Consider the following 144,179-nt stretch of genomic DNA (forward strand, 5'->3'; position numbering starts at 1 on the left):
TGCTCTGTTTTTAGGTCATATTAGTTCAACTTGTAATTCTGTAAAGAGATCACCTCGAAATCTGGGAGATCTTGGTGAAATTCTGATATGAAAGCACAAATAAAACTTAACATATTGAACTATTATCTCAGCCTGCCAATGTAGAAATTGATAGCAAGAGAAGAAAAAATAAATTTATGCAAACAATATGTCCAAACATGTTCGCTGCGGCATCCATTTGTCTATTTATCATATGGTAGACGTTTTCTTGACACGAGGAAAGACATCGAAAACACTCCTGACAGCAGAGAATGTGCATGAAAGGAGTTAACTGGCGCACATGTATGTATGCGCGCTGTTATTGTGTGTGTGTGTGTGTGTGTGTGTGTGTGTGTGTGTGTGTGTGTGTGTGTGTGTGTGTGTGTGTGTGTGTTCTCTCACCCTGTGATGCCAACCTCTCCGCTCCCTCCCAGCTCTGGCCAGGCACGACCCATCTGTCACATTCCTCCTTCCATCCCTTCTTCCATCCCTCCCCCATCCGTCGCATTCATCCCTCCCTCTGCGTACCCATCCTTCGTTTCCATCCCTCCTGTTTCTCTGTCCGCCTTCATCCCTCCATCTCTCTCTGTGCCTCCATCACACCACCTTACTCTTCCTTCTCTGTCTTTTCTCTGGTGCTTACAAAAGACACACAACTCCTTGTCAACGTCTCTTTTACCTCTTCAAAAGTTTCTTTTCAGTATTCTCACATCTACTTTTCACTCACTGGAGCTGTTTTTATTGATTCTCAGCTCTCGTGTGCCTCTCAAAAAAAGCTTTAAATGAAATTGAAAGAACATGTGGCCACTCCAGCTTGTGTAATAATAACAATAGTTATCATCAAAAGACAACACAATCAAGCCCAAGAGCTTTTTTCCGTTGTAGCCACAGCTCCTTGAAGCCAACACAGGACCCTGCAGGCCCATGTAGAGCCCTAAGGCCCAGTGTTACCGCTCCATGCTGAACCAAACTGATCCAATCTGGGCTAGGGAGACAGGGGTCCTGCCTAGGGAACTGGCACTGTGTCTGTATATGTGTGTGAGTCGTGTAGCATCAGGGGTGTAGCCTGGGGTGTACTGGCATGGCTGTGCATTGGATTATTGAAGGCAGCTTGGGACCATCTGTATGGTGGTTGGGAAGAAGAGAAGAAGGAGAGGGGGCTAAAAGAGTGAAAAGAGTTGTCAAAAGACATGCCTCCTTTCTCTCTGTTTGTGGCACTTTTTTCTCATTTGTGTACGGACAAGCAAGAGCTAAAATTATTAACCAGGGTTGCACCAACATGTTGGACATATCTAGTACGATGGTGGTTTCCAAATGGATGATTGAGCTCCTACAGTGTTTACAGCAGATACAGAAAAAGAACAGGATTGTTCTTCAAGGCTAACATCTTTGCTATGGGCTAGTTAGGTTTAGCCCAAACCATGTACCCCTTGAACTACAGGGTACAGTTTGTAAAAAATGACCCTGCAGGCTACAGGAACTGTAGCTGAGTTATTTTGGGGTACTGGTTGCTGTGAGGGTCATGCAGGACTTAGGGTCATATCAGAGCATTTTCGTGACAGCGCTGTTGCTAAGTTACAGAGCTGTCTTATGGTTACTGAAGAGGTACCGGAGAGGAGGGTCCGTAAGATAGTCATACCTCGGATTGAGGAGGAGCAATGTGGTTTTCGTCCTGGCCGTGGAACTGTGGACCAGCTCTATACCCTCAGCAGGGTCCTCAAGGGTGCATGGGAGTTTGCCCTACCTGTCCACGTGTTTAGTGGAATTGGAAAAGGCATTTGACCGTGTCCCTCAGTGAGTCCTGTGGGGGAGTATGGGGTTGTCAGGCTGCTTGTTACGAGCCGTCCGTTCCCTGTACGACCGGTGCCAGAGCTTGGTCCGCACAGTAAGTCGGACTCGTTTCCAGTGAGGGTTAGACTCCACCAGGGCTGCCCTTTGTCACCGATTCTGTTCATAACCTTTATGGACAGAATTTCTAGGTGCATCCAGGGTGTCGAGGGGGTCCGGTTTGGTGACCTCAGGATTGGATCACTGCTTTTTGCAGATGATGTTGTCCTGCTAGCTTCATCAGGCCGTGACCTTCAACTCTCTCTGGATTGGTTCGCAGCTGAGTGTGAAGTGGCTGGGATCAGAACCAGCACCTCCAAATCTGAGTCCATGGTCCTCAGCCGGAAAAGAGTGGAGTGCCCTCTCCGGGTTGGGGATGAGATCCTGCCCCAAGTGGAGGATTTGAAGGCCCCGTTTACACGGAGACTCCTGCAACGATTCTTCCTTTGCGTTTCCAAAAGCCATCCGCGTTTACATGAGGACGGTGTGAAAACGATCCGCGTGCATACGACTCCAGGAGGACAAGTCACTTCTTCTGTTCTTTCTTTTTCTGCCGTTTTGCTGTGTGAGATGGTCAGCAAATCAGATCGGAAATGTGGCTGAGCGCGCAGCCTTCACCTGAAACTGCAAGTGCGCATGCGGTGACGTCAGTGTTTCACCCTGAAACGCTCTGCTCTGTGTTTACACGAGGCTGGATGAAGGAGCTCAGATCTTTCCACTCTGGGGAGCGTTTTCAAAAGTTTGCGTTTTCACTGAAAACGCAGCGTGGTTTCATCTAAACGGAAGGCCAAAACGCAACAAAATGTAGACCGTTTTCTGCGTCATGTAAACGGGGCCTAAGTATCTCGGGGTCTTGTTCACGAGTGAGGGAAGGATGGAGCGAGAGATCGTCAGGCTGATCGGTGCAGCGTCTGCAGTAATGCGGACTCTGCACAGGTCTGTCGTGGTGAAGAGGGAGCTGAGCCATAAGACAAAGCTCTCTGTTTACCAGTCAATCTTCGTTCCCACCCTCACCTATGGTCATGAGCTTTGGGTAGTGACCGAAAGAACAAGATCGCGGGAACAAGCGGCTGAAATGAGCTTCCTCTGTAGGGTGGCTGGGCTTTCCCTTAGAGATAGAGTGAGAAGCTCGGCTATCTGGGAGGACCTCGGAGTAGAGCCGCTGCTCCTCCGGGTTGAAAGGAGCCAGATGAGGTTACTGGGGCATCTGATGAGGACGCCTCCCTGGTGAGATGTTCAGGGCACGCTCCACCGGGAGGAAACCCCGGGGCAGACCCAGGACACGCTGGGGAGACTACATCTCTCGGCTGGCCTGGGAGCGTTTCGGGATCCCCCCAGAAGAGCTGGATGAAGTAGCCAGGGAGAAGGAAGTCTGGGTTTCCCTGCTTAGGCTGCTGCCCCCGGGGACCCGACCCCGGATAAGCTGCAGAAGATGGGTGGATGGATGGATGAGTTCAATGATTTGAGATCTTACGGGGTCATAACTTCACTATCTGTGTATAACAGTGTATAAGGTGTTGCTCACAAGTCAGCCGTACAAATAATCAGTCCAGTAAGGCCACCTTTAATACAGTCTAAACACCAGCTCAGTGAGTCTTTACTGTTCAACTGATGTGAGTTCTGTGCACTGGCTTGAAACAAAGACTGTGTATTTGGATGTCTTCTCTGTGACATCACCCATCTGATTCTGATACAGAGTTTTGAAGCCTGTCGTTGAAGGAGCCATATTATAAATGCTGAACTCAACCTTGCCTCGTCTGAGTTTATATGAGGCAAAGAGGCCGGTCTTTGTACAGACAGCTACAGGATGCTCACCTGTCAGTCAAGTCAGCCATAAATGTGATCACCAGAGGAGCTTTGAAAAATTCACCTCACTTTAGTGCGTGTTGATAGAAAAATATACTATTTAGACCCTAACCATATATTTGAAGCAGACTGAAAATGAGTGTGTGTCATTTCTAGTGTTTCTGCATCCAGCCTCAGATGGACATGGATGCTTATTGTATTATCACCTTCTTCAGGATCAGGTGCTTACAAGCTCAAAGTGGAAGTGCTGATGCTTTTTCAACAGCTCCAGAAAGTTATGTTTCTGATAAAGCTTTGACTTACCCAAAGTTTGACCATGGACTGTATAAAACATGGACGTAGCCTCCGCAACTTCACCAGTCTGTTCCTGATACCGTGAAATGAAGCCGATCCACGGTCGCAGCCACATTTGATATAACGCCGGCTGTGAGTTTCCATTTGAAACAACTACATGGCGCCTGTCAGTCACGTGACCTGTGCTGTCTCTGTGATTGGACAATCAAATCAGCGTGTTCCCACAGTGAAACAACGTTTCAGACCAAAGCTGTTTTTTGAACCAGGCTGTAAACATGTTTTTAATGCCTCAAAAGTCTGTTTTTATGGCTGGGTGTGTATGTGACTTCTGGTCTTTTTGCAGCCAGCCTCAAGCGGATTCTTGATGAACAGCAACTTTTAACACTTCTGCATAGGCTTCATTTTTTACTAACTAGATGTTGCCCCTTGAGTTTGACCCTCATGTACAGAGAAGTTAAGAGTAATGTGCAAATCAACAGCGAAAACAACAACAACAACAGCTATAAGCATCTCTGTACGTGGATGCTAAGTTTGGATGTAAGCTTGTGTGCATATTTCTATGTGTGTGTGTGCGAGTGTGTGTTTGGATGAATATTGTAGGTCTACGAAAAGGTCTTTCAAGAAGGCAGACAGACTGGCAAGCAGCTGTGGCTGTAACTCTCCTTCTCACACACAGACACACACATACACAGGAACAGCCACATGCACGGGCACTCTCTCTCTGTCACACACACACACATATACACACACACACAAAACACAAGCTGTTGTTGCTTAACGACTGGGCTGCTCCGGCGCACATCTGCACTCTGCATTATCATTAGCTCTCTCTCGCATCCCCAGGATCGCTGACAAAGTGAACAATACCGACAATCACCCCCATCAGCTGTGGCCATATGGGCGCCATCCATAGCTGTAGCCCCCCCCCCTCCCTCCTGGCTGGCGGGGTGGGTGGAGGGGGTGAGGGGTAGAGGAGTTGGTGGAGTTGGGTTGGGGGGTATAGCAGCAATTGTGCCAGCATCTGTTTGGCACTCAGTTGCTCACTCGGCCATTTTTTTGAAGATGAGTCGGCCGAGCTGGCGATGGAGAAAGTTTCTTTTTGCTGTTATCACAACAATCCTGATGTGTGTGTGTGTGTGTGTGTGTGTCTATGTGTGTGTGTGTGTGTGTTTCTAATTATCTCTCTTTCCCGCCCATCTCATTTGTTACTCCTCCTCTGCTGCCTCCCCCTCCATCCACCTCTCCATCTCTACCTTTCCCCCGTCCTTCTCTCACCTCCTTACTTCCCTCCCCTTTGCTGGACGGTTAAATGTATTGCCAGATATGCTCCTGTCGGCTGCGTCTTGTAATTGCCACCACCTTAATCCTCCGTCCTAATGGGCCAGGAGGAGAAGGAGGAGGAAGAACAGGAAGGAGGGATGTGTGTGTGTGTTTGTTTTGTGGTGGGGGAGTCAGCCCAGATGGCACAACAAGGTGCGCTCCACCACTCTTCTCCTAGATCCCCAAATCTCTCCCTTCCTGTGGCCTGCTCTCTCTGTCTTCTCTCCTTCTTGTCTTTTCTCCCTCCTGGACTTTGAACCCAGCTGGCGGAGGTGTTTTTTTGGGGATCAGCAGCAGAATCCTTCACTGCTGTTCTAATTATCTTTCAACTCAAAACCCCAACTGTATATCGTTCTTTTATATCCACATTCCTCTCTTACTTCTTTCCCTCGCTTTGCACCTCTTTCTCTTTCTCTCTGATGTATCACAAGCAGAGGCTTCAGTCGCTCCTTGGAGATTTTTTGAAAAAAAAAAAAAAAAAACCCAAACACTTCACAGTCCGTGTGTCACCTTGAGATCAGTGTTTGTTGATGCATAGTTTTAGCCCCTTGCTGTTCTGCATGTGTTTCATATAAGAAATAGAAAAATGTTGACTAGCCATTCTTTGTTTAGCTATTTTCTTCACCTCTGCTGCACAGTGTCCACAGACCCAGGAGAAACTATTTGGGAACATTTTTGAACAAAACACAACACAGAGCCATAAAGGTGCAAGTTTACATCATTATCAGCATATGAGCTGTGTTAGAAGTCTTACACTAAATTACAGATACAGTCAGGTAGCTTCATACTCTTGGCGTCGCCCTGTTGTGGCTGCCTGTTACAGCAGCTCTCTCTTCCTTGTCCATTTCTTGGAATTTTTTCCCACCAAACAGGTTTACTATTTTTGCTCCTGTGTTTTTCTGGAGATCCTACATGTATCCATGGCTGCATTGTTAACATGTGAAAACATCTGTTAGCAGCCTTTAGCACATCAATGCTAACAGGTGCAAGGCCTGATGTTTCCCCATAAGGTGAGGAGAGGGAGGTGATGACGACGTACTGGTTCTCAGGTGTGAGCTAAGAAGTGACGACATGGACCTGTCCTTCCATCCATCGTTATTGGGAACGTAAGATCTATCTCCAATAGGATGGACAAGCTAGCCGTGCTAACCCAGCAACAGAGGGAATACCAGAAGGCAGAGTAGCATCATGCTATTAACAGACATGGCTAACAAAGCTAACATCAGACACCAACGCCACATTGGAAGAGCTTCACCTGCTGTGAGCAGACAGGATCCAGGAGACAGAGATGGAGCATGACTGAAGAAGCTCAGTCCTGAACCCTGTGGAGGTGGAGGCTGGCTGAACTGGAGAATGATGGACAAGCTGTCATCGTCTATTTTCTTATGGACCTTTTTGCACTTTCTATACACTTACCTTTGTTTTCTTAATTGCTGCTGTGACTCCTACTGAATTTTCCCCTTAGGGATGAATAAAGTATTTTCTATTCTATTCTATTCTATTCTATTCTATTCTATTGTCATAAGCATAGTGATGTCACCCATTTGCTTCTAATAAAAGTTTTAAGCCCATTGGTGAGGGTAGCTTGAGCAAGAATAGGTTGAAGAGGCGGGCATTTAGCCACCTTGCAGACAGCTTCAGGATGCCCACCTTTCAGTCACGTCAGCCATGCCCTCATATGGGTGAACCCATAAGTTTATTACTTGAAAAATATCCAGTTATAATTTTGATATAAAAATCAATTTTTCGCTATTTGGTGTGTCAGGAGTTTCTAGTGTTTCTGCAGACAGTTTCTCAAAGCGGACTCTCGAAGAACTACAGATTTTAGCCTCTCTGCATAGATTTCATATTTTTAGGCCCGAGGTTGCTGCTTGCTTAGAAATCAGAGGCTGTATCCTTCAAAGGTTCAAGACTCATTGCATCACTGCAGTGCCACAAAGAGTTATTCAGGTGCATCTCTCATAGACCAACATCTCCTGTGATTTATGAGGGAAACGTTTACAGATGTTGTAAATAACGAGGGGTGTGGAACCTTCCACTCATCCTCCAACTAAAAAATACAGTTTTGCTGCAGTAGTCTGGCTCGGTGGCTTTTATTGGTGTTTCGTAGCAGAGGTAAAGAGTGGGAGCTTGGTGACAGGCAGAGAAAAATTTCTTCTATCGTCTCATTTTATGTTGGCCTAAGGCTTGAACTTTGAAGGATTCAGCTCTTGTAAGCAAAGTATTATCCACTTTTAAAGGAGGCAACAACAAAAAGTCAGATTCATTCATTTTCCATACTGCTTATCCTGTTCAGGTTCACGGGTGGCTGGAGCCTATCCCTGCTGTCTTAGGGTGAGAGGTGTGCTACAAACTGGACAGATCACCGGTCGATCACAGGGCAAAAAGTCAGATTATTAATTTTTTTAATAATCTTTCAAGCTTTATTATTAAATTATATATACATACACTGCAAAAAAACTGAAATCTTATCAAGTGTTTTTGTCTTATTTCAAGTAAAAATGGTCTTATTATACTTGATATGAGCCACTTTCAATTTATCAATCCAGAAAAATGTCTTGTTCCAAGTTGTCAGAGTACAAAAATTGAGGTTTTAATTGCTTGTAACCAGTAAAAAAAAATCTGTCAATGGAACTAGAAAAATTGCTTGAAAATTTCCTTGAGAGTAGAATAATGTCTTAATACAAGTAACTTTTCTCTTGTTCCATTGGCAGATTTTTTTTTACTGGTTACGAGCAATTCAGACCTCATTTTTGTCCTTAAATAACTTTAAACAAGACATTTTTCTGGATTGGTCATGTGAATTTGGCTCATATTGAGTCTAAAAAGGAATTTTCTACTGAAAATAAGACAAAAACACTTGATAAGATTTTAGTTTTTGCAGTGTAGATGACAGCTGTATAAAGTTCACATAGCAACACTGCAAAAAACTGAAATCTTAACAAGTGTTTTGTCTTATTTTAAGAAAAAAATATCTTACTACACTTGATATGAGCCACATTCAAGTAATCAGTCCAGAAAAATGTCTAGTTTCAAGTTATTTAAAGACAAAAATGATGTCAGTAAAAAAAAAACTGCCAACGGAATAAGGAAAATTTTCCTGAAAGTTTGCTTAAAACTAGAATAATGTCTTAATACAAGTTACTTTTCTCTTGTTCCATTGGCAGATTTTATTTTACTCGTTACAAGCAGTTCAGACCTCATTTTTGTCTTTAAACAACTTGAAACAAGACATTTTTCTAGACTAGGCAGGTGAATGTGGCTCAGATTAAGTCTAAAAAAACATTTCTACTGAAAATAAGACAAAGTCACTTGATAAGATTTCAGGTGACATTATCTTTGTTGTTTCATGATTGTGTGCTATGTCACCAAATAAATGAAGGTCTAGAATTTGCTTCTGTATTTAAGTCTGTCTTGTTCTCTACAGGTGGATTCATGCTCTTTGGCTGCTCAGTGCTCTTTATGTTCAACAGTAATGATCTTTTCCTTTTGTCTCATCCAATTTTTTTCTCTGAAACATCTGCTTATGAGAGGCTGTGAAAAGGCAAAACCTCAGGAGAAATCTGGCACTGATGTCTAAATTTTGATATGATTTTAACATCAGTTACTGTGTTAAAAGACGCTGCTTGTTAATTACATTATTAATTCGTTCAGACAATGCATTAAACTACATCCTGTTTTTGTTATCTGATATTATTTCCTTTGTCAACACAAACTGAAAGTACCAAGCTGTGCTTTAATAAGAAGAATAATGATAACTTAAAACGCTCCATGTTGCTAAATGTGACATTTCTCAGAGGAGCCGAGAAGTCCCATTTCTTTTAACATCCATTTGCTGTCAGCTGCCAACTCCTGCTGTGTTTCCCCAAGTGACAGCTGATCTCCACCATGAGAGCAGATCAGTTGTTAAACTGTTTTCTTTCTTCACGTCAGCCACTGGCCTGCCTCATGTTGCTCTTATCTTGTGACCAAAAACAGGACAGACCAGCCCTCAACCTCTGCTCATACAGGTGTGTGTGTGTGTGTGTGCACACCACAAGAGGTGCTCATAGGGGAACAAAATCATACACACAGTAACTTGTTTGAGTTTGTGTGTGTGTGTGTGTGTGTGTGTGTGTGTGTGTGTGTGTGTGTGTGTGTGTGTGTGTGTGTGTGTGTGTGTGTGTGTGTGTGTGTGTGTGTGTGTCAGGTTGCAAACCAACCCTGCTCTCTTCCTCAACTTCCCCCACCCCCCTTTTCTTCGCCCTAAACAGAACAAGCGCCTCCTGGGCAAATATTTAAAGTCAAAACAGACTGGGTCCATAAAAAGCTGGGAGGTGGAGGTGGAGGTGGTGGTGGTGGTGGTAGCTGTGGTGTTGCTACATCTGTCAGAAGGGTGAAGGAGAAGAAGGGGTGGGGGGAGACAAGAGAAAAGAGAAGTTGGGGGAAAAGAAGGGTGACAGCAGCTGCCGATACGAGTCTGGACACTGCTGACGCCAACACCTGTGCATACTGGAGACACGCGGCCAGCAAATGTCCAGCCACAGCCCTTTAAACACACACACACACACACATACACACACACACATCATACATTCACATCAGTCAGACAGAGAAAAGAGCTGTGTGACAAAAACACACAGATACATACAGAAACACGAGAAAACACACACACCTAACCCAGCCCAACCCTTTCCTCTGGCTGACCCCCATCTGTTGCCTCCCTGGGGAGTGTGTGCGTGCATCTGTGTGTGTGTGTGTGTGTGTGTGTGTGTGTAAGGGTAGAGGGTCAGGGGAGGGGACAGGCAGGCGTTGGCCCCGGCTGCCCATTGATCAACAGCTGCTGGGCTTCTCATGCTGAGCTGGACGGCTGTGAAGGCGACAGCAGCTGGGTCGGGGAGAAGGTAAAAGCTCAGGGCCACAGGCTGGGACCCCAGGCTCCAGCAAAGGGCCGAGAACCGAGAGCAGGGTCGAAGCAAGGGGCTGGGCGTAAGTGAGTTTACAGCTGAGGGAAGGGGGCAACAGGCGAGGGATGGAGCTGCCAGAGACAAGCAGAGAGGCGTTGGACAGCAGCCAGATGCTGAGCAGGGAGGGATGCCAGAGAGAGACAATGAGGTCGGATAAAGTAGAGTTCAGGATGAGTACGCCTGAAATAAACTAGTCAGTGTCACATGGACATGTCTGAGGAGGAAAGTTTTACTTGAAGAGGGAATGAAAACTGCAGTCCTCTCTCAAGTTCACATCCTCTTTCTTTCTCAACATTGTCAAATCGTCCGTCTAACCACTCGTTAGTTGTGCTCATCTGCAGCAAATGATTTGTGCTTTATAACTTTATTGACTCACATTTTGTGACATTTTTTAAACTTTTTAAATCATTCTCTCTAATTACTCAAGATCAAAGTATATCTGATACTGTGTTTGCTAAGAAATGAAGGATTCATAAGCTAGCTTCCATTTGTTTAAAGGATATGTGTCTAACAAGCCTGGGAACTACAAAACCAGTGAGCCATTATTTTATCCTCTCTGATTTACAGTTTGGTCCACCTCCTGATAACAGACAGTTTCTATCCACATAATTCAGGTTTGGGCAGTCAGAGTCAGGCTGTACTGTAGAAGGGCAGGTTTAAGAGCAGGTGTAAACTACAAATATGGCTGCTACTGATGTGGACCATTTTTAACCCAATGTGACATGAAGACAAAACAAACCCAAATCCCTAAAATCCAAGAGACAAGAGATTAAGGTCAAGGACACTCTTGTGCAAAACTTCTTAAAACAATCAGAATTGTTCAGGTGAGGCGCATGTGTGAACACAAACAGACACATTTCCCTCTCTGACTTTACTTGGACTTTTTCCCACCAGTCCTCAAGTTGAAGTGCCACATGAAATTGTGACACATCTCAGTTTGAAAAAAAGGAGAGAACAGCTGTATGTCTGCACATTTGTCAGCATTGATACAAATGTGCAAAATGAATTGTAGCACAGGTCTCTGTTGCTTCACTAACAGAATTTTGATATCATGTCCTGCTTCCTGAGACTTATCTATTGCCATGGACCATTGAATGTGTTTAGGATAAGTATAATTAGTTCATCATAGCGCTGTTTGCTCAGAATCAGCCTGTGAGCAGCTTCTTTATGGTTTCCTGTCGGTAATCCCCCAAAATATGTTTTCTGCTGTTTCATTCTTACCTCTGCCAAGGAGGTGATGTTTTTGTGAGAGTTTGTCTGTTTGTTTGTCTGTGAACACAATAACTCAAAAAGTAACAAACGGATCCTTATGAAATTTTTGTTCAAAATAGGAAAAGGAAGAAGTGATTACATTTCGGAGGTGATCCGTATCACCGTCTTGATTCAGGATTTTTTCAAAAAGGATTCTTTATCTTTGTGATCATGTGTATATAACTCTGCGACAAATGGTCAGATTGCTTTGCAAAACAATACCAGACAGGGTCACGATTACTTCTGACAGATGCAAAAGTACGATCCAGATCCTGGCAATATTCTGGATGCTAAGATCCAGGATCTGAAATATGTACTGGGTCATCATAATTTTCAACACTGTCAGGTAACAGATTATCGTACAAACTTGCAACTAACACCAAATTGTAGCAGACAGTCTGCTGAAAGGGAGTATAACATTAAAGTAGGACTAAAGTGTTGCATGAGGATCACAATATGTTTGGCAGAGGTCTGTGCTCTCTGAGTGCTTTTCTAGTTGTGGAAGTATTTCATTTGTGTTAGTTAGATGACCATGGATGTGCTAACTTTCTGCCAATATTATTTTTGAAAAGTGATTGGGCTTGGGCCCTGCTGGTTCTGTAGTCCTTTCCACCAACTCCAGACAAATAAGAAACTGTGAGGGACATGTGTGAACAAGCCACTTTAAACAGTTTTGGGAACTTCTAGATTTTACTTTCCTAGATTTTAAGGTGACTTAGACATTATTGATCCAAAACACAATCTAAAATAAACAGACATTTTCCCTTTCTTGCTGGAAGGATTGAAGTTTGCATTACAACTGGTGGGGATCACTGCTGGAGCGTATATGCTACAGGTCGTCAGCTGTAAACAGGAGCTGATATAAGAGCTGACAGCTGTTAACGGTGTCGGCCGTCACACATCTGCTGCGTTAAGGCTCCTTTACAGAACAACCACAGTTCAGAGGCTGAGCAGAGGGGGAGGGTTGGAAAGAGGAGGAGAGAAGAATTGAAGCAGGTGAAGGAGGGTCAGGGAAGATAGTGAGTTAAAGCTGCTTTATAGGCGTTTTACAAGCAGACATTCCTCCTAAAGGTTAGAGCTGTGGGTCACCGGCTGAACAGAGCAGGTGGAAGTTTTCAAAAGCACGATGGAGGTACAGAAATACGACCATTGGTAACAATATCAGTCATGACCAAAGAGCTGATAAGATGACAGTTTATTGAAAGGTGCTTTAAAAATGAAAAAAATGACTTTTTGTAAAGAGTGAAATCTTTACATGGACTTGACCTTTTTGTTCTTACTCAGGGTTCTGTTGTTTCAGTTCACGACCTCAGGAAGTTTTCCTAAGCCAAGGGCAATAATAAGAGGCTGAAACTTTATAATGTTATACAGCTTTGAGGGGAATTTACCTGTAAAAATTTGAGCCTGTAGGAAGAATTGGCCTACCTAAAACTTCTGTAGGTAGCTTTCGTGTGCAGCGGAGCACTAACACACGTGGCTACTGGCATCTCTGTACCTGGTTACAGAACTTGCAGAGTAACATTAATCATGAAAAATCAGTTAGAGAAGTTTTTAAAATAAAAAACAAACAAACAAGATTTTATGATAGGTGCATGTGTCTGCATTTTTTTAGTGGTAGCATGCAGTAAGTCTGTAAATGTGTGTGTGTGTGGGTGTGTGTGTGTGTGGTGGCTGAAGGAGAAAAACTAATTTGCTTGTCCATTTACTCTGCTTCCCTTTGCAGCACAATACAGCGGCAGCCCTCGGACAAAGAGGCCTCACTGTGGGATTTAAATGAAGGAGGGAGGAAGAGGAGGAGGGGGCAGCGCTAAAAAGGATACAGGGGCTGGTGGTGGGGTACTGAGGTTGAGTTTGGAGGGTGGAGGGGATTGAATAAGTTGTACAAGAAGAAGAGGAGGGGGAGGAGGTGATAGATGATGAGGGCCACAGAGGAGGGAGGGAGGGGGAGACTGGTCACAAAATTAGCCCCGACCCAAATTAAGAGGCAGCGGTGCCCTTCAGCCCGCTGTGACGCCATCCAGCCTCTCATCAAAACAGTCATACAATACTGAGGAAGGCTCGGCTTCAAGCCAGCAGCCGCAGTGTGTGTTTTATGTGTGTGCTTCAAGGTGACACAGTATATAACGTCCTCACAGTGGATGGCTGGAGCAGTTTGGGACATCAGGTATAGATAAATGTCCAGTTTAGAGAAAATCAAGGAATAACTTTTTGGTGCTCGTCCTGTCCTGAGGGTTAAACACATCTGTCGTTTGTGGGTTTTTAGAGGTTGTTGGTGTATTCAGATGTAGTCAAATGTGGGGAGGAAGCTTGGTGGAGGCAGGGAAATGAGCTGCAGGTGAGCTGTGGTCAAAAACCAAACTGTGGTTATGGTGAGCATTAACAGCAAACACAAACAGGGAAAAGAGGGAGATGACAGCAGAGGTGTGCTCAGTTTTACTTTGATATCAGTGTTTAAATACTGGGGAAGTTTAAACATGTAAATAAAGTGAAAGCAGGAAAAGTTAAAAGGTTTGGAAGGGGATCACTTTATTTTTGTTTTCGGATTATAATCCTACACGTGCATTGATTTTGGTCTAATTTCAACATCTTTACATGTGCTTCTGAAAATATATCCTCGACAAAACACATAAATTTATTGCTTACATTTTCTAGTCTTGAGCATCACAAATGAAGAATCCTGGAGAATAACTTGGAAATTAAAATGCCACAACAGCAAGTACTTCTGTGTGTTTCCTGTTTTCTCTGGGTGTTAGCTGTTTACGATTCATGCGCTAGATGTCCTGATAAAGGCCCCTTTGTCTGTTTTTGTTTCATTATATTCTTTATTAAAAGTTTCTGAAGTGAAAAAGTCTGTCTGTGGTGGTCAGTTCACTTAGAGTCCTATCAGCTTCACTCATTCACAATCAAATGGCTCCCTCTAGTGTTCACAAAGAAAACTAACTTCTATTCTCACAGTCTGATAATCGACAACAACAACAAAGAGGTAGTATTTGTGTTAGGTCAGTGATTTTATTTATGTAATACAGCCAAATGTTTAACTATGTGGAATCTTAATGTGAAGTTAAAACAGTAAAACTGTGTGAATTGAATTATAAATAAGTAAATGCATAAAAAAAGAAACCCTCCCATCCTCATTCTCCGTACATCCTGGTATCCTGGAAATATTTAAGATGTACACACATACCCACAGATACACACATACCTATACCTCAACCTACACAAAACAGATGATTAATTCAGCAGGCACTGGTATTTTTAGCCAAACTCACAGATGCACATATGTTCTGCAGTAGCTTCGTCCAACAAGTGATGTTTTGCATTTCAGTGAAGAGCTACCTGGCTGTGAAGAGTTCCAGCTGGGCAATATCTCTGAATATCAATGTAAGTATTGAGCCATTCTCTCACTGACAGTGTGCGTAGTTGTTTCCAGCAACAGGGGATTATTTTTTTAGCAGGCGTAAAACCAGCAAACAAAAGTTGTTTTGATTAATGGCTGGTGGGAATAATGAGGTATCAGTAAACAACAGCAGACTTTGTGAGAGAGGGACCAGTCTATTAAGTATGTTAGATATGGTGCAATAAATACTCTTCCACACTCTTGAGACCTCAGGGCCCTGCAAAACTGTGTGAATAAAAGTCCCACGTGTGTTGTCTGGGCAAAAGACACATTAATGATCAAACTTTTCATTGCCAGATGTTTTCATTATCATCATTTTTCTTGTCTTTTTCAAAAGAAATTCTCAGTTTATGTGTTTCTGAAACTGGCTCCTTAAAGCTCCTTATTCAAATGTATCTATAGATTAATAAGTATACTGCAATTAGTTTGTTTCAATGAGATAACTTCATGAGTACCGTCAGAATAAATTATACTTCCAAAGCTACAAGTCTATCATTTAATCTTCTGATTTAGATTTTCAGCCTACATAGCATCTTCCCTTTCAATCAATGATATGCAGAAACAATATGACTTAGACTGGCTTTAAAAAGGCCCTGCCGTCAGTTTTTAAATACAGTCAAACAAGTTGGTTTGACTTGGTAAAGTAAAATGATAAGTTTTTAACCCCCACATCCTGTGAACTGGCAGTTCATTACAATAGCTGATCCAAACAGGATTCAAACCTTTGTTACCTCCATGATGTTTATCTTTTGGATATTGGTTAAATCAGACATACATTAAGCTCAGTACAGTGAATATGTAGCACGCTCATATCCTAATACATCTAATCTGACATGTTTTGGGCCAGCAGGACTAACAGGACATTTAAGCTGCAGAAAACCCTTAATTTAGTGGGTGTTTTAACTTCTGCATGTTATTTAGTATCATTGAATCTCCTTTTTTGTGCATCAGTATTAAATCTTTGTCTTGATGTGTGTTAATGTTTTGTTGCTGTCGATTGTCCCATGCCATCTCCAGGACCACGATTACTGCCAGATCAGGAGAGTCTCAGCACGCCATGTTAGACAAAAAAGCTCCCAGCTTCCACTTCCTGTTTCTGCTGTGGAGATCGTGGGGTAACACATTTGATTTTCATACTTTCATAAGATCTCACAACAATACTTATGGAGTACTACAAATTCAATATAAGCAATCTAAAATCAGGAACAAGTTGACATTTTTCTAAAGATTTTTTTCTTTTTTTGTGGCTTAAGACAACAAATCTTAAGTTGGCCGTATATCATTTTCTGCGTTAAGATGTCCATACTTCCAGCTGGTCATAACATGTTTTTTTAAATGACTAGTGGGGAAAAAAAAGCACATTTGTGTCTCCCAACAGAGAACCTACATGCTTAGTCAACTTGCAACTTGATTTTTTTTTGCAAGAAGTTTAATAATTTTGTTAAGCTGTTGAGAACTTTACTGGAGCCTAACATTCTCCCATTTTTTGAATCTCTGTAAAGCACTTAGAGCACTAAACTGCTGCTGGAAGAGAGAGAAAGCAGTCATCCATGAGATGCCCTGCTCCTCATCAGGCCATCCAGGAAAATGTCGGCTTCCCGTCCTCTATTCCATCAGATGAGCTGCCTTCAGTTTCCAGTGAAGTTCCCCCCAGACGACACCCAAGTGATGATCATTCGTGACACCGTGTCTGCATAACGGCAGCTGTACCAGGCTGTGGTAGATGACATGCTTAAATATGTTTGTGTCAAATAACTAGAGTCTACTTCCATCCAATCCCAAATGATCAGTTTTTAAAATGTTTATGTGTTTTTTTTTTTTTTTTTACTTTTTTTGATGTCTCTTTCACAGATGCAAGAATGGCTGTCCGCGTCCATACAGTTTGAAGCTGGAGCGTCCTACACTCACTGAAACAATCTCAGAAACAGGACTGGGTTAAGTGACTGCCACATAAGGGGCTGGAGATCATCCTCCCCTTCATGATGTGGACACCTCTGGGGAGCCATAGCCAGAGACTCAGCCTGGGAAACAGGTCAAGACTGAGTGTCTTTACTCTAGCGGGATCAGGCTTGTAGATATCGTGTCAATATTTTAGTATGAAGATAAGTGACTTCATATCCCAGGGCGAACACAGATTGTTTTTGGTGCATAGACACCAAACTGCAGACAAGTGTACTTTCTTTCTTTCTCTTTCAGGGCCTCTAGGTGGGGTTATGGAAGGACTACAAGCTGAGGACTCTATTGTTCTTCTGCAGGACTTCAACGCTTGTGCGGGTAATAATAGAGACACCTGTAGTGGGTCAACGGAGAGCAGACACTAGCTACAGCTATTAAGTTATTTCTGACAATGACAGAAAAAACACAAGAAGACATATTAAAAGTATTAAAGTATCCCTTTATCATGTCAGGATGTAATGTCAACCTGGCAGAAAAAAACAAAACAGATAAAGTCCCAAGCATCTAAAGTGCAGAGGTTTAAACTTTTTAAACTGATTTGACACCAGACAGAAACAGTGCAGTAAAAACACAAAAATGATTGACAAAACACACAAACGATCAAAGTTTATATCAGTGGACAGCTCCTCTGGGCTATGATCCTCTCATACCTGATGGCAGCAGCTGCTGCTGCTGCTGCTGCATGTGTCTTTGATTCATGGCTATGATTAAAAACAGGAATATAATTAAGAAGCAGTTGAATTTGAATCTGTTATCTAAAGATTAAAACTGTTAAAAATTCAGACAAAGACGCTGAAAAACATTCATCGAGAGTTCAGTCTGAGACATAGAGGTCTGGTCTTTAACATGGGACAGACTGATGATATGACAGTAAAGCATTAAAACAGTTATGGCGGTCCTGTTTCCGCCAGAAACACCAGAAAGGTAGGTAGGCTGTGTGTCGGTGGGGAGGAGATGGAGGGTACACTTGATTCGCAGCAGTGCTTCCTCTCTGCTTCTCCTCCCATCGTCTAGAACAGCTGGATCATGGACTCACGGGACTTCCCCACGCCAATCCACTTGACTGAGGACACAGAAAAGGGGACGAGTCATTTTTTGGCCATAGATTCAAATTTATGCAGTGTAGTATCTATAATAATTTGTAATTTAAATACCCTTTAATTATGGTATAAAATGATTATGGCGAGTTTGACCTTCCGTGGCTATAAACATGCTTCCCTCAAAAATGGAACTATATTACTTTATATAAGTACTACTCTTCAACAAAACCAGAAAGTCTGAGGCTTGTTTACATCAGTGCACACATTTCTAATTCTTAATGTCATCTGATGGTTGGAAAATATATTGAAGATGGGGTGACTGGTTTGACAAGAAAATGAACAGCATGTACAGGCTGATCACACTGGTGTAGTGTACCTTAAAGTCCAGCAGAGGGCAGTCTTTCAGTATATGTCATTCTCAGCTTGAGAAGCAGTGATGGGGAGTACGAGGTAGGGCTGAAAAGTTTGTAACCCTGACTAGGAAGGAGTTATGCCATAGTGATGAAACTCGGGATGCATTAGATTTAACATTTTCTGACACTTACGGCACGTTTTATTTTTCAACACAGTCAATGCTTTCTTGGGTTGTTGCTGTGGCAGGATGTCCAGAGCTTGGGTCATCTTCAAGGCTCCCCCTACCCTTCTTGAATTCAGCTACCCCCTTTTTCATAGTTGATAAAGCTGCAGCATCATCCTCTAATGTAGCAACCATGTTGGTGTGAATGTCCTTGAGGGTTAACCCCTTATTCTGCAGATATTTTTGATAACACCACTGTGCCAGATTTAATCCATATTCACAAAATGTCTCTGGTTCTACTTTTCAAAGTCCTCAAACACTACATCAGTATCATTTAATCTAAAAATAAACCATGCAGTAAGTGTCAGAAAATGTTGAATTAAATGCATGCCAAGTTTCATCACTATGGCATAACTCCTTCCTAGTCGGGCTACAAACTTTTCAGCCCTCCCTTGTATCTGGGTTTGGATGAATGTATCATGCTGCCGCTGTGAAGAGTTGTTTAATTTTCCTTTCCTGATCAGGTTTCAAGTCTGGTCAATACTTTCATTCCATGTTGAGATCGCTTTTTAATACAGACAAATGTTTGTGAATCTGATTTGATTTTTTTTTTCTGTCAAAAGGGTTTTCCATTTCAAATGTGAATCATTGAGAAGACAGTCCAGCTGGTACCTGTTTTGAGAGACAGAAAACCTGGGCAGGGTTCTTCAAAATAATCTGATCGTAGTAAAGCAATCAGATTGAAAAATGTGTCTTTTTAGTAAAATTGTCCCAGGCATATCTGAGTTTGTCTTGGGGCTAATAGTCTTCAAGAATTTCTTTTTCCCACAATGAAAGCTTGAAGCTTGTCCAATCTACATTTTTTGGAACTGGATAGAGCACTCTGTCAAAACCATCATGTCACATCCCTGAGGTGATAACCGCTTACATGCCCATGGTGCTCCCAGCCCAGTGCGGCTCCAAATCACTAGCCAGACTCTTCTCCTCTGTTGTGCCCAAATGGTGGAATGAATAACCTAAGTCTATACGATCTACAGAGTCCCTTTCTGTGAGAGATGTCTGGGAACTCATCTGTTCAGAGAACAGATTTAGAAGACGCTCTGGAGAATATCCTACAGGCTTACCATGGGATAAGAAGGTCTTGTTTTATATACAGTTGAGATTTTATTAATGTTCATCCGTGAAATGCATTTATGCATAATCCAGTCGTCGACAGATTTAAATCAGGATGTTTTATACAAAAAGTTTTATCTTTATCACTAACCATAGTAAGACAAGAGGTGTCACAGTTTACCTAATGTCACCTGGATACCAGCACATTTCATTTTGAAACTATTTTAATAACTTGTTAGCAAAGGCTGCAAAGAGGTGCAATGATTTGCTTCAGTCTTACAGCAATGGTTCCTGGTTTGAATCATAGACTGTATAATTAATGGACGTAGTCTCCCCGACATCACCCGTCTGTTTCTGAAATGGAAAATGAAGCACATTGGGAATCATGGCCATATTAGAAGTGGCAAGGGCTTCACGTACAGCTGTAGGGTGCCTGTCGGTCACGTGACCTGAGCTGTGCCTCTGATTGGGCGAGCTCGCGCTCTTAATATCCTCTGAACCGCCAAGTTATATAAAAATTCACCCCCCATACAGTGTGTGCTGATAGCAAAATTAGCAATTCAGACAGGAGACAGGAGACAGCTCAAGCCCCCAGAAACCAGGATAAGTAGCAATGATGGTGAATGGATAACTTCACTGAGGGATTTCCAATGAAAAATCATCAAAACTAGATGTTAAAACTGCACAGTAGTGTGTGTGTGTGTGTGTGTGTGTGTGTGTGTGTGTGTGTGTGTGTGTGTGTGTGTGTGTGTGTGTGTGTGTGTGTGTGTGTGTGCACGTGTGTGTTCACTGTGGTCATACCAGGCACTCCCACATGCTCCTCAATAAAGCGAACATATTTCTGAGCGTTCTCAGGCAGCTCCTTAAAACTTCTTGCAGCTGAGGTGTCACTTTTCCAGCCGGGCAGCGTCTCATACTGGACCTCGACACGCTGCAGCACCTCCTGATTGGCTGGCACAGAATCAATAAGACAAAGGGGGTTTTGGGACTGTGGAAAGTACGCAATATCACACCATCTTGCTTTACAGGGACTGCAATTTCCCAGCTTTGACTACAGATCAATATGTCTGTGCCCTGAAGCAGATTTCTCTATAAATAGGAAAAGCTGGAGAGGAGTCAGTGACGGCCTAGATACTCAGCACTCAAACTCCTTTGAACAGCGTGGCCTCACACTGCTGTTTACTAAGACTATGCCCTTTATTTTAGCATTTAAATTCAACTCTACATGTGTGTATGTGTGTGTGTGTGTGTGTGGCTCACCTGGAAAGTAAGGTATAGTTTGGTTGTCGACTTTGTATGCTACTCCCACTTTAATCTCTGAAAACACATCAAGTATGTCCAGCTTTGTGAGTGCCAAACTGGGAGGGGACAAAGAGGACACAAAGATTACAGAAATGCACTCACTGATGTCACAGCTTCTTGCTCAAAATACATTTTTTTTACTAACATCTGATCCTTTGAGTTTGGGGTATACTTCAGAAAAAATGTAAATAAGAAAAAACTCACGCGGTGAAGCCATTAATCATGTGTGCATATTTGATGAGCACCAGATCCAGCCAACCACATCTCCTCTTCCTGCCCGTTGTCACGCCCATCTCCTTTCCTCGAGTCTGGAGCAGCTCCCCGATTTCCTAAAGATCACAACATGATCCAATCATCATGTTTATTACAGGAGAACAATGGTGGCTGTGTGGAAAAATGTCCTTTGGGTGGTGCTGTTTGAGAACAAAGCTCACTTTTTCTGAAAGTTATCACATGTTTTCATCATTTATGCAATATAATTTTGTATTGTGTTGTTGACAGTGTGGCATTAATGAAAGCCAGCATGAAATCACTGAACTACTTCTTCTACTTCAGTAATTCTTACATTGCACTGCTCTGAGGGGAAAGCTCCGATGCCCACTCTGGTAGTGTACACTTTGACGACCCCAAAGACGTCCCCGACGTTCTGAGGTGGCATGCCAAGACCAGTGCAAACTCCTCCCACTGTGCAGTTGGATGATGTCACAAAGGGGTACGTCCCTGCAAGAACATGAAGAGGGAAGAATGAGCAACTGGATTTATGTGAAGCATGTGTTTACAAAATCTGACACTGTCATCGTGGCGAACCAGGAACCAAATGGCTCAGAGACAAGTTACTGTTTCAGACAAAATGTGGCATAAAGGTGTTCACTAGTCTAATCCCAATTTAACTGCCGCAGTGGGCTTACAGTATATCTTCAGGTGCATCCCAAACTGCTTCTGTGTAAGAGTAAATCCAAATCAAGACAAAATTTCAAACATCCTGTTAATATTAGAATACTGGCATGTGCCCATCCCTGCCACCTCTCATCCATTCCTTCTTGTCCCCCCAAGCTCTCTTGTGTCACTCCAGAGTTTGAGGAACCCCTGATTTGGAGAAAATAAGCAAAGAAATTAAATAAGCAGCTGTTGATTTTACTGAACTCCAAAGTTGAGTCTTATAAATGAGACACTGTGTTAACACAGGAAAAGTCTGTTTTCGCATCAATACAGATCCAGTGCCTTGATTCCAGCCAGTCCAGCTGGTACCTGTTTTGAGAGATGGAAAACCTGGGCCGGGTTCTTCAAAGTAATCTGATCATATAGCAATCAGATTGAATCTAATTAAAAAGGGATTAAATAATTGAATGAGAATCTTTTTTAATGTGGATAAAAGCTTAATTTTCTGTGCTCAAAATGTATAGTGAGATTTCCTGCAGAGGGCTGTATTCAAACTAAGTACAAAATAAAACAAAACTTCTTCGTTTAAAAGAGGAATACCAGAGACACCAAAAGTCTATGGTGTCTACAAAGACACCATAGACTTTGAGTCTATAATTTTGTATGTGTTGTTTTTCTGCTGTGACACAAAAGATGATACGGACATTCAGCCTGAAAAAGAGGATTCTGTCCCCATTGACTGATTCATCAAGACTGGTTCCTGTATGAAGCACTGGTAATCCAGTTTTGGCCATCCTTAAAAGGTCTCTATCTGTATAAAGCGGAACTAATCTAACTTTTCTTTTCATCAAACAAACAAACAAAAAAACAAACAGGAATAAATAAATCTAATCCAGGATAGCAAAAGATGGATTCCCAGATACAGCTCATTCTCATCTACATTAAACCTTTCAAGTTTCCTGTCTACAAATACTAGACACCACGCCACAGCAATTAGTAGCTCTGGTGAAATGTGTTGGTTACTCACAAAAACTGTCCCAGCAGTGTCTGAGTTTGTCTTGAGGCTAACAGTTGTCACAAATTTCTTTTTCCCCACGATGAAAGCTTGAAGCTTGTTCAATCTACATTTTTTGGAACTGGATAGAGCACTCTGTCGAGCAGGTTTGTAAAACCGTCATGTCACATTCCTGAGGTGATAACCGCCTACAAGCTCATGGTGCTCCCAGCCCAGTGCGGCTCCAAATCACTAGCCAGACTCTTCTCCTCTGTTGTGCCCAAATGGTGGAATAAATTACCAAACTTTATACGATCCACAGAGTCCCTTTCTACTTTTAAGAGATGTCTGAAAACTCATCTGTTCAGGGAACACTTGAGCACTTAATCCGACCCTTTTCCTCTTTGTCCTCAGGGGTAGAATGAGTCAGTGGGTCTAAGACTCAGCTCTCATTGATTTTTTTAGCACTACTACTGAATGTTGTTGAAGATTGAAGTATACTGTTGCAGCAATTAGTTGTGGTTTGTTGGCTTGACTATTCTAAACTAATTCTAAACTAATCAGTAATTTTTCTTAACTCAAATCAGGCCTCCTTTTGCCTTTTATTTTCTTGAATTGAGAATTTTTTCTGCTCTTGTCTCAATGGGGCTAAAATTTAACCCAACAAGATGTTTCTACTAAAAAAGACAAACACATTTAGATTTCAGTTTTTGACAGTAAAGTTGGTTCAACTACTCAGCATTCAAAAAGGATTGAGTTTCCACACCCAAACGCTGGAGGCCGTCCACATGCCACTCATCCCAGTGTCCACAGAGACCGCTGTGTAGTTAACACGGAACAAGGACGACAACTACAGCAGCCAGTGTGTCTCTCAGCAGTCTCTGTCCTGATAAAGTGCTTTTCACGTTAACACTGAAGCCTTTCATCCTAACACGCAAGGTTAACGTCAGGGCTTAATGCCACCATGACATGCTCCACACTTTCTGTATCAAGTATAGATATATTTGGTCACAATGAGTGTTTGTTTGCATACAGTATCAGTGAGGGACGCTGTGCCCTGATAACATACAAGTGACACATGGTGTTTGGAAAATAAACAGCCCTGAACCATGACAGTCATTCAGTCCACTCAGTGCCACTACTGCATTACTACATTAAAAATATTCACATCTACAAGGTTAAAAAGTCTGTTGTGTCAATACTGAAAAGATAAATAAAGGTGTTATACTATCAACCTTTCTGAGAAAACCATATTGACCTGAATATAGGAAAACCCTGTTTTCGAGAACAATCTTCAGAAAAAGACTCTGATAACCAAAATTGACTTTGTTAAAAGAAACTATATTTTATAGAAATTCTGAGAATAACATTGAAATAATAATCAGAGTCTACTTTCATTTCTGGCTATAAATACAATCACTAAGAGCTGTGTTTTAAATGCAATTCTGATAACAGTTCTGATAATGGGCATGCCTTCATTACATTTCTGAATAAACTCACACACACTGCACGATCTTCTGAGATTATACTCTGAAACTCTATAGTTTTTGGCTGCCTGACAATTATTTAAAGTCTCTGCTGCACTGACTATCATTATCTTAAAAATAGCATCATAACTCTGCCTCAGTTTTCTGTTAACTTGCCCAACTTTTGGTTCACATTGCTCTGGACAATCATTGTGCCTCTCCATTTATCACTGCCTCTCTGCTGTGACAGACAGATCGCTGCAGCCACTTGCTTTACAAAAGCTGGCGCTTTGTGCTGTTGCTGTTTTGTATCGACCCTAGACAACTATCAGCATGTGTCAATGCTTAGACCCTGATTATAAGACAAACCCCTCTTTTGTACATTATTTTTAACGGAAAAAAATCTCATCTTATATTCAGGTCAATATGGTACTCCTGGATTGAAAGATAATCATTTCACTGTGACTGATGAACTGCTATTTAAGGTGCTCATGCACAGTCAGGTGGCATTAGGTGGTTCAGCTGTGATCGTGCACATCAAGCACCTCAGGAGTTGGTAAACTTACCGCAGCCCTTAGTCTGAGCTCCAAGCAGATTTTTGTAAAGAGCATCACAAAGCTTAAGTGTCCTCACTGGGTCACTGTAAATGCACTAAACAGTGCTCAGCAGTTAGAACATTGATTCTCAGATTAGATGTTAGCACAAAGACTTTGTTCAGAAAGAGATTATTGGGAAATATACACAAAGCACATGCATGCTCACACATGCATACAACCAGCACTTACCAAAGTCTATGTCCAGCAGAGCAGCGTTGGCTCCTTCCACCAGGATCTTCTTGGTGGGTCCATGCAGGGCTTCATACATGTAGTGCACCCCGTCTCGCACCATGGGCTTGATCCGCTCCACATAGTCCTGAAAGTCAGAGTGTTACTGCAAAGAGGAAAACGCACTGCTTCAAGAAACATCTTTCTGAGTCTTTTTTTCTCTTTTTACCTTCAATTTGACCAGCTCTCCCTCTTTGTCAATCTTCAGAGTTGGGTATGTGGACTTGTACTGCTGGGCCAACACTTTGTACCTGCAACAAGTGACATTGATCAGTTTGTTTTTTATCAAATCACCAACAGGGCTCATATGACTGCCCAAAGTCACACTGCAGTTTAGTATGCTGTAAAAAAAAAAAACCTGGGCCATGAAACAACAGCATTTAGATCATGCAGGAGCTACTTTAGTAACACTTAGGCTGTGCTGACAGCAGCATTAGCCTTCTTTGGAGAAATAGCCTCTTTTCAATTTGGCTAAAAACAGCCTGGATATGCATCAGAAGGAACAAAAGCAAAGTCTTTGGGTGACAATAAAGGGCATGTCCCCCTGGTTTTTCAACATGACACCATCTGACTTTGCAAAACACACACAAGAGCACATTTATTGTGAGTAATTTAGTGAATCTGATGCTGCTTTCCAACATCTCATCTTGCAATTTTTTCAATAAAAAGAAAGCTGATAAAACAGAGAGAGGTTCTAAACCCATGTTATTGAATTTCGCTCCTGATCAACATTAAAATCATTAAGACTTTAAACACCAACTGTACTTCCTGGATATTTAAAGTCCTGATGCATGGTTTTTCAGTTTTCCTCATCAAAATGCAGGCAAAGTTTCTTCCCAAAATATATTCACTTAACTTTAACCAAATAACAGAAAAAGAGGCTAGATGTTTGTGGCTGAGATCCAGTTCAAGTTTTTTTGTTCAAATGTAGGTCAGCACAGATTTTTGATAACTTCAGAGACATTCAATACTGAACTATATGCACAGACCTTTCAGAGAACTTGGTGAAGTCAGCCAACAGGTCACATATCCTGAGACCGCTACGTGCTGCTTTGGCTGAGTACACAGGACCAATCCCCTTCTTTGTTGTCCCAAGGCTGAGCGGGGTTGAGAGAAGAAAAAGAGAGAAAAGAGGAGCATCAGCATGTGATACAGACAGCAACTCCTTTTTTTAACTATTAAAAGTTTGACAGATCAGTCAACTGCAAAACTCTTTTTATCTGGCAACTTCATCACCAGATAATGTGACAACTGTAGTTATTAATAGATTGTGAATTAGGAAGAGATGTTTGTTAAATAATATGTCAGATATAAACAGGTACATCCAGATCATCAGCTGTTTATTTCTGCCTCTCATAAATGGCAAAGAATGGTCAGAATCCAAACCCTTGTAATCATTTAAAACTCTTCATACACTGATCAAAAACTGCAGAAATGGAAGTTTTTGCCAACCAATGTGTCGAGTTTTGGGTACAGACACACACATATGTAAACACACGACAGAGCTTCAGGATCCTGAGAGTCTGAGAGTCCAACTGAAAGCTCATAATGAATGTCCTGTCTCGCATACACTCACCAAACACACACCTGCTGAACTATATTAGTAAAGCCAGTTCGGACAAACCACCTTCAGGCAGAGATAAACTCAGTCGCTCTTGAACGTAACATTAAAAATGAAGGCTGCATCAAACAGTGACACTTTTTGGAGAGTGTTTAAAAATTAGCAGGATCAGTCTTATCTCATCAGTCTGAATGACTTTGATTAGATTATATGCATGTTTTTGAAACATATTCCTGTATGGATCCATTTTTTTGACAAATATGTGTAGAGCAGTAAGTATTTTGTGTAAAAGTGTGCGTTTGTATTTGTGTATCCGTCTTTAAAACGACCTATTTCAGATTAGAGATGCGTATGTGGGCACTTTGGGGAAAATAAGGACGTTTGACGTCTGAACTCTGAAAGACCTTTAACGAGCTGTAACGGACTGCTTCAAGGTTCAGCTTAGGTTGCCGTTTGGCATGCAGCTGTAAAGGTCAAGGTTAGGTAATAGGCTAGGGGAGGAAATACTTAAATACGGGTCTTTACATGTGTAGAAGAAACAGGTACGTGTCTGTGTGAGCGTGTGTGCAGCAGCTATCTTTAAGTGACTGGTTTCTTACTTCTTGCCTGCTTGATCTTGTCTCTGCTGTTCCTGAATGTCATCAACTGCTTGGTGGAAGTCAAACACTGTGGAGGAGGGAGAGAGGGGACACACACACTCACACACCTCAGAGAAAGCAGGGCTCAGACATACTATTTTGAATGCATTCATTCAAACATTCACACACACACATTAAAAAATCCACAAACAGGTGAATCCCACTTACCGATATGTGCTCTGTCTGAGATGATCAACCTCTTCTCCCAGCCTTTGAGACCTACACACACACACACACACACACACGACAAATACACCTCAAGTCTCCTCACATTATCATGCTGTAATACCTTTTTTAATTCTGTGTGCATACACAGCTGTGTGTTACTCACCATTTCCTTTGCGCTCATTCATTTCTGCCTCGTCAAACAGGCCTGGGAGGTGGATCACCACACCGTTACCTAAGGTCAGAAAGAAAGGAGAGGAAATTAGCTGAAGGAATTTATTTTGTAGACGTGACCAAGGTTAAAATAGTTTTGGATTTGTCATTATAGTTTGGTTTAAGTTAGTTTTGACATTTTTTTTCCATTATAGTTTAGTTTTAGTTAGTTTTGACATTTTATTTTCCATTACAGTTTAGTTTTAATTAGTTTTGGAGCGGGCTTTCTACTTTTTATTTAGTTTTAATTTTTGCAACAAGGCTTAGTTTTAGTTTAGTTTTAGTTTAGTTTTAGTTTTTTCATACCTTATTAACCAGGTGCAGGATTCAAAAAGGTCAGAGTAAATATTTTGTGATACTGTTTATTTTCCAGTTCAACATAGTGCTCACTGCTCAGTCAATGCTGATACTGAACTGTTGGCTGCTGCCTTAAACACAAGAAAATAAACTTAATATAAAAATAAAAACATAAATTATATAAAATAATGTTAACATGAATTAAATAAAAATAATAAAAACATAAATTATGTAAAAAAAATATAATATGAGCTTTAATAATTGGAAACTTGGACTCTGTAACATAAAGTCAGACTCACATTAAATTAAACTGTTACAGATGCTCTGATTCATTGCTCCTCTACGTTTGGTCGCAACACAGCGCACAGCCAGTCAGTGCAGTAAACAAGCACGGCCCAGTACGTCGTGTCGTGCAAGTTTTTTTTTCCCTAGGATGACATCGGGAAATCCACGCCGCCAACGCATGTGATTGGTTCCTGCAGCATCTCTTCTTCCTCTGTATAATCCTGCTGATTTGACATTGAGTGCATTACATGTGCCACCATCGATCTCCAAGGGAAATGAGGTGCCTTGCAGGTAGTTTACATTTACCTATCAGAATGATATATAAAATCAGAACAAGAAGAAACGCGCCAAAATCGCACGGAGTTCGAATATTTTTCTGTGGTAATGGCTAGCTTTTGTCAGCATTGCAAGCGGCCAGGAGGCGAAGACTCGAAAAGTCCGCTTTTGGAGGTTAGAAATTATGTTAAAGTAAAATATTCTGCACTTAAATTACGTTCGGTAACAGCATCATCTGTATGATATTTTGCATTTAGTGGAAATGCGCGCCTACCTTCCAAAGTTAATGCGGTTTTTCTTCAAAACATTTCGGCTACATATGGTTCTAACAGATGAAGTATTTGACGTTTGCAAATGAAAAATAGTACATATTCTTTTAAGGGCAACTAAACTAAAAGGTTGACCCAAAGTTTGTTTACAAGGAGATCATACAACATTGAACAAAAAATAGGGGAGAGCTGTGTCATTTTTCACTTTAAAGTGATACTCCGGGATGGAACAAGTTGGGTCCTATCACAAGATTTAGGGCAGAAATTACCCCTACAGCAGTGTTTTTGTGCAGCAGAAGCCCAGAGCGCTCACACCAAACACCCCCTCCCTGCTCCTCTGCCGGTTTCCTCTGCACTCAGACGGGGCCATATTTTACTTGACCAAAAACACAAATAAACGGACTCCGTTTATTTTTTGAATTTAAATCCTCAAGGCTATTAATATTGTCAAAAACTAAAACTAAGGGAATTTTGTCTTTAATTTTAGTTAGTTTCAGTTAGTTTTGTGAACGCAAGATACAGTTTTAGTTTACTTATTGTTTTTGTTTTCTTTTCTAGTTTTTATTAGTTTTAGTTAACTGAAATGTATTTTGAATTTTAGTTTTCCTTTTTAGTTTCGTTTTAGTTAACTAATATAACCTTGGACGTGACAAGAGGAATACCTGTTTTTGATGGGAGTAAAATATGAGGCTGATCACCACTTGACTTGTGTCCAAAAACCTTGCTACATGTCATCCCTAATGCTCGACTCTGCAAATGTCTTGTCTAAAAAAGGCAAAAGAAAGGCAGAAACATTTACTGTTCCTGTCAGGGTTCTTTGAATACAAACGAAATCTGTTGAACTGTCCTTAGCCCATTTATACATTATTTAAATTTTTGATGAGAAATTCTGGTCTCATTTTTGTCTTTTGAAAAATGCAGGTTTCCTCACGACTTGCCAGAAGAGCTTAATCTGTTTCCCCAGACGCATCTGGGACAGGTGAAGAACGTGCACTAAAGGAGAAGCGTGCTGGGAAGCAAACTGCATGCTTTCGAAGTACTGCTTATTAGGATGTGAGCAGTGGAGCCGTGCACAGTGGTAAAGTGCAAAAAACTGATGAGGCAGAAGTTTTTTCTTTTTTCTATAACAGCTTCATATGGCACAAAAAGAAAACTAACACAATATCATAAAGCCAATAAAAGAAGGAAAAGAAGAGGAACTTGTCTCGTGAGCTATTCAGAGTGAACTCGTGGAAGACTGTCTTCCCGTTTTGATACTGGAGAATACATGGTCATAAACAAATTCAACACATCAAGTCTTAGAGTCTAGTTTTAGTTTTAGAGCCATTCCTCGGTGTGACACCATACAATTCAAAGACGTCCACAGCAGACATAACTCCATGTCTGCTTCTTTACTAACTATTAATGATACAAACCATCAGTCGAAGGGTGCGTCTCAAACGGTAAAATCAGGCCTCCTCTCTCCTCTCTCCACCGCAGCACTGGAAGTACTTTCTGAGTCATTTTTGAAGACTATCCAAAAGCAATGATTGTGCTCGGAGGACAGAGGAGAGAGGAGAGAGGAGAGAGGAGGGAGGAGACAGATCGGAGCTTTGCAGAACAGGTCATAAAGCTGGGATTAAAAAGGGCTCGTTGTGAGTTTAAAGCACAAAATACAGAACATAGCCGTCTTCAAATCAATATGACGGAGGATTAATGCAGAAAACTGAAATCTAATAAATAATATCTTCCTGAGACACAATAAACTAGGTTATATTTTGTTTCAGAGTTCACGATCAAATGTGCTCAAGATAAAGGCTAAATAACTCATAATAATCTAAAAATGATGCATTTTACTGGGAAAGTGATCCGTGCACACAGAAACACACAGAAAAAACAGAGAGCAGGTTTTCTTCATGTGAAAGTGTTTGTTAAACAGGTTAAAGGAACAGATAAAGATCAGTTACTGTTTCTGTTAGAGTTATTACAGCGAACATGTGCAGACACACACACAGCTGTTAGAGCTGACTGACAGACAACCCAGAGGTGATCAGCTGATGCTGTCATCACTGAAACACGTCCCACTGCTTTAAAACCGAATCTCCTTGATCCCCCTCTCCCTTCTTCATTTCCTCACGTCTCTCCCATGCATCTCTGGTGGGAGTGACTAGGACACAAGTGAACAACACAAGTGGAGGAAGGAAGGATGGAACTTTAAAGCTTTGAGACACATCCCCAGACTTTAAAAGCATTTCTACGAGGTATATTCTATATCTTTTAGTCACTGTTCACAAAGCTTCACTGATCTTGACACAGCCAATAAGCCGCTCCAACCTTTTTCTTAGCTTCTTTCTCCTATGACTAAAGATTTAGATGTTTTTTGATCACTTAAATAGCTGCATCAGAGACTACAAGTCCAACTCCTTCTTAGTGCTTTTAAGGTCCCATATTGTGCAAAAATCACTTCATTAAGTCTTTTAGTGAAATTTGTGGGTCTTTGGCTTTCCTCCCAGCCCACAAAATGTGATATTTAATAACAAAACCTGTATTTAGTAGAGCTTGTGAATGTAAAATCCTGACCTTAAATGAGTTGTTTGGATTTTGGGGATTTGCTGACGTCAGCGATTCCCTTTTTTGACCAATCAGGAGCAAGTCTGACCTGATTGGTCCACTGGGGCAGATACCCTCCAAACCTCCTCCCGCCCACTCACCTTCCCGCTGCTGGAGATCTCTCCAGCAGCGGGGAGAATATCAAAGTTGAAGAGCCATCACTGCTTTGTTTTTGGCTGTAAACAGCCACATATTTCCATGCACAAGCTTCCCATCTCGGAAGAAGACAAGACTAAGTAGCTAGAGTTCATTTATCAAGGAAATGTTCCAGCTACACTCAGTAAAACTATGCATGTGTGTGCTAGTCACTTCATGGGTGACTGCTTTTCCAACTTTGGACAGTACAACAGAGGGCTTGCAAATAGACTGGTCCTGAATCCAGGCGCATTACCAACCATCCTCCAACAAACCTTAGACCCTGGAAATGTGAGTATTTTAAATGCTGTGTGCTGTGGAGCAGATGTAAGAGCTTTTCCTCAGTGTCCCCTGTCTCTGTGTTAGCTTCAGGATGCTAACTTTAGCTGCGGTTAGCCTGTTGTTTTAGCCTGTAATGTTACGGATAACGACCTTTGCTATTTTCTAAACACTGTGCAGTCAAAGCTCGGTAGTCATGGTTATATGGTGCTGCTCTAAGTGACGCGGAAGAGCGGGGCGGTATCAGCGGTGGCTCATTTACATATGAAGGCCACGCCCACTAAATCAAACCGTTCTGAACAGAGGAGCTATGAGAGCCTGGAAACAATGCTGCTTTGCTTGATTTATTGGCTTTTTGGACCAAAACATGTTACTACCATTTCATGAAGACATCATTGATCCATATTAAACTGCAGAAAAGGAGCATAATATGGGACCTTTAAGTGAAACTGCCAATGTTTCATATCCAGCTGACAGCTGCTTCTTATGGACGAACGATGTCTGACACTTTTGGAGAGTTCTGTAGTAAAAGTGACCCATCACAGATGTGGTTAAGGATTTATTTTCATTGTGTGTTGACATCATAAATGTTTTACAATGTGTCTGACAGAGCTTGCCCAAATGACATATCCTCTCTTGCTGGTCTTTCCAAAAGGATTGCATTAGCTGGAGGAGATTTGAGGTCATTGTTTAGACAAAATCAAAGTTAAGTATTTGAAAGACTGAAAAAGTAAACAACAAACACAGTGATTGCCACTGGGAGGCATGAATGTGGGAGATGCAGATACAAACCATTTCTGGCTGAAGAACAGGGAAGACCCAAACGCAGATTAGCAAGCGGTGCTGGAGGCTGCAAATGTACTTTTCTACACCACGAATGAACTCAGAGTAAAGTCAACAAAACTACTGCTCTACTTTGGGATGACAGAACAGTGATAAAAAACGAGTGCAATGATTCATTCAATGTTATACTGTATGTTTTAACGTTCCTCTTTATGTTTAGGTCTAGTTTTCTGATCATGATACCAAAGGGGAGCAGATCTAAGTCAGGATGTGTCCTCTTCTCAAGTGAACCGACCATAGAGTCAAACTGCTGCTAGCATGTCTTTAAATACCCACATGCATGAAATCCTTTATCATTAAGAAGACATGCTAATGCTTGTTCCATTTCTAATTAAGTCTCTGTCTACTGTGGATTAATCCTCTCACAGCTTGTAATGGACAGATCCTAAACGACAGGCCAGCCAGCTGAACTTGTGAAAAAGTCTCAACCCATTCCACAGAAACAAAGATTAGTGCACAAACCCTGGGATCAAGACTAACTGCATTTGCATTTGCAGAATATCGCAAATCTGTCATACATAAAAGACAAATGAAGTGAAAATTTAACCCTGTATTGACCGATTATGCAGCTCCATGTTTTAGTGTGGTATGGGGGGTCTGTAGGGTGGAGACACCATTAGCTAATGAAGTTACTGCAGAGGAGTGGACGTGACCTGCAGTCTGGCTCTGACTCAAGCCGATCACACTCGCTGTAGCAGTTGTCAGTATGAAGGCTGTTACTCTGGAGATGACGAATGCCAGGCTGAAAGCTGCTCCCAATAATTCATCAAGAGTAAAGCAAAGCCTGGCCTTGGATCTAGAGTTTGCACTAGCTGTGTTTGAGCAATGTGTGTGTGTGCAACATTGAGAATGTACATCGTAAAAATAATACGAGTGTAACTTTGGGTGCTTCTGCATGAATGCATGTGTGTGTGTGTGTTTGTGTGCGTTACACACCGATGAAGGCAGTGACCTTGGGGTTGATGATGCCGCTGGGGAGGAGGTGAAAATCATACTCAACAGAGTCAACCACCACCGTGTGTCCTGCATTGTTTCCACCCTGCAGATAAAAGACAGAGAGTCAAACACACATCAGGACAAACAAAGTTTGAGCTGGAAGGTAGGCTGAATAGTTCAGCGAGTAGCAACAAGCATGGTAAATAAACCACTGGCCACTGTGTGCTGGTGTGTGTGCTGTTGCTTAGAGACTCCTGCTCAGAGGGAAAAGCCACACTGCAGTGTAAATTTACAGACAAATCTGCCAGCAATGAAAATGTAAAATGGATTGTTGATACTCCAGATTAAACATTTCCCGCCACGGGAAACCATGTTCTGTCAAGACCTGCTGCTCCAGTATCACACAACAAACACTCAGTCAGGGGGGGTTTACAAGTTTCATCATCCTCATACAAACAAGTGCTACAACCAAATCAGGGGAAAGGACAAAGCAAAGCTTGGGCAGTAAAAGGGTCTTAATTATCCTCCAACTCTTTTCCTGCACCTCTGTTTTTCCTTTGAGGCGTGTTCGTACAAGTTGTGGAAGTCTGACTCACCTTCTTTTTTTTTAACTGAACAAACTTCCTAAAGAAATGCCACCCTGCCAACCTGTTCATTCGTAATTATTATGATGGCCGATGGCTATAAAGCTCACTTACAGTTGGCTGTGAGCCTTTAATCGTGTTGGAGTACCATTCATAAACTTAATGTGCTTTTCTTAAGCAGGGACTTTCCTCTGGAACTAGGGATATTTGGAGGAACTCTGTGTTTTGATGGCGGGAACCAGGGTCTAAATTTAGTCCTGGACTGAATTTGTCTTCTCTTTGAAAAGTCTCTGCAGTACTTTCAAAAACTTCCAGGAACTTTGGAGGTCACAACTTGAAAATGATCCCATTTACTTTGAAACCTTGGTTTGCATACACACAAACACATGCGTACAAAGGAACAGATAAAAAACAGAAATAAATCAGACGACTTATGTATTCACAGGAGTTATCTCTCTTTATAACCATTGCTTTGGTACCAGGGGATTTGAAACAGTTTTGGGGTTGGTCTTTTTTAGGAAACAATTTCCACATTAAAAACTGCTGCTTAACTTACATGTGTTACTGAGCAGAGAGAGGGGCACTAAGACAAATAAGAGAGGTATAAGAGGAAATATTTCCTGTAACCTGATCTAATTTATTAATTATCTTTATACATCTTTCCTGCTGACAGTGTGACTTGTGACATTATTTTTGATAGGATAGTTCAGCAGAGACTCAAAAAGAGATGTATGAGTGACTTTTTTAAGCAAACAACTTTCATGGATTAGTTTTTCATCAGTCTTTGACCTGATTTGAATAATCTCTACAGGCTGCAGTGGAAACATAGACAACAATGGGCCACAGAAATCATTTAGTTCACTGAAGAGAGGTTCTTAGAACTAAATGATTCCTGGTGATTTGGGTCAAAATGAACTTTAATATGTCAGCTTTCCTGCAAAATGTCTAAAGGTGGTGAACACAGACTGTGTCTGTGATTGTTTAAAAGCAGTTTTAGCTTTGACATGTACTGAGATGTAACTGTTTTTCTGTCCTGTCTATCTTTCTCTAAACAAAAACGCTACTGAAAAGAAAGAAAAGTAATTTCCCTCAATGTTGTTATAAAGCCCAAATGTTCACAGGGTCTCAATGACATCAATGACACATTCTCAGAGAAACTGACTTTACTTTAATTTTGCTGTTCCACTGTTCATGCATGTAAATAAATCTCTCCCCACCTACCATACTAATTTAAAGAACCTACAACACAAATTTATTTTGTATCTTGGGAGAGCAAACCCTAAAAGTAGAAAGCAGGGAAATCAAAATCAAAATGTTTTTTTTTAACAAACCATAAAACTGCTCTGATTGATGAAAAAAGAAACCTTTTCTATTGAGCAAGGAGGAAGACCTGCATTAGACAAAGATGATGTGTGTTTATTGATTTTTCATTTAGCTCTCACACTCTGACCAGCACATGATTAAACCGCGCTGACACTGAGGAGAGAAGAAGAGCTCAGGAAGAAAGCAGTGAGTCCTGCTATTGGAAACATCCTTTAAACTGCTCCCCTCCTCTGTGCTTCATGTCCTGTAGCCCGAGCTTCTACTCTGCAACTTTTACATGAAACAATATGATAGCTGCGTCATTTCTCACTTCCCGAGGTGCAAATTAAGTCCATCCTCTTACACTGGGGCCTTTGGGGGTAAATCAAGCTCAACATGTGCTTCAACCACATGGGGTTATTCCTGGACACAGCAGCACCCTGAAGGTGGGGAGGCGGAACAGATGGGGAAGGGGGAGCAGATGCCTCTCCTTTTTAAGATAGTTTTACGATTCATTCCCTCCCCCATAGAAGCTAACTCTTATTCACATACAGTCCTCTGATCAACCACAGATATCCAGAGGTGGAAACTGAATTTGTCAACTCATGGTGGTTTGTCTCATCTCTGTTTTTCTGTTAAATAATGTTATTTCTACATAAATCTGAGCTTGAAAAGTATTTGCATGCAAGGTCCGCCCTCTGTCGCAGCTCTTATAGGCAGTTTTATGATTTACTTTGTTTGCTATGTATTCTATTGTGCATCAAACAGCCCTAATGGTGCATTATAAATAATCTACTGTGCATAGTACAAAATTTGGGTTGCACATTTTATGCAATAATTTATGCAAATTAAAAAAAATGTTTTATACCTTGTGGACTTTGCATTACAAACTATGATTTTTTTTTCAGTTACAGCTGCACGTTCTCTGTGTGACTGTGGATGCCTGAGTTTTGTGCACTAACAAAAGCGTTACCTTGCACTATAAGATTAATTTGGTTTCCAAAATTGCATCTCTTGAGATAAGGAAAGGCAGATATTTGAGATTTTACTCTCATAAAATATTTTCTTTGAGACAGAAGCTTTTGTATGAATTCAGAATAAAAGCTGATGAAGTGTTTTTTTTTTTTTTACCACATTCAGAATACAGTCACAGCCCAAAAATAAATTTAAAAAAATCCTTGCAGTAACTGTTGGTGCTAATTAGTCAACATATGTCACCTGATCTGAACCTGTCGCCCTGCTGCTGACCTGAGGTTAAAAACAGGTCTAACAACCCGCTGCTTTGGTTCGAAAGGGTAGACATGGGATACTATTACAGCTGATGGATCTTTTGGTCTTCAAGGACAAGCAACCTAATCAGTAAACTGCCTTTTAACATATGATAAAATAAAATTTCAAAAAGTTTGCACTCACTAAATTTTGAAGGGTGCAGTAGTGACTGTCTCTTAAAAAATAAAACGCTCTGAGCAAAATTTAATGTGTTAAGAGGCTGTATTAAAAACCAATAAATACAAAACATTTTTGTCAACAAAAATTGCGTAAAAAAATAAATGATATTGAATAGAGCCTGGCCGATTAACCGGGCCAATTATGCCTGTCACCAATTAATCAACATCGGCCAAAATGTAGCCGATTACAAAGAAATTTTGCTCCGCGGAGATTCTGTCGCTCTTGTTCCTGTGTGTCTGTGTGTTGGGCTGCACACTGCCCAGTGCCCGCCCCCTCCGTCCACCATTATCTAATGTAAGACTATAATATGGCATTTTAACATTGTATTGGTTGCTTTTTTGTGAGCTAAACATAGATAAATGCTACTGTTAATTCACACGTCCACCATTATCTGATGTAAGACTATAATACGGCATTTTAAAGTCATGTAAGTTTCTCATTGTGTGTTTACAGTTTGACTTTTTTTTCTACTTACTGTGTTTAAAGTTTGACTTATCTATTTAAGGTGTTTACCTTCTTTATTCATTATTGTGTTAACAGCTTGTTCTTATTTATCATTGGTTAACACTACGGTTCTTATGTTGACAGTTTTACAATTAAAGTTCCTTGTTTTAATTTAATAGTGTTCTGTCTCTGTCTTGAATTATACGGGTATTATAATGATTTGTGATTATATACAGTTTATATCCTGTGTATATCAATGAATTTATTATATATATATATATATATATATATATATATATATATATATATATATATATATATATATATATATATATATATATATATATATATATACATACGTATATTGTCTTTTTTCTTGCCCCAGTATCGGCATCGGCCCCAAAAATCCCGTATCGGTCTGGCTCTAATATTAAACAGCCCACTGGTTGATTTTCACCCTTCAGTCCTAGAGTGTAAAAAAATGTACATATAATAATTAGTTGACTTCAGCAAAATATAAAACACAGGTATTAACTGTTTGTTTTTGTTCTGAAACCACCATTTTTAACAGGTAATAGGTCTCAAGTCAAAGCCAACCACCTGCTCTGTTTAAGTATTGTTAAACATGATACTGGAAGTACTTAAGTCAGGCTTTTCTATAGATTAAGTAGATGCTATAGTTGAGCATGCGTGTCTTCTATACATGACATATAAGGTGTGTCCATCCAACCATTTCAAGACTGTGCGCACAAAACCTACTTTTGTCTAAAGTATAGAGGAAGGGCTAAAAAACAATTGTTGCTGTTTACAAAACCAAACCTGGGTTTCAGTTAGTGTCTCCATAGCAGCGGCCTCGGGTGCATTGAATCTGTGCTTGGTGTAGGTGTGTCCAGCTGAAATCATGTACATCATCATGACAATGGGGTGCACTAAGTGCCTCCTAGAAAACAAGTGTACAAGACTGTTGCTAAACCAGAAGTGTGATCTTAAACTCAGCTCCTCAGGGTCACTCTGAAGAAAAGCAATCAGTTTAACTTTATGAACCTATTTTTACTGCTTGTGCATTCTCAGGCAGTAAGTAAACCTCAGGAAAACAAGCAAAACAACAAAAATCAATTCATTTCCTTCTGACCCAAGCTTTGAATGTCTTGATTTTTTTTTAGCTCCAGATTATCGTTACAGCATAACAGCTCATAAACAGTGCTACTGTAGTTATAACCATTTACTGACGCAATGGATAACTTAATAAACCTTTAAGAAGATTTGTGTGTTGCCTGTGGTCACGCTGTTTATGGTTGAGGTGGAAAATAAGCAGAGCTGGTTCTGAATCATCTTTTTTTCGACAAAAGCAACAACTTTCTTTTGAATAGTCCATGTGTACACTTATATAGGCAACTTTATGTCCTGATAAAGCATGACACATTTTGTAGCAGAACAGGATGCACAACAACAAAAGCTATTAGTTATTTAATGTTTTGTTGGTGGCTTAAACTCTCAGCTACACACCCTTCTTCCCTTTCTCTTAATCCTCACTGTGACTTCTAGGAACACCAGTCAGACTGCTGGCGAGGCTTATTTTATAAAAAGATCAACACTATCCACACTGCATTTCAACACACTCTCTCAATCACTCAGTCAAACACATGCACACACACACACACACACAAAAACATACGCAGGGGACGCGGTGTCGGACCACTGCCAGAGAGGGGTTTATTTTTACACGTGCCCTGCCATGCCAGAACTGCAGAAACTGAGAAGAATCCTTGTTGTGTCAACTTGTTATCAACAGAAACAGCTAATAGACATCTGAACTCCACAGAACTGGAACCAGACACATGAGAGACACTCTCTAGGATTTGCTGCTTTTCTTAAAATGCTTCAGTTTTGAACAACTGGGATGTGAGAGTGTTTGATTGTTGCTTTAAGAGGACAGTTTGAAATTTTTAGCATATCAGTTATCAGATTTTTAAGTTGAACAGCTTGTTGTATTATAGGGCAAGGACACAAACTAGCAGGACACAGGATGAGAGTACATTGTCAGTAAAGAAAGGCCCTAGTCCACCACAACCCCCCAAAAGGGATTAAGATTATGAAGTATGAATGTCAGTAAGGGTGATCAGTTTTGAATATTTACCCCCACAGATAAGGTTTAACTGCATAACACACAACCCAAACTTTTCAAATCTTAAAATTATTTTTTTCTTTATGCTGAGATTGAACCAATGCACTGCAGATTTATTATTCTGACTTCACTCTCCTAACTACATTCCCTTACTTTTAGTTCAGACAGACGGCTTGAACAACAGACATCTACAAGCTGAAGGGACTTCGGTTTTCTTGTAACATGACAACTCATCACGTTTTTAAGTCTCCATCCACCTGTTGTACAAACCACAAATGCAAATTCATCACAAAGCATTATTTAGGGGCTGAACTGAGCAACTTTTACAAGCACAACCTGATTAAACTATTATCAACACATGCATGTTTCATCTGTGATCATTTTAGCACCATGCTGCCTCCCAGCCTGCCAGAAATTACAAGTCAGTAGATGTAAAGCAGGGCAGTATGTTGCTTGAGTTGAGCAGACTTTGCCTCATTATGGCATTACCTAAGTAATCAGGAAACTGCTTTCTCAAATAGACAGCATCTTCACGATTTAATATGTTATTGACATATTTTGTTGATAACCAGTGCCTGCTTAGCTGTGATCCTTTGTTCCAGATCAAAGAAAGGTTACTGCAGACTGTAGCTCAGAGCCAAAAGTACTTGAAACATTTTTAAGATAGATACAGATAATAACCTTTTTCCTTTCTGTGCTATATGGTCTGTTAAAAAGTCTGAATATTCACTCACATGTATCAGTCACACTAATGTTTGGTGCATGTTTTAATATTTCTTAGAATGCAGCATCAATTTTTAATGGAAAAAAACAGAAACTTTAAGGTAACTAATCAACACAAAGATTCTTTCATGCACACTTTAAGGCTGCAAATCAGACCAGGAAACCGAATCATTGAGGCGTCATTAAGGCATCATGACCAGCGTATTTCATTAACCATAATCCCAGATGTTTCAAATTTAACAGTGAAATATTATCAACATCTCCCATCCTGCAAAAATTAAATGACTTCTAACCTGCAGTCAGCACTCATCCTGTTAATGAGTCTCACGGTCTGTCTCTGACACACTCGCGGCTCCGCTTAAAGCTCGGTGTGAGGTGATGCACCTGATCACGAGATCCACTGGACGACCGTTTTCTTGTCATGTGCACGCATCAGGAGACAATTCATCGTTAAATGTGTCTGAGGAGCTAAAAGCAGCTAGCAGAAATTCAAGGTGACATTAGCGAAACACTTGATACAACACAGTGGCCGAGATGTCAGCAAGCTAACAACCAGCCGTCAGGTTGACATGTATGGTTTACGTGTGTAAGCCCACGAGCTGCTGTCACCTGGATACAGTGTTTCCGGTAACTAGCTTAACCTGTAGATAACGTAGGACAAGTGAATGCAGCATGATGGGCTAACCAACCTGACATCTGCACACCATATCCGCGTCTTGTGCCAAGAGATCCACAACTTTCCCCTTCCCCTCGTCGCCCCACTGAGCGCCGAGCACCACCGTCACCCTGTTGCCGACGGACGGGATAGGAGCCCGTTGGGTCGGGCTGCCGCCGCCGCCGGTGCGGGAGGCCGCCTGCGTTGCGGCGGGTTCCTGACACCCACTTTTCGACATTTCTGCTGGGTCGCTGCCGCTGAGTACACTTGAGCGCTCTTTCCCACCGCGCTGCTGCGTTGCCGCACCAAAGATAGTAGGATAGACCAAGAGCTCCGTGCACGGCAATATTTAAACGTCTCGCACATGCGCACAAGTGTCTCGAATCACCAGTATTATTACCAGGTGTAAACACAAACAGCCTGTATGACCAGCCCCGCTCCGGGTTGACACCTCATTTACAAGGCAAACCTGCCCCTCAACGAGGGTATTCTTCAGTAGGAGCCTTAATATTTTAATTCCTGTATTTTTTATTGAATAGCTCCGGAAAGGGTTTTTGAAATCTTGGGTGAACGCTCTTGACACTACAATAATCTCAGATGACACTCCCACTCTTCCAGAGGTGTGTTCAAGTCCACAATTCAGTTATTTTTCGTGATAAAAATTATCTTAAGACTTTAAATATTTTGAAATATGGAAACAGAAACATTTACAAAAAAAATGTAGCAATGTTATCCCAAGTTCATTTTTGATTTTGAGTATGGCGACTGCATCAACCAAAAAAATTCATTGCAGTAAGATCTGTGACTGTCAAGAAGGCTGTCATTACCTTTATCATTAAATTTCACTTAGTACCATAATTCTCCAACCAAATCCAGCGTGATGACTGTTATACATTAGAAACAAGGACCTCAATGTTTTCAATAGCAGTTATAAAAATAGAAACATGAATACATGAATGACTCATACAGTTAAACAAACAGTGAAGATTTAGAGACTGGGAGCACAGATATGTCATGGTCACATTGACAACAAGTCAATAAATAAACTGTTTTTTCTTGCATAGTTGCAGAGAAAAGGAGACATGCTCTGGCAACTCTCCATGCATTTGATACATTTACATAGTCATTTCACAGACATTTCCAGTCCCCCTGCTTTCAAGTGTCTGAAGGATTACAGACTGACTGACAGGGAGGGAAAATGGAAGTACATGGTGAGACATTATTACAATATTCAAGGGGATTACTTTAACTTAATTGATTTAGTGATGGAATTTGGAAAACACAGTTTAAATAGCCCCCAATGCTCAGCATCCCAGGCTTAAGCCCAAAAATCAAAGGTGACAGATTGAATGGAAGTCTTTTGTTGAAATATTTCAATATGAGACTTTACATGATCTGGTCATCTGTGCTTGGCATAAAAAATAATAAACAAAAATTGTATTTTGTTGCAGATACCCCAAAAGGTATGGTGTCTCAGATTCCACCAATGTTTTCCCTTCCAAAGTGAGCATCAAGCATCTGTGTAAAACAGATTTCACCTACTGAAGCTTGTTGGGGTGTGAAATGTTAAACTCATAAATCTGGCCCCCTCTAGTGGTGATAACACTAGCATGAAACGAAAACCCTCTCACTCATGGTGATGTCCACAAGAAATGGCTCTACACTGGATTAGTACCTGAAAAAAAATTAGACAGCAAATTGGTTGTCTGAACTCAGTTAGATCAAACAAAAGAAACAAAACAAAAATAGATTGAACTATTATTGTAGCAAAAATACAGTAATTGTATTTGTGTAAATCAATCCACCAATGCATAAATTGATCCACAAGTGTATAAACAGATTTGCAAATGCATTAACTGATCCACAAATGTGCTAACAGATTTTCAAATGTGTAAACAATTTCAGAATGTGCAAGCAAATCCACAATTTTTTTACACAAATCTACAAATGTGTAGAATGATTTGTCAACAATATAAGTGTGAAAATAAACACAAATCATTGGCAACAGCTGAGGCTTTTTGCGTTGGTGTAAATTTTGCAGCAATGACAGCTCCATACAGCTGAGGCACAGTACTACAATAATAGCTCCATGCCTGGTAGCCTGCACCTGGGAGCCTGAGCTCATGGCAAACTAACCCATATCTTACAGAGGGATTTTATTGTTTCGAGTGTTTCATTGTGGCTGATGTATATTTTTAATTCGTTTACCTGCTGCATGTATTCGACAGTGCCCTTAATTCTGGATTGACATATCATATGCTGTTTTATTCATAAAGTTTATTTAGAATAAGAAGTAGCAGAATATTTTCAACCCAAACCTAGTACATATTTTTAAACTTTATATTCCAGTCACAAAATTTATTTATTTGGGGTTTTTTTTTTCAGTTAAGTTTAGGGAAGTTCCAGTGTGAAAACAATCAAATGCTGTCAATCCAGTGTAGCGCCTTCAAAACGGACACAAATGCACGTATTGAGTGGAAATACTCAAATACAGTAACTTAACCTGGAATATGTTATTTTATTGGCTCTTGAATCACTGTCAAAGGTGTCGACCATTTCCGGCGTTGTCCTGTAGGGGGCAGCAGTTATCTGACATGCGCGTAAACTTAAGTTATCTGGTTTGTTGATTCCTACTTCCGTAGCATCTGAGCTTCATGCATTCATCCTGCTCTCGTTGATTTTACTCTAACGGAACAGCTTTGTGAAAATGGCTTCAATGACACTTATTAGGACTCTCTTAAACGAGCGCCTAAAAGCTGCTGCCGAGGAGATATTTCAGGTTTTTGAAGGAACGATCGCAAAATATGAAGAAGAAGCCTCCAGCTCCAAACAGGAGATTGAACGTCTCAGAGGTCTGCTGCATGAGTTTGTGCCAAATCAAAACCAAGGTTTGAGAAGTAATTTTTTACTTTATACCTTTAGATATCAGACTAGACTCAAACAGAAAGGCTAGCTTTTCACTAAGTACAGCATATTGTGGGTATGTTCCTTTCTCTGTAAAATGACCAGTGTTCATGGACCAGCAATCACTGCCCGTTCTTGCTTGCCAACATGTTAAACCCTTTTATTTATTTTTAATTTTCGACCAATTTGCATTAAAGTATTTTTGTAAGTAATAGAATGTATTACAAGTCACCAGATGCAAAGTAATATCACAGAGTTAACGAAGCTAACGTTAAGTGTTATTTAGTCGACTGGGAAGTTAACAATAAAACTTAAATGCTTTATGTATTTGGATAATTCAGAGTGTAATTACTTTTATTAGTACAACTGTAGGCAGATTTAGACAAATAATGATAGGTATTGCGTCCATCTTCAGCTTTGCAAAGTTGTGGTGGTTATCCCTTTGTTCCCACAGCCCAATGTTTCACATTTCTAAGTTAAACGACATTTTTACTTCTAACAGAAAAGTGTGTGTGTGTGTGTGTGTGTGTGTGTGTGTGTGTGTGTGTGTGTGTGTGTGTGTGTGTGTGTGTGTGTGTCAAACTAGGATTATGGCAATATAGAGCTTCGGGAACATAAACACAATTCCAAATTATGTGGGCATTAAATTATTTGACATTATTGATGAGCACTGATTAGTTGGAGCCCATATAGATTTTACAGCATAGACAATAATACCTCCATTTGCTTTTGTTCTCAAAGTTTGTTGTTAGGGTAAAATAAATGTATATTGACTTCTTGATGTATCTAGGACTGAAAATTACAGTTGTAGTAAATCTTTTATATATATTTTCGTATGTGGATCACCTAAAAATTGCTCAAATCAATCCTGTTTTTGACCCTTTCAACTCTGTTGAGGTCAAAGGTAGGGCTGGGCGATTATGGTAAAAATAAGAATCCCAATTATTTTAAGTGATATTGAAATCACAATTAATATACACAATTATTCATTTATTCAAAAACTTCAGTACTGATTTAAACACAACTTTAAAGAACCAGCAAGTGGCACATACAGTATTATTGATACACACAGGTCACACACTCGCTGTGTGTGACTTATGTGTGTGTGACACTCAGCACATGGAACAAAGAAGAGCTAAGAAGCACAGGAACTTGCATACATCTACACTGTGTGGCATATTTATTGTTTTTCTTCGATTATATTGTTTTTTTGATTGTCAGATGGCAAAATTGAAATCACGATTAAAATCCGATTAATTGTCCAGCCCTAGTCAAAGGTCAAACCTGGAACATTTTAGGTTCACTTTGCATCATATCCTGCTGAAGGGAAGTGTTTCAGAGGGAGCGTAGTCAAGGTGATTTCAGACAATATGGAAAGATGACTTGGGCCCTGGTACGTTTGTTTTTTGAATAAGGGCAAGGATTGATTGACTTTTGGTGGGCACCTGTGTAACACTGAGATCATTATTTTGCATAAAGTTTTAACTGCTTCATCCCTTTTTTCAGAACCCTCTCAGTTGAATTTCTGTAAAGAGGAAACTTCACCTCAACAGCAACACTTGGAGCAAGAGCCGAGCCTCAGCATGTGCCAGAACGACTCAGAGCCACCACACATTAAAGAGGAAGACACTGAACTTTGGGCTGATCAGCAACAGGAAGAAAATCAGCCGTGCTTACCTTATTCAGCTAACTGGGAGACAAATGAAGATGATGATGACACAAAGCTGCCTTTGCAGCCTCAGACTCAAAACAATGAAGGAAAGCAGTTTCAGGAGCCTCAGGGAGCTAAATCTGTCCACTTTGTGCCACCTCTCCCCTCTTACCAAGCTCTGACCCTGAATGAAAGTATAACATCAAACCAAATAAGTCAGAGTTCCTTTTCAGCAGGTCTATGTTCGACACAAACTTCAGCTGCAAATAATAGCAGCTGCCGTTTGTGTGATAAATCGTTCACCTCCTATTATGACTTGGTAAGTCATGCTTGTGCCACGAATTCAAATGGGACTGATGTCTCCTGTGCCTTGTGTGGAGAAACCTTCGAGTCCGCTGAAAGCCTCACTGTTCACTTCAAATCTCACAAAGGCTTAGAATGTCATGTGTGTGGTAAGAGCTGCAGCAGTGTGACTGCCCTCACAGAGCACATGACCAGCCATGGGGGGCTGAAACTGCATCGCTGTCCTGTTTGTGGGAAGAAGTGCAGCCGCAAAGGAGACTTAAAGATACACATGAGGATTCACACAGGAGAAAAGCCTTTCTGTTGCTCATTGTGCTGTAAAAGTTTCACCCACAGCGGACATCTGAGGAAGCACATGAGAAGTCACACAGGAGAGAGACCGCACAAGTGTGATGTCTGTGGGAGAGGGTTTCTACAGAGTGTACACCTGAAAACCCACTTAGGGACTCATCATCAGAAAATGTGACTTTTTTTCATTCAAACTGATCTTTATTTGTCTAAACTGTAACTAAAATAAAACAGTGTTTATCACTCAAAGACACAATGTCTGTCGGCAGAAAGAGTGAATCATTCCTTTTTTAACCTAGGTTTTGAAGTTAACTTGTCATACTTAACTTTACTCACTTATTTTGACTGAAATTGAAACAAACTCAGGTAGAAGTTGGGTCCACTGGATGTATTTTGATGGGGTTCAAAATCGCCCTGTGTCTGAACCACTAAAAGGCAGCATCTTTGTGAGGGGAGGAGACAGAGCTGCACAATAGCAAGAACAGTTCATAATTAAAGCTGCAAGCAGCGTTAGACGGGTCCTCGGGGCTCATGCCGGTTTTGCCCTACTATCATGCTGTTGGCCCCACTGTGTCCAACAGAATAAGACGAGCATTTTGGTGGTGGTTTCATCTCTCTACGACATTCCTAGCCCCAGTTAGGGCTATTTTGCTGTGCATAGGTGGAAGTGAGCCTAATGGCTCTGAGAGAATATTATGGGATGTCAGGGAGTCAGTTGATACCATGGCAACGTATCCTCTGCTATGCTGAAGAGAAATAGCCAACTTTCTGTCTGGGAAAGGTCAGGGTGTCAGCAAATAATTTGTTCGTCTTAATGAGATGAACATTTTGATGTTGGTTTGATCTCTCTAGGACATTCCTACTGGCTGCTATGGCTGTTTGACTGTGTAGATGTGGACAGAGGGAATATTATGGGATGTTTGGTATTATATTGAAGAGTTTGATGCTTGAAATGTGTGTGCTGATTTTGGTGAGTTTTTGAGCATGTTCAGGGGGTCTAATAAGCACTTTAATGGAGGAGAGAGTCATTGTTGCCTCTGCTGAGTCATGTGACCAGCTGTGTGGAACTCCTAATCAGTGTGTGACATCATCACAGAAGTGCAGGAGGATCAAATTCCGAAGGGACAAACTTCTCATCCTGTAAGCCAGAATGTTGACCTAATCTGTGTAAAAATATGATTTTCTTGAAGAACATTTTGTGAGGAATCCAACCATGTCATTTTTAAAGCTGTGCGACTTTTACTTTTTTGTCTAGAGGCCCAACTGCTTCAGAGAAGCTCTTCTCCCATCTGTTAACATTGTGCGGGCGGCGACTTTGAGGGCTCGCCATTCGAAAACCGGGCCCGAAATAACAACTTCCTTCACAACTTTTGTAGAACAGGGTCTGGTCTGTCATGTGAGCCAATTTTCATGCCAGTACCATTTTTGGATATTGACAAGTTAATGTTTTTAGAAAGGGTAAATATTCTGAAAACTCTTATTTTGGCGGGCAAATTGCCGGTTTCCTGTTGGAGCTACGCGAAAATACCTCCTATATTTTTTGTGCGTCTCGATGAGCTGAACGTTTTGGTGTTGGTTTCATCTCTCTGCAACATTCCTGGCCTGAGCTAGGGCCGTTGAAGTGTGTTTTTTGGGTTTTTTGGCTCTATGGAGATTATTATGGGATGTCGGGGGTCATGTTTGGTATCAAATCGCAATTTCACGCGATCCTGATGTGCGTGCCAATTTTGGTGAGTTTTCGAGCATGTTTAGGGGGTGTAATTTGCGTTCTCGGGGCGGGTGGAATAATAATAAGAAAAAAGAAACGCAGCAGGAACAATAGTGCCCTCGGCCTTCGGCCGAGGGCACCTTCTAGCCCTGCTAGAAGGTGCCCTGGCTCAGGCCGAGGACCCTAAAAATACCTGACCCACATTGTTAAGTATCACACATGTTCTTCTATGCTTTCCAGCTGTGCTCTGATGTGAAACATCAACCAGCACCGTGCCACTTCACTGACTTCTAACTCTGCTGTTAACCTAAAAACTGACTTTTTGTACCAGACTTTGAATGTTTTCTGTTTGTTTTGCTGATATCCACATTCACTTTATCTGAAAGGCATGAAAACAGTCACATCAGTATGCAGAAATTTATTTTGGTGGTTAGATTACATACAATGTAAGTGCTGACATAGACTTGCTACCAGGAAAATAATTTTAGTCTTTATGCACCATTAACTCCATGATAGAAACATTCACGGACTTGACAGTTTCCCTGAAGTTGCCCTGAAAACTATGCAAAACATTCATGTAACATTCTATCATTCTTGTCAGCCTGACCCCAGTTATGAACTAATATCTCTCAGATAATCTTCAGAAGTCTTAAGGGTTGAAACAACCTTACTGGAATGTAAGGTTCAAACTCTGGGATTTTTATGTTTGCTAAAATGTAAATCTGAAGATGAAATAGTTTTTATTAAGGATAGAGATTTTTTTTTTTTCTAAAACAAAGTTTTGAAGGTAACACTTTGTTTTCGACATATAGATATGTCATCCTCATTGACAACATGTACAATAAAGTGTAGGGAATCTCAGACGGTTAACAAATTTGGAAACATAACTGGTAATGTTGGTGTGTAAATTCTGTAATAATGGGTGTTGAGGCTTAATGATAACATTAATTAACACACATAAGGAAAAAATGGTGCACCAATTTAACCTCTAAGTCTGACCCCTTCCTGCATGTCACCCCTCACTCCTGTTGTCTTAATAATCAAAAGAGAAAGAATAGATAAAGAAAACCCAAAACAGTGTGTAGAACACTCTGACATTTATAAGGTGACATTTATAAGTCTTGACGGATGTAGAGATTTGTCATGTGTTACAAAATGTCTTTCGAGACAACTTAATTTGTGTATTGAGTGTTGGCCTTTAATGAGTTCCCACAGGGCGCATTAGATCTACCTTTTCCTTGCTTGTACATCATTAACCAGTAGATGGCACTACAGGAGCTGTTAGATTCACTACAAGTCAGCATGACTCCTCAAAAACAAAACAAACAAACTGGGTTTAAATAACTATCAGATTTTTTTTGACAGGAGTTAAAATATATTCCTCAGTTTTTGATCAAGTGCATCTTTGTTATCACAACTTTTTGCACAGTCTTCATAACCTGAGCACACTCAAAGTTCAAGGACAGAGATAGGCCTTGTTACCTGACAATGTTTCTCCCCAAAATGATAAAACAAAGAGAAAAAGAAATCTGCGTTTACATGGAGGTTTTGGCAGATCTACACTCCGAAGGGTGTTCACAAAAATTTACGCTTAATGTTGGCTAGAATGCTGTTTCCCTGTAATGAGAGGCCGAAACGCAACAAAACTTAAGCACTTCATCCTAAAACTGTTGTCGTGTCAACAGCCCCTGCTAGATTTTAAACTTTAACTAGAGGTCAAAATGGGCTCAGTACCTCAGATGAACTGAAAATAATTTCTCATACACTGAATGATTGAGAAGCTGCTGCAAAATTGTATTCACACAACCCCTGGGTCCTGAGCCATTCATCCATGACTTTTTGGTCTTATCACAGGACCATAAAGCTCTACTTGGATTGCTCCCAGGTGGCCTGAAAACCTCACACAGAACAGGAGCTCAGTCAGGAATCTCTGTGTTTGGGGAGCTGCTTTGGGCGATTCAGGTTTTAGATTGTGGAGCTAAAGAGCTGATCAGGCCTCAGTGACCCTCAAGCCTTAAACCAACTACTTAATCTGGTTATGTAAGCCCCCTCTACCCGACTTCTACACCCAGAATCTCCAGCAGACACTTCTAAATTCTTGGGAATGGTTTCCTATATGTCGGCTCACGTATGGCCTTAAGAGGGTTCAGTCGCTCCAATCAGATGATCTGAATCTCGGGCATATTATGGACTTAGGTAACTGTTAGCCTATTGTACTGTATGTTCTTTCGCTTGAACTCCATGCTGTTTGACCTAGACAACAGCTACTTGAGAACATTTCTCCATACTTTTCTTTTGAAAAAAAGAAAAGAGGGAAGGAGGTTAATCTCCTGTGAAGTGAAATTATGTGAAACGAACTCATGGGAACTAGAGGATTTCCTCCATGTGGGTCAGGCCCTGCATAGACTTTCACTGTGGACAGTTATAGAGGTTACATTGACATTTTCTGTGTGTGTGTGAGTGTGTGTGTGTGTGTGTGTACGGTGTGTGTGTGTGTGTGTGTGTGTGTGTGTGTGTGTGTGTGTGTGTGTGTGTGTGTGTGTGTGTGTGTGTGTGTGTGTGTGCGTGTGTGTGTGGTGGGAGGTGTCTGAAAAGTGACATTTTGCACCCACAAAAATTCCCTTGGCCCGTCACAATTATCAGGAATTCAGCCGGCCCTCAGTTGCATAACTGGGTCATTGAGTTACTCCACCAGGAGAAGTCTCCACACAGCACCAGTGTTTGGATGAGAGGGCCAAAATCTACACCCAAGTGTGGATGGAGTGGGGCCAACGGGAGTTTCTGGTGCAAAGGAGATGAACGGAGGAGGACTGACAGGCTCATCCTTTTGAGTTTTGATGCAGAGGAGGATGACAAACATCTGTTGGACAGGAGCATACACACGCACCAAAAAGTTGTTTTTTTTATTCTACACACGCCTGTTTCATGTAGGAGGAGAAGGAGTGCAAAAACAGGAGCATCCTAAACATGTGTTGGCGGAGAAAAAATCAAATAACTCAAATACTTCTTTTTCAGTCCATCTTATCTCATTCCTGTGGTCAATGTCCATCCAAAAACAGTTCATTTTCTGTCTGGAAGAAGACCAGAAGATGCATTTGCTTGATTGCTTTCTTGCTATTGCTTACCCCTAGTGGAAATAAATCAACATGGACCCTGAGGAGCTCAGAGAGGAATGATGCTGCAGATGTTGTCGTTTCCAACACAACCATGTCCTCATGCACCGAAAAATAATAATAATAATAATAATAATTCTGCGTCATTTATGTATTAATTTATTCAAATTCCACACTTCTCATAAAGAACTAGTTGCATGCCCATAATAATTAAATGTTATTGTTCTACAAAAATAATGAGCTTGCACAGCTCAATTCTGAACTCATAACCATGATCACTGGATTATCTTCAGATGATTACAGTAAATCCAATCATCCACCAGCAGTCTGAGATTTCAGGTCTCAATATTACATTGTGCACTCTGCAAGGAAGTTTGATGTTCCCCCCCAAAAATAAATACAGTTATTTAGCTCATAGATGAAAAATCTTAACAACTTAATAAAAGCCCAGTCTCCATAGGTTATATGATAATAATAATAATAATAATAATAATAATAATAATAATAATAATAACAATAATATTTTAGAATAAACAAATAAACAAGTAGTTTTGACAAAATTAGTGAGAAAATCTGCAAAACAACAGAGTATATTTTTAAAATGTGAATCTTGAAAATGTCAGGCCTTGTTAAACATATTTGATACCTCATGGGGGAAGAAAATCATGATGTTATTTCTGATACTGAAACAAACACACAGTTTAGTCCTCAAACATAAACCAACTTAAACCACAGACCTTTCAGGATAGTCTTCTTTCTAAGTGACAGCTTCTTTTATGACCTGTGTGCTGTGAATATCCAAACTCTTATTGGATCAAAACTCCAAAAGGAACAGAAATCTGTGAGTCAGATCTGTATCTGATAAAACAAACAAATGCACATCTAGGTTGCAGCAGCTTGCCTCATTTTTCTTCTAAGTGATCAAAAATTGAGAGAGGGGTAAGGGTTTACAGATGTTCCAGATACAGTGGTGCCCACAGCCTGCTGCATAGTGACCTGTGCTAAAGTTGCGCCCCTTTCACTTCTTCCACTCTGCCATATCTGATCAACATTGAGAAAAAAAAAGAATACATCTGTGTGCCAAATCTATTTTCAGCATTTGCCCTAAAATCATTATAATCTAAAGATTTATTTTTTTGTTATATAATAAATCCAGAACAAATGCTGCTCTGACTGCTTTTATCGGAATCTGGACCAGTCGACCCCCCCCTCCCTCCCTCCACAGCCCGTCTCTCACTGCCAGCTGCGTGAATGCGCAGCGCTGAGTTGAGTTTCGCTGCTGTGTGAGACGAGGGGCAAACAGGAGAATGAATGCATGAACGTTTGAACGTTGTTGTCCATGAACCGACGTGCAGCTCACATGTGAGCGCATCGCAGGCCGGTTGTGTGAGGGTAAGTCAGTGTTTCTCTTACATCGGTGATAGAAAGTAACGCACGGTGTTCAGACTGCTGACACAGCCTGCCAAAAATACCTCCAGGGGGAGGCGGGGGTGGTGGCATGGGATGCCCACACGAAATGCACGTTGCTTTTCTCTGCTTGACAACACGGTGGTTGCAGATGTTCCGTTTGCACTCCGTTGTAGAGAGCAGGTGCGTCTCCAGCAAGAACAGTGACAAGGTCAGATGGTCACTAAAAGTCGCAGTGCGCTGCCTGGACGTGACAGGGCGCACCACATTGCTGGAAGTGCGCCAGGTGACGTGTGACAGAGCTTTTCTTGGTACGGGATATCAGTCAGTCAGCATGCATATGCTTTACCAGTTTATCTCAAGACCTGAGAGATGTCCAGCATGCATGTTGTGATAGCTGCGGAGGAAGTTGAAAGCTGACCTCGCTTTGGTCTCGGTGTTGATTTAAGCCAGAGGTTGGGACTTGTACACAGTCTGAGTTAAGGTATAACAGCCGGAGACAGTGTGAGAATACAGTGCCTTCTTACACACACGTTCACACACTCTCACACAACAGGGGACGACATGAAAGAGCCCCAAATATAAAACCCACTGAGCTAAAATCACTACTGTGACATGTATAAACTCTTGGTATCCTCAGTTGTCTCACAGCAAGCCTATTTCCTTCTCTTTTTGCTCTGCTTGAGTTGTAGCTCCATGTTGTTGGAGTGTGTTGGATAACTTCTGAAGCTGTTTGCTTTTGTCAGCAGTCCTGTGGTTTTGGGAAAGCTGCTATTCTCACAGTGATAAGTTGGTCTGTTGATGTCAGTTTTCACCTGTGGTGTGCCATGTTGGGCCCATACAGAGGAGTAAGTTCAAAATGCTTAAGTCAGGTGGAAGTGCTGTTGCTGTCAGCACTGAAGCAATGGTCAGTGATCACTAACCAAGTCATTGGAAATTAATGAGTAACACATTTAATTGCTAGTTAATGATTTTATGTTAGCTGTTATGTGCAAAGGACAAAAATGTCCTTTTCTTCCCTGTGTCTCTTAGTCTCCGTACCTTCACTGTTGTCTTGAGGCTTTCTATCATAGTTGTCTAGACATGTACTGATCAATCGGTGCCAATTTCATTAATTTTAGGGGATGGGTGATCGGCCTATCCTACATATGAAACTGATCTTATATCTTCAGGAAGGTCTGACAGTCAGCCTTTGTTGCTTTTTGCTCTGAGACCTAAAACTCAGGATACTTTGGCTGTTTAACTTAGTCAGATTTTATTGTTTCACAGGTATTACTCAATGATTTTCAATAAAACAAGATTGTAACATTGAAGGTATATGCTGTCAGTTATAAAAAATAAAAATTGGTATCGGCAGGTCAGGGTTTTTAAAGATTGGCGATTGGTGATTGGCCAGAAAGTTGTGATCAGTGCACCCCTACAGTCGTCCCTTTCAAAGTGCCTTGAAGTAGGACAGTTTGTCTGCTGCTGGTCTTTCAATTAGCCTTTTTAGCACTGCTTTGATATTTAACTAATTGTACTGTTCCTTTATCCAGCTCTCTCAGTCACCTGATCTCTGAACAGACCAGGACCGTCTGTCCCAGGACAACTCTACGTCTATAAATAGGAGGACCTACAGGGGTAACAGCACATAAGTATGTCGTGGGGTTATGTGACGCAGATGGGTAAAACTAGGTGACCAGTAATGGATCATCAAAACAGTCATGGTGTGTACAGCCACATGCCCAACGTCACACAAGGTCATGATGAGTCAGGGAGATTTACTGTGAGGGTAAAGCAAGAGCTACAGGAGGCAAGGGAAGCAGAGCTGCTGCTGATTGTTTTTTCTTTAAATATATCAAAAGGAAGTCTTCAGGTGTTTTATAGTTTTAATCAGAGCCAAAAACTTCGATATGTCCTATTCACAACCAAAGATAGGATAAGTGGCTGCAACAGGCAAATATTTCCAGATTTTAGCCCTATGTTAACAGCTATTTCAGGCCATTGTGGTCCAGACTTGAATGTGTCAACAAAATCATGAACTTAAACTAATGATGGGTTTTAGTAGTAGCTCCCAAATGCTAAAAACAAAACAAAAAAACAGCTACAATACATCAGTCTGTGAACTCAACCACACCGCCAAATTGTGTGTAATTTTGCAATTATAGCAATTGCAATGCAATTTTAGCCTCAATATCATCAGAATGAATGTGTCATAAAACACGTATTCACCCCCTGGTGCAGTCTTTATGAATTGCAGACTGAGCCACTGAGACCAAGTTTGTAAACTCGGGATTTACTGATCCAACTTTTCTGGTTCCGATACCGATATCTGGGCTTTGGATATCAATACCAGTGTTAAATGATAACCTGCATGCCCTATTGTGGGATAAGACTGGTAATGTTTTGGGTAAAAAAAAAAAAAGACTGAAGTTAATATTCATTTTAACTGTAAAATATTAAAACATTTACCAGCAGATTGATAAAAACAAAGCATCAGGGCATACAGAAACTCTATTGAATTTTATTCCCTGTAGACTGGTAATGCAGCAAAAAAAAACAAAGAAAGTGCATCAGAGGTAACATTTCAAACCAAGTAGCCAAGAGCGCTGGTTAAAAAATAAAAGGCACCATGGATCGGCCCTTTCCCACCGATACCAATCCAACTATGAGAGGCAATGATACATCTATACCTGATACAAGGATCAGTATATGTGCATCCCTACTGTAAACGTTGCCAGTTTCTACAGTAAAAACACGTCAAAATCACTTTAACGCGATACTTCATGAAGATCATGCACTAAATCCACAAGGGTGACTACCATTAAATCCTAAACCATGATTGGTTATTTCACATGGCAGGTGCAGCACTTAAGTAGAAATCGAGCTGTGTGTTTCAACAGGCTGCATATAGCTTATTTACATTTTCCGTAGTTGGATCTTTCAAAGATGATTTTGGACATATTTTGTCTTTTTCAGCCCTCAAAGAATCAAGTTCAGCAGTTTAAACCTTGGGGGCTCTAATTTTGTAGACCAGGCGCAGGCGCTTTTTTGGCACAAATTTGTCACTGCGCCAACATGAATCTGCTGACACCTCCCCCTGGTGCGCCGTCAACTCCCCCTGGCGCGCAGTCACACCCATCTCTGCGCAGACAGTCTACCAAATTGGCAAATTGGCAGCGCACGGTGGTGCGCCACACGTAATTAGCACTGCGCAGGCTGCGCCAGGCTTGCGCCCCCTGCACTGCGCCATGAAATTAGAGCCCTGGGAGTCTGTTGAGTTGCCATTCCAAGTTCAAACTTGACACAAGAAACTAACATTTTTGGATTCTTTTATTATTGAAGTTAAAGTAGATGTGATTGGTGGAGACAACCCTCCCAGGTCTGGGGTTAGCTCCTGATGTTCACCACACTTGGCCACTCCTAAAGAAGTTAGAAGTCTTTGTCAGTGGAGGGTCCATAAATTTATCATTTTTGGAGCTGGGGGAGCGTAAAAAAAGAGGTTGAACGAAGAGGCCTGAAACTGAGCTTAAAAAACCCCAATGTATGCACCTTTAGCATATTTGTCCTGAAAATAGGTCTTTATGCAGGTCAGTTCAGTTTAGACATAGTGGAATGTGGTCTCATTAACTTTCTGTAAGTAAATAAGCTTTGGTTTGTTTTTACACCTTCAACATCACATACACACACTCAAGCTTGTTTTGTTCAAAGGAGGGAATTTGGGGTCAGTCTGGCTTTTATCAACACATTTTCACACTGACCTGTATTCATAAGACTGGTTGGATTAATATGCTTTATTTCACAATAAAAGAATGTAGCCACAATGTTTCTGCAGGAAGGCTGAAACACACAGACATTTTTTCATCGGGGGATGACATTACATAAGTTCCTAATGTTGGTTTAGGGAACGCCTAGGAACAGTCTCAGACATGTGTTTGCCATTTCAACCCTTCCACTAACATTGGAACATTGTTCGTTTTGTCATTGGCTTCATGTGTGCTTACAAAGTAAACTGCCCAGTCAGGAAACATAAAAGAGCTCTTAGTATAACTTGAAGCTAAGGGTGGCCTGATTGCATAGTGTTAAAATGAAGAGTCTGGAATTAGTAGGTGAACCACAGATTCAGAGAAGGCAAGTGAACAGATAATGGAGAGGTCTCTTAATCATGTCAACCTGTGTTTTGCAGAAGGTTCAGAGCTGTGTAACTGTGCATCTGTTTAACCTCCACAAGAATATCCAGGTTTTGAGTTATTACAATTGGCCTTGATACATTCAGACTGAGACAGTGTTTTGAGTAAGAAGTTTATCTGACATTTCAGCAAATTCCTCTTTCTTTTTCTTTTTTAGGCCTGATGCCAATATTTAGACATTGTGGCGTGAAGAAGCGAGTAATTCTGAGTCTGAGTCGTGCCCGCATACAGAGTGTTTTCATGAACTTATCCTAATGTTTAATTTAAAACCTAATAAAAGAGACCTAGTTATTTGGCCAGTGAGAGCCTGAATTGTGAAAATGAAAAATAAGTTGTAGAATCACACAGCACAAACGCCTGGTTTCCTAGTTTTCCCCCTCGTGTGTCCGTTAGACTTTATTTAGATTAACCCTGGTCTTGTTGAAAGGAATTTACATATTCTCCTCAGAGGACTTTTAAATGACTGAAATCTCTAATTGGTGTTGGGTCAGTAAAAGCAGCATACCACAAGCAAATCCTAAATAAGCCCATTAAGATTTTTTTTAATCTGGATTTTGTTTAAATCTGAGAGTAACATGTTCATATAGGTCAAAAAGGAGGACAGACTTATTTGCAGATTCTAAGTTCAGCATATGTCTAAAAGAATGGTTGTTGATTCGGTGTGTTTAGGATGCCTATAAAAGATTGATTCCATCACCTGGAAATACAGGGATAAAGATTGTCTTTTCTCAAGGTAAACTACAGACAGCAGACATTGGAAAAAGCTGTCTTTTTTTTCCTTGAAATGCACTGATCTATAATGAGACAACATTCTAGTTTCCTGTACTCATGAAGAACATTTGTAACAAAAGCTCCACCAGGATGACAAAACCGCAATTTTCAGGAATGATTTTTATCTTCTGTTCTGATTTAGCTCTGTACAGCTGAGATATTCCTGCAGGAAGTATAATGTTGCATCCTTTGTTAGTCACAGTGCCCACAGGCTTAGCTGCTGTATATTCCAGAGAGGAAATCATATTTGAGGTGTAAGAATAAATATGGGGCCTTATTTATTTATTTTTTTGAAAGAAAACACCCACTCAAGTTCACAATCGCCTAACCCTCTGGAGGTTTGTGGTTTTATGATTCTGACATCACTTTCACAGGGCTGGACTGTTTTACTTTTCAAGGTGACCAAAAACCTCAGCACTGTTTAGTCAGCTCAGCCAAAACAGAAGCTTCAGTCTTGAGTACATGTGACAAACAGAAGTGAAACTATGGCTGTGTCCGAAATCACTCCCCGTTCACTATATAGTGCACTATATAGTGAACACCCCATTTTGTAGTGCTGTCCAAAATCTAAGTGAGCATGGTCATTCACTATATAGTCCACTCAATGTATCCCACAATGCATTTTGAAAAGTAGTTCATTAGCGATGCTCACTATATGAGCAATATATACCATCATGCAATTCAATTAGAAAGAATGGCTAATTACATGATTAATGATTACTGATAACATGAAACAACATTAAAAACTGTCAGAGAATAACACTTATCTCTCTGTTTAACTTTCGGACGAGCACGTCTCACAACTTGGAGCGGAGAAACAAACAACTCAAATGTTAGCCTGTGAAGTGTCAATTGCAGGTGATGCATTCACTGGACCTTGAAATTCTCAAACACAGCACAAGTTGCTGTGCAAATATATGGTTTATTTTAAAAATTAAGTGCAATAAATGTTTCTTTTATATTTGGCTGTTGCGGGAAATACACCAAGTATAATATTATTTATCACTGAAATAAAAACGTTTTGCAGTGTTTGAGAAAAATTAAAACTGTAAATCCCCAGCCATCCATGAGCAACGCGAAAGTGATTACTTCACTGTTAGCGGCTGGCGAGTGAGTGAGTAGTGTCCGAAATGTACAGGACACTTTGGTCCACTACATCTAACTCACTATATAGTGAGTAGTGAGTAGGGAATGGGTGAGTGATTAAGGACACAACCAATGGTGGCATTTACACCTTTCTTGAGTCTAAATTATATTTTAAAGCACCAGGGTCTTCATGTCTCTGTAACTTGTTTTTATAGAAACATGTTTGATATTCTTTGCAATTCATTCTATAATATGTATAAAACATCTTCAACAAGCAGAGCTAACATTCAGAGTAACTGACTGTTTTTATTTCTTTATGAAATAAAACACACGCTTTCTCCTTTACAACTGCCATCTCTTAAAAAAAAAAAAAAAAATCAGATAATTTATGTGTTGAAGATCAAATGTTGGGCTTTGGTTACCCAAGTTTTTGCATATTAAGAGCACCATGTGACATTTTAGAAAACAGTTAATCAATGACGCCTGTGGCCATTGAGTAGAATGCAGTTAACACACTGTTGCTATCATCTAACACAGTGGCAAAGTTGATCATCATTGTAATAGTTATAGTAATCAACTCAGTACTGTTACCCACATCCTGTACTGTTGACAAATGGTGGCTGTGGCTCAGGGATAGGCAGTCATCTATCGATTAGAGGGTCAAGAGTTCTATCTCAGATCCCTGCTGTTGACATGCCGGACTGAGGCTAACTTCCTGAGGCTTGTGCCATTGATGTGTGAATTTGATTAGTTAGTATTGCGCTGCACAGAGTGGCTTCTACCATCAGTGTGTGAATGTGTTGTGAATGGGTAAATGTGAAATGTAACACAGTTTACCATTCACAAACAACACAGCCATAGTTATCATATTCTTCCTGCTTAAAAAGTAAACGAGCACACAAGTTAAGTAAATGTAACTAAGAATTTAGCTTTACTTTTTAAGGTTAGCATACTGTGGAAAAAGAAGCAAACTGGCATTTTTCTATTGGGATAAGCCCATAAGTTTGAATTTCCGTTTGTCTGTGTTAGCAATCTTTGTTATCTCACAAAAACAAACAAAGGTCCTCTCACTAATTGAATAACCTGCCAATGTTGAAAGCAGTCTCCACTGATGTCAATCAACTTTGGGCAGAGCTGCCTGACAAAACAGCGAACTCCGTTATCTGTGAAGTCACTATTGTGAAGGTACAGGTAGCTTGTTGTGTTAGCAATTGTCGCACACTGCTAGCGTTAACAGGAGGCAGTGTGTAGCAAATTGGCATTTCCTTTGCTTTTTCCTGGCAAATCTTCCTGAGTCCAGTACTAGAGATTAGTCCAGCGACCAAGAAAGACAGCAAGGGGCTAATTCATTTGAAGCTGTGTGAACTCACTATTCAAAGTGAGCAATACAAGTAATTCGCTTCACTTTGTATTCTAAAGTTATTAATTAACAATTTAGATGCCAAGTGGTTTGCCACAGGACTAGGACTTAACCTGAACAGATGAACCTTTTCTCAAATTGTTGTGTAAACAGAACAGCAATTATCTGACTTAGGAAAACACCTCTAAGAGGCATCCTGTTGCCTATTGTCAGGCTAATGCTTACAATTGTTTTACTGCCTTTCTTTAAATACCAACAAGTGTCAGGTAACCTTGTGTAAACTGAGGCTTCTCCCTCATCAACTTGTGTGGGACAATGCACAATGCAGAGAAGCTCAAAGCTGTGTCAGAAATGCAGTTAAATTTCCTTTTTCTTGTGAATGATGCTTTACTATTTCACCTTGCTCAGAATGGAAACAAACAATTGAGCTGGATCTTAATGCCCCTGTTAGACCCTGAGCCATGAGACCTGGGCATACACTGTATAAAACATGGATGTAGTCTTCCTGACGTCATCCGTCTGTTTCTGAAAAGGAAAATGAAGCAAATCTGGAATCGCAGCCATATTGGCAGTGGCAAAGGCTTTGCGTACAGCTGTAGTGCACCCTTTAGTCACGCGAGGTGAGGTGTGCCTCTGATAGGGCGAGCTCAATATCTTAATATCTTAATATCCTCTGAACTTCCTCGTTAGAAAAAAATGTACCCCCTGTACAGTGTGTGCAGTCTGTGATAGTAAAATTAGCAATAACTCAGACAGTAGACTTTTTTTTAACCAGGCTGTAAATAGATCAATTTCTGCCAAGAAAATGGCTTCTTTTTGGCTTGGTGTGTATTTGACTTACGGTACTTCAAGTGGACACTCAAGAAACAGCAGATTTTAGCACGTCCATATTGTCTTTCGTCCACACTTAGCAGGTAAATCTACCCTTGCAGCTCGAGGCATTTCAAACCCATATTTGGCAGTGTTTTTCAGACGTTAAACCTGTGCCAGCCAATAAGAATGAGCCCCTGACATTCAGCTGTGACGTTTAAGACCCCAAACTTTGTTTCCTGGCATCTACATGAAAGCAGAGTTTTCCAAAATCTTCAAAAATATATGTGATTTCCCAGGTACCCAGCTACATGTGGGCATGGCCTAGGATTTGGACAGCACTTAACCACTTCTAACATAACCAGAATTACATCTTGAAGCTCATCTTATTAGAATCAGGAATTTTTATGTTACAGTTTTTTCTTTTCCCAAACCTAAGACACTGAAAGGACAAACTGCCTGGTTTTCATGTGACCCCATGTCTTAATCTAGACCGGATGAGAAGTAATATTAAGAATTACATTGATATAAAAAATGATCTATTTATTTTAGTGTACATACAGACATAAGGATTTTAGGATTAAGCTGGTTAAGGCTTTTTATATATAAGTACTTAAAGCAGACTTGATATCTTTTTAAATATTAGGTGTTGATTTCATCATTTGTGCTGTTTGTTTACCTACTGTCTTTCTTTGATACGCCATACTTTACTCCCGCCATGCTTGTGGGAATCCTGTATTTGAGTCTCATTATTAGGGTCTCTGGGTAGTTTTCTCATGCCATGTCTACACATAAGCCCACTTAAGGAAAAGGGTACCTAAAAGGCTCAAAAAAGACAGCGCAAGATCCCTCATGCACTGCATGAAATGGCAGTGGGACAGTCCTAAGCCTCAAAGTCAGTGAGTGTGGACACTGAGACTGGGCCATATGGGTGACAGACGCCAATGCTTGCAAGAAACCAAGGGACATTGTGCAATTATCAAAGTCAAATGCCTGCACACACAGGCACACTTACACAGGTGTTTTCACTTATTGTGGCTGATTAAAGCTCTTCGCAACATGAGGATATGTGCCAACACTCCAGACAAACATCTGGGATGATTACCACTTTCATTTCTATTACAAACACTTTTAAAAATCAGTCATAACAAATGAAAACACCTGGGCTTTAAAATTCTTAAACTGTGGACAATAGATAGAATATATTGTTCTTAGAAGCTAATTCAGCTAACCTGGGAAGTGTCACAGTTTATACCGCATAGCTTAATGTTGAACACTTGTAACACTTGTTTTGAGTGTTGAAAGCCAAACATTAGGGGCCCTGTATGTCTGTGCACTGACGTAGAAGATTCACCATAGTTGTCCAATCCCTAACTCAGTACTCCCTGACTTACTAATGTAGAGGCACGTTCCTGGTTCATGTGTGACTTTGTCTGGTATGAACATGAGCTTTCAGATGCAGGCTTCACAATGCCAAATGTCACACTTCTGGTGAGTGCGCTCTCAGAGTTGAAGGGGGTTGTCTTTCTGGCCACCTGGCAAATTCCAACAAAAACTGTCAATATCAGCTTTTGCTGTCATAACTGGCTTTTGACAACCTTTTTTTTCTTTATTAAATGTAAGTGTCACTGGTATTAAAAGAGTCTTCGGTAGATCAGAACCTTGGTGCCTCCTTTTATGAATGAATTTGGAGATTCAATAAAACAAATAAAGTCTGTAAAAGAGCAGACAGTATTGGCCTTTCATTAAAACCACGAGGTCAATTGTTAAAATGATTTTATAGTAATCACCGATCATCTTCTCTCTATCATTTTTAGGACACTTTAGCTACATTCAATTGCCTTGATTATATCTCAGTAGCTCTGATGGCTTCTACAGATGGCCCCCAGGGCCAAAGGAGTTAAGCAAACAAGGAGGAGTAGGTCCGATACAAGTATAACTGGAAAATACAACCGGAGCCGTCTCACGCAGAATTAAACAGAGAACAATTGAGTAATGGATTTTAAATGGGCAAACAGGATGAGGAATGGACATAACTGCGCCATAGTAATCATTGTTTTGGAAGCATTCCAAAATGTTTTACAAAAAATAGGACCTTGCACTCATTTACCTCTGTGTGGATATTTTCCTTATCAGGAGCAGAGAACAGGATGGCTGACGGGCTGTGATAAGATAAAGGGATGGACCAGGATGAGGGCGGATAGGAGGATTTTAAATTAAGTTTCAAGGAATGAAACCCAATATCTGTGGATCTGAATTTCACCAGGAAATTAATTCATACAGAAAAATGGTTTTAACATGTAATGTTATGTGATTGCATTGATTACAATATGAATTTCTGTGCACTCAAAACTTGGGGCTGTTTTTGACATATAGAGTTTAAATTGGTTTGCAGCAGAGGAATAAACTGACACCTTAATTAATTAATTAATTAATTAATCAATTCATGCTTGGCTGTGTTACATACCTGATTGTAGTTGGTCATAACCCTGTAATAGTGCCACAGATAACCTGATCACACAAATCGCATCAAAACAGACTATACAAAGGAATTTAACACTTGTGCTGGTTGACACTGTGACAAGACGCTGGCACACATTGTGGCGAAGGGTTATATTTTACAAGAGCTGAAAATCAGTAGGATAAACAAGATCACATGTAAATGCATGTTCAAAGAGAAAAAATGCCCTAAAGAATGACCCCTGTTGTACACCATATTTAAAAGAAAATGAGAAGATGTTTTTTTTAGAGATATACCCTTCTTTTATGTAGCTTTTAGAGGGAAGCACTTTTTTTTAAAGTGGGTATATCTACCACAGGATCTCTCTTATTTTGAAAAGCAGGTTTCCATCACAGAAGCTAAGGTCTGCTCCACCTCTTAGTTAATAATGAAAAACACCAGATGTGACATTTTAGATAATGGTGTGGCCAGAGTTTTGACCCTAATAGACCAAACGAGTCTCTGCTTGCATGAATATGTTTGGATTTAACCCTCCACACAACTCTGGGTTACTTAACATGTGAAAAGTTGGGGTCAGTAGAACCGAAAGAACGCAAACCTCCTCCTCAGATTGCTTAACAGAATCTTGGCTGTTGATGCACTGCACATTCATTCCAAGGTTAACAAACCCCTTTGGGACAATTTATTGACAAGAATCTTTGACACTGCTCCAACTGTTTTGAGTAAATCACTGAGCATGCTAGAACATAAAACAACTTAATGGTCGAATCTTATAGTCACCAAGGGATCCATATTTCACTTAGAAATAGGCTGATAAATTTACAGTGTACCGGTTTTAGATTAGAGAAGGCTTAAAAGTCGGAAAGGTTGAACCAGCAAACAAAAGTCTAAGGGCTTCTGAGGCTTTTTTGGGTGTTTTCCATGGCCGCAGTGAGGAATGTGTGCAACAAACCATCACAAATGCAGAATTTTGGCCAAGTTTGCAGTGGTTGACTTAAACTAAGAAGGTGAATCCCATAATGGACAGTTTCACAATTATCTCTTATCCCTAAATGCACCACAAGTTTGAGAGGAATTCATTGTCCATGCAGCAGCAGACTTAGGTGTGATCCAAGATATGTGACCTTTGGGGCCTGAAGGAGCTCTAAGGTGAAGACCAGGAGTGATTTCATCCTGACAGACCTCTTTGGGGAGTTCTGTCTTTGTTTTCCTGTCGTGGTTGCTCCTGTCCAAAACCTTAATCCTCCAAAACAGAGCCAGAACTTGAAATTCCTAATCCCAGATGGGATTTACCTCACTCTGTCACTCTCAGGAGCCATTTAGGGGTGGAAGAGGCCATCCACTGGAATTCTTTTTCTACCGCTGTCCTCTTAAATCTCAGTATGTGGTCAGAAAGCCACTTCCCTTCCATCAAGGTCATGCCTTGCTCCTTTACCAGATCTCCCCTCTCATGCCACAAACTTCACAGGGTAGCCTGAATTAGACATGTATGGTGTTTATTTGCTTATAAACTTGTGGGTCTAAAAATGGCACGAGAGAGGTCAGGAGGAAGTGGACCAGTTGATGATATAAGATTTTTTATGACAATAGAAATGTCTACAAACATGCTACAAAAGGGGTTTGTCCTTACTAGCTAAGGGAAAGCATGAGGCTCATTAAGTTCATTTGGCTTTTGTTTAACTTTTGGAAACTTTAAATTACTCCACTGATAATACAGCAGCACAAGGGCCCAGGAAGAGGCTTACATGACCAATACTGAAGCATAGCACCTGTACTATAGGAAAGTGCCTGTGCTTTCCTGAATATCTCAATAAGTGTGACTTTTTGATTCTAAGCATGAGATGGTATTTCATTCAAATCTTAATTTTACATGAAATGAATGGACACACAGGAGGACAATGGGCTGGATCAACATTATGAAATTGTGCTGAAAAGGAAAAAATTGGTGCACAATAATTTTTCAAAATGATTGTAAGCGATCTGATCATGATGTAGAACAACACGGAAGGAACAAGATGCAACTTTAAAAGCAACGAGATCAAACACCATCACAATGAAACCATGTGATTCAAATAAACTGCAGCGGCTATTTAAATGAATTATGTTACGATTGATACTCTCACAAATCATAAACAACACACTTAAGTTGGTTTCAGCTTCCTCTGTTAAAGCTCCTATGAGAAACATTTGGTTTGTGCAAGTTTTAGCGCCCCCTGTGGACTAAGCAGTACATGTTATCTCTTTGCTGGTTTCGACCGAGCAGTCTTGAGAAATAAAGCCAGTGTGTGGGTGATGTTTTGTAGACATCTAGTTGTTTTGGTGGAAATAGAGGAATTGGAAAATTGTATGCAAGTTTGGTTGGTGTTGCTCCACGTCTTTTGTCTTTTGCTTTTTTTTTTTTAATCCTCGCTAAAATTTCTGCTTAGATTTTGCACATCTGTATAGATGATAATGACCACCCTCTTTCCCCTTGTCCTCTCTTTCTCATTTTTCTCTCATTTTATTCCTCTGTGGAAAAATGCAGTCAATGGTGTGCCCTGCTGCACTCAGACGCTGCTGACTAACTTTCCTCTGTGCCTACACAGACCAAATAACAGGTCTGAGGATCTGAGACTCAGACAATTCTGGTGAGTGGATAGACGTATTCAGATACCAGAAATGGAGATGTTTTTAAGGCCACTGACAGAAATAAAGTGCCTCTTTGTATCTTCATGGCAGCAGAGAAACACAGTTAGTCCTCTGTGGCCCAGTTCTTCCTCAGTGGGTTTGTGAGGAGGCAGACAGACTATTACTCTCCTTCACAGATGGTTTCTGTCCATAACCACAGCAGGCTTTTTATAGACAGGGTGAGACAGGGTGTGGATGACTGTGTACCCACGACTATATAAGAAAACAGAGTGCATCCAGGCTCACATGCAGCACCAAAACAACGCCTACGCACAGCGGTCCAGACAGGCCAGTGTTATGACGAAATTGTACATTGGTGTCACTTCTCGCAGCCAGTGTCGAAAAGAAGTTGTACCTTAACAGCAAGGAAAAGAAGAAAGTAAAAGGTTTGTTCTTGTGACTCTTTTATGTTGAAGACATCATGTTGGATTACTTAAATCCAACAAGATTTAGTTAGCCATTTCCTCAAATTTAAAGTGAAAAGTTACACATTTGCAAAGGCTTCTTGGGTTGAACTCCTGCATTCACATCAGTTTTGCCACAGCGGTGCAAATAAAAGCTCCCCCTGGAACACTTTGTCTTCCTAATGCTGTGCTTGTCTTGTGTTGTCCTTGACTGAATGCCTCAGACCAGTAAACAATGTCAAACTCAAACACACTGGAAAACATATGCTGTTTTGCATATGGGCAAAGAACCCATGTGAATAATGAGATTTCTGTTTTCAGAGTACAGAATGAGGACAGATCCCTTCATGCTGGTTCAAACACAGTACCATATATCCACACAAACACCACGGCTCTGCTGTCAAGTACGCATCTGTTGTGTTGTGTTGGCAGGGAACTTTTGAGTTTCCTTCATTTTTGTGTAAACATGGAATAACAGAGGAAAAGTTGCTTTTCACACTTATTGTTTTTTTCCAACTTTGTCGCAATTTCACAACTGGAGGAGGGTTAAGTTGTAGTCTTTTGAACATCTGTAATGCTCTTGTCAGTTTGGCAGCTGTGTTTTTATTTTGCAGCTCAGCTCAGGGCAGGAAATTAAAAGCAGCAGATTTATATTTTGCCATTGTGTCTAGCAGCAAACAAATAAATCTCATTGAGAAGAGACTGAGAATACCTATTGCTTTGAGTGACCATAATGAAGTGACTGTGTAGTTGGACCATGTTATGTTTACTTGCAAATGGAGCTTAAAAAACCCCACAGTTGATGTATTTACACCATTTCCATTATGATTTATGATGGTACACAACATTACTGGTACATTGAATCTGCGGTGCGACATATAAATGTCTTAGGCCTTCTTTTATTTATTTTTATCTGTTTTTCAGGTTTGCTTTAATGTTTTTCCACAGTAGGGGTTAGTTGGTCTCTGGAACTGCTTTTTGGGGGTTCACAGGCTGACAAGTTTGGGAGCCCTACCCAAAATCTTACCACTTACTTTGAATAGTGTTTACAAGGTTAATAACACCTTAAGATTATATTACAAACATAAAACAACATTAACTGGTTCTCCAAATGCCTCTACAACATTGCTGGTTGCTAGTCTTCACTGTAAGTGTCTATTTCTGTTGATTTTTTACTACAGAGATTAGACTTCCACGTGGTGTGGTTCAGAAACAGTCATGGAGTTGGCACACTGCAACACACAAAAATCGTCATGGGTTATCGAAAACATTTTAATGTGGTTCCACTATGAATTTCCCCCGCCCCCTCGAAGTGACGGGTTCCATGGATGACTTCAGGGACGTCGTAAATTGTACGATTTTATCTCCAGGTCACCCAAAACACCTTAAATTACTCAGGTGTTTATAGCTGTATGATGAATTTTTTAATATGACATTTCTCAAAGGTTATTTCTAAGGTATGCTGACTGTTGAATGATTCTCATTTAATAATATGTTGATGATTGGCTGCAAAGTTTCCTTGATTTTTCTTTTAATAAAAAAACTTTCATTATAAGCTTCATAATTTTTTTGGGCGATTTTTTTCCTTTTAATTATATTCTAGGAAATTTCATTGTCTTAACGTGTTTAGATGTCTGATCCGTGCACTGCTCCTCTGCAGCTACAGCTGGAGTATTGGTTTTTACGAGGAGCTCCTGAAAGTAACACTGGGGGGCTCGAGTCTGTGCTCCTAGGACACGCGCACAACCAGCCTTCACAGACTGCTGTAAGGTAGGATTCTTATCATGCTTGATTAATGTAAGCATTAACTCGGCGTTTCCGTCGCCTGGTTATGTTTCTCACTCTTAATGGTGGTGAGCTCGAGCTCAGGACAAAAATGACGATTTTCGGGAAATTTTGTTGAGAAAAACATAAACGGTTATACGTCTCAGTTTGAGTCAAACCTTTTTTCGATGTTTTTGTTTTCATTCTAGCGCTTCCACTGCTCGTTTTATATCTTTTAGCGTCAACGTGAGGTAGTAAATATAGGCTGTGAGACCGGTGTTGTGATGCTGGACGCCCGCATGGCTCCTTTGTTGACTGCGGCATGGAATTAAATTTAGCGCCAACTCCATGCGTGGTCCTGTCCAGAGTGTCAGTGAAGGTAGCGTAATTAATGCATGTATGCAGGGTCGATAAACTAACCGGTTAGTGTGATGTTTTAGAATTTGGTTAGTGAAATTCAAAACAATTGAACAAGGTTTTTTAAACATTATCATTTTCACCTTGCGTTGCTGTGATTTTCGCGTCTTCTTGATGTGCCTTATAAAAAAACCCGACTGAGATGACATTTTACCATTGTAAAGGACAATGACGGCTAGTAGAAACCATTTATTTTGATGTAAAAAATTATGTCTCAAATATAGCAAGGTCTAATTACAGAGTTAATCTAGCGTTTATTTTAGTAAATTGAAGTATTTCTCCTTTTTTATGGACAAACGCTGGTAATAAATCATGAGGCGGCATGTGGGGGAAGCACGTGTGTGACATGCAGCTTTAATCAAGCAGTTATTGGTAACACGTGGGAAGATACTATAACACCACCTGACAGTCAAAACCACTAAGAAAAGAGTCCATTCAAAGCTTTTTTGCATGCAAGTGACTCAAACGGATGTGTGGTTGTAACGGTTTGCATTCCTTGAGAGTGATCCTTGTCAAATGTTTGTATGTAGGTCAGAAATATGAAGTGACTCGATATGTGCTTGTGGTGCTCTTTTATAACTTTGGTATAATGTGATATGCAAATAAGTCTTCTATTACTATCTGACGCAATATTTTGACTCAAAGGATGCATGGTATTTAATGATTTTAGAGTGTAGATTTGCCTTATTCTTTTCTAACTCCCTGCAGGATTACTATAACTCCTCTAAATGACAAGGGGATCTGTATTGCTATGAGTGAGTGTTTCCTGGCTCAGCTCCCTGTCACGCGTGTTGGTGCTATTTGGGACTCTGCTGACCTTAAACATGGAGAAGAGTGCACCAGAATGCCTGGCTTTGTCTTTCACTGAACAGCTGATGGGACAGCGGCGTCGACCCACCGCTGGGTGCCTACAAGTATCTGCTTTATAGGAGCAGGAGTAAAGTTTCACCATCTGTTGCCTGCATGGATGGATTAGAAAATAAACCGTACAGCATTTTTTTTTCTGTGCGTGTAGCATCAGCGTTTATCATTTGAGGTGGTGGTAGCTGCCTGTAGAAGATTAGATAAGGCTAACCCACTCGTGATGTGAGGAGGGGGGTCATGACCCCTTTTGTGTTGCTCATTTTAAACCACGAGTGCTGACAGTCATGCTGATAGGTGGTAGCTACTTTTGCCAGTTCATCAGTCTGTTATTTCTCCAGACCACTTAAACAAACATAAAAGAGGAGCAGCTAGAGATGGGCTTTGTTCCTGCCGCCTGTGAGTGGCGGGAAATGAGTTGTGGCATCAAGGGGGAGGGGGTACGGATGAGGACAATAGAGTAGGCACCCTCCCTCTTTTGGCATACATGTTTTTGTTCTATTTACAGTTTCCCCCTGAGGATCCACCTTTTGCCGCCCCATAAGTGTCTCATAGAAGTCTCTTTCCTGTCACTGTGCTGTTGTTTCCAGCCCTTGTGTTATATTATCCTGATTACTTCCCAGCCTTACAGAGCACAAGGATCTGTCCCCTCTGCCGCCATGCATCAGGTTGGAAGTTGCTTCAGCAGAATTTTGATAATGATACACAAAACTTTCCTGCGCTTTGTGACAGCTGGAAGACAAAAACTGTCGGTGCAGATGTGGAAAAGTGAGATTTAGCCAGATTTGGCTAACTTTTAAAGTGAGAGGGCTTACACATTACTGTTAGTGTCATCTCTCTCTTTCTTAAGTGGAACATAAAAGATGAATTGTGACGTAAGTGGGTTGTTTCATTTTCCACCATCTACACCAAGAAAACAAGAGTTTCATTCATTTAAACGGGTCAAACCGGTGTACTGAAGTCTTTTAGTGTTGTGTAGCCTTTCAGAGGATGACAGCATGATTCCTGACCCCAGAAAGTAAAGGTCCAGTCCGTGTTGTTTGAGTTGATTTCAGTGGACTTGTCAGATACAGCAATAGGATCCCGAAGTGTTACTTAGGCCTGCTGTGTCTGCTTGGTGTTACCCTGAAAACCATGATGCATCGGCATCCATGTGGAAGTGATGTAGTGACGGCGTTTGACTACCTGTCAGGGTCCTTGTGTTTATAGTCGATGAAAAAAGTCGGGGTCAGGGTGAGATACTGTTTGCTTATCACTCATACAGTCAAATTCATTCAACACAAACATTTGTACAAAGCCAAATGTGGAATAAAAGCTGTTGAAGTCTGTGAAATTAGCTTCGCACCAATCTTCTGAATATTTTTGAGTTTTGAGGCAGGCTTACTTTCAGCCATGGCCACTGGAGTGCTTGTGCTACCAAAGCCTCACTGACACTACATGGGGAAGTGTACTGTTTGGAAATGCGTCAATACAAGTATTTCTTAATTGATATGTGTATTCTAAGAATATAGCTGTAACAAATTTGAAGAACTGCTGCTTCTAAATGTCAGGGGAACACAGAGTTTGTGTCTGTTTTCTTGCCTTACAAATCCTTTGGCATGTTTCGTCTATATCTGGTGCGACATTGCATTATCTCTTTTTTAAGGATCAAATTATTAACCAAATGAACTACTCCAAAAAAATTAAAGTTTTGTTTGTGTGCTATCTGTTAATATCAACCCTTAGGAGCTGTTTCTACTGGAGCCAATTACCAGTGAAGGTTTCAGAGGCAGTTGTGCCATCCATCTTCTTATACAGACCAAGTCAGAGACTTTACATGACAGCTCAAGAGTCATTTGACACTTTTTTAGCTGTCACTGTTTACAGTTGTCTGTGGACAGTAATGCAGCTAAATACTTAAATGCAGAACATAAATTAAAGCACTAATCCTCCTTAATTTTGTTGCCATATGCTTGCTTTTGATTATGAAAAAAAACAAGATCAGGGGTATTAGTAGAGTAGAAAAGCCTAATAAATATTGTTCTCATGCTTTTAGCAATAAATTCTCTTAGATTTAATAACCGTAATCTCCCATGTTCTTTTTTTTTCTTCCTGCATTGTACTGTTTCCTTATCTGTTTTCTTCAGACAGACTGAGGATAGAGTATTAAACACTGTCCTTGATGGGGGAGCAGAAGGTGACACTGTGTGAAATGGGTATTGAGGCTGTAAAAGTCAATGTACTGCAGCGTCACTGAAATGGAGGCTTTGATTTCTTGCACCATTGAGCAAGCGTTTTATATTTCTGCGTGCATGTGCCGGTCATTCTTGGAAAGATGTGTAATAGGAAACTTGAAGTTGGGAGCCACAGTTGTGAACTGCATATAAATCATAAGCACTGACTTCCACTTGGTGAACACACTGTTGTCTATGCTGTACAAAGAGCTGAACTTCTCATGAGGTTTAGAGAATACAGATTTAACCCTGGCCAGGTCGTCTTGTGTTCAGTGAACTCAGCCACTGATTGCTTCTCATGTGGGGAAATGATTGTTTGTTTTATGTTATTGTTTAAATTATAGAAGTACATCCTGTCTCTGTTGGTTTGACTGTAGAGGACACAACGCACGCTTGATATTAATGCAGAGTATGACAGTGTTACAGTGTTCAAACAGGCATGTTGAAGAGAAAAATCTGAGCATCTTTGATATAGAAATAGTTTGCAGCTCCAGTGTAACCTTTTCAACTTGGTTGTTATTGTCGAATATATGTTTTTTTTTTTTTTTTTTTTTTTTTGCTCCTGATTAGTAAAGAGAGGTTAATTATGATCAGGTTTCTCCCATTTGTGAAATAATGTCTTAAATAGATTACTACAATGAAAACCAGCAGGTTTTGACATCCTGGACACCAGAGTCAATTTGGTTTTGGGAAGTAATAAAACTTCATGATGAATTTCTAGAATCTGGCCCAAGACTGACCCATTCCTGAAGAGATGGGCTTTGATAAGAGTGTTTTGTTACTATAGGCACTGGTAAGAGTGTTCTTCCCCTCATCATATGACCAGCATCAAACTATCCTGTGGCTCAGCCTGGAGAATAAAGGCAGCCCTGTTAGAGAGGTATGTTGGTGAGAAGAGAAAAATGTACTCCAGTCTTTCTCTATTTAGATCTATCCCTGTGTCTCATATGTTTCAATTTCAGTGTTTGTTTTTTCCAGTTTTCAATCTGTGAAGACGACCTGTGTTTTCAGTACATATCAGTCTTATCCAAACTGTTGGCTGGGGCAAAGCTGCAGATGGACAGGGTACCTCCAAGACCCATGGGAGCAGTAGCCTCGTCTTTTCAGCTTCCAGCTCTGAGATTTGCAGGGAGAGCTTAAAACTTAGGGGGTCCGGTCCACACCATCTCAGGGTGTATTAAACCACCGACAAGAGTGAGAGTTGAATTTAGAGCCACCTCTGCAACCCTGTGTGGGGGAAACCCTGGAATTTGGCGCCTGAGGAGCTAAAGCTGGGAGATTGCTAAATTGTGAATATTCTTTGAATGGAGTCATGGAAACAGAGACGGAGAGGGAACATTTTAACAAAGAATCACATGCCAATCCGTGTTTGCTGAAATATACCAGATTTTCTTTTTGGAAAGCAAAAATGAAGTCCTTGACCACTTAGCCAGTGAACATGATTGTTACCTTAGTGAGCCGACTGAACTGCACTTGTTCGGCCACATTGAACTCCGTTTGTGCCCTTGACAGAAGAGGAAACAATAAATTGCAGTCACACCTGGTAAATCTTTTGCCATTGGAGTGCCTATTGTTCCAGTTGGATGTGGCTGAGAGGCTCCCTAGTAAAAGTGTCCAACTGATGCCAAACTGGAGTTTTGTACCACTCTACTGACTACAAAGTGCCTGTGTGACTGTGTGTGTGGTGGCACCATTTCAACACCAGGCCACTCCGGCCAGCTGGCTCAGTCTGAGGACACGTTTGGTTAGGAGTGGAATACTTTACAGGAATCTGGGACATAATGGAGCGAGTATGCTTTTAACTGTGACTTGTAGTATTATCTATTATTTGCTAAAATAAAATTTAGAGGGGAAAAATAACACAAGTGTGAAGTATAACTTTGGTTGTGTGGCCAATCTGAGCTGTCAAATGAGTCCCTGTCAAGGCAAAGTCTGTGGGGGTGCATCACTGGACACATGCAGCTACTTAGGGTTGTAGATAAAAGTGAAGTGACCCTTCTGCTGGTTAGACCACTGCATGGATACCAACAAATGAAAATGTTCTAGCTCTTAAAGTAGTTTCAGAATGACTTCTCTTTGCTGAGTCATTTGTTTGGCCACAGATTGCCAAATATTCTTGGACTGAAACTTGATCTATGGTCAAAGTTTTAATAAAAAAAAGAGGCTGTCGCCAAACTCTAATATAAGCTCAAGGTTATACGAGCTCTTGAAACAAAAAGCTTACATGCAAGTCCAGACTCTGGGATGTTAAGTGTTCTGGTTTCCGTTTGAAGTTTATTTGTCGTCTGAGAAGTATTGACCGGTCATGTTTGCATTAGGCTTTGATGTATGGAAGAAAAACAGTCCAATGGGAGAGGAAACAGTCAGAATTCAATCCACTATAACAACATCCCTGTTACAATCAGTACTGACACTCAGACTTCATCTCTGTCTACATATATACATTTTTGTATATGTTCTGAGAAACATCTAGCCACCATGTTAGAAGATGATGACCTTTAAATTATTGATTATAAAACACTCAGATTATTGAAAATGTTTTTCTTTAAAATAATTACACAAAAATTACACTCCAGTCCTGATAAATCAGAAAATGACATCCATACTGTCCCCTGCTGTGCACCTACTTTGTCAAAATACAGGCAATTAATTTCAGGTGCATCTGAATAAAATATGATTTTGGGGAAAAATTTAACATATTTTAGTGTTTTAATATAGAAAGTAAAGCTCAATTCATATATTATACATATTCAGTATACGCAAAAGGAAAAAAATCAATAATTTCTTTTAAATGTGATGATTTAAGCTCACTGTTAATAAAACCCCAAATCCAGTTTCTCCTTAAATAAAAACATTGTGAGAAACCAAAGGTGTCGCACTCTCATAGACACCTGCAAAGGTTTCCTGAGCTTTTAAATGGTCTCTTAGTCTGGTTCAACCACAGTGAAGAGACAGCTGACTGACAGCCATCCAGAAGACAGTCAGTAGCCCCGTCCATAAGGAGAGTAAGACACTAAAGATTATTGCTAAGGAAGTAAGTTGTTAATAGTGGGCTGTATTCAAGCAGAAATGTTAGCAACAGGTTTAACCACAGCCTGGGGAGGATTCTCAGGTAAAACCCATTTAAGAATTTGGGGGACTTCATATGACAGGATCCATGTGTCCCTTATGTCGAGCCACTCCTGAACCAGAGACTTCAGGAGCGTCATGGGTTAATAAAGAACAGGAATATTGCTCAGTGGTCCAAAGTCCTTTTTTCAGATGAAAGTCATTTAATGTGGAAATTAAAGTGATACTCTGGGATGGAACAAGTTGGGTCCTATCACAATGTTTAGGGCAGAAATTACCCCTACAGCAGTGTTTTTGTGCAGCAGAAGCCCAGGGCGCACGCACCAAACACCCCCTCCCTGCTCCTCTGCTGGTTTCCTCTGCACTCAGACGGGGCCAATGTTTACTTGACCAAAAACACAAATAAACGGACTCCCACCGAAAAACTCTGATATTGGTCTGCATTCACGCTTTATTTAGAGAATTTTCAGCGCGTTACTTTCACACAAAAACACCGCTAAATAAGGCTTTAGTTCTCATCATGTCTCTTTGTCCTGGCAGACTACCTGCGTTTGTTTATATCTAGCACGCCGGGCGTGTGGACTGATACACTAAGCGGCGAGTGCCTCGTAGCCAGCTGTGGCTCTGCAGCGGAGGTAGTGCCGTTTTACGACAAGATGAGAACTAGAGCCTTATTTAGCGGTGTTTTTGTGGGAAAGTGACGCGCTGAAAATTCTCTAAGTGTGAATGCAGACCGATATCAGATTTTTTCAGTGGGGGTCCGTTTATTTGTGTTTGTGGTCAAGTAAAATATGCTAAAGTAAAATACCCGACTGAGTGCAGAGGAAACCGGCAGAGGAGCAGGGAGGGGGTGTTTGGTGCGAGCGCCCTGGGCTTCTGCTGCACAAAAACACTGCTGTAGGGGTAATTTCTGCCCTAAACCTTGTGATAGGACCCAACTTGTTCCATCCCAGAGTATCACTTTAAGGTCCCAGAGCCTGGAGGAAGAGTGGAGAGGCACAGAATCCAAGTTGAAGTCCAGAGTAAAGTTTTCAGTCAGGGATGGTTTGGAGCCCCATGTCATCTGCTGTTGGCTCACTGTGTTTTCTCAAGTCCAGAGTCATCAAAGCCATTTATCAGGAAATGTTAGAGCACTTCATACTTCCTGCAAATTACTCGCTTTATAAGAAAGCTGATTTTCCAGCAGGACTTGGCACCTGCCCACACTGCCAGAAGTCCCAAAAGCTGGTTGATCAACCGTGATATTACTGTGCTTAACTAATGAGGAGTGTCACTTTTTTAGATCTAACTACTGAAATAAATGAACTGTTTCACATTATTTGAATTTACTGACATGAGCCTGTACCATTACGAGCTGAATGAGAAGGGCACAGTGTTTGTTTTGTCACTTCTCCTCAGCAAGTGTGCCGCAAGCTGAAAGCCAGGACTAATATTTGTCATTTAACCAATTTTCTACAGCAGCACTTTATTTTACAGATGACTGATAAAATTAATTAAAGAGAGCTCTACTTTGGCTCTGTGTGTCTTTCCCCCTGGCTCTGTTTTCACCCACCCACTCCATCTAATCGTCTCCACCGTACACTCTCTGATTGGCTGGACATCACAGGACTGTGGGGAGTATCTGCACTGAATGTGTTATTGTTACACTTTTAACTCCTGTATATGAAGGAGAGAGTTATAGTTTTATGAATTCTTTTCAGCAAAGTTTCATGATGGAGTAAAGATCCTAAAAAGCCTCAAAATTCAGTTATTGGTTTCATCAACATCTTGCAATCTGTTTTGGTTCTGGCTACGAAAAAAGATCACACAGCACTGGGCAAGCTGCTGATTGGTTTTGTGATTGAGACAGATTCACTTTGGAGTTCTCTTAAAAACAAGTGGGTTTTTTTTAGTATGAATCATCAAAAGGATTCATCAGAATGTTAATGACCCTGATGAACGCACATCCTTCCACAGAAACTCACACAAAGGCAATTTTCCTAAACGTTTAACGCCTGTTTTGTTTCCACAGTCTTTAAATTGAATGGGTCATTTCTGTGCTTGATTTGGTGCCAAATCCCACTGACCTTTTTAATTTAAGGAGGGAAGCATCTCAAAGAAAAGTCTCTGTTTAGAGATTTTCCATCAGATGCAGGGAAGGAATTTGAGGGGAGTAGGAAGAGAGTGCATAGTTTGATAGGTAAAGAGTGTAGATAAGAGCTGAAGGGAAAGATAAGTGATTGGCGTAGAAGGGTCTAGTAAGTAAGACAGGAAAATGAGTTGCAACAAACAAACCTGGAGGGATAATGTTGAGAAAAAAAATAATAGAGGTGCTGAAGAGTAACAGAGGATGAAATGAGGTGAGAAATTAGTAGGCAGTATGAAAAGTGGGGGAAATGGAGGGATAAATTAGAAAGACATGGGTGTCTTCATTAAAAAAAAGATCATAAGAAGGTTGAAATAGAAGATGTCTGGTGTAAAGGCACTGAAGAACACTGGAAGGATATGAAGTGAAATGATAAAAACTGTGAGTTGATGGATTGCTAAGGAGCTTCACACATTCCTGGAGTTTAGATGCATTAATCTGTAGGAAGAGTTGAAGACAAAGGGGGAGTTTGAGGTGAAAGAGGGAGGGATGGACACGGTGATTCAGAGGGGAGAGGAGGCAGGTCTAATGGGCAGCAGACAGCGGTGTGTCAACCCACCAAACCTCTGCATGGTATAAAAGTGTTGCAGAGCTTTTTTCATTAGTCGGGCATCTGACCAGGGAAGAAAGAGGAGTCTGTGTACCGTGACTGAAGCCTGCTGTGAGTAATTTAATGAAATCTAGTTCCTCCAGAGATGATTGAGGAGGGGGTCAGCAAATGGTCAGGTTCTTCTAGAGACTCTCTGAAATATTTCTAGAGTCAAATGTTCCTCTAACCTTGATGTTTGCGTTGTTTTTAACAATAAGGAGGTTACCCTGTGATGTGTTTGAAAACTTTAGACTTCAAGTTGGCTGATTTCTGATCAATACTCTGCTGCATATTTCCATGTTTGCTCGCTTCTCCTTCTTGTGACTGGTTCCTTTCTCTCTGTAATAACTGAGAGGTTTAGTTGTAAAAAGATCAGTTTGGTTTTAAATGTGTCAAACATCTGCTGCATCCTAACATCTTAAGCTGAACAATTTAAACAGTGAGAGTTACCTTCTCAAAGCTGAAACGTCTGAGCCTCTTTTTTAATTGCTATGTTGATTAAAACCTAATTAAAATTTCCAAATATGGAAGAAAGACTGACATCACATACATGCTTGCCCTGCTCACTGTAAATGTTGACAGTTAGTAAACATGTATTTGTTATCTGTGTATTTCAGACCCTGTACCTCCCTGATTAAACCCTGACAGACGCGTCTGCCTACAGCCATGACTGCCATCAACGCACCCCGGGACAAGTAGGAGAACCTGTTTTTTTTTTCTTTAAGTCACAGAACGTGCAAAATGAGAATTGGACAAAAGCCAGAGAATGAACTCTTGAACATTGTTTGTTGATATTGAGTCAAACACTTCATTCATGCGCTCAAATGTAAACTTCCTCTTGTCTCTTTCCCAGATACAATGCCGTATGGATTATTTTCTTCATCCTGGGCTTGGGAACCCTCTTACCCTGGAATTTTTTCATGACAGCAACAATGGTCAGTTGAGTCACATTAAAGGATAATTACACTAATCTGAATGTGAGGCTAATTTGAAGTTAAATGCAGATAATCTTCAGAAAAACAGACAGATGGGGAGGAAATGGAGTCCTGCTGGTGGCCCTGTGGTTGGTTAATTAAAAGGTCTGACTCCTCTTAGAGGAGGGTGAGGGCATTTTGAGAAAACAAAGATTGATTATTTACCTTTTCTTCCAAAAGCACCTGGTTTCACTCAGGATGGCTGACCTGACTCCAGCCAGGTGGATTAACTTGCCTCTCTAATCCCTGGGGTGGCTTTTCTTTTTGTCCAGCGAGGGGTTAACCTCTCAGATTGTGGAATTTCAGTCTCATAATCCTTAGGGAGCTGATTCAGACCTGAGGGTGGACTTTAGCTTCAACTTAAACAGTCTTCATAGAGGTTAAACAGACAGCTTCTTACACAGATAAGTTGCTCTTATGGGACAGGGGTCAGAAATATTAAACACTGTGCAGGTTATGTTTTATTCCAGTAATCCAGTTCACTTTAGATACCTTGTTCTGGGGGGGTTTCTATCATCTGTTTTGTTGCTGAATCATGTTTTATTGCAAATATTTACTCCAGCCTTAAACAGGTGACCAAAACATCCCTTACGAAAGAAAAATATATTTACCAGTATATTTTTTTGAAATGTATTGTAATATATTAGTGATATATTATGATATACATGGAATAATATATTGAGGGCACATATACAATATATTATATATTCATGAAATATATTGCAATATATACAAATGATTGCCGCTTTCCATATATTGCAATATATTGGAAAATATAAATACTAAATCTCATATATGGGAATATATTACCTAATCTATGATGATATTTTCCAATATGCTGCAATATATTTTCCTTTCGTAAGGGATGGACCCTCCATTATTGACACTCTTGAATTAACATTATACCATAAACAACACTGTACATCATCACTCCTTTTCTCAGTCTATCCTTACTGATTTAGTGCTGCTGAGTCTTTCTTTAAGCTTGTATTTCGTCCTCTTTCTTCAGTACTTCACCAGCAGACTGAAGGACACGCCATCTACAGACCTGTCTTCTAATCAGACCACTAACGTCACTTTGGACCTTGGAGACACTCGCAATGTGCTGGAGTCAAAGTTCAACAACGTGATGACCCTCTGCGCCATGGTGCCCCTCCTCATCTTCACCTGCCTCAACTCATTCATTCACCAGAGGTATCAAACCTTCTCCACAGCCATATCAAAACACCCTCCTGTCTTCAGGAAACCAAACAATAGTTTTATTTTAAAGATTAGGTTGAAGAAGAGAGTGTGACTGAAAGACAAACTCTTTGAAGCAGATTTAGCGCTGTCACTGTCCTGCTCTCTCTGCTGCCCCTCCTGCCCTCTGTGCCCCTTCTCACCCCGTGCTGCTCAGCTCCTGTTACGTGAACGTATGTCTGTATGATGTCTCAGGGATGTTTGCTTTAATTAGAGAAGGATTTGAGAGACCTCTGGGGTGGACCCTGACCAGGGCTGACTCTTCCCTTAGACAAACACACCCAGGAATGCTATTTATGTTCTCTACACCCCCCTCCCAAAATCTTTATCATACCTCTCCCTGTTTCTCTTCAGTCTCTGTTCTTTTTCTCCTGCTGTTCATTGTTTCCTGAATACGCTCATTTTACTCCTGCTGGATCTCTATTTCCTCTTCCTTTATCTGTGCGTTGAAAGAACACACACTTGACCCTTCTGTCATCATAATAAGAAAATGTTCTTCCTTCTCTTCAACAATGAGTTGTTTTCCATTCTTACATCAACATTTCTTCCCTCAGAATGAAAAAGGAAACCCGCCATTCTCCTGAGTTTTACAGACCACTTCTTATTTAAGTGAAGATAATGCACATATATTACAGGGTGTCCGCGGGGTCTTAAAAAGTATTAAAAGTTGATAAATCAGTTGTGGGTAAATTAAGGCCCTTAAAAAGTATTAAAAAGTCTTAATCGTTATGTTATGAGGTAGTACATTTTATTGGTATTCAAGCTTTGACTCCAAAAGTATCCATGAATATCTATATTCCTCCTTGCGTATGTTACAAACTAACCTGACACCCCAAACAGACAGTTCCATATATCCACCACAGAAATAGTCCACCTGGTTCAGAAATGTTTTCAGGGTCTTAACCTTCAAAAATAACCACACCTGGTGATTGGACGATCATTCTGCTCATTGCACTCATCACAGACCAGCGTGAGGATCCAGAAAAAGCTTTAGCGTCTCAAAATATTTCTCTCTTGATCATCAGAGTTTCTCAAGCCTGCTGAGAAAATTTCTCTGACTTTTGATGACCTGGGATCTTGGATCCTAACGATTTAGAGAAAGCTTCCCGTGATCTCAGTTGTTTTGGAACAAATTTTCTTTGTTCAAATCAACTTTTTACGGGATACTACGCGATGAGATAAGGTATTTTTCAATACAGTTACATAGAGCTGTTGTTTGAGACGTTACAACAAGCAAAGTTGTAATTTTGTGAGGCATGGGCTGTATGGAGCGCGAGCAGCCCAACATATCCGTAGGCTAATGTGACAACAAACTCATACAGTAGTTTAGTAGCCGTCAGTATGTAGCGCTGATAGAAAGCAAACACAATCTCAAGCACATGTCCTAAATTTTGACAACGATGAAATAATTCTTTTTTTTTTTTGTATGCAAGTCGGCCTTAAATAACTGCTGCTTGTTGTGGGAATGTTAATGTCAATTAACATGCCTTTGGTTTCATTCATTCTTTCAAGATTTATTCCTTCTCAGTTTACCTAATTAATGTTAAAATGCAAACTACAACTATCAAAGATCTGTTGCTGACAACAGCTTAAAGTCGCGATAAGGTCTTAAAACTTTTTGAAAGGTTTTTTAAAAAGTCTCAAAAAGGTATTGAATTTAACCTCAGGATTTCAGCATATACCCTGTATTAGTGTATTGGAAACCTAAAAATGTCCATAACAGATATGACTAATGCTCTTGGTTGGTTGTGCAATAATTTTCATTTCATCCTGTGCTCCAGGATTCCCCAGAAGCTGAGGATTTCTGGGAGCTTGACGGTCATCCTGGTGGTTTTCCTGTTGACAGCAGTGCTTGTCAAGGTTGACGTTGCTCCACTGCCCTTCTTCACCCTCACCATGATCAAAATCGTCTGCATCAACTGTGAGTTTTTAAAGCACAACTCACAAAGAATAGAATAGAATAGAATAGAAAATACTTTATTTATCCCTGAGGGGAAATTCAGGAGTCACCGCAGCATTTAAGAAAACAAAAGTAAGAAAGAGTATAGAAAGTGCAAAAAAGTCCATAAGAAATTAGATGACGACATCCCGTCCACCACTCGTCCACCACTCTCCAGCCCAGCCAGTCTCCACCTCCACAGGGTCCAGGACTGAGCCTCCCCAGCAGTCTGTTCAGTCTCTGTCTCCTGGATCCTGTCTGCTCACAGCAGGTGAAGCTCCTCCAATGTGGCGCCAGCGTCCGATGTCAGCTCCGTCAGCCACGTCCGTGAACAGCACGATGCCGCTGGGTTAGCACAGCTAGCTCGTCCATCCCCCAGGGCTAGATCCCACGTTCCCAACAATGATGGATGGAAGGACAGGTCCACGTCGTCACCTCCCAGCTCACATCCAAGAACCAGCACGTCGTCCTCACCTCCTCCTCCTCAGCTCGAGGGAAATCATCAAGCCCTACACTAGTTAGCATTGATATGCTACAGGCTGCTAACAGCTAATTTCGCATGTAAACAATGCAGTCATGGTTACATGTAGGATCTCCAGACAAACACAGGAGAAAAGTAGTAAAAAATATCGCCGAAGCCACAAAAAGTTTGGTGTCTGTGACCAACAATGAACCACACAAAGTGATGATCCACTCCAAATACAAAGATGATGAAAAAGAGACGAAAAAATTACAAGAAACGGACAAAGACGAGAGAGCTGCTGCAACAGGCAGCTACTTCGGTAGCGCCTAGCAACGAAAAAAGAAGAAGAGAAGCAGAAGAAGAGACTTGCATTAACAGTTTGTGAACAATCATTGACAGAAAATGAATTTACTGTTTTTGTGATGATTGTCTGACTTCCTACCACTCAATTCCTTCAGCTTCACTGTATCTGTGGAGGGTTGGGGTCTGTGGTCAGGGATGGTTAGTGTGAATTTTTTTTGCTTTAGTTTGATTTAGTTTCAGTCCAGTCTGGGTTAAATTTGTCAAAGCTGACATGAAGCTGTTGTTGTTGCCTGTAGCTGTGAGCTTTTTATATTTTTTTCTGGTTTTAGAAATCAGACTTCTGTAAGTCATCTTCAAAAACCTGTTTTTGCTGCATCAGTCTCACCCAAACTTTTCATAACTTAAAAAAGCTATAATTTCCATAAAATTGTCAAAATATACAGTGTGGTAAAGTGACACAAACACCTTAATTCAATGCAGGCAGCTTTCACTGCAAAGCTGTATTAGACAATCATCACCATCTTATTTCTACTTCCTTGCAAACGTTTATCTCCACATGTTTGCTTCTTTGATCCTTTTCAACATCCCCTGTGTTGGGAAGAGTCTTCCCCGTCCTCTCTCACACCACACTGAGCTTCAGATCACAGTCTGTAACCCCACAGAGCAGAGTGTGTTTGTTTACAATGAGTCACTCAGCAGCAGGGAAAAGTTTACCCCCGTCTTTATCCCCGTCAGGCCAACTCAGCCTTGACCTCGCAGTCCTCATGAGGAACAACCTCATGAGCGTTTCAGTTCGCAGGGAGGGCGCCGCGTCCTCGATGCTTTGATATCTTCTACACATTCCTCTGATTGAACTCACGTTGCAAGTTTTCTACGGCAAATTAACTGTGAGCAGTAAAACAAACCACAGTGATCTCTCTGTGATGCAAGGGTGAATGAAAAACAGCCTCATTGGCTGCATGTTGTGTCAAGATGGATGAACAGAAAATGAAGTTATGTAACTGCAAAACTCAATGTTATAAACAGACATTTTTTCCTTCTTAGTGGAGTCCTTTTCATTGCGTCATAATTCTCAAACAATTTTGTTTTTATTTTTTTTTCCCCATCTCTCTCCAGCGTTTGGGGCCATTCTTCAGGGCAGCCTGTTTGGGCTGGCAGGAGTTCTGCCCGCCTCCTACACCACCCCCATCATGAGCGGACAGGGGCTGGCTGGCACCTTTGCTGCTTTCTCCATGATCTGCGCTCTGGCATGTACGTCTAAATATGATAACACCACTTCTAGTTCAAGAAACATGAAATACAGGAGGTGGAAAGGTAAACAAGAGTATTTAAATCAAACCCACCAGCTAACTTGGTGCATTCAGTTGGTAGGATATAAAGTTGAAAATGTGGTATTTGATACAAGATCAGTTCTTATGATGGGACGGCACATATTTCACCATTTTGACTGAAACTACAGCCCTAATTCTTAACGAGTGCAGAGTTCTTATCAAACCAGATCCTGTCTGTTTGGAGATCATTGTGACTCTGTATTGAATTGAAAACAATGACAAATTTGATGCAAGCAGCATGTTTTCAAAAAGGTGAAACATGTTTGTGTGTAGGTGTATCAATGCACTGATGTGTCTTGAAGTTGTTCAGTAACATGAGTCAAAGTAACATCCAACTTTCAGACTCAATAGTCAGAAAAAATATCTTCTCTTTGAATGATTGAACAATTTTTCATTTGATGTAAAATGATTTTGGAGAAAACTTGTAGAGAAGCATTATTCAGTCAAGTCAACAAGTCTTCACACCCTGAATGACTCTTTGTGTGTTTGTCTGTAGCTGGATCAGCTTTGCAAGACAGCGCTTTCGGCTACTTCATCACAGCCTGTGTTGTTATCCTGTTGGCCATCATGTCCTACCTCGCTCTGCCCCGGATGGTGAGATTTCATAGTTATCAACTGTATGGATTTTTTTAAAGTGTGTCTTTCATTCTGTGTTTATTAAACTCTAAATTTCTGACGATAACTTAACCACTAACATGTTGTCCTCTCTGCTAACTTTCCCCCCATAACAGGAGTTTTTCCAGTACTACATGGAGAGTAACGTACCCAGACCCTCTGCTGATGAGGAAAACAAGATGGACTTGCTTAGAAAAGGTACACACAACATGTTGAAGGCATGCCCAGATACGCAGCTTTTATCATTTTCCAAAACTATGTAACCATGGAAGATGAATCTGTGCAGTCTGCTCTTTAGTTCAACCTCAGTGTTTAAAGCAAAAGATGTTGAAGACAAACAAATCAAAAGAAATGTCCAGAAACAGGTGGCGTTACACTGCAGAGCTTTAAAGGGATAGTGCTGATACTTCATAATAAAGATCACTTCTCAAGATGGGAAACAGTTTGTTCACCAAATATCTTTTTGACTTTAATTCTCTTGTCAAAGAGCAATATAAAATGTTTCACTAAGTGAAAAACAACAGTTACATCAAAAGCATTGATAGAAACGTGTCCCAAAGGAAACAAGCATCAAAACACGAAATAAAAAAGATTATAAAAGAGAGTCAGTCAGTTCAAAAAGTCATTATTTAAATCATTGAAACCAAATTCAACGACAGTTTTTGTTGCAGTTTGTTTTAACGACTGTCCTGGGGATCAGTGAAAATACTTTGTACTCAAGATTTCAGTTGTTGTGTAACAAACAGTCACTTTAGTAAGAGAATGAAGGCCTGACCTTAAATGTGTCTCATGTGAGGGAAAACAATGAATGGCTTTTTTGTATGATTTCAGAAAGTGCTGCAGAGAAGCAACCTGTGGTTAGTCTGACTGATGAAGAACCCAAATCCAGCACGTCCGTGTTCAGCATCTTCAAACAGGTAAAAGCAGTGGCCTGTTGACATAGATTTGACATGTGTGCATGTGACGTGTTTAAATTTCCTGTATGACGGATGTTGAACTTTGAGTGAAGTAAAAACGTTGTTGGTCTCCTGTTGGTCTTGTGCTGTCTTATCAGATCTGGGTGATGGCTTTGTCAGTGTGCTTCATCTTCACCGTCACCATCGGGACATTCCCAGCGGTTACAGTTGAGGTCAAGTCCACAGTAGCAGACGAAGGCGCCTGGGGTGAGTCCCACACAAGTTTGGAAACAAAACTTTGTTTGTTCCACTGTATAGAGCAAACAGGCTGGGAACATTTCTAAATTCTCAACCCGGACACAGTCTTCATTTCTCAAAACAGATAAAAATTGAGACACCGTTTTCAAGGATTAAATATAATTTCTTTGTTGAAAGTGATATTTCCTCGTGAAAATACTGAAAGGAAACTGGAGTTCATCTCTGAGGAAAATAGTTTGGTAGCTTTTTATTTAACAGTAGGATGATCTTTGTCCTGTTCCTACCTCACTGCTGCTTTCACTGCAGTGCTGTGTGCTTTAGATGAACCTGGCCGTGAGCAGTGCTTTGTTTATGAACAAGATTGGAATTAAGATCTAAGTTTATAAAAAAAAATAAAAAATGTCATGACAGTAAATCTTTCCTGTCTGAAAGCATCAGTTTAACGTGATATTTAACTTACAACTGGATTAACATACATGTAAAACTCAAAAATAATAGAAAGACCCTTTTTTTTCTTTTGTCCTTTTATAAAATATTATTATGGCGGCAGCACAACGTTTACCGTAAATAAATTATGACACTCAGCCGCCCAGCCTCTGACATGTACCTTGTTTTTTTCTGATCTGACACATGCTGCATCATCTCTCTTCACACAGTCTCATGGTGGTGAACAGCCTGTTTGTTTTTCTCTCCCCTCAGAAATGTACTTCATCCCCGTGTCTTGTTTCCTCCTCTTTAACGTGATGGACTGGGTGGGCAGGAGTCTGACGGCCGTCTGTATGTGGGTCAGTAGTAACACTCTCTAGCATCACGCTCAGTCTCGCTAATCCTCTCTGAAAGTTCGAGCTCCTTTTTTTAGTTTCATAGATGGATTAAACACTTCAAAGACTGTCCCAGCTAGCTGTCAAGTTCCCTGCTGGTTCAGTGGATCCATACAGGTGAAACTCGATAGCTAATCCTGTCATAACTTGTTGGTACTCACACAGACCTGACTTCTCGAAAATACTTCTGTCAAAATGTACCAGTTTCTCGCTCTGACGGTGATTTACTGAAAGAGCTGTAGAAGCATTAATCACTGAGACACATTTTGTTTACAAACGCCTTATTCAGCTGACCATATCATGGTATTTGCAGTGATCTCTGGGATTTATGTGATTACAAACACACATGTGACATTTTAGGACATGAAATGTTTACCTTCCAGTGAATCTCTGTCTTGAGCTAAAGAGTGGAAAAAAAATTCTTCTGTGCGCAAAGAAGTTTTGTTGTTGATCCTGAAAGTTGGCCTTCTCCTGCCTTCACATCCAGATGAGCAGAAAACCTTCGTGGAACAGTTGATTTCTCTGTTTGCAGTCTAGAGGAAACCATCAAATTGAATTAATAGTTTACAGACTGACAGTAGCTCTGTACTCTCAGTGTGTATAACGAGTCATCTGCCTGTGGATCATATGAGTTTGTTTATCATTTTTAAGAACAATAAGCAGGGTCACATGAAGGTTTCCTCTGAGGTGCTTTGGTTGATCATCACTTTAGGGTTTACCAGTTTCATTTCGTAGTCAAAAACACAAAACACTTTGAAAATGGAGCTTGTTCAAGTTCATGCTAGACACAAAAGTTGTACACCCAGCTGTTACGGGCTGACAGCAACCAATCACAGCTCTGTCTAATAAGGTGGTGTATTTAAACTTGTCTTTTTACACATTTCACCCCTTCACTGATCCTCACAGCTCACTCTGCAGCTGCTGCCTCCTCTTATTGAGTCTATATGAATGCTTGTATATACCCACGTGGGGGATTTTTGCAATGCACCCTATAGAGAGCTAAGGCATGCAGCTTGTCTGACCCAAGCAGCACTCTGGAAATCTGAGCCTATAACGTCAAGTATAACTGTTTCCATTTGATAATGAATAGTTAAAACCTGTCAGTTTTTCTGTAAGATCAACAAAGAAGAGTAAAGCAGTAAATCCTGATGTGAGAATAGGGTGGCAAAATTTTAGGAATTTTCAAAATAGGAAACTTTCCATGGGAATTTTCTTGGAAATCTTGAAAATTTTTCCAACTAACTGTCATGAATACAGATGTGGATATTTTTTTTTAACTAAACTCTAAAAATTTTACCCAATGTAATAAATGTGTGTTAGTTTAACTTAAATGTGTCCATAACTTAAAGTCAAACCATACCATCAGTTATTTTTACCTCGTTCCTATCATCAAAACTTTCAGGACTTCTAGAGTTTTTTCCTAAAACTTGCTGGAAATTTTCCACCCCTTTGCAGCCCTACGGGAGAACAGGAATCAGCTGCAGAGTGTTTGTCTGACCTCACACTGCGCTCACGTCTCAGTCTGTGTTTTATTGTAATCAGTCCTCGTCTCTCCACATGGTTGACTCTTCTGTTCTCTTCACATTCAGCCCGGTAAAGACAGCATCTGGCTGCCTGTGTTTGTGGCGATGAGGGTCATCTTCATCCCGCTCTTCATGCTGTGTAACGTCCAGCCTCGTCACTACCTCCCCGTGCTGTTCCACCACGACGCCTGGTACATCATCTTCATGATCTTCTTCTCCTTCTCCAACGGATACCTGGCCAGCCTGTGCATGTGCTTTGGACCCAAGTAAGAACACCAGACTCACTGTGACACACTGAGTGAAAAGACGAACAGACCGGTCCTGATGAATGTCGTCCCCCTGCTCTTTCTCTCCACACAGGAAGGTGTCGCAGCATGAGGCGGAGACGGCGGGGGCCATTATGGCCTTCTTCTTGTCCCTGGGCTTGGCGCTGGGTGCTGCAGTCTCATTCGCTTTCCGGGCTATGATATAAATCAGATAAACCCCACAGATTAGACCACCTCACCCTCCTGAGGAGAGGAGGGCGTAGATAAGGAGACGCGATGACAGTGGTCTTCTGAAGTGTACAGCAGAGACTCACCTCATGGAAACCTCAGCAGCAGTATAAAGCTGAAACAAGTTATTCATTTTAGTTTATTACAGACTGATCAGCACAGTGTGTACACATGTGCTTGTTCTACCCGTTCCCTGAGGACGTTTTCTATTAGTGCCAATGATCAAACAGGTTTTGTGTTTGAGGTCAGTTTAACAGAAAGCTAATGAAAGGGTTCCCCAAAACAGAAAAAAATGGTTTTAGTTGCTCATTTTGTTAGAGGACTGGAAAAATTTATTGAGTATGATTAAAAATATCCAACATACTAAAATCCTGGGCGGAGGCAGTGTCAATGAAGACCTTGAACCCAAAAAAGCTTCATTCATAAAACTTTAATTTGCACCAAATGAAGAAGAAAAAACTAAAAATTTCAGTTTTCTCTTTTAATCTCAAGCCAAAAGTTGGTTCACTTTGTTCGACACATTATTAGAGAACATGAGAGGTCATGACATTGCCCAAAAATGTCATGTCGTCACATTTTTATAAATGAGGCTCTTTGATTCTGGTGTTCAGCTCGTCCTCATTAACCAGTAAATTCAATTTATCATTATTGAACTGAGACTCTAAGTGCGTGTATTGATTTTAAGAATCATCATGAGGTTTGCACATGAAACAGAAATCTTCACTCTGGACTGTTGCAGCTTTGACGCTGATCAAGCCAAATAGAAAAAGACGACGTGGGTCACTGATGATGAACTTTGAAGGGAAGTCATGACCCATTAGATGGCTGGAGAGCAGCCTGGAAACGGCACTCTACTCTCACCATGGACTCAAGTCATTTGTGTTTCTCTGTGTGTTTTAAGTTTCTTCATAATGAACCTGTCAGATCAGACTGAACCCTATAGAAGAGGTTTTAATGAACAATCTGGGCTACTAACAGCTGTATATTCACAGTTTGAGTGTCTGTAGATTAGATGAATTTGTACAAGTGTAGGTATTCTCGTTATAGTTAAATTTACCAAATAGATCAGGAGGTCATGTCCTCTGCACATGTGATTTTTGTTTTTACAGTTACTGTCTTCCTGAAGAGAATTAGCCACGGTGTCTTTAGCAAAGAGAAAAATATTTGTCTCTCATGGGATGTGCCATTCTGAGCAAGACTTGAGTTCTAACTGTGACTCTTCTCATCAACATGTTCACGGGAAGTTAATTTTTATATAAATATAGCCTGTAGTATGTTTTTCAAACTCTACCACATCTGTTCCTAGGTTATTTTTGTTATGAAGTGGAGGATTTGCCAACAGGCCTCCCTTCTATCAGTATTGTGTTTTATTTTCTTTGCAGTTTTGTGGCCTTTTTTAAAAAAAAAAAAAAACATTTTTACATCTGTTTTCCTTGTACACAGTATTATTCGTAACTTTGGCTGTGCAAACTAATGGCCTGTTTGTTTAAATGCAAGACTTTGGTCTAATTGTGTTGTGGTTTATTTTACAGTATGGCATGAAAACAGTTTGTGATAAAATAAAACTGTATTTTTAAGAGTCTGGATCCCTCTGCTGGTCATTTTAAGACATACAACATAGTTGTGAAAAATTCTTATGCTTAGTTAGGATTTATCTACAAACACTTTAAGGTAAAGCATGAACTGCAGCTATAGATTAAAGCTTGGTAAACTCATAGAAACACATTATGTCCAGAGAAGAAACGCAGCCTTTACTCTTTCTCATGTTGCCTTTGTCTCATTGGAAACTTGTGTACACAGCCTTTGTTTTATGTAATCCTGCTTCTAGATCCTTCCAGGTCTACTTTTCCCTATTACCTAGTTAAAATATTTGTGGGACAATATGAAAAACCCTGTCTCTCTAACCTTTGTGGAACAAGGTAACTTAATAAGAATCTGTTCTCAAAACAAAAAGCTACTTTCGCCTTCTAAGTTGTATACAATTCCCTTTTTGTCAAATGTGGATATCAAAATTTTTAGATTTCCCACAACCCCCAAGTAACTGACTTCACTTCAACTTTCTCATGGTTAAACACTCAGTTCATTCAGCCGCATATTTTAGATCAGTCATGGGAACGCAACTCTCAAACACACATTGGAAACAGAGATAAGAAATTGAAAACAACTTCACGAATAAAAAAGTCAAAACCCTTTTTATCCTGCCTTTTGACCTTTACCCTGCAATGATCTGTATTTTCACCTCAATACATTGACACAAAACAAAACCTAGCCTAACAGAGTGCACGGCTAACATTTGAGTTACAAAACAAAAAAAACAAAACAAAACAAAACAAAACAAAAAACTTTTTATTAATAAAAGTGATGTCCTGTTTGTCAGCACATTATGAATAACTTCAGGCTCTAGTTTGGTTTCAACCACCTGAAGAAAGGATGAGCTGCCTCAGCTGTTAAGTTTCTTTCTTTCTGAAGTCTAAAAAAAAAACACATAGTGAGTTATGGGAGTCCATTTCTTCCTGAAAAAAAAATAGAAAAATGGTCTGTCATAATAATAATATTAATGACAGTATGTCATAATTAAGACTTAGTATAAAATTTTGATGACTTATTTTTTAATAATCATGGGTTAGTAACGTAATTAGAACAACTAAGAATCTCATTATAACTTAGCAATATTGTTTTTCTATTTTTTTTTCTTTTTTAGTTTGTCTCTTCTTCTTCTTCTCTCTCTTTTTTTTTTTCTTTAATTACTTGCCGCAATGGGCTTATATAGTGAGTGGTAAATGTGCTCAACCAAAGAGGTGATAACTAGCTGTTAAGTCGTCACTACTACTAAACCTTTCCCATTGTTTAAGATGAGTTTCTTTGAGTAACATAAGTTACAAATCCTAGACTAGTCTTAAGGTAGGAAACAGAAATGGGCACCATTCATTAAGCTCCAATTCACAGCAACTGCAGCCTTCTGTCCTCTTTGAGGATTAATGTCCTCATACCGTGTGCTGGTTATGCACACTATGAACACTTTTCTATATACTACAATCCAGTATGTTTGAACACAGTACATTTCTCAGAACAACTTAACAGAAAATGTCATTAAAAGCATCTTCTAATAAATGTTAAGAATTATTTACCTCAAAAAAGATGCAAAGAGAGTCCAAAAATGTATTGATTATTTATTCTTAAGGTATGCATTTTATTCAAAAATAAATTACCAGATATCTTTAAAAGGCAAACATTGTCTCCAGCCCACTCATCACAACCAGAAGTTGCTATCACAATCCAAGTATACACATCACATTTCTATCAGCGTCCATCCTCACGAGGACTAAACTAGTGTAAACCCTACAGCAGCAATTTATCAATCTTTAACAAACCACAGACTGTTATGCTGATCAAGAGAAGAAAAAAATTAACAGCCTATGTCAACTGATTCTCTATAAAATGAAAACATTTTCTTTAAATATCTAATCCAACATACATGCCCAATTTGTGTAATGAGTGACCATAGAGAAAAAAAACAACTGTACAGTATGAGATTGGCATTTGAGGTGAGAAAAAATGTGGATGGAATCAACGCTAAAGAGTCGAGAGATCTAATGAAGCTGTTAGGGAAAAATCCTCCTCTGCAAAAAAAGAAAACGTAGTAATTTCAATTTATGTAACGCAAGAGAAGGCAGGGGACTGAATCAGTTTTGTCAGTTTATGATGTCCTTTAACTTTTGTAAAAAAGAAAGATGTTCACTTTCTCACAGGTCGTTGGATCAGAAGATCAAAAGGGTTTACGTCCACAGGCGAATCATGAAGCTGCCTTAGCTTAGCACAGGCTGGAGGTGAGAAAAACAGCTAAACCAGTCAAAAATCTGCCTCAAAGCACCTGGAAAGCTCACTTACTGACACTGATTTGTGCAGAAAAAAAGACATCATAATGATAATTTGTGGTTGTACTGAAAGTAATGAAAGTAAAATTACAAATTCAGAACCAGGTTAAGCAATTAAGTGTCGCTGAGCTTTGTATTTACAGTTTGAAGCCAATTTTAACGTTTGAACAGCCATTCATCCCAGGCTCCATTCTGTGTGTCATGCTAAGCTAACCATTTTAGCTTCTGGCTTCAGCACCATGGTCTTACCACATACATGGGATCAACCTTAAGTAAGGGGGAAATCTTACATGATGTCAAACTTTTCCTTGACAGAAATTAAAGTTAAGTTTTCTATCATCAAAAAGCTAAAAGCTCCTAAAACAGCGAGGAAAAAAGGGGCTGGATCAGCTTTAAAGAAAGGCAGCAGAAGAGTGAAATCCTTCAACATGAAAATCAACAGACCTGGCTTCAAAAGCCCTGAGCTAGCTAAGTGCTATCACTAGGTGGCACCATAAGCAGGGCCAAACACTGGCAGGTCCACAAAGAGACACTAAAGGCCAGATCATTTTAAAAAGAGTATGTCAGTTCTGCATTAAAAACGAACATCAGATCTCTTCAGGGTCACATTCACACAGTATTAAAGGGAGAGACGTCTTCAGAGTGGATTGGTAGCTTGTGCTTGTAGGAAACAAACAGAAGAAAAGTAAACTGAACCGTCCGGCCTGAGAGACAGAACAAACAGATGCACAGAAACCAGGTTAGAAGTGCATTCATTGTTGCTCACAGCCGTGTCAGTTTTCCCTGAATTACAGCTCAATCCTGAAGCGATGAAAACATGTCAGTGTGTCTACAGTACGCACTACAACACAACGTGTCTATCACAGCATGGCACGCTGGAGTTGACAGTATGTCAGGTCCTGGTTTGGCTGCTCTGCTCAGTCCTCTTGTGAACATGCAGTTCCTGCTCTGAGGCACTGGGGGGCGATGATGAGCAGCACAGACAGTAAGCCAACAGGTCCATAACAGCAAATGGAGAGCGAGAAGTAATGTGTCGGTGGGGAAGGGGGGGGGCTTTGGTGTTGAGCGAGTTCCACAGTTGAAGGACTGAGCACATGGAGCGAGTGGGCAGGAGGACGATAAACACGACGGGGAAGGTGAAGAAGAGGAGGAGGAGGATCGTCAGTGAGTCTTTAACTTGGTGTGCTGCGAACCCTGTTCTGTCAAACTGGCTTTGATGGAGTTAACCACCGTCTGTCGGACGTTGTCTTCCATATACTGTTCGCTTAGTGGCTTCAGAACCTGCAGCAGAGGAGACAAACACAGGTTTCATTTAAGGTTACTTAAGTTAGAGCATCAGAAAAAGTTCTACAAATGGGGACAAAAGAAAGAAAGGAAGAAGGTCAGGGGAGAAAAACCTTTAAGAAAAAAAAGAACATAAATGAAGGTCGTCTCCAGCATGCTGACCACAGAAACGCATCAAAACTTAAACAGAGATTCACAACTGAAGAAAACCTTTAACAAAAAAAGAAAAATCAGAAATGAATCTAAGACATGTAAAAACCATTTCAGCACACTTGAGTCCTCGAGATCCTGAGACGAGTTAATCCTGCCGGGGTTCGGATGCATCCAGATATAAATGAACACAAAGAAGCCAGCTAACTGCAGAGGTGTACATGAGAGGGAAGTTTAACAGTCTGTAACCAGCCAGTCGTTTTAGCAGCACTTAGTGATAGCTCCTCTTGTAGTTGTTGTTAAGAGGCACAGCTCTGAAGTGGAGCGTCCCTCCTGGTGGGAGTGAAGCGAGGAGAGACACAGGCCAAGCCAGGTGCCTCCTGACAGGCTCCATGAGTTTGGAAAACACCTGAGAGGACAGCGGAGGAAGAAAGAGGAGTTAACAAGTCAAGCTGACAAGACAGGGACACTTGAAAGAAGAAAGGGAAAAAGAGATGGGAAATTGATCCAGGGGAGTGATACGGTAGACTAAAGGAAAAAAGGAAGTAAAAAAAGAGGGAGTATAGAGTTGTGTGTGTTGATGGGGAAAAATGAAGAGTGATTGAAAAAAAACAAGCAGAAGATCAGAGGAGTGACACCTCTCACCTTTCTGATCATCTTCTGTAGAGCACAAGGAAGGAGGAGAGGAGAGAGACAAAGACAGAGGAATGAAGGAGAAGTCAGAGGAGACACGACACAAACACACTCTGATTTCGTAGTTGTTCTTCTGGGCTTGGTCTGCAGGCCAAAAACTGAACAAAAGAAGAAAAAGAGGAAACATCGAACTGGAAGTGACACGGTGACTCCTCTAGAGTCTGATGGACGATGGAGGTGAAGATCAAAGAAGACAGAAACACAAATAAGGCAGGAAATGAAAAGTTGTGGAAGAACTCTCAAGCAACTGGAAATAAAGCAAAATGGTAAAGTAAAGGAGATTTTAAAATCATACACAAGCACTCGCTGAAACCAAAGGAAAATCAAACTAACACACACTTCATGTGGTTGTATCCCTGGGGAAAAAAGTGTTTTTCATTTTTTTTGCACTTATTTAATGTTTAAACTTTAAGAACCCAGCTTTTATGTCAGCAACGAAACAGTAAAACATCAAAGTCCAGAAGTGACAAAAACTATGATGAATAACCTGAAGCCCTGCCTCCCTCCTCTCAGGTTCAACACCCACCTGTTCCCAAAGTGTCTCAGCCACCAGGTCTATCATCGTCCCCACCTCTCGGAACTCTCCAGAATACTTCACATACGCCCAGGTACACAGCGACAGCAGAGCTATGCCCATCACCAGGTTAGCCAGCGCCGCCAAAGTGCTCAAACCGATGAAGCCCGTCACGCCGGACACCACATAGGTGACAAACATGACTGCAAAAAGTGTGGCGGGTGTGCGCGCAGCGTAGAAGATGTTTTTGCCGTCGTTGTGTTTGGAGAAGTTGATGTAGGCCTCGTCCAGCTCGGCCTCCAGCTGATTCTGGTAGCGCTGGCAGAACTCATCACCGCCCATTTTCTTCACGGAGCGGAAATAACGCACTGAGTGCTCACGGAACTCTTCATGGCAGCGCTCAAGGTCAGCCGGGGCGATGTATGGCTTGTCGCCACCACACACCTGACAAGGAAACAGAAATCAGCGTTTGATGAGATTCAAGTATGACTACAGGTATGAAAATATTTCTGTTAAAGACGCTCCACAAAGCTGTTAAACAATAAGATTCAAGCACTTTGAAGACATCTCAATTTAATATTTAAAAGCTCCAGAAACTGCTACCATGGTGGTATCTGAACTGACGCCAAAGCAGAAGATATCTCTGTGTTGTTGAATGGAGTTAAACTGTGTTCTTACCTGTTCCATACTCTTTCCGTACATGTCTTTGGCTCCTGCCACAGCTGTCAGGTTGTTGGCTTCAGCAGTTGCCTGATAAACAAGGTAACAGCAGTTTAGAGATCAGAATTTTCGATGCCCTAGATAAAGTCTGGAGTTCTTCCTTTAGTCAATGAGGATGGTCGATTGGAAAGTCATCCAGAGGAAAACAGACTTTGTGAGCTGTGTGATCAGGATCAATAGACCTGCTGTGCTCTCTGACCCTGGACTGCATAAAATCCAGGTTTCATGTGAACCCATGCAGACTGGATAAATATAAATACATGTCTAATAATAATGAAACAAAAAAAATCATTTGACTCAAAAGTGAAAAGACAACTTAGTTTGGAGACAGACACTAACCTGCAGCATGGACTTTGGGTGAGGCAGTTCCTCCCCTTGGTAGATCTTAATGTAAGCCTGCAGAAAGGGGAAAAAATCAAAACAGATTATAACTCTTTTTATTTTCAGGTCTACATCTGAAGACTATTTGGTAGAGTGTGATTTGTTTCTCTGATAAGCCATGACCGATCAGTGTTACTCCTTATTCACACATGAAGCGTGAGCACCATGCACTACGCCAATGCTGCAGCAGTCAATCACTGCATTCACACAGCATGTCCTGCAGTACGCTGGTGCCACAAACACTAACGGCTGTGAGCAACTGTTACGGTGCAAGTCTGGGTTTGCCAGAGTGCGCTGCAGAAACGCGTCAATCTCTGTGGAGCAGATTGTACCAAACAGGAAATCTGGCACGTTAACGATCAGAGTGATTTCAAAATAAAGCACCATGTTCAGGCTCCCAGGCGTAAATCGAAGTCATCAACAGGTCAGATCCAGAAGAAATGCAACATTTTTGATGAGGAAAAGTTAACCATGGAGGTACAAAAAAACTAGTTTTATACGACCCAACACATTCTTTCTGTGAGGACACCAACAGAAAGGACAAAGCATGGAGCTGCTATGGGTGCTGCCCTGCCCTACGTGTCACTTCAGAGACGCATCCAGTATGAATTGGGGTGCACCTAAAAACTGTGGGGCGTTCACGCTGTATGTGTGAATTAGGGGTGAAAAACTTGAGTTAAATAAAGTCCTGCAGGACCTTGAAGTACTCCAGTAGATCTCTGCAGGTGACTTTGTTTCCTCCAATCTCTTTCTCCACCAGTTGCTCTGGAGCGAGCAGCAGAGGCACCAGCTTGGCCAGATATGTTTTAAAATCTCGATCTATGTCTGAAACACACAAACATGTTATCTGACTTCAGCACCCTCACATCCCCAGCCCACCTCAGTTACTAATCATTAATTAACACACGCGTGGCCCTTATTCTGATCTCTTACCCCTCAGCCTGCCATCGAAGTTCGGGTTGGTGGACACTTTGAGGCCAGGATGTGGTTGCAGGAAGCAGCCAATGTTGGAGAAGCAGGAGTGGATGTGCTTCCTCACATTCTGCAGCTCCTCGTGTTGGTTCTGTTTCACCTGAGTCAGGAGAGGACATTCAAGATGAACAGAGACACTGTGTGCTTTTCTCTGCTGTCATGTTTAAACATGTGACATGTGAGCAAACAGTGACAGCATGCATGTCTGTTTTTCTTTTCTCTCCCTCTTTTTTTAATTTGAGACTGATGAGGTGCTCAACAGGAAGAGCAAGTGTGTCAGCTGCTGCAGGGACATCTTTTAGCTTGATTTAGATGATAATACTCACCTGTAGTCTTTTCTCCAAGAAGATGTTTCCTCCCTCAAGACCGTAATCGTGTTCATAAGGGTAACTCCAGTCCCGAATCAGGAACATCAGGGACTAAAATACAACAAACAGGCACAAGAGGGATACGTTAATTTTGATCAGGTGGAAATACTTAAGCTGGAGTCACAGAGATCACGAGTTGTGTGATGGCTGATTATGTGTATTTCATTTAAAATAGTGCCTTAAATCACCTGACTTTCTGTGTAAAAATATAATAAACAGAATTTTATAGAGAAACAGTACGTGCAATAGCATATAATGGACTATGCTACTGTCTCTGGTCACTCGTTTTCAGAGGAGACCATGTGCTCAGTGTGGATCACAAGTTAAGTATAACTGAAAATAGAGGTGCTACTCTTGAAGCAGCACATAGAAAGATCAGAATTATTCAGATATGAAATAGATCTACCTGGTCCTGATATGGACAATAACTTTGGGCCTTAATATGTGGTTTATTTTTTGATCCATTGGCTGTATCTTTTTTTAAATAGAAACCAAAAATCTTTCTTTTTAATAACAGCAGCTGTAATCACCTGGAAAGGTTTCTGGGTGATTTCCTCCATTGCCAGTCGCCCATATTCTGTGAAGAGCTGCAAATACGAGAAATCGATTTCAGTTTACAGAAGTTTCAAGCTTTGGTGATTTAAGAAGAAGAGACACAAACCTGCAGGTGCTGCAGGTCGTCCTCCTGGATGTTCTGGGAGAGGTTATACACCTGATAACAAAACCAGATCACAACACACACCACATGAGACATGACTGGTGACATGTTTAAGAGGGTTTTAAAAACAATGCATTTTCCACATTTAAGACGCACCTGCACAGAGCTGGTCATTGTGCTGAGAGCAAACACAGTGGCACAGTCCTTGATAGTGGACTGGCTGTCAAACGCTCCCTGAGTGTCGACAAGAAGCACAGCCACCTGAAGAGAGAAGACACAATATACATGTTACCGTTGAATTCAGCTTCAGGCAGTAAGTGTGCTCTTTGTTTTGCATACACTTCACTAATAATTTACTACCTTACTGCCATCAGGCTTGTCGACAACAAAGACTTCACTCCAGATCTGGATTCCTGTGGTCTCCCTCTCACAGCCTCCTCTCCATGTGAACCCTGTCAGTGGCTCATCATCACCTCCCATCCATGAGTCGCTCTGTAACACAAGAGAGGAGGGAGGAGAGTGAGATAGAGGAAGTAAGTGGCCAAGATTGGTAGAGGAAGATAAGAAGGGAGAATCCGCTGAGATTTATGTAGCAAAAGAAGTTTAACTTATGAGGAAAAAACGGCAGGGGAAGATGGGGTGGTGAAGTAAGCTTTTGTATTGCACCACAATGTTTTCAAGTTTTAGTGGGTGTTTCCTGACAGAAAAATAAACACTGAACTTTTCATGCAGTTGTTCTGAATCTCAAACAACATCAAACCAAACTCTGATAGACCTATGTAACTAATCTATGTCAGCAGGGTCGACTGAGAAAGTCTGCTATCTGGGAAGATAATCAGGCTTTGGTCAAAGTCTGTACTCGACTTCCTTCTTGTTTGCCAGGCTGTAGTTTTAATCCAACTCATGTTGCCATAGCATCACATGCAACTTTGGCTAAACCATTAGCCACATGTTTTCACAGTGTGCAAAAGCACACAGGAACAGCTTTCAACCACTCTGCTGGCCGGCAACCTCAAAGACAATGTAGTTGCAAAGTGCATTTCCTCTTATGAATACTTGACGAGCAACCCAAAGACAAGCCAGTCTCCCAAGACCTTATTTATAAATCTGGAGCATGCTTACTTCCCATAAACTTTCACTACAGCTCCTGTCCTCATTCAGGAGAACAGAAACTATAAACATGCTGATCCTCATGTAGTTTGATTGTTTAATGATTGAAGGCCCTTAATTCTGTGTCATTAGAGGCATGGTAGCTTTGATTCATGAGTGAGCCATCTGTTAAGTGACATCGCTGCAATAAAAAAAACTGAACAATACATTAGCAGCCTGATCCAATGATCCAAGCAAACAAAATAATCCAGTTTTAGGTGACCTTGTAACTTAGACTTAGATGTAAAACATCTTGAATGAGCTCATGCCAGCAGTGATCATGTGATCAAGGTGGTTTTTGGATTTTATTTTTATGGTCAATATCTGGCAGTTCATCCATCATTTATGAGGCTTATTTGTGCTGCATGAACAGGAGTCAGCGTTGTTGTTTTTGGCGTTTCCACACACAACAATCAGCCAGCCACAGTAACAAGCAGAAATGTTTGAGTCCACTTAATAGCCAACAAGAATCAGCAACCAGCACAGATAAGTATTTCACTCAGGTCCAGTGGTTCCCAAAGTTGGAACGAGGTGACATTAAAGAACATGATACATTTTTTTAAATCAAACCAAACTGAAAAAAACAGACCATTTTTTTTTACGTGGCTTGAGTGAGAATGAAACTCACAGGCAAACAAAACACACCTCTTTCAGCCTACTACCTAATAGTGCTTGTGTGTGGCTGTGAGAATTTATCTAACCACCTCTGAGGACAACTGGAGTTACCAGTCTGTGCTCTGGACTGCATAGACTGAAAAGTAGATCTCAAGGATGGGTAGAGCTGTAGCACAGAGACTTAAATTTCCGATTATAAAAAGGCACAAGAAGAAAAATCACCTGCTTCTTGTGAAGGATAAATGACTTACCCCTTCTGTTAGACAGGAAGGTGAAAAGCAAAGCCACATCATGACACTGATTTATTTGTGGCCGCGTGGGAGTAAAATCACTGACCACAAATTGGAAATGTAAAAAGTCACTTAACAAACAACTGCTTTGCAAGGCAAAGAGTGTATGAACACAGATTACTGCTCAACATAAAGCCATGTTTCATACAATCATCCTGAAGCAGAGCAGAAGATTGTGTTGAGTCCTTACATGAACAAGTAACTACTAATTAAAAAAAAATACTTTGGACACATCAGCTGCTGTGAGACACTGGAAATGAAGAAGCAAAGCTTGAACAGATAGTATCACTGACTACTCACATAAATGCCTATGTTCATACCACTAAACAGCTGTGAGACAGAGTTACAACATTCCTATATTCATCCTTTGTGTGTGTGTGTTAACGAGAGTTTCTTCAAGTGTGTGTAAGGTGATCCAGGCTACTTTTGTGTCCAGCTGCTGTCAGGAGGTCTGAAGGACTAGTTGTTGATACTTGTGCTTGCACAAGTCATGCATTTATTGCCAGATGAGATACTTATTGTGTGTGTGTAGCATTTTGTGTTCTCTGACATTACTCAAATGTCAAGCCAGAGGACAAACTGGGAGTGTAAGACCAAACTCTTAAAACCTGATGTCTAATCCCATAAACTGAGCAAACTCAACCGTTCTGAGACCAGCTAATCCATCCTGTCCCGTATTACTCACCTGTCTGAGTATGAGACCCAACAGGACGCACTGGTCTCTGCCTGTCACATTCAGGTGCACATGCCTGTACTGGTTGTAATGACATCTGGCACACTGTATCGTTGAGCCATCCTGCTCTAAAAATCTGTTACTGACTGAACGTTGACGGTATTTGAATGAAAGATGAGCTGCCAAATGTCAACTTAGAACTTGTAAACATCACACAGCAGGGGATGTTTAAATTCCTGAAGTTCATAGTGAAAGAAGCGCAGCAGATCAGATTCCTCATCTTTCATTTTCTTACTAAAACACCTCTAAAAAATGCAAAACCTCCCAGACACCCAGAGATTCAGCAGCTAAACAAATACAAAACCTAGGGTATACAAAAAGAGTCAATGAGATCGCTCTCTGTGTCAAGGTCTATCTGAATGTGATTTCATCAGAGGTCCTGTAGCTCTTCAGCATAAAATAAAAACATGAACACTACACAGTATTTCTCTCACCTGACGATGCATGTAGCGCAGCATGAAGTCCAGCAGGAAAGACTTCCCTTTACGGAAGGCCCCAGCCACTGACACAACCACCACGTTCAGGTCCTTCACGTGGTCCTGCAGCAGGATCTTCTCCAGCGCTGTGGCGTCCAGCTCGAAGCTGTGCTCATCCTCGTTGGCCACGACGATCTGGATGGGTCCAGCTTTTTCCTTTTCTTCTTCAACACAAGCCTAAAGAGTGTGAAATGAGTTAAGGAAAGATGATGAACACATGACATTGGCCAACATATTATAAACACAATCACCAATTTAGGCAAAAACTTTTCCTCCATCAAATACCACGATGGTTTTCTAATGGTAAACAAAAATACATCCCTGAAAATTAACATTTTTATGCCCCATTTCAAAATGGCTTCAGCTACTTGTAAGGAACTGAACATTTATAAACATCAAAACCTGTTGTTACAGATTTAAAACAGACTTAGAGAGAATTCCTGCCAACTAGGCCTGTCACGATAACAAATTTTGCTAGACCATAATTGTCCAAAATATTGTTGCCGATAAACGATATTATTGTCAATATTATTTTGATTTTTTTTCATTTTTTCATTGATGTAATTATGATAAATGGGATAATAAAGTGAGTACACCATATCAAAAGCAAGAAACTTTAATTTCTTAAGAGTATTTAACTGTAATTAAAAGGTCAGGATCTTTTACATAAAATAAATTAAACAAAAAATAGAATAAATTTAACAAACAAGAAAGAGAAAAAAATACAATGAAAATGGAAAGGACTCTTTTAGAAAAAAAATACATGCCAATGAAAATAATTATTACTAATCAAAAACAATAAACCATAGACCCTGTCTCTAAAGAAAAAACAAAACTAAAAAATAAAACAACAATAAAAACTATAGTCTAAATAAGAGGGAGTTTATACAGTTCCTGAATTGTTTGTAACATGTACTTTTTCCCAGTCAATCTGTACTGTCTGTCAAACATTTTTAACATTTCTGGCTTTCAACTGTATTGAAGGGCTGAATTTCTTTGGCAATGTAGCTGTCTTTGAGCGCCCACCATTTGGCGTTTTTATTTCTATTTACTTTGCAGACCAAAAGCCTCAGTAAGAGCGGATTGTCAAAGAACAAGGCTCCGCTGCACCTCCCCTTCTTCTTCTTCTTCATCGCCACTATTTTCAAACAAATGCGACATATCAGCTCGTTGGTGTTCATGAGCTCACACTTTGTTCATTCTGATAAAAAAACTAAATATTCCCACACTGGGACTGTGGCAGGCGGCTTAAGAACTGTATTTTTCGTGCCATCACTCGAGCAGCCCCGTCGCAAAAGATGCCAAAGGTCGTATTTTTGACAGATGCTCACTCTGCTATAAATCTGCTATAGAACCTATGCACTCCGATGTTAGGAAAGATAGACGTAGTGAGCCATCTTCTCATTCAGCCTCTTTGGTCGAAAGAGGAGGAAAACAAACATGCATGCACGTGTCAGTTTATCGAGGCTGGCAAACTTACCGAGGACATTTTTATTTATCGTTCGGTTAATCGATTTATTGATTATCGTGACAGGTCTACTGCCAACCTCCAAACTTTTTTCTTCCAAAGTAGAAACATACACAGAATGTAAAGAAAAAAGAAGTGTAAACTACAAATACTTTAAATCGAATTAATGGCTCATGGACTATGAATATGAGACAATAATGCAGAAACTGCAGCAAATATTTACCTCTTCCTCCTGAACGTCTTCATCTGGTGGGGGTTTGAGGCTGGCATTTTTGCCTGAGTTTGAGGTCAGAACCCTGGGAAGAAGTTCATCCTCCAGGTCCTCAGGACGGGCTAAGGGAGGCCTCTTCTTATGCCGAAAAATGGGGACATCTTCCACACCGCTCAAACCTTTAAATACAGATGAGAGACTGTGTTAGTGTTGAGAAAAAGGGTTTAAAGAGAGAAGAAGGAGATACATGTAGAAGAAGAGTTAACTGCTGAGAACCACAAGTAGCTTTCATAGTTCATATTTTTCTGCTTCAGAGGATTTAAACTGTTGTTAGAGGTTAAAATAAGCGAAATGCCAAGAATGTGGTAAAACTGTAGACAAGAAGCTTTCCAACATCCTGTGCTGGACCAAAAACTGTGATCCACTCTGCTCCACACACATCTAGGTCAAGCTTGAAAATAGCAGAGTGGAGAGAATCACAGAGGGCCAGGAAAAGGACGCTGGAAGGAGAGCACATCTACATTTTTCTTCCCTGCTGTTTTGACATTTCTGAGGAAGTCTCTGCTTCAAATCAAATCTAATCCAAAGCACATGTGTTGTGTTGAACGGCAGGATTCCTGTCTTCATGCCACACAGCCCCAAGTGCAGCACTTCAGCAATGCGCTGAACCCCAAACAGGAATGCACTCAGATCAGTATTATGCCACGGAAAGACTATTTACAGAGTGGGATTAGTAACTTAGTATTCATTCATCTGTAGACTGTTGTATGGATTCATTTCTTAAGGAAGCATTCTGGTCTAATTCAAGGTTTATTTTCTTTTGTATTCAAAAACTGGAGAGTCTAAGGTTTGATTCTTAAATGTCATAAACTGAGTTAACAGAAATCACAGCTGGGATTTAGATTACACTCCCTGAGGTACAAACTGAATGTTCAATCCTTTGGTCACAGAGTCCACTCAACAGGTTGGACGACAGGTATAAAGAATTAGTCATAAAAATATCTAATGGAGTAAACACAAGTGGCTGATGGGGACAAAGAAATCAAGCCGTTAAACAACTGCCTCAAAAGTATGTGTCTTCATTGCAGGCTGAAAATTTTGACTCAAGCCTTGCCCATGCTTCAGCACTGGCTGAAGGATCCTTACAGTAGCATACAGTGGGGCTGGGACGATATGATATTCTTATGATTCGATTCTGTTACAAATTTTGGGGAAACGATTCAATTTAAATTGCGATTCTCCGATATTGATGACTTTTGTGATTTTCAGTAAGCTTTTTTTTTTACACCAGACCATGTGAAAGGGTTAAATGATGATGATAAGTCTACAGACTATATCAGGAGCCATATTTCCCCAAAAATGCACATCACGGGAGTCAGAGAGAAACATTTCACCCTCTGCTGGAGAAGGTGGTAACTTTTTTTCCAATCCAGTATATAGCAAAGACTGAAATGAAGAATATAAATTTGAAAAGAAAAAAAAATTTTTTTGATGGGCTGAATAACTTTTTTTTTGCAGATTTTTCCAAAATCGCCCTTGCATTGGGAAATTTTCTCTGACACAATCATATAAACTGTAACAACAACTTACAAACTGAGGACATTTGCACTTTTCATGGTGGTGTCTGACAGAGACATTGGATTGTATTTAGTGTGTGATATTTTTGAATCATGGACGTTTATTGCTGTTACTTACAAAAACTATGCTCCACATGGAACCAAGAGTCATGACAGAGTGAAAAGAGATGATAGGCAAACATTTGGCAGGTAAACAAAGGGCAGTATTTTAGTCTAGATAATAAAGACACATTTAAATGTGTGCGTTTGTGGTTAAACTGGTTACTTGAGCCTGAGATGGCTTAAGCTTTCATGTGGCTTGTTTGCTCTAAATGGCAGCAAAGTTAACGCCTTCCAAAAGATAATGTTTTTAACACCTCCAAGCCAGTATGTTTCCGGGTCTGAAGTCTGTCTGGTAAGTGAAAAAGAGCAACCCCTTCCAGAGACACTTGTGAAGCCTTTTTCTCCCAGAGTAGGATGCTTATAAACCAACTTTAGCATATTATAAAAACTATTCTGGATATACTGACGGGCCCACCAAAGAAGATTCCCACTAACACAGTGATTAAAGCAATGACTCTGTTCTGTTTGGCTCATTTGAGTTCAGGGCTGAGCACTCACAGCAGCTGGCACAGGACCCTGTCTAAGCCCTTTTCCAGTTCAAGGTGGTGGGAGAGCAGATCTGACTAGGCTACAGGATAAGACAACTGTAAGTGGGGCAGACTACGGTGGCTCTAAAGGTGCTAGAAGTCAAAAAGCATGGCAGCAATGCTGGTATTCTAGGAAGTGATCTCAATGGCACAGGGAGGGCAGTAACAGTAATCTGCTCGGCACATAAAATAGCCATGCACATTTCCTTGGTCTGTGGAGGTGCAGGCAGGGTCCCCCTCAAGGCCAGAGCAGCACTCAGCACGATGAAGTGGCAACTGCACTGCAGCCATAGAGGGGACCCACACAAAGACGCTATTCTGCTGGGACTGCGAGGAGCCTGTACTGCAGCAGAATGTGTGTGACAGACATACACAATAAACAAGCAGAGAGAAAGCATTAACTCTGCTGCTGTGTGCACTCACTGCTACAGTGACTCTTAATAATAAAGTGACTAACGCCCCGTCCTGCTCCTCAGCTTGCAGAAAACCAGGGCACAACTAAATTTAGCTGCATCGTTTCTTATCTCGAGGTGGCTCTGAGCAGATGTTCACTCACCTACATGTTTCTTCCCAAACACATACACACAAACAAACACAGATGGAGTCAGTTTGCACACTGCATCACATAAACAAACAATTATGTTGGGGTCTGCATCTCCTTGGTACTCCAGGGGTCTATCTTTAACTGTGCACGGCAGGAATAGAGTATCTACCCTACATCAGCACTGTCCCAAATCGTCTCTCCTCTCCCTGGACTCCTGCGCTATATCTGAGGCACACTTTGATAAGGCCATGGTCCACTTAGCTTCACCAGCTGTCTAAATATGGGCGGATTGTCCTTTAAAGAGGCTTTTTGAAGAGATGCTGTGTATGAAAGAAGGCCTGAACAGATCTTTGGGAGTGGAACTGAGTCAAACAAATTAGTCAGACATGCATTTTGTGGGCAAGAGATTCAGATTTGAAAGGCAAAAGAGCAAACTGGTATGACAAGCATTATGAAAGCTAGTTGAAAACTGAGAAATCATTGCAGGAGAGCAGATGTGTGTGTGTAAGACACAGGACTGGCAATCCATTAAACCCTCTTAAGATGCAGGTATGCTGAGGTCCCTACAAACCAGTACAGAAGACAACCTGATATAACCTCACTGGACAAGAGTCAAGGAGGGCAAATGCTCAACAGAAAGTGGACCAATGGGGGAGTCTAAGGACAAAGTGCAGATTAGGAGCTGTCACTGTTACTGAGCCTGGTTGCCAAAGAGTCAGCTGGCCAGAATGAAAGTAAACACAAGGGTTATCATGATGAAGCAGCTTCTGATGTAATCTCAGTGAGGAATCTTGGAGGATGACTTTTAGCTTTTTGCTTCACAAGGTTCAGAGAAATGTGATGGTAGCAAACGTGTGCTGTGCCTGGGTGATTTATTTCCTGCTGTCAGATTGGCATAGAAAAGATGTCAGGCTGTTTTCCTCTATTTGTTTTGGCAGAGCACAGTGTGGCTGTATTGATTTAAAAGTAGGGCACTTGCTGCTGAAGACGTGTTCGTCACTTGGTCCAGTATTTTCAGTGAAATCCATTCAAGTTCGTTGTGTAAAATGTCAACAAGCACAATGTGACATTTTAAAAACCCACCGTTACAAAAAAACAGTGTTATTTCATGTGGAGTGAGAGAGAAAGCTGCAACTCTACATCCAAAGAGCTGAAAACATTAAGTACTTACCCTAGTGAAGGATTTAATGATTTTAAAACTTTAATTTAATCCAAGAAATTGCTGGTGTTTCTCTCAAAGGTTGAAAAAATTACGATTTGTATCACTTTAAATGCATACTGTTGCTTCCTTTTCTCCCAAAGCAGAAATATCATAATACTGATTTAGATTCAGTGTAAGACACCCTACTTGAAACATTGTTTCTGAATCAAAATCTTGACCCCAGTTGAAAAAACAAACCCCCTGAGGCTTAAAAACAACTTACTTTGCACTAATTAAAATCTCTCTTCTCTTCAATATAGGTCACTGGATATAAACCTAAAAAATGCTGTTAATTGCATCAGACACATTGATATGACCACCACAGACAGTTGAATCCTTACTGCTAGCTTTAAATACTGTCAATATAGATACATGCCTGTTAATTTTCTACATTCAATCTAATTTCAAACTGCCTTTTAATTTCTCTTGAGTAACGAGAAACAAATACCACGGGCAAACCTCTAAGGGACCAGAATATCGTTTTAGATACTTATTTTTCACAATATTTCCACAGTGTCTGTCTGAAATATGCACAAACACTCATGATTCTGTGGACAGAATTAGCCTTGTAATTACGCGGATAAGTCTGCTTTCAGACTGAACAGACTAATAATAGAGCATTCAAATATATCCGAGCCGTTAGTGGGATGAGAAGATTAACGTACGTGTAGTGAGGCTGAACCCCCGTCACAGGAAACTGTTGTACAGCGGACAGTTTCAAAGTTCAGAAACCATGCAGCCAAAGCCAATACACGGTGACAGTGCAACTACGAGCAGGTTTACAGGCGAGACACCCCAGACCGGGCCGAGTGAAAGTGGCTGCCCGGACTGACCATTTGATATGACAGATGTCGTGTTCAATTTAGTATCCCGTCAAAATAACTTTCAAACAACCGCTCGTCAAGAAGTTGAAGGCAGGGGGTTACACGTTCTAACACAAAGTAAACACTTTCCGATAAACTGGTTTCCCACTTGAGCAAACTTCCTCACTTCCTCCCTCCTTTGAAAGCATAACCTATTTGTGAAGTTGAGGGGGCATATTCTGGCAGGGGAGCCACATTTGGCAAAACACCGTGGGTCCTAACTGAAAACAGAAGCGTCTGGCTAACGGAAAGCGAGAGTTTGCCACTCACTCAGACAAAGACGACAGAGGCGAAAACAATTCAACTATCTTTTTAAGCTTCATCTCCCGTTATTTCCCTGTCATAAATCAATAACACACAACTAGAAACAGTTTACCTTCGTCAACGACTCGGCTTTTGCAGTTGGGCTCGATGTGATTTCTGCTCCTCAACCCGCTCACCTCCGCCATCTTGGACTACTGAAATCTAACGTGGCTGACGTCAAAGAAGCTTTTTTCTTCTCACGCTGTCTGCTGAAGTTCAGGACGCCCCGAGGCTGCCGCAGCTGGGCCAAGTGCGCCGCACAAGTATGACAACTATTTCCTAATTTCCCAGTTGCAGAACACATTCTCCTTTCATTTGCATTAGGCACACATTGTTTTCAGTAGACTGTTATGCTGGAGAACAATAGTTACCTTTGGCAAAAATTTGAGGCATAATTCAGGGGCGTAGCAATGATTTATTAACTCCCGTATGACTTTTTCGCTTGTGCACGTCCTTTTAGAAAATGTGGGTTCAATGCAACAAATCGGGAGATAATGGGCTACCAAAAGAAAAGAAAAGAAAAAAAAATTTATTTAACAAAAGAAGAAAAGAAAGAAAGAAAAAAAAGAAAATTGTATGAAAAAAGGCGCAGTATGTTCCCATTGCAGCCAAATAACTATTCGAACCAAACAGCCTCAACTTACAAACTAAAATATTCAGGATTAATTACAGCACTGTTGATTTAATGGCTTTTTTTGGTTGTTTATGTATGACAGGTTGTCAAGGAAGCATAATCAAAAAAAAAGAAAGAAAAAGAAAACAATTACAACAACAACACAACAAGCAAAATAAATAAATAAATAAAGCCAATGTCTTATCCAGTAAGGCCTACTGGCTTCATTGCACTGTTTTGGGAAAAAACAGGTGACATTTCAGAGACTAGGTCCATATTTTATACAGTCCATGCCTTCAGCTTGTGCTCTATTACTCTCCCATTTAGCTTCCTGCTGCTGTTCTGTTTTGCTAGTCCATCTCCAGTGTCCACCATTACAAAATAAATCCAATAAATTATTTTCAGCAGAGAAAAGCTAGATCTCTGTTTTTACAGATTATGATTCTATCTATCTATCTATCTATCTATCTATCTATCTATCTATCTATCTATCTATCTATCTATCTATCTATCTATCTAAAGTGAATCTAAAAGTTGATGTTTGACACCGAGATTCACACATCAAATGATAAGTGGTCTGGCTGTAGAGGGACAGCGACATAAAGTTTTAGATAGATAGATAGATAGATAGATAGATAGATAGATAGATAGATAGATAGATAGATAGAACTTCTAGTTCAAGATAAACCTTCTTTTTTATAACTCCAATAGAATTTTAAACACAAAAACTTACCGCTGACCTACATCAACATCAGAACCATCTTTGCATTTTTTTCCTGTTTGATGTGCCAGCTTTCTCTGTCAGCAGAGAAAAGGAGAAAAACAATCTCATTATGGAATAGCAGGTATCACTTAGCCTATAACTTTAAGCCAATAAAGTGAATAGGTTTAAGGGGCAAATAACAAGACATAGAGGTGTTTAAAAGGATGAGTTTGTTTAATTACATCTAAACAAAGACAAACTTGGGGGTAGGTGTATTTCTTTCATTAAATGTGGCAGATAGCTGAGTGACACATGCTCATGATAATTTGAGCCCAACCAGGAAGTAGACCACCACCATCCTTAAGTTATTTACCCTGAGAATTTAATTTTGGTATAATATTAGAAGGTGCCTTTACTTCATTGCTCAAAGCATCATATATTCCCATCTGAATACAGAGGATATTTACAGTCTTACAGTTCTTAAAGCTATTATTTTATCATGTCTATACTTGGAGAGAACAGAACAGGGCAGTAAATAGAGAATTCAAAATAAAAGTAAAGTACCAAAACGCCCAAAGTCTGATTGGACACCAGTGTGAACAGGCAGTGCACGGAGCAAATCCTTTTTTTTTATCTTTATCATTTAAATTGTAAACTAACTAAATTAATTCTTACTTTTATCAAATCATTACAACCATTATTATCATCAATTCACATTTTCCAATCAACACTCAATATCATCAACCTCATCAACAACCTCAACATTATTCAATGCAAAGGTGGTCATGGAGGAGCTTTGCCTCAGCTTTTTCTGCCACATGTACCAATGTTGTTATCATCCACAATCCAGCCAAAGAATGTGAAACAAGAATCTGGGAGAAAATTGGACCTGTTTCCTCAGTAGATTTCTGCCTGCACTCACTTACGTCTGTGTTTGGTTTTTGGCAGAAATAAAACTAGCATGCATATTCGAAACTATTTGAAACATCGACACATTGCTGTCATTTTCTTTTTCAGATGTCAGTCAAGGTGAAAAACCAGAGTTAGGTCCCCAATGACTTGTGTATCAGCAAGGTATGAATTGATGAATTAGAAAAAAAAACTGTGTTGCTGTTGTTGTTTTAAACATTATTCATAATGGAGCTCCTGTAAGGATATTTTTGCTGGTCATGAAATGGACTTGAATCAATATTGGTGCCTCTTCATGACCTACAAAATAAACACGACCAACTGCAGGATAATGGATTATTAGGTAATATTAACTACTAACCTACACTGCAGAACGATATGTGTCAAATTTGAGGTGAACAGCATGCTGCAGAAACAGATTTTTCTGAGATTTTTTTTTTTTTAATCAAAAATTCAAATTATGCATGTGGAGGAAAAGGTTAGCAAAGAAATGGATAAATGGTGTAACTTTGTCCTTTGTTGAGAATGATAAACAACTCAAAACCGACTTCTCTTGTCCCATTTTTTTCTTCTTAACTACAAAGCAGATAACTCACCACAGGATTACAGTTTGCACTTCATAGTATACTGTCTTGAGTCCTGACCGCTTCTTTATTGCTAATTAGCTAATGTTAGCATGCTCATAACGTGTGTAAATGTTATGCCACCTAGATAACAACATGTTGACATTTCCTTAATAATATATTTACATGTAGACACTAGCAGTTAGTTCATAGCTTTTAGTTTCACTGTTAACTTTGTAAACATGACACAATTAATAATCATTAAATTACTTGCTGACTCACTCACTGTAATCATTACACCCTGGTATGTAGCATGCTAACTGTATGCATGCCACACACTGAAGCCTGCTCATTCCCTATGTAGTCATTACCATGTTGAAGGATCATTTTCTCTTTAAAAAGACTGACGACACACAGTAAAGATAAGAACAACTGTTTATCCAGATATCTGTAAAATGCAGTAGAGATATGTCCTATCTGGCTCACTAACTTTATTGTGTTTAAACTGCTCTCAGTGATAATGCCTGCTAAACTGAAAGTCATGGAAGCTCTTTGCCTTGATGTACTGATAAACTTGCTTTATGTGTTTACCCAGCTGTTCACAGGTTGTCTGGTGTTGTGTACCGACAGTTTGGAAAGAGGATCTGCTTACAGGGCTCCATCTATAGTGAAGAGTCTTTTCTTCAAGCCTCGTAATCTTATGTCAGATTCCACATGGCAGGAGAGACATAACGTTTAGAATCTGGGCTGTAATACATGTGAGTTTTACATAAATGACTAGAAAATAAAATAAGTTTTTAATATACTATGATTTGTTCCAAGCAAAAGTCTCTAGCTGGTTTGACATTGCTGTGAGACTTTCTGTGAGAAGCTAAATACAAACATGCTCACAATGACATTGCATTTTGCAGGGATAATGTTACCAGACTATACCAGGTTAGCATATAAAGTACCAGTTGCTGTGAAATGTGATTAATGCTTTACAATCCATGGGACCGCTGGTGCTCATATTTTAGAAGTGCTCTTTAAATCACCATATAAATGATCAACTCCTCAAAAATTTTGACAAGCAAGAGAATTTATTGCCAAACATAGTTGATACACTAGTTTCCAAGAACTCTATTTCATCAACATGGTAAACAGTTTCATTAAAAAACTCTTAAATGATAATAATAATAGAAAATCTCCTTTGAGGATTATCATACCACTACAGGTAGCTGAATTATATTTCAGTTGTTTTTGTCTGCTCTTATGTAATTATTTGTGAAATCATTAATAATTTCAAGAAGTTTTGGTAAGAATAACATCTAAATTGTTACTCATTTTAGAAACAAGTATTTTCTGCCTTAAAAGAATGCATATTTACTAAAAACTTCACTAAAAAGCTGCCTAATGCGCCCGATATGTCAAATGTTATACCAAAAATTGTATCAAAAACCAAAATGATGTAGCAATATTATTTTTGTGGATTTTGCTAAAAGGGTCAATCAACATCTTAGTTCCAAAAATTAAATAAAAAATTGAGTTTTATGGCTATTTATTGATGGTTCAGGCTTTGCGGGGTTATAGAAGAAAAGACACGCTTTGAGGCAATATATGGGTATAACGTTACTGCTCAGGAATTCACTTGCAATGACATTTCATGTGCCTCTTTAACCATTTGGGCTAGCAAAAAAAAAAAATATATATTCCTGAAAGAAAAGAGGATGAGATCTCTGGCTGTTTCCTGACAAAAGAACAAAAAATCTGGGCGGTTGGTGTGATTCTTGGGTGACAAGGTTTAAGGTCTGATATAAGAATTTAATAATTCATTATTATGTCCCTTTTGGTACAGCACAGTGAAGCTATGGGGGTGTTCTCCTGCTGCCACTGAGATAGAAAAATAAAGACAACACAACACTTTTAGATCGTACACTTCATTAGAAATAAAAAACCTCTCAGACAGCATAGATGAATATCACCAAAATACTTCAATTGAGCTACCTTCTTCGAGCTAAGTATACAGGCGCAGCTGATCAGACTGATGTCAGTGGGTTACTGCATCATAAAAACTGTCAGAGAACTGATTTCAACTTTGTGAATATCTAATTACAAAAAGATGAAACTGAACTGAGGAAATTGCCAGTATTTGCTAAGTGGGTGGCGACTGACTTCAGGCCAGTCAACAATCGGGAAGATTCAACTCTGAAGTTGGCATACTGTGACCTTACCATCAAGAGTTTCACTGTTACAGGGTCTGTATGAAAGCAACTAAACTGGAACCTGAAGAGTGCAAATGCTGTCAATGAAGTGAGTAATCAATGAGTAATCAAAATGATCTTGGAGCAACTGCACTCCACCCTGTTCTTCCTGTGTCATCTCTATTTGACAGATTAAGCAGCTTGAAGCTATCTCTGACCTCTGGTAATACTAGCATATCATTACAGGGTTCATAGGATTGATTAATCCAAAAGTCAACATCATAAAACACATTTGATTGCATTCATTTGATCACCAAATCAAAATGCTGGTAATCATTGCTAACATGGACTTAAACATGGTTATGAATTATTATGATTAGAATAAAAAAAATCCCTAAAAAAAGCCCTAGTTGCAATAAAAGTCAGGTTTTAGAAAAATAAAAATATTGATGGGAAAAAAAATAGTTAAGGTGTTAAGGAATCACCAAATGGATTACAGTGCAGTCACATAAGAGTTCCTGTGGGGCATATTTAGCTGGTCAGAAAAAAAAAGAAATGTAACTCTTAAGCCTCCATTTAAGGCACAAAGCAAGATCATCAACATTGAAGCTGAAGATTTCTAAATAGTTTTTTATGCCTGAAACTGCTGCTGTAGGAGATTCCAGAGGAATATATTAAATGCACAAATAGCTGTTTTCTTTTACATATACCACAGCAAATATCCATCCAGAGGGATACATGTTCACAAACAATTTGTTTCTCCTTAATATCACTATGGTCTGTTCAGTTAATGTTTGGGAAATGAAAATTGTAAATTTCAACCTCATGGTGGTGCTACAACAGGACCCTTGGGATCAACATCATACTTTATCCCCTGGGGAGCATGACTACATGCCGAGTATGAAATGTAAAACATACGAATGAAAACACAACTTTACTTTTTTGTGTTTTACTAAACAAGTTACCTGGGATTCTTATTCCCACCGTATGTTTCATTGAGTTGGTTTGGTCACTGCTGCTTGTCTTTGTCACCTAACACTTGGTTTGTAAAGGAAATATGAGACCAGCTTGGTCACATGTTGATGTTTTTGTCACTATTTCCTTACCTTGGCTCTCACAACTTGATGTTGAAATCAGTAGCACAAGTCCTAGTGTGTTGACATTAGCTCCAGGAATGAAGTGTGTTTACATTAGTCTATAGCTAATCTTGCCTTAAGCCTTGGCTAACAAAGCTGCACTGTAAGGAGAAAGTAACTCTGACGCTCTGAAGTCTAACTGATATGACCAGGTGGACACACCAACACACACATGTTCGGTGTTTACTCAAAGCCAGGGAGACAAACACAGAGGAAGCTCACCCTAAATGACCCTGCACATGGGCCAATCAGGTTTTGGAAGGCTATCTATGATTGGAAGTCTGACCAGTGCTGGATCAACACTCTCTTTCTGAAGGGACAACTCCTCATATGCTGGAGATCCTACTCTATCCGCGGATTAGTTGTGACATTTAGAAGTCACAGAGGGATTCTCCTGTCTTTCCTGTACTGCAGGAAAGTCAGGGGCAAAGATATGGTTAAGAAGATATAATAAGTCACCTAAGATAGACAGAGGAACCCATAGTTATTGTATGTTGACTCTGCTGTTTGGCTCCAAGTTTAGGTGGCTTGTCCACCCTTATTACCTGTTCAACAGATGAGGTATGAGGTTAAAAATAGGAGAAGGTCAAGAGATACGCAGAAGGAGGAAGTTTGCGGATGCTTGAATGACAGATGGAAAATAATTGCTTTTTAGAAAGAGTGTGGTTGAAGGAGAGACCAGCCGTGTTAATCTGTGTCAGAGCTCTTCTATTCTTAGCTGGTCCCATCGGCCAGCAGAAACATGAGAGACACACGTGATGACAAGACCCGATAATTTTAGAGAGAGGGTCAGAGAACAGTGACAGAACCCCCGGACTGAGGTAAACCCCAGAGATGTGTGTGTGTGTGTGTGTGTGTGTGTGTGTGTGTGTGTGTGTGTGTGTGTGTGTGTGTGTGTGTGTGTGTGTGTACAAAGTGTATGGATGTGTTGGAGTGGCACAGAGGGAAAGTATTGGAGTGCAAAGCCATCCACCAGAGGGCTTTCATTTGGGGACTTATTTTTTTATACATTTTGTACATGGGTTTCTATTTAATGTCTAGTTACCAATGCTGCTATGATTTAGATAGATGAGATGTCACACTCAGTTTTACGTTACTTGAACTATGGATATAGTGGAAAGTAAGCAGAGGGCTCCCTCTAGTGCTGATAAAGGAAATTTAATTCCTTAAAATAAAAATATTAATTTAAGTTGCTACACTTTGCCTTCAGGACTTTACCAGTTCTCCCCCCCCCCCCCCCCCCCCCCCCTTATTATTTATAAAGGTTTAGACATGTATGACTAATACTGGAGGACTTTTATGAACTCCCTGGGCGCTACAAAATAAAGAAAACATGTAGACAGTGCAAATTTCATAGCCCAACGCCCGGTGTAAAGCATTTGCCACCACTGACCTAAATTCAGAGTATTTAGTTGACTACCAATTTACTTTTTTAATGTTCCTGTAACGGTTAATCCACAGGATGTGTAAACTTTTAAATCAAAAATGTATATTTTTTTAATGCTGAAAAAAAGTTATTATCCATGCATTCTCAAACTTACTTTAAGAAAAAAAAAACAGAAAAAAACACACACACCAAAAAAAAAACAAACAAACAAAAAAAAAAAAAACAGAAAAAGTGAAACATTAATATTTCTTGATTAACAATTTACATCTATTTACTTTCATTCCTGAACTTAAAGAGTTAAAGTGGTTGGATGTTATTTTTAATGCATTTCTGACTTCTCAAAGGATTCCAATTTTCTGGCTCAAATTTGGGGATAAAATCATAAAAACATTTTTAACTCCTGTTCAGAATGATCAATTGAATGAAAAACTCTTGGGGGAAAAAGAGTCAGAGTTTCAGTGCTTCATGATGCTGGGGATTTTCTCCTAATAACATATTTTTTTAAGCACAGTGTGAATCATATCTTCAAAAAATACAGAGCCACAGAATTCTGAAAATGGGTGAATTTAATGTGACTCATCAGAGAAATAACAGAACAAGTTCCACTAAGTAATGCAGCATTGGGATGTGGTTGATTGTTTTTGCATCAAAAATCCATAGAAGCAGTCAGGCTTAATGTGCTTTAACTTTCAATTGGTCTTTGCCCGACTGGCTTGGGCATCTGGGTCCTGATCAGATGTCTTCCATTCCTCTGGGTCACAGCCATGTTTTTCACTCTTCTGAACAATCTGGAGGGTCAGGCAATATAAAGGCAAAATTGCTAAGAATAGTGAAAGCCAACTCAAATAGACATATCCATTACTTGGCCAAAAACCATAAATATTCTCAAATTATCGTGAGTGTCACGTGAATCAGGAATTGGCAATGCAACTATCCTAAACAGCTTCTTCATAACATTAAATTGTATTTAATGAAATAATATTTGACTTCTGCTTTTTTTTTTTGCTAGGAACGGATTACTTATTTCTGTGTATCCATGAAACCACAAGGTGGCAGTGTGGACCTGGTTTAGTGTTGTACCACCAGACTGTTCACAGATTAAACAAACTGAAAGCAAATAATGCATGGACATGAGGAATATTCCAACCAGAGCTTTAGTTATCCCTCAGTTTAGTTTTTTCAAGTTTACCTAAACAAGAATAGTGTTTCAATAGGGACAAAGAGTGCACCCCACGGGGAGAGAATGCAGTTTTTATTTTTCTCAAACACTGGCTTGTAACTTCAGGTGATACACTGAATTTAAATTCCTGACATGTTTCTTTTATAATGAGCAACATGTCAGGAATGGGTACACGTTATAGAACTATTCTTAAAAAGAAATGTTCTCATATTTTCCCCAAGACCTGTGATACAACATGTCCGAAATCCTTGGTGACATGTCACTTCGTTTTTATTATGAAGAACATTTTATTTTATCTTTATTTATTTTTTTCCATTTTTCAGAAGATAAATCATGTAAAGGATTCACTTATTTGTTTCAGTATTTCTTCAGGATGTTGACATTTTGAAAATGTGAGCCTGTCAAGGTCAACAATGGCACCATTAAGGTTTATTTTGAAGGCATGCAATTATTTTGATGTCTCATACAAAGTATCTTTGCGGGCTTGTTTGAACTGAGGCTGTTTGATTTTAGTTTTTAAGTTAGCCCTGATGCTATAAACTGATCTGATTTAGGTCATGTTAAGATGAGACTTTCAAGTATTACAGATCCTCCAGTTATTGGAGGGGAAGTTTTCGAGGCACACATGTGTGCACAGGAGTGAGAGTTAAGTCTCCCTGGATGTTTTTTCCCCTCTGTAAGATTGTTGTGCACGAAAAAAGCACACCCTGGGTAAAAAGGTAAAAAACAACAACAGCAACAACAATTGACCTACAACATTGAATTTTTTTTCTCTAACTTTTCCAACTTTGGGCAAGTCTGAGCATTTTACTGTATTTTTTTTGTTACATTTCTTATTCAATTATGAGGGAAAGTCTCTAGTTAGGTTTATAATGACAAAGATCAAGACAACAGGGGTAGAAGAAGCCCAGTGCAACACATAATACAATGAAAACTCCTGTGAGAAGCAATTTGTTTTTAGCTCACTGAGAGCAAGCAGCATCAGAGACAATGTAGCTTAATTACCTGATACTGAAAGTTCTGATTATTTGGAGGGTAATATTGATAATTAAATATATAAGACAGATATCTAAAAACCTCAGTTTGCCTTTAAACTTCCAAATCCAAAGACATGGACCAACTGGGGGAAAAACTGACTTCATCATCTCCTTGTGTTCCCTGTTTCCTGAAAATGTTTATTGCCCCCTGTCTGCAGCTCCTCATACGTTTCAGGTTGCTGAATCAACAGCATTGTTACCAGGTTGTCATGGCATCTTTTTGTCAAGCATCATGTTGCAAGCCCCCCGTAACGGCTGGATGTCCCTCTGAGCCCACAGTCGCCATGACGTTTTCAACCACCAGTGCTCAAGGCTGCAGAGGTAGAGGAGCTGTGAGAAGTTAGAGGAGTTGAACTGTAGCAAGTTGACTGGATGAGTGCACAAATGCTTTGATACAGGACAACCACACAAATGTTCAGTGCATAGCCAACGCAAAACTTTGAGTCAACTATTTCTTAGCTCAATCTTCATGCAATATTTCACACTTAAGTGTAATAAAATCTAAAGCGCATAGTTTTCCAGATTTTATATTTTAAGGATTAATATTATTGCTCAAACTGTAGTTAACATGGACCCAAGAAAGAAGTTTCCCTTGAGAACAAATAGGATTTGAAATAGCAGAAAACTTTTTTTACAAGTAAGAAATAAAATAACTGCAGTTCAGGTTGGACTCTTCAAAGCAGAGCTCTAAAATGTCTCTACAGGATCTGATTCATTATATTTATAGATAGAAAACAAATCATATAAATATTGGTATCATTTCTTCCACTACCAAAAACCTGTTTTGGAAAGGATCCCAAGTGGGCTCAGTCCCTTAAGCATTAAACCGAGACCTGGCCTCTGCAGGACCCTGGTGTCTCCAGGGCTCTAGCCCTCAGGGCCAGGAGTCTGAAAGGGAAAGCCAGAGAGGAGGCTCCGAGGCCGGGTCGGCAAACACACCAGCAGGGGGTCTCATCACTCTCTCCACACTTCTGCTGTCAGCGCTTTTGTTTCAGCAGCATTACTCACTGACACGGCCGGCCTCCCAGGTAACTAAACGCTGAGCTGCTGCTGCTGCAGGAGGAGAAACTCACAGTTAACTGCAGACAACACCCGACAGCGACTGAGATCCTTCATACTTACAGTTCAGGCCCCTGTGCAATAAAAAAAAAAACACAGATGAACATTTTCTCTCACAGACCATCACTCTGTGAACGGTTTGTCCCATCAGCAAACAAACATTCACAGAGAACATAAAGTTACATGTTTTTCACCGGTCACTGTAGAAAGATAATAGAAACAGGTTCTACATGAATATATATATATATATATATATATATAAAAAACTTCTTCTCAAAGCACCAACTCAGCGGTTCACCTATATTGATTTAGTCAGTTATTGGGTTTTTGCTTTTTGGGCAAACTAGTCAATAATAGTTGCCAAAATGACAACTTGTTCCAGCTATGAGGATGCTAGCATGTTTCCAGTTGCTACTAATGAAGGATAACAAGGATGGAAGGATAATGTTAAAGAATTCTACAATTCTACAATTTCATTAAGCAGAGGATTTTGTCCAAAATCACGTACAACACAAACAAGAATTTAAACAGAAGGGAAAACATTGGTTAGTGCACAAAAGTGCTACAAGTTATATGGCTGCAGGTGCTGCTATATGACTTTTATAGGAGAGGAATGAGCTGCATTGTTACTGTAAGTTTGCCTCTTATGGTAAAGCAGCATGCTCATCTGCAGCTAAGATGCTGTGAAGATTGGTTTTCTTTATCAAATCTTTTCTCTTGCTCCATCACAAATGACCCACTCCTTCATAACTCCTTGGTGCAGCTCAGTGCTTTAAGAACTGTTTAAGAGAGCCAGTATGCTTCAGCAGGAAACACATTTAAATGCACCATTCAAGTGATTAAAGATAATAAGAATGTGCTGTTGTAAGGCTCAAGTTTATAAAAACAAACAAAAAATAAAATAAAAAAATAAAAAAATAAAACAAACATAAAAGCTGAATATGCTACAGTGAATTTGCACCTATAAGGAGAGACCTCTTTCTCTGTCATATGCAATCCCATAACCTACCTGTATGTGGTTACATGGGAGAAAGGTCTGTGTTTTTCATCACTAAATCTTAATATTCAAAACAATAGAGGTCAGCTGCTCACTTTGAGTTTACAATTGAGAATATCAGAGAAATAATTGTTGTTTTGCATCATTTGGTGTTTCTTTGATTGAAAAGTTTGTGCTCAGACCTTGTGTGGTATTATCACAGGGTGCAGATTTGCAGATTAGATTTCCACCGTCTACCACAACAACACGATTACTCTTGTGTTTCTGAGTCTTTCACAGGCTGAATCTTTCACAGACTGAAGATAGATTTAGAAAATGACAGAGTGTCTTCTGCTTTCCTTCACACCTTTCCCACTTATTTCCACTGACTATTCAAATCCACAGCTAGCCCCCTGGTGTCATGGCATATAGCAGGAGAAGACACAATAAACAAAAAGGTAACATGTTGAACATTCTTGCAGGAATCACGCTGGGTTTTTTAAATGTTCTTTGTTTTTGTTCTAAATGTTTTGGCATTTACTCAGTAATTAACTTTGCTGTAATTCTCATCAAACAAATTTGAAATACCCTGAGGAAATATGATTGTTTACCACGTTTTGCTGTTTCAGGGCTCTCATCAATCATTTCCAAACAATTTTCTCTTTTCTTCAAAAACAGAAACTTCAGAGGGGAGCAACAAGCTTGTTGGTTTTTCACATTTCACAGCAAGCTATCTGGGGAAATAATGGCACATTCCCCTCAGATTCAGCTTTATTATCACACTGGCTCATTACTGGTGTTTCCTTTTATTTTAAACCTCTGTGGAGTTTGTCATGTCAGCTGCGCAAGGTCTCAGTCAAACTCATTCAAAAAGGAGGTCTCTTAAAATGCAATATCCACAAGACTGACCAAACATGCAGCAAATGCAGCATTGTAAAGTAGTCTGAACATTATAGGAAGAAGGTACCGGTAGACATCCAGGTTTCCAAGCATTCACTTGTCCTGTCATCAGCTCTTTTCATCACCTGGTCTCTCCAACAGCACTGAAATACACCTTTACCTTTAACCTGTATCACAACACTTGAGATTTCCCTCAATTCCAGTTCAGTCATGACACCCTCACGCATATTTTCATTATCTCACCTGCCTTGTATACGTCATCCAACATTTCCCCATCAACAGCTGAGTCTTTGCAGTTTGACCAGCTTTTTCATACCATGAGCTTCTCATGTCATCATCCAACACACTGGAAGGGATAGGTTAGGCAACTTTAAAAAATGTCTTCCATCTTCCAAATGCAGTTTCACAGTTTAAAACTCAGAAAGTAATATTTAAATAGGATGCAGTAGAGTTTGGTCTTGCAATTTCAAAAATGATGGCAACTTAAAACAAAACTTTACCACCAGGAGGGCAGAGTTTCTGTCCTGCATGAAGATAACAGTCAGCACAGATAGACAAAAGAAAGAAAGAAAGAAAGAAAGAAAGAAAGAAAGAAAGAAAGAAAGAAAGAAAGAAAGAAAGAAAGAAAGAAAAAATAGAAAGAGAACTTATTTGAAAGTCATTGTAAAGGTAAGATGTTAGAAGTTGATTTTATTCCCATGTCACTTGACTTAAAGTTGACGTGAAGTTCAAGCTCCAGTGATCAGATCAACGTTTGGGTCTGCCTGGAGTTCACACCTTTGATGTGCTTGTTGATTACCTACATGATCAGTGAGTGGACTGGAGAGAAACAGAGTGAGAGCTCCGTCCTGTTAGCACCAGCTCCACCACCTCTCCCTCTCTCTCTGGGTGCAGCTTTGTGCACCATCAAAGGCCCAGAGCAAAGAGACATGAGCCTTAATTGTTGTGCTTTATCAGGGGGATAAAGGCAGGATGGGCATCAATTTAGGACGCCTTTATTGGACTACAAAGTGTGACAGACTGACGGAGAGATAATTGGCAGAGAGGGGAGAGGAGGACAGGATGAAAAGAGGAAAAGGACGGAGAGACGAGGAGGAGCGGGAACGGGGATGGAGGCGTGTTTGATCAGGCGGTTATGGAGCAGAAGACTCAGAGGAGTGAAAATGAAACTGAACCAGATGAAGTCGCTCCTCTGTTGAAGCTGCCCAGCTTGTTTTGCAGGAGAGAAAATAAGTCCCCAATCAATAATTAGAAAATACACAATGGAGCCCGAGCTGCTTCTTAATTACCCCAAACATGATCAATTTTGTGGAAATATTAAGCATTAGCATAAGCTCAGTGCTCTGTTTTGAAAACTAGCAATTATTCGCTACATATTTTGTAAAATTTGAATCCTCACCAATCACTTCACTCATTTATTCTGCTATTGGACAAAAAACAATATATATTTAACATGTCAAGTGTGAAAAATTGTTGCCATACTGCTCAGATGTTTGCACTGGAAAGTCAGCCTGGAGGATTTCCTGACTTTAAATGTTTGCACAGTTAAGAGTCAGATATTTGTTGGGGGGTTATGTTGGATTTTTAAGGACTTCTCTATTGTCAGGATGCACTGCAGCTCAGTGTTCCTGCTCTCCACAGCTTGTTAATGTGACAGGATAATGTTGGCCTCCTTCTATCACGTACAACTAATGTGTTTGTGTGATTATGCTGCGGCGAGATGAGGACTCTAAAACAAAAAGCTTAGCATCATTTCCAATCTGTCGTCTCTGCAACACGCTAATGACATCACTTAGATTTGATATATGTTTCAAAGTGAAAGAAAGTGGAAAAAAACTGTTTTATCCTTGCATGCATCAGATCAGTAGTTGGGTTCATACTCTCAATGTCACACACTCCTGAGTTCACACACACATACACTGATGCTGCAGCCCCGAGACCCCGTCCCTCTCCAGGTCCTCCTCTCCTGACATGAATATATGAGTGTTTTTATGTGCGCAGTGAAAAGGCACCGCTGAGTTAAGTGGCCTTGTTGTATTCTGCCTGGGCTCTAACGGCCTCCAGTGGGGGGTGTGGATGAGAGGGGAGGTGGTGGAGGTGGAGGTGGGGGTGGATGAAGGAGAGGCCTGCAGCACCATGCCTAATCAGCCTTTCTCGCCAGGGTCAAGACTTTCTGTCTGGGTCCGCGGTGCTCCCTGCCACCGAGGACTCGTCCATTCAGGCGCACAATGTCCCTGTCAGTCCCGACAACACTTCCTGCCTCCGCTGGCTCCAGCCCTCGCAGGGATACACAATATTTCACAGCTCGCAACAATGGCCTGTCTGCCTGCACCCACCATATGGTTACTATGGGCCACAATATTGACACACATCACTAATTATTCAAAGAGCAGAGAGGAGATGAGGAAGGCGTTTTCAGGGGTGCCTCTTTCTGTAATGTAATGTGAGATTACACTCTGTTTCAATACATGTGAATGCAAACCCCAGAAAAAAAGGGTCTTTAATACCCAAGACCTATCACATGTGGTATCAGATTTTTCCAGATTATCCCCTGCTTTAACTCAGGAACCTATAATGCAAACACTTTGCTTAGAGTATACTCCTAGATCATAAAACAAATCCCTCTTTACTTATGTAACAACAACAACAACAAAATGCAGAAAAAAGCTTAGCAGCTTAGCATAATTTGCCATTTTGTTCAAAGTTACGTTCCATGCTCAGTGTATGCAAACTCAGGGGACAGAGGCATTTCACCAGCTTCATTAGAAGTATTGTTTCCACTCTTCATAGGGCTTTTAACACAAGTCAAAGTTTGTCAAGTGTTGGTGTGGAGTGAGAGTGAGAGGATGTCATCCATATTGACGGAGCCCTGTGTGAGCAGGAGGCCAGCTGGGCTTCAGTCCTCAGACATCCAACACACCTCTGTCGGACATATGTCTGCTCTTATTCCCACAGGAGCCTCCAAAGGCTCGGGAAAGAATACACTGACAGTAAAAGATGTGACGCCGTATATCTGCAGAGGTGGAAAACAAAAGCAGATGGTAAATTCTTTTGAAAACACAAAAGCATGCATCAAAACAAAAAGAAATGTTGAGTAGTCTAGAAATAAGAGAACAGAAAAACTGATTTACAAAGACATTGTGTTTCCATGGCTTTGTATCCAGGCTTCTGTCTGAGGTGAGGTTAAACTCATTGTTTTATGGTAGAGGAGGATGAAGATTTGTACCAAAGTTTATTTAATTATTTTTAAGTCAATAATGCTGTTTTTAAACCAGTAACTGCAATTTTGCTGAATTTGTCGAACATATGCCACATCAGTCAAATAATTACAACATAACAATTACTTCCATGTCATCAATGCACCTGAACATAGTAGCATTTTTTTTGCACTTTTGACTGTTTTGCACTGACTGAAGGGCTTTTGTAATTTCGTTGCACTTGTTGCAATGACAAATAAAGTTCTATTCTATTCTAAGTACTTTTGTAACTTTTATCATAGAAACATTTCAATTCATTTAATGAAATTGTCATCATTATTTTTTTTAAGTAGGAATGATGTGGGAGAAAAAAGAATCAAAGAGTTGAAAAAGAAAAAAAAGAAAAAACATTGAGAAAGAATGGATGAAGGTGTTATATTTACAGGATGTATATTATAATTTTTGTACAAGGTTTTTCACAAGGTTTTATATTCCCATAGTTTGTTTCACACGTTTGAGTGTAAAGTTTTCCACTGTGCAGAGGCAAGGTCATTCTTCTGATTAAGAGAAAAATAGCCTACCTACCTTCTCCCTCCTCTTTTTTTACTCCTTTCTCGTTACACATCTGGGAAAATCACACACATACACACACATAATGTAACACATTTTTCTGAAGAGAAATGTGTGTCTGTTGGCATGCACATGTTTACATTTTTGGCCAATAGCAGACGGTTGCGTAGAGGACCACTATGTCAGGGGTGTCGTTTTTTCAGCCCAGAAGATAAGTGTGAAATCTATTTTATATGTGTGCTCTCTCTGACAGAGGCTGTGGGAGATCAGCTTCAGTCAGAGAGAGACTAGCACTGATTTTTGCATGTGAACTGAGACCAACAGATTCCCCAGTCTTCATTTAGGGGTCCCCAAAAATATAAAGAACTCGGGGTCAATAAAGGAAAAAGAAACATGGAAAGAAAGAAAGACAAAGAAAAAAGAAAAATGAATATCTAAGGAAAGATGGAACCATCAAATTTGGGAAGACAAAAAAGAAAGAGAAAGGAAATACAGACAGACAGAGTAAAAGACTGAAAGGGGCAAAAAAGAGAGGAAGGAGAAAGATAAAAAAGAAATAAATTCGAGATAGATACACAAGGGAAGGAAATAGAAAGAAAGAAAAAATAAAGAAGAGATGTGTGATCATGGCTGTAATCAACCCCAAAGACAATTCCTTAAGAAAAACATCTCAACAGGAGTTTTTATTGCTGAGTTTTTGGTCAAACTGGACGAGCTGAATATTTTCAGGGCTAAAAGTTGAACTTAACCAGGTGCTGATCTTATTTACTGAAAAATAAAAACTCTTTGGTCCTCAAAAAACAGTCAAAAGACGTTCATTTAGCGACACTCAAAGTTTTCTTCTTATAATACTCAAACCATCTAGATTAAGAAAAATATATGAACTGCAGCAAAATAAAACAAGAGTGAGACTTTTAGATGATTGTGTTTCTTTTAAATTTTGTTGAGTTGCTCATACAATGTGAACACCACATCTATGGCAACATGTTCACTGTGTAATGTAATAAAGGGATAAGGAAGGAGCAGGTCCAGCCTTCTCATACTATATCACAGGAGTCTTTGCTCGTATCATGTTCGGCGCTGATGTTCCCGTCACCTTTCAAAGAGCTTTAACTTGTAAGATCCCTCAAAGCTGTCCTGTCTGTTAGATCATACCGTCAAATCAAACACAATAGTTTTCCTTTTCTTACTCAGGAAAGTCAGCTAATTAACTGTTGTCTGCTCTACTGTGAAATTGTTCTCTGATTGTTTAATTGAGCTTCAGTATGTTATTATGGTTTACCTAATGTTGAATATTATCTGTGAAGAAAGCAGGGAAATATTATTTTTGTTTCATCACAGTCTTGGCAGGAGGGAAACTTGTTTTTTTGGAGTGATTGAAACACTTATTCCTGTGTTTGAATCGCAGAATTAGTATCTGATGAAGTTCATTTCAAAAAACTTTTGAGTTTCCACATTTTGGGGTCATTAAACTGCAGTTTGAAAAGAATCATTTTCATTGTGATTCATCTTTTTTACCAAAAAAGAGCAACCGGTATGTTTTTTGGACAAGTTTACAATCTTCAGTTATCTTAACTATACTTCAGTTGGTAATTCACACTGGCTTTCTGAAGAAGGCCCTAGCTTTACTGTTTCACACAGGGCTTAATGTGACTTTTACAAGGTGTTTCTCTCTGGAAGTTGAAACTAGCTCTGTACCATTCTTGTCTTGCAGTGGTCAATCATTCCCTCTGAAGCTCCAGCATCTCCAAAACCTGCGGATATCTTTGATTGTTGAAGGTCAGCTGTTCCTTTTTTATTTTTTTTATTTTTACCTTCATTCACTCAAATGCCCACTTGACTCTTTAGCCTGCCAATGTTGCTTTCCCATTCTGTGTTACGCAAAATTTTTCATTGTGTGAAAACAAGTTTTCATGTCAAATCTGTCTAACTGAGACACCCCTGGACTGGACATCCTTTGGTTTGCCCAGCATTTGTTTTGGATGAATAGTACAAGTAGTTACTTAAGATTAATTCATCAAATTCATAAGTGTGGACTGTATCAAATATCTATCATATTTTGATGAATCTTCACTTAATTGGACAGTAATCTCTGTATGGAGATTCTGACTAGATGATGTTGTAAAAGAAAATATTCTCAGCTCTGGTAAATGTATACTTAAAACACTTCAGGGTGTCAGGGTGAGAGTGAGGATAAATGCCCAAGTGATGTCTGGACCTGAGGTGGTGTCAGGATCATTTCAAGAAAAAGTACTGATATACTAAGAAGTGAAAAAACGAAGACATCACATGTGCATAAGTATTCACAGCCTTCGCTCAATACTTTGTTGATGAGCCTTTGCCAGTAATTACAGCCTCCTGTTCTTTTTGAATATGATGCCACAAGCCTGGCACATTGATCTTGACAGTTTGGTCCATTCCTCTCTGCAGCACCTCTCAAACTCCATCAGGTTGGACTGGGAGCATTGGTGCACAGCCATTTTCAGATCTCTCTAGAGATGTTCAAACATTCACAGAGCTGTCCTGAAGCCAATTCTTTGATACTTGATAAAAGTGCTCCGATGCAAGTTTTCATGTAGGTTGTCTCTGTTCATTGCTGCATTCATCTTTCCCCCAATCCTGACTAGTCTCCCAGTGTCTGCTGCTGAAAAACATCCCCACAGCATGATGCTGCCACCCCCATGCTTCACTGTAGGGATGGTATTGGCTGACTGACTGAGTGACCTTCCTGACTAAGGACACAGTCACACTCGCAAACCGTACTATGCTTACGCACGCTTCAGCCCTAAAGCACGTTTGAATGGCCAGTGTGACCGCAACTATGCCGTGCTTGAGCACGATTCACTTCTCAGCTTTGGCACGCTTCAGAGAGGTGGGCTTCGGCACGGTTTACTTCATGCACATGGACAGCGCGCGTGATCCATGACGTATGATCACCGCAAGCTCATCTCTCGTCAATTATTTTAAACAAAGCGGGTTGTTAGAGCGCTGTATTTGACCAGAACAACTTACCATAAGTCAAAAAGTCTCTAAAGTTGTAACAACAGACGCTGCACGTGACGTAGGCGGGCTGTCCGCGCGTGCGATACCCGCCAAAGTCTGGTTCATATTGGAGTTGTGTGACCGCTGGCCGCACTCTCCAGAGGAGGAACGGCTCTGCGGGTGGGCAATCATGCTCAAGCACGGCATGGTTTGGATGGCTGCGCACTACGGCCCTTCTCCTCTGATCCCTCAGTTCAGACAGGTGGCCAACTTAGTACATGTCATTTCTTAGTTTCTTATTTTTTGATAAATTTGCAATATAATTTTGAGCAAGAAAATGAATTTATTCCATTAGGAATGAGGCTGTAACATCACAAAATATGGAAGCTCAGTGAAAACTCTCCAGATGCACTGTACCTGTCACTTGACACCTTTTAGTCAAATGAAGCAAAACCACAACCTATCGCTTGATCTTGAAATTTAAGCCTGTGCAGACATCCATTCAGACATCTCTCTCTGTGTCTTCAGAGGTTCCTCCAACTTTCTCTCTCCTGTCCCCGTGTTACTCACGTAATACTCTGTTTCTCATCACTCTGGCCCTGATAGCAGCCTCAGTTCATCCCAGCCAGGCTGACCCCTGAGTGGTGGGAATGTCCTCCTGTGCAGCAGGCCATGACAGGCCCATGTTGGGACTGGCCTCAGCGCTCCACTCCACAGAGCAACTGATTGACAGCTCTCACTGAGGGAGGTGGGATTCCTCGTCTGTCAATCAAAACGCTGCTGGGGATGAAGACGCAATGTAGGGGATCATGGGGACTCATGACACGTTATGAGCCAGTGTTTCCTCTCTCACCTCACAGGTCCTTAGCAGCTACGTAAAGTTAGCTTGTTGGCTGAGGGTGAAGGTTGCCACAGGTCCAGATGTTCCTGAGGTTTCCGATCCCCTCTCCTGGCTCGCTGGGATGTGCTGTGCCACATCTGTCCGGGCAGAGGTGTGCCATATTGCTTCCCATCTGCCACATGGCACACCCACACACAGGCACAGGCACAGGCACTGACTCACACACACACACACACACACACACACACACACACACACACACACACACACACACACACACACACACACACACACACACACACACACACACAGCGTGCCCAGAAACTGCCCATTTTAACCAGGGCCATAAATAGTGTAATTCATGGGTGTGAAACAGCGGGTTTTTAAGAGCGCTCAGAGGGGAGCTGGAACCTTTGGCAGCTGACGGACAGATTTTCTGTTCCTGGTAGCCACATGAAACTCTGTGAACTGCAAAACACTGAGACGGAGAGGCAATGAAGACCTGCTGGTTCACGAAAAAAAGAGTCAAACCATCTTTGTCTTTATCTTTCTTTATCCATGAATTTCTCTGTCCTTGTTCACATAACCATCTGTCTGATTTCTGTCTGTATCTCTTTCTGTCCTCCTCTCGAGCCAGGGGGGCCGTACTGAAATGAATGTCACCCCTGTCCCAATGTTACTTAGGGGAAATTGACTTCTTAGCCTTGGTGCTGTCAGCGGCCATATGCTGATGTTTTCATATTCTGCAGAAATGAGGAGAGGGAGTCGTAAAGGCTGCTAAAGTCAGAATTACAACCCTGGCTACCACTGGTGAGAAGAGGCAGAGGCCCCTTCTGTCACACCATGAGCACTGTTACAGCCCCCAATCCCTCAGTCCGAGAAAGTGCCATGGGCTTCGGGAAGATGCCATTAACGCTGGTTTTCATCGAAAGTTACATGCTCTCTTTTAACGTTTACTCTTTTGGCAGACGATTCACTCTTATTCATTACAAGTGAGGCAGCATGTTTCACACTGTTTTCTTATTAAACATTCACAACCGGATGGAGGATGAGGAGAGGTTTAGTTGCTCTGCTGATTGTGGTTTTAGGAGACATCAGCGTCTTCCTCAGAACAGATCCGTGGAGCTATAGGCAGCCTTTCCAGCTTATCTATATTTAATGCCTTTATCTGCTCTCCACGTTTAATTAGGCAGTTAGCAGCTCGTTAAATTCTATTGAGAGAAAACTTTTACCTCCCTGCAAAGTTGTGCTGATGTCGGGCTTTTCCAAGCTGCAGAGGATTTTGATTACCTTGCATCCACAGTGTCATTATAACTTATTATTGAATTATGATGTCTTTGTGGTTTAGCACCTGTTTTTTTCAGGGAGGATATTCTTCTCTTACATTTTTTTCTTTTTATTGAGACAGATGGAGGGATAAATAGTTGTTAAAGAAACCGATGTCTGTAGTTAAGCAACCATTAATTGACTGTGAAGGAATTTTAAAAGATTACAACAAGGAAAAACGCACTTTGTCTGAGGTCACAGCAGTTCGTAAGTTATCAAACTTGAAATAACTGTGGACACAGTCAGTATGAGTATGGTCTGATTATGACACTGTCAAGTTGTCTTTGATTAAGACACAGACACAAGTTTTCTGCCAGTGAGAGAGTCTGAATCAGAACAATGACTACCTAAGCAAGTTGTCAACATCATGGGGTATCATGTAAACAAAAGGGTGACAGTTAGCCAGTGCATAAGTCTCATGTAGCTCAGGTTAACTAGCTGGATGTTGCTTCTGGAGGCTAAATTAAGTGCCCTAGCTAGTGTGCAGGGTTCAAGCAGCAAATTGCTACATCAAGCTACACAGTTGATACTAGACAGATAGATAGATAGATAGATAGATAGATAGATAGATAGATAGATAGATAGATAGATAGATAGTAATTTAGTGATCCCGAGGGAAATTCAAGCTTACTGTTATTAGCTAGCCCTTTAGTGTCTTATTACTAAAGCTGTGTCTCAAATCCATAGACTGTATAAAACATGGAGGTAGCATCCGTAACGTCACCCATCTGTTCCTGAAACCCTGAAATGAAGCCAATCCGCGGACACAGTCACAATCGCTATGATGCCGACAGTTAGTTTTTCTTCGAGCAGCTACAGGGCGCCTGGCTGTCACATGACCTGAGCTGTGCCTCTGATTGGAAAATCAAACGATCCTGATAACTTAAACCGCAGAGATAGAAAAAAAAAAAAATCACTCACCGTACAGTGTGTGTCAATAGAGAAATCAGCATTTTAGACTCAAGCTGTTTTTTAAACCAGGCAGTAATTGTGCTTTTTAAAGGTCCCATATTATGCAAAAATCACTTTAAGTCTTTTAGTGAAATTTGCGGGTCTTTGGCTTTCCACAAAATATGATATTTAATGACAAAACCTGTATTTAGTAGTGCTTGTGAATGTACAATCCTGACCTAAAACAAGCTGGTTGGATTCCCTTTTTTGACCAATCAGGAGCAAGTCTGACCTGATTGATCCACCGGAGCAGATTCCCCACGGACCCCCTCCCCACCCACTCCTCTCCCCGCTGAGAGCCATCACTGCTTTGTTTTTGGCTGTAAACAGCCACATAGTTCCATGCACAAGCTTCCCATCTGGGAAGAAGACAATACACCTCGGACCCTGGAGATGTGAGTATTTTAAAGGCTGTGTGCTGTGGAGCAAATGTAAGAGCGTCCCCTCTGTTTCTGTGCTAGCTTCAGGATGCTAACTGTAGCTGCGGCCAGCCTGTTGTTTTAGCCTGTAATGCTACGGTAAACGAGCTTTGCCGTTTTCTAAACATTGGGCACTCGGAGCTTGTGGCGCCGCTCTCAGTGACGTGGAAGAGCGGAGCGGTATCAACAATGGCTCATTTACATATGAAGGTCACGCCCACTAAATCAGACCGTTCTGAACAGAGGGGCTATGAGAGCCTGGAAACAATGCTGCTGTGCTTGATTTATTGGTTTTTTGGACCAAAACATGTTACTACCATTTCATTAAGACATCAATGATCCACATTAAACTGCAGAAAAGGAGCAGAATATGGGTCCTTTAATGCCGTAAAAGTCTGTTTTTATGGCTGGGTGTGTATGTGACTTTTGGTCTTTCTGCAGCCAGCCTCAAGCGGATTCTCGACGAACAGCGACTTTTAGCACTTCCACATAGGCTTTATTTTTACTGACCGGATGTTGCTCCTTGCTCAAATCACATACTTCTATACTTTCACTTACTATTTTGAGAGTATGTTTATATATATATATATATATATATATATATATATATATATATATATATATATATATATATATATATATATATATATTCTTTTTTCATACTGTCAGTATGTATATACTGACAGTATGAAAAAATATAGTACACCTTGATTTCTCAGCTGGCGCACTCAAAACAGTCAAAACATTGAGAACGTAACATTGGGCGCTTCTCTTCCTGAATGGTCGCCATCTTGGCTACATGGTAGAAGGGAAGGATAAAACTATGGGTTACAGTTGCAAACAATGATGAGCAAAACAACACCTCTGAACTGTGATAGAGATTTCAGGTGAGAGTGAAGCAGTAGTGTTGATTTGCAACAACACAACACTGTAAAAACGTTACAATGTGTTACTAAGTACACAGTGTAATATCAGATTTGAAACATAGCATAAATAACTTTACCTTGCTTATTTGTACCTCTCAAGCAGCAAATGGCTAAAACATGTTAACTAGCAAGTTCTTCTTTTTAGCCACTAGTTCAAGGTAATTAGCTCTCTTGTGGCTCTTAAAAAGCTAATTACTAACTCAGCTTGTATTTTTAATTACTAGTAGCTAATTTTTACATCATGCATGTCAACTAGCTCGAAGCATACTTTGCTGTGTAGACCTGTTAAGGTAATAAAGAGTGGGTTTGTTGGAAGATTTCAGCAAAAAACAACTGTATGCTTTAAGGGCTAAAGCAACATTTTAGCCCTTATAAAAGCTGAAAATCTATATTTGTTAGCACATAATAAATCAAAACAATTAGCTGTAAATGCCAAATGACATTAAAAAAATATAAGGGTATATACAGGATGTGGTGATATTTCTATAGACAAACCTCTGACAGTGGAAGGAGTGATGTGTTCCATTAACAATGTAAAATATTTGATTGCTTTAATTTTAAATGTATTGATTCTCTTGATAAACTCACACTACATATAAAGCATTTCTGTTTGGCTTCACAACCATAAATCAGATGTTTCAGCTTTTACAACCATTGTGAGCTAAGTTTGGAGGCACACTCAGAGCAATACACATTCATTTAACTTTTCAAGGACGAGCACAATGACCCATGAAAAGTAACAAGGTGTCATACGTCTTTAGTTAAAATTACCTGGATCTCCTCTCTTGCCCTGGGAACAGGCTGTCATTCGAAGGTTGGTGTCCTTCTTTGCTTTGGTGTTATGGGCCACCGTTAGCAGACGGCCTCCCAAACCAAACTGCCAACCTGCTGCTCATAACGAAATGACAAAATTTCATGAGTTGACCTTTGGTCATTGCAAAGAGAGACTCACTGTGCCTCCGTCTAAAGCTTATTCTCCTGCAGTGTTTAACATGAAGTCTTGTCTGAGGACCTGAGGCTCCCCTGTGAACCAATCAGGCTTGTTATGTAAGTGTAGGGTGTTGGAAAATGGCGGCGAACGGTAACTCAGATATGGCTTGTTGCTGATAATCGGTGGCATGGCGTGGTGCGGCGTGCGGCTGACAGATGCCTGCTCCAGCTGGTACAGGGGGGGTTTATCGCCCGGTTGGAACGCGGGTCCTCACACCCCTCCACTGTGCTGGCCACCGTCGCCGTGTTTAATGAGTCACGAATTGCCTGTTTGTCTTCTGCTCCCTGCTGTTTCTGCACTCCCGCTTCCAGGACAATCCCTGAAACACATGCTGCTGCGCTCCGCAGAGCAGCCAGACAGGCAGGCTCAGCCAAACTGTTATAAAGAACAAAGTTGTCATTTTTTATTTCTCCTTTTTTTTGTCTTTTTTTCTTCTTGGGTGTTCATCTAAGAGAGGGGATGGGTTGTTCTGTAATAAAGCTGCCTTTTCAGATGCTGTGCCTGACCTCGCCAATATGGCTACCCTGAGAAACCAGTGCCCATTTGAAGCCCCTGACAAACACATAAATGGCTCTATAATTGGGCCGCTTTGTTGTGCGAGGTGCTGGCTCGTCTGAAAGTGCCGTTCAACACTTTGTGGTAAATGGAGTTACATTATGACAACACATGGCAGTTGCTAAAGGAGCAAAATCTGGCACAACGATAAGACATAAGCAGGTGGTGTTGACACAGAAATGGTTTGTTTTAAGTCACTAGAAAACAGCAATTAAAAAAAAAAGAAAGTTTCTGCGACAACTAAGCAGATCACAAATTCATCTTCAGGCCAGCAACGGAGCTGTGTGACTCAGAGAGGGAGAGGAGGGATCTGTCCTGCCGTCCAAGCAAACACACAGAGACGCTTGGATGACCATCAAATGGACCAGAGCATCCACACACACACACACACACACACACACACACACACACACACACACACACACACACACACACACACACACACACACACACAAAGACATGCATACACACTCAGCGAAGGGCGCATTTTTAACGTATTAGAGGATGTTTTGCAAGCTGCCCAGAGCTTTGCCTTAATCTCACCTGTTTAATGTGCAAGATTGGGCGACAGCTTCTGTAACAGGAACAGGTGGTTTGAACAACTGCTGCAGAAAAACTTCGACAAAACAATCTGCAAGAAGTGATTAAAGCCCCAATCTGAATTTCTGAGCTTATTAATTAGGATTTTACACACTAACACTCCTGAGGAGAAACACTTTGAAGGATTGACAAACTTTCACGCTTCTCGGTCGCCACTTTTTTGGCTGAATTTGTTTGAAAATTATTACTTTCTGCTTTCATCCCAGAAACTCGTAACACCTGCATAACATCTCGATGCAAAATATCTCCTCACCTTCAAAGCATAAACACACAGAGTGACAGAGAGTGTCTGAAGATCAGAAGAAGTGAGAACTATCTGAGGAATCTTGGCAGAGTCCGAATTCAGCCCAGTGCCGTGAAATCCTCATCTGCGGGGCTGCTCTTTGTGGCAGACTCTGGGTTTCTCGGAGTGGCATTCTTCTCATTGTACAGGTCACCGAGACAGAGTCGGCAGGCCTGAAAAGATCCTCGGTGAGGGGAAACAATGGCTTAAGGCGGCCCATAAATGTCTCCTGTTCAGCCTCGGCCCATTGACTCTTGGCCTCCCCGCCAAGCAGGGCCCTGTCAGACCAGCCCCTCTCTGTAACAGCTTAATTAGCAGAAAGAACAACAATGTCAGAGCCTGTTTCGACTGAAATAAAAACAAGAATAGACCCAAAAGCTGCTCTCTCCGCCTCTCATTGTCCATGTGAAGCCTGTGATAACAGAGCTCTGACTTTCTGTTCAGCTGAGTACAAATAAAACAACATTCCTACACTGTTTCATGAGGAGCATGACGACCGGCTGACAGACCAACAAGAGGGCAGTTCTCAGCTCTGATCTTGTAGGTTTAAAAGAGGATAATCCTGATTTATTACTGTGCTTTTATTCTAATTTAAAACCCTCTATCTTTGACACATACTGTTAGCACTGCAGTAGTGTAAGGCTAAAATTTTGTCGGCATCCTGTGGACCCCTCTAAAACCAAAGGCAGAGAAAATCCTGCTCATTTCAGAGGAGTGAATCCTTCATCGGAAGCTGTCTGGTTGAAGGCTTCGCTCTGAACTCAATATGATTTTCATTTTTCATCATAATGGTAATGGCGATGATGATAATGCAGTTTGCATTGTGATGTTAATGCAAGTTCCTGGCATCCAGGGGAGACTCCACGATGAGACGCTGCACTGGTGTCCACCACGCTGGCTTTGAACCTTCTTTTGCCCCTCGATGTCCGACGGACTGATGAATCATGTCTGTCTGACTAAAAGACTGTGTCTGTCTTTCACTTTGTCCTCCTACTTAGATGTTTCTGTCAATCACTTTGAGTTTTGTCTGCCTTTCAGTCTTTGGGAAAACTAGCCTCTAACATCATCTGTACATCCCATCCTGTTCAGACACCGTATCCAGCCCTCTGCTCCTCCTCATACCTAAACACTTTTTATCTTCCCGTCCCATTAATCTCCCTGTCTGTTTGTGCCCCAATCTTTCCATATCTCCCCGCTGTCGTTCTTTGTTTAGTTTCTTTTATCTGCAGTTCACATCAAACGCTGGCACCAGATTGATTCTCATGTGAACAAGGCTGCAGTGGGGGGCCAGGGACCTCTTCTCTGGGCTTTGAAGCTCTCCTTCCCATCCTGTTCTCTGCTTCTCAGACCCCCCGACTCCAACACACCCTCTTTCCCATTCCCACAACCTGTGAAAACTATGAAAACATCACTTTTATTTGTCTTGTCAGAGGCAAACCAAGACATAGAAACTATAAATTGTTTTGCGTCTGGCAGAAAAGTCTGACTAATCCTCTAGTCCTGTTTTTTTGGATATCATGTCAGTCAATGCACAGAATCAAGATGCAATTCTGGATTTAACCAGATACTGACAGACTGAGATTCAGGTTTTTATTTTTTTTAATCTCTGGCAGTGAAAAATGGTCAACGGTCAAGTACACACTCATGAAAATAGTTGGCTACACATAAGCCCAGAAAAAAATGACTGCGTTATAGACAAACAGGTTCTACATTTTTTCCACTTCTGACCTGTTATTTATCAGCATGTACAGTTACATCTATCTGACATTAATGGCTTGTATGAGGAGCTTGTCAATAGTTACCCACAGGAGATCAGTTAAGCTCTGCTCAGAAACCGGACAGAAAAGCAACACAGTAGCTGGACGGACATATTTCTGTCTCAGACTGTCTGAGCAGGTGTGCCAGGTGTTTGGTGGAAAGAGAGACGAGCAGTTGACCTGTGTTAGAGAGGATCCATCGGTAGTTACTCTTACATCTAGCTTAGTTGTTCCTACGAGAGAGATTTCCTCCACCCACAGTCAAAAAAACAGAAACTCAAAAACTCATGTTGGAGGTCAACTGTTTACCACATCTATGGTTTTATTACAACTTTATTCCAAAAACATTATTCTTGGGATTCTAACTTTTCTTTGACTTAAATCTTTTAAGATTTTGAGTTTTCTCTGAGTTTATTCTCATCAATAGGGGTTTGCTTGTTTTGTAACATTATGTCTTTCTCTTTTTTTAAATCATATTTCTGACTTGTCTTCACCTTCAGCTAATGCTACTTCATAGATCAGGGCATTTAGACATTTGACTTTCACTGTGGTTATCTGAAATAAGGAAATTAAGATATTACTTTTACCGTCTTTACAAAGTGGGTAGATAACTTTACTTTACTTAACAAACAATCTGCGGTGACCTAACACAATGCTCAAGTGTATGAGCAGCAGGGCTTCTTATTCTTTCTTGCATCATTTTTTTTAATCAACATTGATTTTAGCACAATATGGGTTTGTTTTGTATTTTTTGATCAGTATGAATGAATGAATGTATGAATGAGTGAATGATGCATCAAATGTGAGCAGCACTGCACTTTATCCATGACAAATTTCCCTTTGGGGACAATAAAGTTTATCTTATCTTATCTTATCTTATCTTATCTTATCTTATCTTATCTTATCTTATCTTATCTTATCTTATCTTATCATCTTATCTTATCTTATCTTATCATCTTATCTTATCTTATCTTATCTTATCTTATCTTATCTTATCTTATCTTATCTTATCTTATCTTATCTTATCTTATCTTATAAGTTCATAGTGTTATGTTGGTCAAGACTGTGGGGGTGAAAAAAAATGTACTGAAAGAATTACTAATAACTATACTGTGTGAGAATGTACATTTCTTGCAGTACACTGACCCCCATATGTGACAGAGCCCAGTGTCCTCCAGTATTTAACTCGATGAATTCTTGTTTTAAGTTGATGTTGGGATCATTTATTATGTTTTCAGCTACTTTTCCTGTCGTTGAAGAGTTCAAGTGTATCATCATAAAGTTAAATGAATTTAACCATTATACGGGCACGCTCATTGTGCTGATTTTACACCTCTTGTCTAGCCGCCGCTTTGATGAGCCGTCAATAAATCCACCGGAAACAAGTGATGTTGTGACTCTTTTTTTCAGTCAGACAGTCCAGCATGAAGTTCAGCCCTGGGACAGCCTTGTGCCTCACTGCGCCAGTATTGTCAATTTCCTGACTGCGTGAAGACATACTACCCACATAACTTATTTTTTTAACAGCCAGGCCCTTTGAGAGCGTCCGTGGCTGAACCATATTTAACCTTTCTGTGTCAGACCACCCGCCAGTGGCTGGGCCTCTGGACGCCCATTCACCTCCTCAGTGGCACCGACAAGCCAGCCGAATATGATATAAAGCCTGATTGCAGACATAACGGAACAATTTATTCCCCACAAAACCCAAACATCTTTAGAAGATGTGTTGTGTGCTCCATCACAAAGGCTCTGTAGGCCACAATGCCACAGCAGCAGCATAAATTAGCTTCAGTTTGAGGTGATAGGTTTTATGTAGTGAACGTCTGCACCCTGATCTTCCCATGATTTAAAAAGAAACTTTTCCCAAGTAATATCACACACAGGGGGTCTGGCTCAGTGACTGTGAGGAACCAAAAGAGACATTAGACTGAAGAAAACTTGTGGATGCACAAAAACTCAAAAACATAGACCATAGTTAGAGTATGGCATCCGTAGCACAAAAACAGTTCTGTGCTGTGTGTTTTCATGGTTTTGCAGTGATGCTCATGACTATGTCAATCATCACTTTTGCTAATCATGAAATCTTGAAATGTTTTACAGAGTAGACTTTAAGAGTTATATAAAGAGATACTTTTTAAGGTTCAAGATTTAAAATTAGGTGCAAGACTTATTTCATCTTAAAGTTGTTAAAAGTTTCCAAAGCAAAGAGTGAAGCTTAATTTGAAAACTGAATTTAATCATTGTTTGACTATCAAATAATTTTCACATTTTGTTTATTTATTCAGTCATTTATTTAGTCTGACAGACAAATTTCATTTGGAATCTGGGCAATTCTGTTACACACAGCAAGAGAAGGAAAGGAAAATGTTCTTCTTGCTGTGATACATTTGATTATTTTACTAACAGTTGTGACTGAGCACAATACTGGGAGTTAAACTTTTTTGAACGTAACTTTTTGAATTCTGTGTCAGTTTCTGGAAAAACCATGAACAAAACAAACTCACCAATAGTCTCCACAATTCATGTCCCTGGAGAGTTGAAGGGTTATTTTAGTTTTTGTCCAAGAGTGGAGCCTTCAATCTCACGTACTTTGAATGTGATGTTAGTTTCTTCTTTTATTTTACTTTGTCTTTCCTAAAAAAAAAAAATAAAAAAAAATGTATAGGACTTGTATCAGCAGAATGTAAGAAAGCAATAACTAAAACTTTAGCTATTGAAGTACTTAAAAACATTACTAACTGTCCACACTTTTGAGAAAAAACAACAATAACTTTTCACTTTCAAAAGAAGAGGGAGAACCATTCATCAGGGGAAAGACTGGATTACTTCAACGACAAAGACTTTTGCATTGGTGTGTGTGTGACTACTTGTGTTGTGTAATGTGCCTGTGCCTATTCTAATCACATTTACTTGTAGTGTAAACTGATTCTTCAGTAACGCCCTTGTACTAACTTTTTCTGTTCTATGTTTGCCAAAAAAAGAAACAAAGAAAAAAAAAAACAGAAATAAACTCAATAAAAGGTTAATAAAAAGTTGACTGCTTCCTACTACATTAAGAGAGAAACCACAGAAGAAGCCTCCAGGTCTGAATATGAATGCCAGGCTCCAACTTTTATTCTGACTGATGGCCAGCAGGGGGCGACCCCACTGGTTCCAAAAAAAAGGTTTGAATTTACAGAAGTCTTTAAAAAAATTAGACAAATTTAGCTAAGGACAATTTTAATGATAATTTTATGGTAATAATCAAAAGTTTATATTCTTTAATGAAGCATGTTGGTCATTCTATAAACAATGGTACCAGTGGGAGTGAAACAGTACTGCAGAGCACGGCATGCTTCTGGAAGTAGCCAATGATTGACAAGAGGCAAAATGGAGAAATGGGAAAGTTTTATTCTTCTTTTCATTCAAATAGGGTCACCACTCTGCCAAAGGACAAAAAAAATCAAGATGCAGACATCTGTAATCAAAGATAAACGTTCAACACAGTGGTTGACTTAGCATGGATGACATAGGGACTGGGTCTACATGCAGAAGGGATTGAAAGCACCTACAGGCTTCTGGTGAGAGATGATCCAAAAATGACAAATGAAACAGTGATGTGATGTAAGTGTTAGTTGTACTGTAACTTCAAAAATGTTTTCTCTAACACCACCCATCACTGTAAGCTTTTAATGCATGACACAGTAAACAAATCTATCTGCTAGAAGAATCATTTCACTGTCTGCATTACTGTTTAACAGGATCAGTGGAAAACAAACACATCCTAATCAGACTGATCCTTTGACTGTAAATCCTTCAGAGAAAAGAAGTGTGTAATCAATGATCCACACCTCTTACTTTTAAACAGGTCTGAGTTTCCAGTTTCACTTTGATTCATCAGTCTTTCTCTTGCTGTCCATTTTCGCTCTCAGCTCCGGTCTTCTTCTGACCTTTCCCGATTGACACCCAGCAGTTCCAGATGACCAGAGGACTGTGGGACAATCCCAGTGAGTTAATAATTACTCCGAGACCACGGAGATAGAGGCCTGACCCCAAACACGGCACAGCAAGGCACGGGCAACATTGATAAATGAACGACAGCGACCGTGGTTTTACTCGTTTGTGTGTTTTGAAAAGAGGGTGGGCGGCATACCTTCAAAGTGCTCCCTGTCTTTTGTAATTGTGTGACTACAAAGAGGGAAGGAATGAGATGAAATGGGAGTCCGAACCAAAGTTTGGTCTAAAGGTTTAGCCACAGGGATGAGTGTCATGGTGCGACTTGTTTGTGCCACAAAGGTAAAGATCACTGAAAAATCTCAAGACACTTGTTGCAAAAACTGAACTTTGGTATTTGCATCAAATTAGATCAAGCAACTCTGGACCAATCCAACACCAACTCAACTTCTTTTTGCTTTGGAAAACAACCTGCTCTCCTCATGATGCTGTCCAAACATGTTTTAGTTCAACTTTAGGACTTTTTAAAAGCAGAGCTGAGGGGATGACTGGCTAAATTTTAAAAACATATCCATGAATAAAAAGTGATTTCTGGTAGCAGATTTGCACATTTAAAAAATTAGTTATCTATTTTTTAGTCTTTTCTGTGCATGAATTTGGTTGTTCATCATTAAGGCTATGCCACGGAGACCGCAGAGCTGCGTGGAGAAAAATTATGAAGGAGAGAAGAGAGAAAATCCAGCAGTGAGAAAATGACAGAGCGATGCACAGGCAGCGAGGCAGAGGCCGTGGCTTTTCTCAGAGATGAACATTAATAATACGACGTGCCACAATAGAAGCACAGAGATCAGAGAGATCACCTCCATTGTCCCGACATCTCCTACTGACATTGAGCGCTCTGCTGAGGGGAGGATAAGAAGAATAGAGGAGCATAACCTGGCTGCTCACCATGCCTCTCTTTTTAAAACACATAATGGCCTCTGCTCCTCGACAGGGCCTTTTAAACCTTGAGGTAAAGGCCAAGCTTCAAGTTTTTAGGCATGCAGTGACTTGTGGTGGGACAGAATTGTCTGTGTCTGCGATCCTTTAAAATGTACTCCAATTAACTTTTTTTTTTTTACATTTATTGTTGCATAGGTTTTATTTCCAGTCTGTTTAAAAATATGTTTATGCTTTCAAAAATTTATGGCCGGGTCCTTTTCTATCAGGATCAAGGAACAGTTAACAGAAAAGGACTCAGCAAACATAATCTTAGCAAAAAGATTCAGTCTTTATAGAGCCATATATTAAATATCTGTAACCATATGTATAAAAACTTAAGACCTTATATAAGACTGTTAAGTCTTATTTATACTTCTTTGACCTAACGCCATATTGGCTGATGCAGTCATGATCACTACATACTTCTGCGTCAATGTGTCCATGTCACCCTGCTCTCCTTCACAAGGGTCAGTGTCATCGGTTTGATGGCCTTTACCTGTTTCCAGTCCTGCTACATTTTCTGCTTGTTTTCCGCAGAGATTTTGAGTGTATAATGTTAAATTGAAGCATGTTGCAGTTCATCATACAGCGACTGTACGGAGCGGTTTGAATGTATGGCCGACATGGTGATCTGGACATGGAGGTAGAGCCCCCTTAGCGGACCAATCAGAGGGCTTACAGCCCAAATACACCAGGTGCGTCTCTGGTCCGGCTCCGCTCTGTTGCCTGTGAACTGGGTACATCAGCTCACACCAGTTTAGTTGGCACCTTTGAGGACACAAAACAGCTGGAGTCATGTCAATGAGGAGTTCCTGCACTTCCCACTCCATCAATGAGTCTCTCCTTATTCTTTTTTGGGGTGCAAAACATCAAACCTGTTGACTCATGGCTTGGATCCATTCATTATGTTGGTTTGTTGTTAAAGTCAAGTCGATTACAATCTGGTCTCGTCATTGTTTGTGGAACCAGAACCATCTGGTGTATTTGTGCCATTACTATCAGCATTGTTAGGAAGCGTAGTTTCATTTTAGGCAAACCTATGTCGTAAGGTACAATGTAGATACAACACAGATGTATGAGAACAGGAGCAAACAGCTTTTAGATATATAAAGTAGCATAGGAAGAAATGAGTAAAGAGAAAAAAAAGTACCACTTTGCCAACAGGGGGTGCCAAAATCAAACAACATCAAACTTTTATAAAGGAGCTTTAAAGTTTCTCTTCTGTTTGTTTTAGTAGTTTTTGATACTAAGTCACCGAGTTACTGAAAGAACTTTCATGTTTCCACTGTCTGCTGCATGATGTGCCAGTTTGTCTACCTCTGAATTTCTCCAGAGGAAAACTTTTACTGCTGCCTTCCTTTTCTTTTTCTATCAAATATATTTTTTTCTTTTTTGATTGATACTTATACTAATAATTTCTATAAGAAACTTGATCTGTAAAATCCATTTTTTTGTATTACCTTCACCAAGAAGGATACGGTTTTGGGAGAGTTTGTCTGTTTGTTTGTCGGTGAACAACACAACTAAAAAAGTAACAAATGGATCTGGGTGAAATTTTCACGAAATGTTTAAAAAGGGATGAGAAAGAAGTGATTAAACTTTGGAGGTGATCCAAATCACTGTCTGGATCCAGGATTTTTTTTAAAGGATTCTTTATCATTGTGAGATTGTGACACCATATGTGTATATAACTCTATGATAAATGGTCGGATTGCTTTGCAAAACAATACAAGACAAGGTCATGATAATTTCTGACAGATGTAAAAGTAGGATCCAGATCCTGGCAATATTCTGAATACTGAGATCCAGAATATGAAATATGTACTGGGTCATCATAGTTTTCAATGCATTCAGGTAACAAAGTATCATATAAATCTGCAGCTAACACCAAATTGTAGGAGACATTCTGCTGAAAGGGAGTATAACATTAAAGTAGGACTAAAGTGTTGCATAACAATCACAATAAGCTCAGTGGAGGTCTGCACTCTCTGAGTGCTTTTCTAGTTTTCAATTTAATGTAACAGGCTGTAATAAATCCTCCTGAAATGTTATGGAGCATGAGTGTTAAGTAAATACAGACACCTTAAGAAGCACTCCACAGATTAAAAGTACGATTAAACTCAAAAATGAAATAGCATTTGTATTGCTGTGTCAGTGTAACAAACTTGCTGGTGACAGACAGTAGATAAACAGTTTTAAGAGCTCAGTTGTGGAGTGGATCATCACATATTTGATTTGAATGATATCTGTGAAAAGCTGTACTGTGCAGCCCGATATTGAAGTCTCAGAGAGGCCCTGAGGTGCTGCAGAATATCACTGTGAAAGGTGGAGCGGTGTCAATAGAGCAAAAGGTCCAGTGTTTGTCCAGGGGAATCCATGTGGTCATTAATCATCAGCCTGGACAGCCACAGACTCACGGCTCTGAGGAGGACAGGTCTGTGCCGATGGACTACAACACGTCCTTGACCTTACTTTCTCTTGAATCTGTTTCATTAGCTGATTTGACTTATTTTTCTTACTCTGCACTCCTGTTTGTAGCATTTTTCTTGCCTGTTTTATTGTATGTTTGTGGCCATCAAGTCTTACCAGGATACATTTTGATTGATTGATTGATTAAGTGCAGGAAAACGACAGCTCTCTCCTCTGCTGATGGGACCCTGTGTTACAGGGGGCAGTGTCCCAATTTAGCTTTTCTGTTGTTATTGGACTTTAAATCAGTGTTAGCCCTAAAGCTATGTTGTCCTAGGATTGGGTCATGACTCCAAGTTGGGTCACAGGAAGATTTTTTAGAAATTATTCAAGGAGAGCTTTGATATCTTATGTTGTAACTCAGCAAAGTTTGGATGTTGTGACCTGCAGATAATCCAGCACTGATGTATGAATTTGGAGTTATCTAAATAAACCTCCTGTCCCATAGCTTATTTTTCCCGCCCATATCTGTGTTACTACTCCAGTGCTTTCACATGGTCGTTTTATCTTCAGTAGTGTTTACTCAAGACCTGACGGACCTGCAGGCCTTCACACTTAAAGTGTTAAAGCTCAGCCTCCCGTCTAAGTGTAGCCACTTTGGCAAAATAAAGAAGATGAATTTGTGCAAATCTGAAAGCAAACAGCCGAGATTGTCAGCACCGCGGGAACACAATCGGGGCCATGTGAATGATGATGTCGCTTAGCTGGCTGACAGATCACTTAGTAGGGCTTGAGAAGGATGCGTTCAGATTTTCCTCCTATCCTCCCCTCTCTTCTCCTGGGACAGAGCTTTCGTCCAGAGCCATTTTTCAGCCAATTTATTTCTTGATGTGGTCTAACCTGGGGCATCTCCCGCTGGGGAGGCTTTATGTGGTGATTAATGACGGGTATTTAGCCCAGGTACCTTTGGGAGCCAGGGCCCATCTGCACAACACTGACAGGTACAACACTGCACTCCAGGAGCAGACAGCACAGGACAGGCCTGCAGCAGACTGGAGAGTGGCAGACAGGTGTGATGAGTGTCACGGTGCCATCGTCAGACACTGTAGTTTGGTGCTACTGTTGAGTGGCCATTGCTTTGTTGATCAGCTGGGATTTTAACTTTACAGATTATTAAAAGTTTCTGTTTTTATCTGTCACCTTTTATTCAACATTTTAAATGTTTCCCACATTCTTGCGGAGCAGAGAAGCCAGAGGACCTGCTGGCTGATTCCAGATGATTTAGACATCTATTATACGCTTGAACGCCTTGTCGTCTTCACTCCATCATACAGCATCTCTCAGCAGAACAGGCCCAGATGCCAGAAGGACCCTAATGAGATTAGGCTGCGGACAGGTTTGTGGCCAGTAGCTGTCACAACTACTCT

General features: G+C 40.4%; 4 protein-coding genes across 9 annotated transcripts; 2 read left to right on the forward strand and 2 right to left on the reverse strand.

The window, feature by feature from the left end:
* Positions 1 to 17,238: 17,238 nt before the first annotated feature.
* adss2 (adenylosuccinate synthase 2) lies at positions 17,239 to 41,027 on the reverse strand. Its single transcript, XM_074676185.1, has 13 exons — positions 40,753 to 41,027; positions 33,437 to 33,539; positions 27,481 to 27,549; positions 27,318 to 27,368; positions 27,111 to 27,177; positions 25,940 to 26,047; positions 25,120 to 25,201; positions 24,912 to 25,038; positions 21,353 to 21,507; positions 20,992 to 21,116; positions 20,746 to 20,843; positions 20,287 to 20,436; positions 17,239 to 17,878 (listed from the first exon to the last, which is right to left on the reverse strand). Exons 1-13 carry the CDS (start codon positions 40,954 to 40,956, stop codon positions 17,826 to 17,828), a joined length of 1,392 nt encoding a protein of 463 aa, XP_074532286.1. The 5' UTR covers positions 40,957 to 41,027; the 3' UTR covers positions 17,239 to 17,825.
* Positions 41,028 to 43,323: 2,296 nt separating this feature from the next.
* Positions 43,324 to 46,359, forward strand: LOC141795270 (uncharacterized). The gene is made up of 2 exons (XM_074676087.1): positions 43,324 to 43,606; positions 45,129 to 46,359. Exons 1-2 carry the CDS (start codon positions 43,426 to 43,428, stop codon positions 46,040 to 46,042), a joined length of 1,095 nt encoding a protein of 364 aa, XP_074532188.1. The 5' UTR covers positions 43,324 to 43,425; the 3' UTR covers positions 46,043 to 46,359.
* A 5,577-nt stretch (positions 46,360 to 51,936) lies between these two features.
* Positions 51,937 to 88,528, forward strand: LOC141795419 (equilibrative nucleoside transporter 1-like). 5 transcript variants are annotated; one of them, XM_074676284.1, is made up of 13 exons: positions 51,937 to 52,077; positions 77,476 to 77,553; positions 77,712 to 77,793; positions 78,842 to 79,026; positions 80,853 to 80,992; positions 82,893 to 83,027; positions 83,604 to 83,701; positions 83,839 to 83,920; positions 84,554 to 84,639; positions 84,777 to 84,885; positions 85,576 to 85,661; positions 87,287 to 87,486; positions 87,581 to 88,528. In XM_074676284.1, exons 2-13 carry the CDS (start codon positions 77,525 to 77,527, stop codon positions 87,690 to 87,692), a joined length of 1,344 nt encoding a protein of 447 aa, XP_074532385.1. In that variant the 5' UTR covers positions 51,937 to 52,077; positions 77,476 to 77,524; the 3' UTR covers positions 87,693 to 88,528. The 5 variants fall into 5 exon arrangements, with proteins under 5 accessions (XP_074532385.1, XP_074532384.1, XP_074532388.1 ...); XM_074676283.1 differs by lacking the exon at positions 51,937 to 52,077 and adding an exon at positions 67,482 to 67,590; XM_074676287.1 differs by lacking the exon at positions 51,937 to 52,077 and adding an exon at positions 67,595 to 67,617.
* Positions 88,529 to 90,900: 2,372 nt separating this feature from the next.
* atl2 (atlastin GTPase 2) lies at positions 90,901 to 107,598 on the reverse strand. Of its 2 annotated transcripts, XM_074675849.1 has the most exons (16): positions 107,462 to 107,598; positions 102,284 to 102,450; positions 100,551 to 100,769; positions 97,690 to 97,821; positions 97,486 to 97,590; positions 97,333 to 97,383; positions 97,202 to 97,258; positions 96,630 to 96,722; positions 96,265 to 96,403; positions 96,029 to 96,156; positions 95,290 to 95,346; positions 94,909 to 94,980; positions 94,243 to 94,674; positions 93,669 to 93,683; positions 93,133 to 93,432; positions 92,736 to 92,870 (listed from the first exon to the last, which is right to left on the reverse strand). In XM_074675849.1, exons 1-15 carry the CDS (start codon positions 107,532 to 107,534, stop codon positions 93,295 to 93,297), a joined length of 1,878 nt encoding a protein of 625 aa, XP_074531950.1. In that variant the 5' UTR covers positions 107,535 to 107,598; the 3' UTR covers positions 92,736 to 92,870; positions 93,133 to 93,294. The 2 variants fall into 2 exon arrangements, with proteins under 2 accessions (XP_074531951.1, XP_074531950.1); XM_074675850.1 differs by lacking the exons at positions 93,133 to 93,432; positions 93,669 to 93,683 and having other exon boundaries at positions 90,901 to 92,870.
* Positions 107,599 to 144,179: the final 36,581 nt, after the last annotated feature.

Source organism: Halichoeres trimaculatus, unplaced genomic scaffold (genome assembly GCF_033239565.1).
Source record: "Halichoeres trimaculatus isolate MK-OKI-2021-1 unplaced genomic scaffold, fHalTri1.1 fHalTri1_scaffold_8, whole genome shotgun sequence".
Classification (NCBI taxonomy): Eukaryota; Metazoa; Chordata; class Actinopteri; order Labriformes; family Labridae; genus Halichoeres; species Halichoeres trimaculatus.

Bases quoted from the DNA above. Each gene is read 5' to 3' on its own strand.
- LOC141795419 (XM_074676284.1), top strand. From the start codon at position 77,525: ATGACTGCCATCAACGCACCCCGGGACAA. The intron at 77,794-78,841 runs GTCAGTTGAGTC...CTCTTTCTTCAG, and splicing joins TTTTCATGACAGCAACAATG to TACTTCACCAGCAGACTGAA. The intron at 79,027-80,852 runs GTATCAAACCTT...CCTGTGCTCCAG, and splicing joins AACTCATTCATTCACCAGAG to GATTCCCCAGAAGCTGAGGA.
- atl2 (XM_074675849.1), bottom strand. From the start codon at position 107,534: ATGGCGGAGGTGAGCGGGTTGAGGAGCAGAAATCACATCGAGCCCAAC. The intron at 97,259-97,332 runs GTTTGTGTCTCT...TCGTATTTGCAG, and splicing joins ACGACCTGCAGCACCTGCAG to CTCTTCACAGAATATGGGCG. The intron at 94,981-95,289 runs GTTAGTGTCTGT...CTTGTTTATCAG, and splicing joins ACCCAAAGTCCATGCTGCAG to GCAACTGCTGAAGCCAACAA.
- LOC141795270 (XM_074676087.1), top strand. From the start codon at position 43,426: ATGGCTTCAATGACACTTATTAGGACTCTCTTAAACGAGCGCCTAAAA. The intron at 43,607-45,128 runs GTTTGAGAAGTA...CCCTTTTTTCAG, and splicing joins TGTGCCAAATCAAAACCAAG to AACCCTCTCAGTTGAATTTC.
- adss2 (XM_074676185.1), bottom strand. From the start codon at position 40,956: ATGTCGAAAAGTGGGTGTCAGGAACCCGCCGCAACGCAGGCGGCCTCC. The intron at 27,550-33,436 runs GTGTGTAACGCA...TTCTGACCTTAG, and splicing joins CAAGGTCACTGCCTTCATCG to GTAACGGTGTGGTGATCCAC. The intron at 25,039-25,119 runs GTAAAAAGAGAA...TCTGACTTTCAG, and splicing joins GAGAGCTGGTCAAATTGAAG to GACTATGTGGAGCGGATCAA.